The sequence below is a fragment of the Eutrigla gurnardus genome, assembly GCF_963514095.1.
Source record: "Eutrigla gurnardus genome assembly, chromosome: 20".
In the NCBI taxonomy this organism is placed as follows: domain Eukaryota; kingdom Metazoa; phylum Chordata; class Actinopteri; order Perciformes; family Triglidae; genus Eutrigla; species Eutrigla gurnardus.
Genome location: NC_139931.1, coordinates 15616095 through 15760273, shown reverse-complemented (window position 1 = coordinate 15760273; position 144179 = coordinate 15616095). Strand labels below are relative to the sequence as shown.

At 44.0% G+C, this 144179-nt stretch overlaps 5 protein-coding genes across 8 annotated transcripts in view; 3 read left to right on the top strand and 2 right to left on the bottom strand.

Annotated features, from left to right (window-relative positions):
- LOC311030801 (phosphoinositide 3-kinase regulatory subunit 5-like) overlaps positions 1 to 3569 on the bottom strand; it is a gene marked incomplete at its 5' end in the record, with an annotated part of 8530 nt that extends 4961 nt beyond the window's left edge. The window contains 5 exons of one of the 3 annotated variants that reach the window (XM_084036802.1): positions 39 to 177; positions 265 to 333; positions 416 to 516; positions 1555 to 1669; positions 3393 to 3569. In XM_084036802.1, coding sequence (XP_083892928.1) covers positions 39 to 177; positions 265 to 333; positions 416 to 516; positions 1555 to 1666 — 421 coding nt within the window. Of the gene's footprint in view, positions 1 to 38; positions 178 to 264; positions 334 to 415; positions 517 to 1554; positions 1682 to 1768; positions 1983 to 3392 lie in introns of those variants that run through there. The other 2 variants (XM_084036803.1, XM_084036801.1) reach the window with 2 other exon arrangements.
- Positions 3570 to 4453: 884 nt separating this feature from the next.
- On the top strand, positions 4454 to 44125 carry ntn1b (netrin 1b). Of its 2 annotated transcripts, XM_084036816.1 has the most exons (7): positions 4454 to 4792; positions 4915 to 5960; positions 27452 to 27640; positions 31924 to 32073; positions 33980 to 34033; positions 36238 to 36312; positions 41703 to 44125. In XM_084036816.1, exons 2-7 carry the CDS (start codon positions 4946 to 4948, stop codon positions 42020 to 42022), a joined length of 1803 nt encoding a protein of 600 aa, XP_083892942.1. In that variant the 5' UTR covers positions 4454 to 4792; positions 4915 to 4945; the 3' UTR covers positions 42023 to 44125. The 2 variants fall into 2 exon arrangements, with proteins under 2 accessions (XP_083892942.1, XP_083892943.1); XM_084036817.1 differs by having other exon boundaries at positions 4454 to 5960.
- A 27666-nt stretch (positions 44126 to 71791) lies between these two features.
- On the top strand, positions 71792 to 124280 carry usp43b (ubiquitin specific peptidase 43b). The gene is made up of 16 exons (XM_084036758.1): positions 71792 to 72723; positions 76674 to 76820; positions 89049 to 89146; positions 95221 to 95313; positions 98401 to 98536; positions 98663 to 98807; positions 105156 to 105318; positions 108173 to 108284; positions 113254 to 113357; positions 114762 to 114839; positions 114914 to 115043; positions 117271 to 117622; positions 118218 to 118376; positions 118801 to 118959; positions 121603 to 122745; positions 123005 to 124280. The coding sequence occupies exons 1-16, from the start codon at positions 72097 to 72099 to the stop codon at positions 123013 to 123015; spliced, it is 3657 nt and encodes a 1218-aa protein (XP_083892884.1). The 5' UTR covers positions 71792 to 72096; the 3' UTR covers positions 123016 to 124280.
- Positions 124281 to 128378: 4098 nt separating this feature from the next.
- Positions 128379 to 129398, bottom strand: mchr1b (melanin-concentrating hormone receptor 1b). The gene has a single exon (XM_084037213.1). It carries the CDS (start codon positions 129387 to 129389, stop codon positions 128388 to 128390), a length of 1002 nt encoding a protein of 333 aa, XP_083893339.1. The 5' UTR covers positions 129390 to 129398; the 3' UTR covers positions 128379 to 128387.
- Positions 129399 to 139336: 9938 nt separating this feature from the next.
- grb2b (growth factor receptor-bound protein 2b) overlaps positions 139337 to 144179 on the top strand; it is a 28068-nt gene continuing 23225 nt past the window's right edge. The window contains exons 1-2 of the mRNA XM_084036864.1: positions 139337 to 139500; positions 141068 to 141321. Of these exons, the coding sequence (XP_083892990.1) occupies positions 141244 to 141321 (78 nt within the window). The 5' untranslated portion in view covers positions 139337 to 139500; positions 141068 to 141243. The remainder of the gene's footprint in view (positions 139501 to 141067; positions 141322 to 144179) is intronic.

The following is a 144179-nucleotide window of genomic DNA, read 5'->3' as shown; positions in this document are numbered from 1 at the left end:
TACATGAAGAAGATGGACTGATGGTGAGTCAGTGCTACCTGGTGCTCGGAGCTCCTTCTGGATGACGCCCAGCAGGCGTTTGCAGGCGGAGCTGCAGGGCTCGGGCCACGGCAGGAAACGGTGGAACAGCAGGTAGGCCTCCTGCAGCACGCTGCAGTCCGGAGCCACATGAGGAGTCTGAGGAGAGACGAGGTACCCGGTCACATAAGAAAGAGAAGATGAAGAGCCTGTGCTTGTTCCCTCGCTGATTCTACAGCCGCTCACTTTCAGGAGGGTTGAAGAGAAGAGCAGCGTGATGGGCACCACCAGTTCGTACCGACACTGCTCCAGCACCTGGAGGAGAGAGAGAAATCGTTAAACACAGTGTCAATTCCTCATATTTCACTGAATCGTGGTTGTTTTTTTGCCTCTCGACCTCTTTTGTTTTCCTCAGTATTTTCTGCAGAAGGATGAGGAAGTTGTGGGGATTTCTCTTCACGAGTTCCTCCAAACACCAGCGGTTGATGCACCGCCCAGCTGCTCGGACAGACAGAAACACACAGGGCTTATTTCTCCTTTTAGGTTTCATCCTGATAGCAGGCGGTACATTTAGACACGCATGTCAACAACTAGTATTCACAAAGAAAGCAAAATGATTACACCACGTCCCCTTGTTGCCAAAGGTCCAAATTAAGTTTCAGTACATCTTTCCAAAATGGAAATTGCATCAACCCATATGACCTTCTTCCATTCTGTGAGTCACTACTTTCAATTCCCATTTGTCTCTATAAGATGGACAATATGTCCCCAAGGGGTTCGTTGGGCTTTGAGGATTTAAGGCGAGACACTTTTTTTTCGCTTCTTCCTTTCACACTAGTGGAGAGAAAACATCCACAATACATAACCTATACTTATACATTTAGGTCTGTAGAGTTCTCCTAAAGTCACAAAAGGTTAGCATTAGATAATGCCACATTTGCATATTTAACTTAACATTTCCATAAAAAAACATTGTCTTAAAAGTAAGTAATCAAGTTTCATAGTGATATCTATTAGTTAAATTGTTTTACTCGGGTCACCTTGTAAAATATCTTTACAATACATATCTTTAAAGGGAGTTTTCTCAAAATGTTTTCTTTTATTACTTTATTTTTAAAGAGTATGTTCATATATTTTTCATCAGCCTGATTTATAGAAACAGCTTATTCCTAAAAACATGGCAAAAATTATTCGTTTTTTAAAGGCGGTTGGCAGTATTTCCTGATTAAGGGAGTGATTAAAAAAGAAATCCCAAATTCCCTCTTTAAAAACATTTGACAAAAGGAAACATGGCTTCATCCAGTCAAATTTATGGTATGGAATTGTGTGTAAATGGGCAGATATTTAATAAGGATGCATATTTAAACATTTTCAGAAAAGTTATAATCCAACAAAATAATTGTCTTAATGCAGGTAATCAACTGGGGAGGTTGCATTGTGACATCTATTAAAAACTTGCTCAACATGTACAAAGTGTTGCCACATGTGAATTTGCGTGGCGCTGCCGTTAGAAGGAGGGCTGGGATCGGGTCTCACCGTTCCAGAGCTGTTTGTCGGGACTGTCGAGGCCCAGGCCAGAGAGGCAGCGCTCCAGGACGTGCTGGATACGGTCCTCTGTGCACGAGCTCTGCTCGGTGTTCCGCATCATCTTCTGCAGAGGCATCACAACATACAGATGAACCAACAGGAAGTCCCAAAATAAAAACAAGAATTACACCTTATTGTTGTGTTCCGGTTAAGTATTCTATACCTCTTCAGTAGTCCAAACTTCCTGTTATGGCAAACACCTCATAAGTATTATTGTTCCTCTCAAGAGACAAATCAAGCCCAAGCCAGAGTAACAAGGAGCAGAGACGCGAGTGTCCACGGACGTCAACACAGCCTGCCACTTCCTACTCCGACCTGTGAGTCACCGGCCGAGCAGACCGGAGATGAGCTGGTCGAAAAAGCAGCGGCCGCAACTTCTCCTCCTTCTCTATTTCTACTTCATTCTTAAAATCAGTTGCTGTCACCACATGTCGTATGACTCACAGTGGGATAAGCACGAATCTTACAAAAGGACAACTTCCCATTTGATGGTGTTCACAAGTGTTTCACAGTAAAGAATGTCAATGGAGCAAAAAGACTCTCATTCGGTGCAACGGTTGTGAACAAAAACACATTTTGGGGGAATTTGCTTACTACAGATCACATGACAGCTGTGGTTAGGGAATGCACGCATTTGTCAACAAACAAGTGAAACCACTCTAACCACAGGAAGAAATGGAAGAACGTCAGAAACGATCACATTTAACGGGGGAATTAAAGACTTGTTCCGAAGCAGGGCCAATTTCGATGCCAACTGCGATTCGTTTCAAGAGAAAAATTCAGAGACGTCCCTCTTGATGAGAACAAATATTTTCCTCCCGAGTATATTTGGCTTCCAGGATGTCAATGTACATGCGGAAGCTGCAATTGTGCCCAGCTGTGTGCAGAAGTGTCATCGTAACCAGTGCTGAATGATGTGTTTAGAGGCAGGACTGGAAAACGGGGGTCACCTGGGCCCGTCAAAACAGGAAGAGGCCTCCTGGGAAGCACCGATGCAACGTTCACGTCCAGTTGACACATGTTCAGTGAAGAGTGTGCATACTGTAGAGCACTATATTGTAGAGCAGTGGTGCCTCTCGACTGATTTTAACCTGGATCTCAAAGTGTTCAGCGGTTCCAGCTGACTCATGTGGATAGTTTTCTTATTTCAATGATAATTTGTATTGTTATATAATTATATAATTAACTTCCCTTGTTGAATTTGAATAAATAAGATAAAGTTCCTGCACTGCGAAGCACAGAGCGACTGCATGCACATGCAGCATGCTGAAGCATGAAGCAGCAGCTCTGCTCTGAAGCACCTGACACATCCAGCTTCTGCAAGCCAAACCAATCGATTGTCTCCAGAGGAAGCAGGTGCTACTCCATTGTATGTTGGCAGGCTATATTGTTCAGCGCTGCCATGCAAAGAAACCCCCACAGATCTCTGACTTCTTTAAACATCAAGGTTATTGAAATGTGCACAAACTGGAGGCAGGAGGGGAAGATGAGAGAGGGGAATAAGCTTCATCATCCAACTTGTCTTTTAATAAAGAAGATAATCAGAAGTTAGCGCTGTGTGTTCGTTAGGGCACTGCCTTCAGCAGCTTTTAAAAGAAGGGGAACAGGAAATCTGCAGCTTGTATAACTTTGCAGTTAGACCTGATGGAAGTTGAGCAACAGAGGCTTGTTCCTACTACAGAGAGAGTGTATGAAATGGTAAACATGGCTCCTCTCGGCACATATGATACAGATACATACGTACTGTAAACATGCTGAAGCATAAAAAAAGAAGACACACATCTTACCTATCTGCTGCAGTAGTTATCAGTGTCCTAAATCATCCCAGATCGACCTCAGCGGAGACACACCAGCAGCGGAGGGAAACAATACAGAGACCACATCCTCCTGTGCTGGTGCTTTTCAAAAATAGACCCTCCGACTGCACAGTCACAGAGCATGTGCTGCAAAACAGGAACTGAATGGGCTTTTAGGCTGTGGTGGTTTACATACTGTAAGCCAATCTACTCATATTGTAGGAGGAGTCATGTTACGGGATCTCATTTGACAGTTTGAGAGCAAAAATTAAAAAATGCGTCATCACTGTTTTTCCATTTTAAATAGAGTTTACGTGATGGTTTGAAACCTGTTCTTTTGTGTTTTAAAAAAGCGAGTAATGTGCAATAAAATAATAATAATAAAAAAACAATTATGAAATTGTGTCAATTCAATGTTTGCTTGATATTCAGTGACTTTTCCAATTGAATGGAGGCAAATAGGTTCACAAAGTTATCATGGTCCAGTTCCACACTTGAACAACTGGGTGGACTTAGTGCTGCTAATGGAGATTTTATCGTGATTGGCCAATTTTGGGATCAATAATCCCATAATATGTATTGTGGATGTATAAAAGGGTGGGTATGTTTTATTTAATGGGTTATTTCAGAAACATTTAGGACCTAAAGCAAGCATAAACCTGGGTAACAGTTTGGATTCAAATCATTTTTTCTGAAGGTTTAAATTCCTGGGGTCAAATTGACCTGTAGGATAACAGATGTTCAAAAAATCAGGTCAACATGAGGGTTAAGGGTTAACAGTGTAGCTGCTTCTCTAGTTCAAATAGACACTTTGCCTCTGAACATACAACAATTTGATTGTGCAACAAATTTACTTCCACTTGCAAATTCTGCAGAAATGTGCGTATATAAATTACTGCTAACATGACAAACAAAAAAACTATGTCACGCAGACGTCATGCCTTCAAGGCCAAGTAGTTCTTTTTTTTAAATTCAAATCACAAAGATCTGGTTGCATCATGTCTCTTCATACGCCTAATTGGGACTAAACTAGTGTGTTTTTTTAAACATGTAGTGCCACTGATTTGCCGGCAGGTGTCGCCGCTCCCTCTCCCCGCGCAGACACTCAACAGGCTCCGACTCTGAATGAGTCCCCCTGTTCCCTTTTATAACGGAGGGGGAATGGGACAGACAGATAGAGGTGGGCAGAGGTGTGACTGAGAGGACAGGCGGAGGCAGAGGGACAACCGGAGCCAGCTGGGCTTTTGCCATATCTTATTTATATTTAGGATTTTCAGAGAGGCGGGGGAGGGAGCCTGAAGTAGTAGTTTTTCGTGCGTAAAACGGGATAGCCTGCTCTCCAAATTCTCAGGAGTTGCGCTTCACTTTCAGACTGAGCGCTTTATTTGGAGGTAGTGTCCTTTGCCTTGTGAGAACACACCGCGTTCACATTTCAGAGTTCCCCCACATCAGCTGCTGTGGTTGGAGTCTAATTCCAGTGTTATTAATTCTGATGATTTTGTCTCCGTTTCAGGCCCCAGAGTCCCTGCGGCGCACGGATTACAATGCAAAGGATTGTGGAGGTTTGGGTCACCCTGGTGACAGTAACTGCGCTCACCGAGGGGGTCTTTGGGGGATACGGGCTGAGCATGTTCGCCGCGCAGTCGTCACCTCCGGACCCGTGCTACGACGAGAACGGGAACCCGCGCAGATGCATCCCCGACTTCGTCAACTCCGCGTTTGGGAAGGACGTGCGCGTGTCCAGCACCTGCGGGAGCCCCGCGGCCAGGTACTGCGCGGTGACCGAGAAGGACGAGGAGAGGACGCGGGACTGTCACACGTGCGACGCCGGCGACCCCAAGAAGTCCCATCCGCCCGCGTACTTAACGGACCTCAACAACCCGCACAACCTCACCTGCTGGCAGTCGGAGAACTACGTGCAGTACCCGCAGAACGTCACGCTCACCCTGTCGCTCGGGAAAAAGTTCGAGGTCACCTACGTGAGCCTGCAGTTCTGCTCACCTAGACCCGAGTCGATGGCGATCTACAAGTCCATGGACTACGGCAAGTCGTGGGTGCCGTTCCAGTATTATTCCACTCAGTGCAAGAAGATGTACAACAGGCAGAACAAAGCGGCGATCACCAAGCAGAACGAGCAGGAAGCCATCTGCACGGACTCGCACACGGACATGCACCCGCTGACAGGTGGGCTGATCGCCTTCAGCACGCTGGACGGCAGACCGTCGGCGCACGACTTCGACAACTCCCCGGTGCTGCAGGACTGGGTGACGGCCACCGACATCAAGGTGATCTTCAGCCGGCTGCACACTTTCGGGGACGAGAACGAGGACGACTCGGAGCTGGCGCGCGACTCCTACTTTTACGCCGTGTCGGACCTGCAGGTCGGGGGACGGTGCAAGTGCAACGGGCACGCTTCCAAGTGCGTCAAGGACCGAGACGGGAATCTGGTGTGCGAGTGCAAGCACAACACGGCGGGACCGGAGTGCGACAGGTGCAAACCGTTCCACTACGACCGGCCATGGCAGCGCGCCACGGCCCGAGAAGCCAACGAGTGTGTCGGTAAGGCTTCCCCCTCTTGTGTCCTTCACCGTGGAAAAGAAATCTGTTACTGGTTCCTCGTAGATTTACATTCACATATATATAAAAAAGAAAAAGGGCTACAAATAAGCACAATCACTCTCTTTTGCCGTTACGCACAAAATACTGTTTATTCGTTAAGGAGAATTATAAATGCACGTTTTCTTACTGAATGGATTGCACATGCAGCGTCGTTTATTCTGTATTAAATGTGTGTGATTAATTTTGATTGTGGTTAAATAAATCACAGTTGAGGCAAAGACAGAGACGAAGGCCTCCAGCTGAAATCTAACGCCCCAAACGGCGAAGAACCATCCTGAATATTACAATTAAAAGACGGTCTAAATTAAATATTTTAACTTAATTAAATTCATTAACTCGAAACCAATCTCCTTGCTGGTATTATCACAAGTTTTAATAGGTTAAAAAATAACCTCCGAAAGAATGTGGCATATATTTACATACATAAATATAAATATATTCCTTACTTGTAGATTCAATATTATTCAGGCATTAATAAACTGCAAATTGTTTAAATAAATTGTTGAATTCAGTGATTCTATTTTGTAAGAGAAACTAATATTATATTTATCAAAATCAGATCGGCCTTTTTTAAAGAAAATTATTATTAGAGACAAAAGCCACATTCCCTCCGTTCCTCCATTGAAAAAACAAAACAAAATTGAAGTGCTGTTTCCTAAATTTCAGAAGCCATACGTTTTGTTCAAAGCCTAAAAAAAATCTAGCACTGTTTTTTTGCCACTGATTTTGATCAACATTCAGAGGAAAAGAAAGGGAGGGAAGTGATTTCAGCGAACAAAGTGCGCCTGTCCGAATGCGTAATGGCGTTTTGACCCTTGTTTCCGACTGTAGTGGCGCTTTAATAGGAAGGAAACATTGCAGCTGCGGAGATAGACTGCAGGGGCGTGTTGTGTTTCCATAAGCAGGTGCTATTACAGATTGGATGGGCGATTAAGGCGGTTTTATTGACATTTTTGGCACGTAGAGTATAAACTGCCACTTTAGAGCCAGTAAACTATTCAGAGAGGAGGACAAAGCTCGAGGTAATTTGAAGCCTGATCTGAGTTTTTTTTTATTGTAGCAGCACTACCGAGCGGGTGTGTTTGCTGTGATGCTTATATCAACAGCTCCAGCCCCCTGAGCTACAGGAACCAAACGTGGAAAAGCAACAAGCTCCGACAGTGCCATGGTTTGCTTAACCAAACGGAACAAGCAAACAAGTTGTTCCCCTCGGCCTCCACCTTTTGCCTCGGCACAGCGAGCGCCTCGGTGTGTTTTACTAAAACAAAAGCTTGTCACTCGTGGCATCCATCTCGCTGTCAGTGGGAGGCCCCCCCCTTTCACCATCTTGCTTTGAGTCATCAGATAAAACCTCAGAGAAGCCAGACTGAGCATGTCCAAAGAGGAAACAGAAAGGCTGGCCTGACACCTAGAAGCATGAAAGCGGCTGACCCGGGGCCAGGGGAGGGGTTGTTTCCATGCATGCGGTCGGGCTGTGGGGATGCAGGGTGGCTGGTGTTGATGATCCGTCTGAATTCCTCCTCCCCGCCGTAGGACGGTCGTATTGAGAGAATGGGAAACGAGAGGTGTGGTTGTTAGAGAGTGGCTGGTTTCACTCGCTGGCTGCAGGAGTCAAGGAAGTGAAGCCGAGTCCATTTCCCACGACTCGGCAGGCAGGGTTGCCATCATTTAGTCAGGAGGCATTTGTGTTGGCAGCAGCCTCCACGCTCCTATCAGCCGGAGGTGCATGACTTAGAAAAGGTCTGAATAAAATCACGGCACGGGCCTCCCAGTGGATTCTGGGGCCCCGTCCACCAGGGGCAGAAGGTGGATGGATGGATGGAGACCCTGGACCAGAACCGTATGGGTGGAAAAGCAATCAAATGACTACAAAGATGCACAAAATAACTACAAAGAGACACAAAAGAACTACAAAGATGCAAAAATAACTAAAAAGGGCTGCAAAAAGACACAGACCACAATCAGTCATGCAAAACGACTAAAAAGACATGCAAATGCATGATTTATGCTACAACTGTGCTCCTACGTGTGCTCTGCGGACCAGCTCAGGAACCTCTCATGCACGCCAAGCATACTGCGGCGTAGCGAGCGTAGCATTTCATTTCCTTTTGATTTGGACCCGTGGTTTTCAAATTCTTTGTCGGCGGTCTTTGATTTATTAAATACTCGTGATTCAGTAGTTCCATTTGAGTTTGGCTCAACGCAACTCCCTGGCTAGAAAAACAAATATGGAAGAGTTGGTTGACGAGGAGCTCCCGTAGAAAAGCAGAGAATTAATAGGGTTGCATTTTTTCCAGGAACCATCTGTGTGGCTCCGTGGAAGCTCTGCGCAGGATTTCCCGCAGAAGTGTAAATCAGGCATGAAAAGGGATGCAAAGCAACCACAAAGAGACAGGATATATAGATGCCGAATGATTACAAAGAGATGCAAAATAACACAAAACAACGATGCAAAATGACTACAAAAGAGATGGAAAGTGTGTCCAGGGGCCGAACTGTATTTGGAGTTATTATTTCATATCCATTTTTTTATTTGGCATGAATTTATTAATGGAACCGTCCAATCTATGAAACCCTCTCATAGATTTCCAAACCTGCCTCCTCATCTAACTTGCAAACGGAGCTTTTTACACTTGTTTAATGCCTGTTAATAGTTAATAATAATGATGTTTGACCGCGAGCCATAATCATTTATGTAAAGGAATGAATAAGGTTGAGAAACACACACACACACACACGGTGATACGTCATGCTCCTCTGTCCCAGGCAGCTGCTTCATATTCTCTTCATGTTCAGCGTAGCACTGACCCCTGACAGTCAGGCCCCCGCTCCTCTCCGGCCTGACTGATGGGCTGTGAAGGGAACTGTGGGAAACTTCTACTTGCCAAGTGGGTTTTCAGGCGAGTTGAAAATGGTAGCCTTAGTCACTCACACGTGTAATTTTGCATATTTCTTCAATTTCAACTTTGTTTTCGCTGTCAGCGTGCCATGCGATGTCCTGTTTTATGATGGCTGAGAATCAGCTGGAGGTTCGGCCGTGTTTCCTTCCCACTTTTGATGCGCTTTAAAAACGTTCGCCTTCGCGTGTCTGAAGCAGACGCTTATCTGGCTTTAGATGCATTTGACATGAGAGAGAGAGATGTGTAATTTGGTCTTGTGGGATCGACATTTGTGAATCTTTGACCACAAGGTCAGTCGCTATCTGCAGAGAGCATTTTAGCTCCGCTCCGCTCAAAGTATTTATTTTATCGACACCCACAAGGCAGCTGAATGAGGATATGATTGTATCACTTTGCCTACTGGCTCTGCTCCCAGACTGTGCAGCACGTACTGCTGCTCTGCAACAGCTCTGAAAATAGAGTGCAGAATAAAAATGCACACTCAATTATATTTCAAAGCACCAGCAGGTTCGATGATCAGTTTGCTATTTGTGCATATCCAAAAAGCTGTTGAGAACCAAGTTTTTAGACCCAAAAACTAAATAAACGTATTAGAAATGAGGGCTTTTCCTTTAGCATGCATCTCTGCAAACAATTGGTAGGTTTATGTATAAATACTGTAAAACGCACAGAGTGTAAAAAAGTAGGAGGCCAAAGAGTGCTCCTAAAGCCAGAATAATGTCCCACAAGTCTAAATTGCTAATTAATAAATTACATTAATAATACATTTGGAATATTGTCATATTCTGAAATATTAGCATGCATTCGAACGTGGTCAGTGTTTAATCGGTTTGGTTTGTACCACTACCTCTATTTTACCCATTTATCCATTAGTTTAACCTACTCGGCCTACTTTAGCTAACTATTTAAACCTTTACTTTTAGCTACTTCAACAGCCACCCATCTATGGGGCTGTAGCTCTGTGGGTGGAGCGGGTCGTTGGCAGTCCGCTCCCCATGCATCCATGCGTGAGACACAGAACCCAAAGTTGCTCGCCAGGCCGCGGGTCCCAACGCTTACGACGGGCTAAATGCAAATGGGCAAATAAAAATTGTGATTTCAACATTTTTCAAACCGTTCTCGGAGCTTCTCAACAATCTTCCCCTCGGTTGGGAATCACTGGTCTAGACACATCAAATAAGAGCCCTTTGAGAAAACAGCATTTTTGCCTTTGAACTGCAACCCACTAGCACGACAGCAGCTCTGAGAGAGACGGGGAGAGAGAGGAAACATTGGTGGAGGCAGGAGGAGACCAGACCCTCCACCACATTTACCACCGCCTGTTTTACACAACCGCTCCACATCTAACGGCGCATTTCCTGTTTAGTTTACGATCCAGCCCCGATGATTTTAGGGACGCAAACTGACGGGAGCTGGACCGGTCGCCGCCGTGTCCGTGTGGCTCGCCTGGGACCGGTGACACCGTTTTTTGCTGACTTTGAACGCGTCGCAGGGTTGCCAGGTTGGGCCGGGCCTGCCCACCATCTGGGTCTCATTTCAGCTCCATGTGACGGGAGAGAAGAATTTGTGTAAAGCATGATGTCATAGATGTCCTCTGGTATTTTGGTTTGCTCCGTTCTCCCTCATCTCTCTCCTGTTACTCCCTCTCCCCCTGTCACTCTCCGGCCCTCGTTGTGTGCCAACGCCAGGGGACAGGCAGCCATTTCCATTTCATTTGTAAGCCGAGACGTATTTGCGGGTTTCGATTTTTTCACATGAAGTTAGTCAACAATAGCCAGAGGACACGGCTATTTCTGTGGCTGCTTTTGTTTTGTCGACTTCTGTTTTGATGGGTTTCATGTTTAAATTCATTAGCTGAACATACTGCACACAGCGGTAATGGAAACAGGCTGCGTGTGCAGAGTCGGCTCGCGATCATAGGTACGTCCAATAGAGAAGACAAAGCAAAGCGGACACTTACTGGCAAGGAGGTAAATCCTCTGTCATCGCGAAGCACCCACGAGCAAGGCACCAAGTCCTCATCAACTCCTCGGGCTCTGACCTTTGACCCCGCTCTGGAAGGCAAAGACAAATGACTCTTTTAGGGGTGAGTTCGAGCATGAGAATCATAAATTCACTGACATCCAGTAGTATTTATGGGAAAACAAATAAATATCATCTTGTTGTTGCTGCAGGTCGTTTGTGCGGTTCTTAATTAGTGATTACAGAGGCAACAGTCATTTCCCCCCGAGGTCCCATAACAACCGTAACAACATTACAACCTTCAGAAGCTCTGTGCAATTAGATTAAATACCACCTGAAGACAACGCTCAACTTCCATTTAATCAAGATGACGTGGAAATAGTAGTCGAAATAACAACAATAATAAAATACGTGTGAACATATTAGAACCCAATCTGGAGTGTTTCAGTGTGAACAGGTGCAGGTTAGGGATCAGAGCCCCAGGTGGACGGACGGTCAGTCTCGGTCATCGAGAACACGTCTGAGCGAGAGCACAGCCTGGTCACATGGTTTAACCGGCGGGGACTCTGGGAAAGTAACTGCAGGCGGGAGTGACCTTCTGGTAAAAATGTAATAAATCAATCGGTTTCAAACAGAGATTGAGGGAAACTCTGTTGTTTCTAACAATTCTGCAAATCAGTCACAGTCTGCGTGCGACGTGTTCACACATGTTCACAGAGATGAACGGGAATGTGGGATTTCTGTTTGTTTAGCTTGACTCTTTAAAAGACCGCGGTGGTCGTCTGACGAGCTACCAACCATCTACACACATTACACACCACTTTCCAGAGGCATTCAATTGTGTAGATCTGAAGATATCTTTCATAAATACAGTTCATTTTTTAAGCATTTTCATGTTGAAGGTATATTGTTCACGTCGTGTCAGGAGAAGGGGGTTGCTTGGGACACACAGTGAAAAAGTAACTCACTTTTCTCTTTATACCTTTCCCTCGTGTTCTTTTCTGTTTTGAAATCTATCTTTTTTTCTTGTTATTTTTCTTCCCCCATACTGTTTCTAGTTATGTCAGATTGCAAAAGCAATGTTGGAAAGCTTATTTTCTGGCCCATCCGTCGATGCGTTAGCTGTCTGAATTTCTTCTTCTTCTTCTTTTTCTTTTTTGGTAGCAAGCGCATGAATCCAGAGAGTGTTTGCTCTCCCTGGGATGGTTGGGGACAGTATTGTTTATACCTTCCAAATAAACAAAAACAGGACAAAGGCTTTTCCTAATTGAATAAAACCCACTCTGAAGTCACTGAGTGAGTGTTTACTCAAGCGGCAGCCAGTCACAAAGCCTTCATCCTGAATCCCATGTTTTCTTTTTCTCAAAGAAATGTGCAAACTTAGACTGGATGGTTTTTTGTTTTTGTTTAGGTGTCCCAACCGAGTTTTAGGAAAATACATTACATTTGAGTTGGGCTCTGAATGACTTGATAAACTGTTAGCAGGCACGTCTCTGTTCAGGTAGACTGGAAGGTTCTCTGGTGACCCTGCTCTCCCCTATAGGGCAGTTTCACCAACAGATCTGTATTTTTGATGTTTTGAAGGAAGGCTGACTGATATATTAATCCCAAAGATGTCAACATTTCACCTGACTTTCCTCTGTATTTCTCATTATGGATAGAATTGTCCCATATTTTTCCGATAACTTGGCTTGGCAGTGAATCAGGACCCGATTGTGAAAATACTTCAGAAACAGTCTTTTTACTGTCGCCTGCAGACTTTCTTGCAACATAAGCCCGTGTGACTTTGGTAAAAGCTTTGTCTGTATACAACCAGACCATAAAACAAAGACATGTATTTTGGGGGATCGAGAAAAAAAAAAAAAAAAATCCCTTCTCTGCTACAATCCAGTGTCCTCTGGGTAAAGGCTGCATGTTTTGAGGATTTTGTTTTGTTGAGCTCATAATTCAAGACAGACATGATGGTTTGAGCCAGAAAGGTTTCACTCAGGCTTTTAAGAGCACACTAAAAAGAAAATCTGCTGTGTTGTGGACGGCGGTTTGGAGAGGTGACTCAATGTTTTGAGAGGAGTATGTTAGCTTTGATTTAATGTTCGTATCCTTCATGCATGGGATGTCGGATCTCGTGGCACGAATGCCGACCTGTACGGAACACGTGCAGAAACAGCGGGTTTGTTCTACGTTGGTGGATTATTATATTAAACACTTGACTGAAAGGTGATAACTCGGGTTATGTGGATGCTGATGCCCCATTTTATATTCATATGAACACTTTGCATGATGCAGATTTGTCAAAATGAGAAAACTCCTTTTATTGAGGTGTAGATGGTTTTAGATTTTTACCAGATGTGTTTGAGAGAGTTTGACTGATCTTCACCATGAGATGTTGAAGAATGAGTCGACGGTACAAGAGCTGAAGTTTGGAACTTTTAAAAAAGATCATGTCAACTGGAGAGCTTTTCAGATTTTCACTAGCTTTCTAATTAAACAATGTTATGAGCTATGATGGCCATTTAAAATGAAAATAATAAAAAAAAGGAAATAGTTTGTTGCTGGTTCTGACTGTTAAAACCATCCATTTACTGTTACACAGACTGTTTTTCTTTCTTTTTGTGGCACTTCTGTCAGCATTTCTGACAGTATGAAGGAAATGTGGGGAGAGAGAGGAATGACACTTTTATAATTTTGTTGGGTTCAAATACAGATTGTGCTTTGTTTAGTAATTGATTTATTTTGGTACATTGTTCAAATGTTACGCTGCTTTGTGTTTCTGTGAGCAGGAAACGCTGAAAATTCCACTGGTATAAATCTGAAAAAATTTAGGAAAACAGATGTTTTTGTGACATGAATCAACAGAATGCTCGACACCCCTCGTCTTTATTACTGATGCACTTATTCAGTGAGTTATTCTCCTGAAAGGCAGCGACAGTTCAAACCGTTACATTTAGTCGAGGTGAAATATGTGGAAATATATGGTGCTCGTGTTTCGGGCTCATGTGTGGGTGCTCGACTTGTCGTCTGCCCACATGGAGCTGCCTGCCGGGGGGCTTCCAGGGTGGCATCAGGACCACCTAGTGCGTGCGCATCGAGCCCCCTTTGAGACGCTGAAGCGGGGCAGGCTGGGAATGATTAATGGGCCAGCGGAGTGACACGCTTCGCAGCTCAGCTTCAGCCCCACGGCCAGCTCCCCCGCTGCGCTGCCACCCGACACAGCCGGCTCAGTGACGGGGCCGCTTGTACGCCCGCACACAACACGCTTCCTCGGTGTCACTTACCCGACTCACCCCCCCCTGTGCCGTTCCCCCCCCCAAAAAAAAGCATGAAGGAACTCTGCAGTGGAGGCATAAGCTCCTTTGGCTGGTCCCGTCCTCCCTGCTGCGCTGTCGACACAGGGCTCCTTTTACTGCAAGACAAAGGCTCCGACTGACAACTGGATTATTATAGTTGAATAAAGTCTTGATCCTTATTAGAATCACACTTACAGTAAGACGGCTGGGGATTTATTTCTTTAAATCATTTTGTAAATGAAATACTCCCGCCAGCATCAGGAATGCTAATGACCCTGCTCCTCTTTTTCATTAACGGCCACTTATCTCCAGAACACTGGAAAACAAACACAGCCCACCTTGCAGAGGAAATGGAGCTGCTGCTTCCCGTTCCATATTTATTTTCACATATAACGTGTGCGTGAGTCTGTCCAAGATCATGGACGTCCACATCCTCTGTCTCTCACGTACCCCAGTGACCAATTCTTCTCCGAGAGAGAATGAGGAACCACGTATCGGGTTGGAGGCGATATCCAGCGGGATAGATAGATGACTGTGAATATCCCACATCTGCTCCAAAGGTGATCCGTCAACTGCAAACCTCCCTGTTAGTGACGGAGGCTGATCTCTTGGTCCGACAGAGGGGAACAGGCAGAGAATTACGTCTTCCATAAGTCTTCCCACCCACATCATGTTCAGGTCACCACGGCTACCGTGGCGCGGTAGAAGGCCCTTCCTTCCTGTGCTGATGGGCCGAGGCGTACAGGAGGTGGCCTCCTCCCTTCTCGGCTTGCAGGAGAACATGGGAGCGTGGTGTAAACTCAGCATACGTGTGTGCCATGGCCTTTATTTACACAGATAGTGAGTGAAGATTTCTCAGGATGGCGAGTCAGAGATAACGCCGTGTAAGGCTGACCTTATGTAAAGATTACATTGTTGATGTGCAACAACCGTGGCGTACCTGGACTCTGTTACAGCTGGTTTTTATGTTCAACAGTGACAGATGTGAAAATACACCCGAACACAAGCTGTTAAACATAGAGGCCGCAGTGTTTGGGTGGGATTTCAAATGATTAATGCAAATGAGATCCTACAAAAGTTTTAAAGTTAGCTTACGATGTACGGTGGTGTAGTGGGTAGCACGGTCGCCTCACAGCGGGTTCGATTCCCGGGTCGGGTTCCTTCTGTGTGGAGTTTGCATGTTCTCCCCGTGTAAGCGTGGGTTCTCTCCGGGTTCTCCGGCTTCCTCCCACAGTCCAAAGACATGCAGGATGGGGATAGGTTCATTGATGACTCTAAGGTGTGAATGTGAGTGTGAATGGTTGTTTGTCTCTACATGTCGGCCCTGTTATAGACTGGTGACCTGTCCAGGGTGAACCCTGCCTTCACCCAATGTCAGCTGGGATCCTGAAGGATAAGCGGATGGATGGATTCTTAAGATGTCAGTCGTGGTTTGGCATCATTCATTTGGTTCCAACGGCAAGTTTCACTCTCCAGCAAACAAAGCGACTTTGTTGGAAATACAGCAGAACAGCAACTGCTGCATCTGTAGTTTTCCACCGAGCAGCAGTAGCAGTAGCAGGAGCTGCTTTCTTTGCTGAGAAGTTGCAGCCCGTCTCCTGCAACTCTTCATCCGACAGCTCATTGTAACTGCTCCTTCTTGTTCCATTACTCCCCTGCAACATTTAAATCCGCCAGCTAAAACTGCCAAAAGTTACCAATATTTGTTTTGTAGACGCTAACCGCAGTGACAAATACACCGCATTTCCTGCGAGTGCTTGACAATAAAAGCCTTCCAGTGTTTTGCCAGCCGAACGCTTTAATGTAAAGCAGCAGATGTAGGAAACGCTTGGTTTGCATCAGCAGTCGCTAAATCCGCTGCACAAACGGTGAGGTCGCTATCAATGAGGAATTACAAGCAGCAACGCTGGTTCTGCATCATTTCCTGTGAAGCCCTCCTGCAAGTGAAGACAATTTTAATACGGTGCATGAATGGCCGACTCCACCACGAACAATAAAAACTACCATAAAGACGTCAACAGAATATAATGACATTAAAGGGCTGTTGTGGAAAAATAGCAATTATAAACAGTATCAAAAAAGGTTTTATGTTTTCTTTTATATAATTAGAACTTTAAGAAACTAATGCAGCTTTAAGTTTGAGATATTCTGAATGTTTCTCTAAATGCTGGATCCAATAATTCCCATAACCATCATTGGGCAGCTCCCTTGAGCTTGATGTTTAAAATTAGTGGCGTGCCCCTTTAAACAGTGCACATTAGAAAAGTCGATGCCATTTATATCAAAGTAAAATTAATTCGTGTTTTACTGTGTGTTTATACGCAACAGTCAAACGCAGGACGCGTGACGTCAGAAAATTAAGTCAAACACATCACGATTCAACTATTTTGGTGCTTGATACAAAAGAAACTAAATTTTCCATGACTAATGTAATATTTCCGCGCTGCGCTGTGACCGGCTACATTAGGTCAGCGTGGAAAGGCGGCTCGCTGATCCGACCGTGAACTTTACGGCACCCCTCGCCATGACCTCGCCGCTTCCTGGGACCGGTGACTTAACACACGCCCTGCGAGGAGGAACACGGCTCCCGCCACGACAACCGGGGAAACTGTCCAGAGTGGGAGGGGCTTGTGGCGTGTCGTTAACCACGCTTTGTGGGTGTGACTTTTAAGCTTTCCTTTCGATACAACCAGTGAGTTATGAATGCATTTTTAGCACATTGTTCATAGATTTAGCCTCTTAAGCGTGCATCAAAAAACTTTTTTTTTTTAAATTGCAACATATAAGCCAGCAGAGGCCCTCACACTGGATGTCTGAGGCCTATAGCATTTGTTTTTCTCATCACAACCGTAGTTTAAGGTTGCTGCATACAACGCCTGCGGTTGGTATGTTTCAGGAAGAACCAAGCCTTTTCCTCCTCAGCTCAATACCACGTCCTGGAAGTCACCTAGCAACCAGAACAAACTTTGGGATGGCTGTGGGATGCAGTAGTAAGAAAACCCTTTAAAATGGCCGCTCAATGTTTCCATAAAAACATTCATTAAGCTTTAATTCCCAAACATTTTCCTTCCTATAATGAGAAAATGTGACCACAGTGAGGTGAGCTGTTGTCACATTAAGAGTCCGCTTGACTATGAAACACATATAAGTGCAGCTAACGTCTTCATGAACAGGATAAAAAACAACCGCACTCAAAATGACCCTCTAATCATTGAGATATAGGGTTAAAAGTTTTGATGCAACCTTAAAACACGCGGGAGTGATCTGTTTTTGACACAGGGATGTGGCCTGTTATAAATCGGCCCTTGGAGAAAAAGGAAGAAAAGCACAATAAACATGCCACAAGAGCGATGGATCGTCATCTCAGCGTTATGATTTACAACCTCGTGGCTTCCTGCCTCCATCTCCCTTATTCCCTCCACACGGTGGGGAACACGCGTGCCAGAGTGTTAAAATAACCTCCCTGCTCCGTGGGGAGGATTTGGACCTGGGCCCAACGCTGGCTAGCACAGTCCCACAGCAACCTGGCCCCGTTTAGACGGCTCATACAGGTTTAGTCTGGGGGACGGCCCCTCTGACCACCAGCTCAATTATGCATTCAGGTTTACAAGAACCCAACTGGAGAAAACTACTCAGGTTAGCCTCAAGTTGCTGAGTGATTTTCAGATGTCTCCCAGTTGTATCAACACTTCAACCAAAATCCCAAACATCCAAATCACCCAGAAGACACAAGGAGTGAGGAATTTACAGTAATTTAGAGGATTGGGTTCAAAAGGTAGGTTACAAAAAAATATATACGGCGCCACTGCTCACGAATGTTATGCCTTCATCCGTCAACCAACTAAACATGAGAGAAGATAAGAATAGGAGATGGAAAATGTTCAGTGATTCCCAAACAGCTCCACTGTTACCCAGGGTTACTCCTGCAGTTACACCACAGGCTTCAGACTACGACACTCTTACACCCCTCTAACGTTAGTTTTTTACTTATCAGGCAATGTGTCTTTTCAAAATAAACTTCCATTTTTGCAGGAACAAAACTACTGATGTTCAGGAAAAGATTGTGATTGACATTAACTTTACTGACTTTGAGTTTCACCTGGTACACGGACAGCGTTCTCCTGGGTGAAAGTCCTTTGTGCAACACGGTGGTGACGTGGTTTCTTGATTGTGTCACAAAATAAAATTTTGATTAAAAAAAACATCGACTTTAACACCTGAACATGACAAGTTACCAAGTTAAAACACAGTTGAAATAGCTAAATGTTCTTAATAGTGAGATTAAATAAAAGATGAAAAGCTTGAAATACATAGTGGAAGGTAATGGGGAAAGGGTATTGAGGGTCGTGTGTACGTCTGAAAAAGGAAGATCGACCTTGTAAAACCACTTTGTATCCCTGCAGTGCACACACACACACACACACACACACACACACACACACACAGTAAAAACTCCCCTCAGAAACAGAGAAGACAGAACAAAAGTTGCTTATCGAGCTTAATGACCGTGGACCTTTTCATCACCTCTCCCATAAACTGGAGGAAGGAAAGGAGCAGCGCACCATTCGGCCCGTTTCCACACCTACGCTGTGGGATCACTGCACTCCACTGAAAATATACAAGGCATCACACACAAACACACAGATACATCAGAAATTAATAAGCTTTTATGAGATTATTACTCAAGAGGCTGTTTTAACAAAATTCACAGCAGGCGTGCGGAACTGCTGACGCAGTTGCGTGTCTGTTTATGCACACACACACACACACACACACACACATATACACACACCAACTAAAGAGGAAGTATTCCCCAGTCGACGCCCCGAGCTCCTGCCAACCAGCGACAGCAGGATGTTCCTCCACCAATCCGTCAGCTTTATGCTTTAATTGGACATTTTAAGTCCAGTCTCGTTTCCTCCAGTCGCTCAGGAAGCAGACCACATACATGATAAAGTGACTCCATTCGAGATTTGGCTGAATGTTACATTTAGACCGTTGGTGTCGGGGGATCAGAGAGAGACCCTGACATCTGATGAGAAGCTAAATTAAAACACTAAACACTAAAATCCATGCTCTGATCCCCCTCTTCCTTGTTTCCCTTTGTCCCGTTTGCTGCTATTTCTTCCCATTTTAATGGCCCTGCTGCTTTAATTGGCAAGTTTGGAGTATACAAAGACAAGACAAATGGGTGATAGAAAACGGGTGACATGCAACAAAGATCCCAGGCGAGATTGTTGCAATTACACGGCATACGTTCCAGCGAACCGAACCAGCAGCACGCCCACTCCCGCCTCCCCTGGACCGCTCCCAACCCCGCAGACAAGGGGATAAATGGGCTGAGATATGCTGGCCATTATGCATTATTATTCATAAGAGAGGGCGTGTTGTCGTTGGCACCACGCAGCGGCGGCTGCGTACAAAGGAGAGCGAACAACTCTGGTCATTACCGGCTGCACAATTACAACATGTTGTGAGCAAATGTCAGCTCTCTTTTCTGGTTTGTAAACCGGGCCGTGGTTCAGACCGGTCTGGGCTCACACGCTGCACCGGGGATGTGCCATGTTTCACAACACTTCCTGCAAAATGCAGTGGAAGCCATCTAATATACAGGGCAGTATAATTCTAAGAGCAGTTATATATTACAGTAAGTATGCAGATCAACGTGGCGTCACTCAAGCCTGTCAGAGAGAACTACTGTTGAGATAGATGGTCACCGCCAGCAGCTCATTACTTTGACCCACACGCATTATTACCGACTGATCTTGAATTACATTGTTAATGGCGCGTTGCATGAGCTGATGTCACATTTCATTACCTAATGACATGCGGGGCCCCGCGGCGCTGCTCCGGCCAGCCTGACTTGGGTGGCTGTTTATGTTGAGGCGGTGCATTCCGCCGCTCGCCGGGCAACCAAACGGTTTACGAGCGGTCGCCCTCACAAAAGCACGGGGCGGGCTGATTGCTCAGCTAATTGATCTCCACCAGAGATCACAGAGCTGCGCTCGTAAAGAATGGGAACGCCCCCCCCTAGCGCATGACATCACCCCGCGCTGCATGGCGAGACGAGGGAGAGACTTATTCCCACACTGAGGGAGGCAGTCTGCAGGGGGAGGAGAGAGAGTCACATGGAAAGCACCTATTCACGCTCACACACACTCGCTCACACACACACGCCACTATTAATCAACAGTTAGAGCTGGTGGCGTTAAAAACAACCTTATTAGTGAAATAAAATCACATACACATGAGCTGCACAATCCTTTGTAATGCAGCATAAATACAGATTGATCAAAATTCCGGCTATAATTAATATGCACCGAGAAATTCCTGAGAGGTCAGAGGTCAAACTTATCTACAGAAGCTCCCATGGAGCTGATAGGTATTTAGTGTCTTTCTCAAGGACTCGAGACCTGAACTCAGATTGTCTAGCTTAAGGGGTCTCACTAAATAGCAGAGCACCTTCAGCCCAGGGTGCATCTGTTGTTCTCTGTGTGGAGAATGTTTTCCCCCCCGGTTACATCGTCGTTTAAAGTGTGATTGCTATCTGGATGATGTTCAGAGAGAATGTTTCACATCCACACTCTTTCTGGTGAAAAGGCTTGAGTGAAGATCCGGGAAAGATCGTGGTTTCTTTGCATGAATTAGTCATTTCTTTGATAAACAACTAGAAGCTGATCTCAGGCTAAAACCGGAAAACGGAGACCAGCAGATATTTTGAGGAACGTGCTCAGACCCGGCTGAAGAAGAAGAGCAAGATGGCTTCAGATAGCCTTTCATCTCGGGGGGATAACTCAATTCATTAGATCAGCTTTTACCTTTTCATCCCTCATCGGGTCTCGGGGCACAAAGTGCACTCTTGTGTGGTTGGGAAGCTCCTCGGAGGTGAAAGGTGAGCTGAGTGACGGGTCGTTATGTTTCTGTGTGTGCCGTTACGGGAGCGGAGCAGGCACAACTCCCCACAGGGAAGAGAGGTGTTGCAGCCTAAGTGGCCATGATGGCCTCATTACATTGATAGCATCTGTCCTTATATCTGTCCATACAACCAGGCAGCTGCTGCTAAACGGCTCTGTTAGCCTTTGCCCTTGATATCAATTCTGAAGTGGACGGTGGTGATGGTTGTTCGTGTCACCTAAAGGCGTCTCAAAGAATGTTTGGAAGTTCCGGGGTTAGTGCGTGTTGCATCTGGTCGGTTTCTAGACAAAGAATGTGGAAATAGGTCCAGGTTGATAAAACTGCTCACGGCAGACTTGGCATGGCATCACGCTGGTCAGAAACTAGACGGGGTGCAAGTCTGGACTCCCATTACTGGCAGCCATATTTGGTTTGTTTTAATATTTGGTGATTTGGTCAGCGGTGGAGCCTGGAGACGAACAAATATGAAATTTTCAATATGAATCCCAATAATACATTTAGTCACAAAACAAATTTATTCAGCACGGATTTCTTTTTGTGAAAACAAATGATCTCAAATGAAATGATCAGAAATCAAAAGGTCTTGTCCTCAGTAATCTATGAACTCTTATTGGCCAGACTGTAGCAGCTGATGTTCGTGATTACCTCCAACTAGAAAAAAAAAAGGAATAATTTATTTTCTAGAGGCACAACGGAAGAGATATATCGATGGAATGACAAGAAATCAAGCTCTGGCACCGGTCCTGTTCAGACAGGTGCAGTAAAGTGAACCCAGGATTCTCATTTCCAAACATCCTCCTGCCTCCGACATGTGCAGTTAAAACCACGTCACACCCACTCAAATGTTCCAGCTCTGTTTCTCCTTTTTAAACTTGATTAAAGAAGGTCTTTAAGTCATTCTCACATTCTCACGTTGCTGCTTTATTTGTGGAAGTGACACCAAGGTGACGGGGTTGCTGTAGCTGAAGCGGTCCTCGAGAGGTCACTTGGTAAATCTGCGTGAGATACAAATCTCAATATAACAGCTCCAGCTGTTTTGTGTCATTGTTTACATTGTGCCTGCAGTGAGATTCATCAAAAGCAGTCGGGAGAGTTGTTGGGAAAAGATTCATCATCTGGAGAGCTTGTTGCGGAAGTCCTTTGTTGTCATCCTCGCGCTCATCAAAATCACAGCTGCTGCAGTGATGTGTGATCGAAATATTTATTGTGGGAAACGGGCATCTGGTGGAAGTGGGCCTGGAAGCAGCTGAGGGTGACGGATCGCGCTGCTCGCTTTTTTATGTTTGTGCATTACCGAGTCGAACGTGCTCCATCAGAGGAAGGCCACGGACGCTGTGTGACAGAAACACGTGTTTGTTTGAGCTTCGGTTTCAACACAGATGACTCTCAGTGCACCCTCTAATAGCTGTGGCAGCTGATTCGCTATAAAACTTTATTCATGACTGATTTATTGAACCTTTAAAGCAGGAAACCGTTTAAGATTTACTCCCAGGCTTCCAGGAATATCGTGATATATTTGTGCTATCTATTTTTATGGGATATTTTGTGAACAGTGATGTCCTAATAATCCCACAGAGGAAGTTCTTCCAGAGAATAAAACAACCACTCACTTAATCATCGCCTGATCAGCAAGCAAAAGGTTTAGCCATGACGTCATCAAAGTGGTAAAACTCCTGACTATAACTATATATTATATTAGTACATACTGTATATCTACTACTGAGTACCTATATCAGGACAAATATGTACATACAAGTAAATAAACACTATATTTTAGACTAACCCTAACCCTTTAGAATCTAGGAAATGTATTACCTTAAAAAAGTTATATAACTATATAAATATAACTATTCATCTGAAGGTTTAAGTTTTACTTTGAATAAACATTAATTTACATTTTGTAGCATTTACTTGAAGTTTGAACTTAAATGGAATGAACTTCTTTCTTCTTATTTAACTAAATAAACTGAACAGTTGTGTTTGCACCCAGTAGAATTTAGGAGACAGATTGCCAATAATAAAGTAAAAAAAAAGGATGATTAGTGCAGGATTCCTTTTTAATTTGAATTTAATGCCATTCTGAACATCTTAAACCAAGGCAAACAAAACAGAAAATCCACTTTTGAGACTTATAAAATTATCTTTAAAGAGTCCAACTATAGAGGCATATAGCTTGAGCTCATCATCATCATCATCATCATCATCATCATCATCAAACCTTACAGTATGATACCAATATAAACATTTTTTAATATGCATTTTTATTATTATTAAAATATTATTGTATTATATTTTATTTTTATGGTGATAAAATTCGGCAACGTGCGTGAGTCAAAACTTATAGTTAGCAGCTGTAATGATGAAACTTTTAGGTGCTTAGATTGACAATGTGGGAGAACACTTCATTATTACAGTGCTAGATATGCCGGCATCTAAAATCACGAAACATCCAATATTCATACTGTTCTGTGCGAGCTGTAATCTAAAACATGAGGGTTTTTTAAACAGCAAAATAAAAGATGCGTATCCACTTCATGGATATTAACAAACTCTTCTGACACTTCTGCAGCATCACCCACTTATACAGTTCAGATGTTATGCAAGCGTTGTGTAATCTCCATATGCTTTGAGGTGGGACTTCAGAATGGAGTATATTTGATCTTCAACAGCATGTGTGTGTGAGATCTCAGTGAGGCGTGTAGCATAGCACGCTAAAAAAACTCAACATGCACCCTCAAAGAAACACGTGAAGCTGCTCACGACGAGGACATTTTCTCCGTTGATGTGCGTGTGTCCGTGAAGCATCCAACCACTAAACCAACTGTTGTCATGAAAATATGGCTCTGTAATCCGTTAAGGCCCCAGTGTTGTGTTTTCCTGGGATCGCGGGCCCTGATGAACCCTGTTTGATCTGGCACACGTCATCGGCTCGCGGTGTGAGTGACGGGACGGGATTACACACAGCGAGAGAGTAATTGGTCCTGAATAAACAACAATTGTGCTGGAATTCCATCTGTCTCCTCGTGCCTCTTCAGTCCGTAGGGTTAACATCATCGGTAAATATCGGAGTTCTAATAACCAGATTTCCATCAGAGCTCATCATGTACAGACGTGTGATTGTTTCTGCAGTGCGCTCTCCTCTGCAGACGGAGCGAAAAACCGCCTCCGCCGAGCTGTGGGATGCGTTATTTCCATCCAATATGCACACCCACCACGAGCGCTTCCTTCACTAAGCCTGATAGATGGCACTTGAACATAAATAGATTGGAATAGCATCGCTCTAAGTGGGCCCTTGAAACCAAATGAAAGCGGACCCAGAAAAGACACGTTGCTACTCCGGGTAGTCCAGAGCAAAATCAGTCAGCAGCTGATTTAAATAACCGTCCCTTCATAAAACCCACTTTATATTCAGAATTTCAATTTGGTTTAGAAACTTCCCGAACATGACTCTATTACACATAATGTGTGTGAAGTGTTTAGGAAAAAAAACTTTTTGGAACGGCATGCGTCAATTAATGAACACAGAAGCTGCAATACCCCGTGTGGCCACTACAACAATATCGTGTCTCGGCAGAGCTCGGTTCTTGAGGGCTCGAAAAACTGAACCAACCTAAACACTGACTTCTCAATTACATGCAACAGTATGTGCTTGAAAGTGGAGCTGGAGCATCAAGAGGATCCAGCTTCTGTATGTGATGTAACAGAAACAGGAAATAATTGGATTTTCTGTCACTTTAATGGCGTATATTCTTAATTAGGTGAACAATATAACCTCAAAGGCATTTCTTGTTTTAGTTCCACCATCAAACGAAAACTTCTTTTCAACACAAACTGTAGAAAAGAAGAGCAGGATGGTGTACCTGTACCCCGACCCTTCCACACTACATGACTCATTTATCAGGTAAACGTGCGACAGATGCTGCGAGGGGGCATTTGGAGCCTGTTGCTCTAAACGTGGCTTATCGGCGCTCAAGCTGTTGTCCCTGCTGGACGACCACTGCAGCGGCAGCGTGAGCAGAGCGGGGATGTGTGGATGAGATAGCACAGCGCTCATTAGAAGGGCCCGGGGACAGCTGCGCAGATAGCCGCTTATTAATCTCATCTCACGCTCTCACACGCACACACACAAACACACACACACACACACACACACACACACACACACACACACACACACACACACACACACACACACACACACACACACACACACACACACACACACACACACACACACACACACACACAAGAAACTTAATTTGTTACTTTTGAGAGCGACCGGCTTCCAAAGAGACAAATTCAAATCAATTTATGCCACAGACTTCATTTATTTACCTGGGCTGGTTTGAAACACAATAAAAAGAGACCAATTATTATGTACAACCCGCTTTAGGGGGCTCTGGCTGCTTTTTAAGAAGTAATTGTGTTCTTTGAAGTGCCGGCTGCAGCGTTATAATAAACACATCTGTGTCTGAATATTTCGGAAGATGAAAGTACGGCACCAGCATCGGCCTCTCTGCAGCACCCAAAATAAGAGCATTCCATTTCCTATTGATGAAAAATAGCCCTCACACTTCCCTTAAGTGGAGATAACATCTGGGATAAGAACGCGCTAAAGAGTAAGAGGGAAAGGGAGGAGGGTGTGTGTGTGTGTGTGTGAGCTCTTCAAAGCTTGGTGTAGTGTGTGTTGGTTCAGCCCTGTGGGTAGATAAGCTTGTGACAGCTGCCAAACACCTCTGTATGTGTGTGTGTGTGTGTGTGTGTGTGTGTGTGTGTGTGTGTGTGTGTGTGTGTGTGTCTGGGCCCCCCATTCAGAAGGAGTGTTTCTGAATCCCAACCACCTGCCAGCTCTGGTCCCTGATGGCAGGTGTGGGTTGGTTTGTGCGTGATCCAGACCACTGATGAACGTGGAGCATATGTGACGGTCTTATCGCCGGCATCTCCCTGTAATAACATTTAAGACGGGCACATTGACGGAGAGCTTACCGAAATGTGAGGGAGAGCAAGGGCTGCCCGTACGTGCCTGATTCAGATTAATAGAAAGGGAAAGAAAGTGAACATCACTAACGCTGGGACAACAATAGAGAATATGGAGCCCAGCAGTGTTTCATATTTTGAAAATAAGTAATTATGAAACAACAAATCACTGATATGTTTTCTTAAGTTCATTTTTATTTCATTATAGTTGTTTTATTTCAAAATGGGCTTTCTTCAAAATTCAGCTTTCATCTCATAAATGTTTCTGTATTTATTGCTAAATAATGAGCTCCCAATCGAGCCTCCTTAGTCAGCTATAGGGAGGCTGAATTAAGGGGGAGGTGCAGGCTGGTTACTGTGTACTGGGGAGCAGCTTGTTGGTTTATTCATCATTACCTTCACATGCTCTGCTGTAGCTAACAGGAGCTAACGGCTACAGTTCCTAGCAGGCGTTGAGCTGAAAGAGGAAGTGAGAGGAGCGATGACGACACCGCGGTCATGAAAAGTGAAGGAAATGTTCTTTAAAACGTCTATGATTACATACAAAATTACTTATTTGGTAAACGGACATGATGAAATAACAAACAGCAACTTTTGGGTTCTATATTTTACACAGTTCATTCACGTGATTATTTTATTTTTTATGTCATTCATTCATTCATTAATGGTTCCATGAAAGAGGAGTGAAATCGTGGCAGTGCATCAGCGCATGAGGAAACGTGGAGCTTTTGAGTTAATATTAACGAGCCAAAATAGCAATGACAATAAATCAGCAGGCTCTCAGATGTGTGGGAGAGCGGAAGAAAGTTTTCCTGCCTGACATCACCGGGGTTCAGGGGTTAAATTCACAAGCAGGTGGCCAAGCGAAGGAGAGGCTGGACCGGGACCTTTCTTTTAGAGGCTCCATTATTCTGGAGCCAGACCGAAGCAGGCCAGGCCATCTGCTACAATAACCTGTTGTCTAAAAATTACAAGACTTTTGTGATGTAAAATGAATTTTCTCTGGCTTTGCACCACAATGGCGAATAGGCAGGTCCGCAAACACAACGCTGAGTTCATTGCTGTCAAATAACAAGCTCGTATTTCTAAAATGTCAGCTTTTCAGGAGCTAAGAAAAACAGCAGGGCTTTGCAGCGCGATGACACTGCATTTGGATTCATGACTTGAAGAGTTTGGAGTTTCCCAACTGACAGGGGACTACGTAACCATGCAACCGGAGTGAAAACACCAAAAATCATCAAAAGTGGAGTTACATGGTTTTAAATGTGTCACATGGGATTGCTTCAATTGGAGCACGGACATATTATTTCACTTTGAGGCATTATGAAAAGCTGGTCTGCAAAATGTCAGGACAGAATTTCTCAGAGTCTCTCTCTCTCCCTCTACCCAGCATGCCACTGCAACCTGCACGCCCGCCGCTGTCGTTTCAACATGGAGCTGTACAAGCTGTCGGGCCGGAGGAGCGGCGGCGTCTGTCTCAACTGCCGCCACAACACGGCTGGACGCCACTGCCATTACTGCAAGGAGGGTTACTACCGGGACATGACCAAGTCCATCTCTCACCGGAGGGCTTGCAAAGGTAACATCGACTGTGCACTCGTGTATTTTAAATACTTTTGGGTGTGTAACCTAGTGGATGAAGCAGACGTTGAGCTGTTGTTACTCTGCTGTTGGACGAGCAGCAGGGAGGAAAAAAAAGATCCCATAAAAAGTGGAGGCTTTGGGTTCACGACATGCTGAAGAAATAAAAAGTTCATCATAATTAAAAACCACTAATATCACCCTTTCGTCTGCATTTTCCCATCGTCGGTTCCGACCACATCTTACGGCATCAAAACAGGAAGGAATTGGTGAGGTAGTAAATCTGGCCTCTTGCTCAATTTGATTGGCTGCCTGAGCGTCTCACAATGATTGTCCCCCTTACTGTATAGAAAGTAGTTCAGATAAACTTCACTTTTGACAAATTAACTAAATGGTGCAGATAATACTTCAAGATACACTGAGGAACTTTAATATTATGTTGCCTTTAGCGGTAGTGTTTCCAAGCACCAGAGTCCCTTTAGAAAACCTCTTATTTTACTGCAGCAGGGTCTGACGGTCTGCCCCTTGCAGTCCTGGTTCTACTTCCCCAGTAGCCCCTTCCCTCCAGTGAGTCCAGCAGTACAGCCTGGGTGCCAGTCTAGCCGGACCTGGTGGTCTCTGGTGGGTTGGGTGCTGCTGGGAGCATTAAGAATAACTAATAGCCGATCTTCTCACTGATGGTCGCTTTTACTTGTTCAAGTCATTGAGAGGCATCAATATTAAATATATGATGTTTCATAATTTGTTAAAAGTACCTTTAAGTAGGACTTTGAATGCAGGACTTTTACTCATAACATCATAGGTATATACTTTTACTTTAAAATAATCTGTGTACTTCTTCCACCGCCATGTGTCACACCTCAGGTATTAAAGGAATTCTTTAAAAAGGTCGTGGAGAAAGCGCCCACCTGTCTCGGCGTCAGTGAAGTGACCCATGCAGCTCCCGAGCTGTTTGGGGTCCTCTGTGGATCCCTGACAAGACACACATAAACAAACAGAACCGAGGTGTGAGCTGATCCACTGAGCAGAGCAGTGGAAACAACTCGCTAATCGTCCTTCTCCCCCATTCATACTTACAACACATAGGCACAGAAAAACAACACACACAGGTGTGAGCACATACGTCAGTTTGAGACCAAGCGGCCGAGGATTAATGCGAGGAGTGACAAAAGCCCGGTTCCTTCTGTCTCGCAGCACCTCTGGGAGTAAAGACAAGCTCCGAGGCCCTGAGCAAACAACCCGCTGTCACTCAGTCACTCTGGCTGTACACTAACCAGCAAAACAGCCTACAGATGCACACAATACTTGTTCACATCTATGCCTGTCTCTGACTATGTGGCTGCCTGTGTTGTGCAGGCAAACAAGGATGTTAATGTGACCTGCTGTTGTTGGACTAAAAGTCTGTTTTTATATGAGGGAAAACTTTTTAAACACTATTGGATGTCATTGTGCTTTTCTTGCCACATACTAATAACAAATGACTTTGAGCAGTCTTGAGCAACATCCACTGCTGAGCTGCAACTGTCTGGTGAAAGGGTCTCCGGATGGATCCCTGTCCTCCGGCGGCGCGGCGCGGCGCGGCGCCCCCCCCCCCCCCCACCCTTCCTACACCGCCAGCTATTTAAACACAGCAACGCAACATTTCTGACTGCATGCCACAACCAAAGTGTTTTCAGAGTTGGGTATTTCATATCAGAGAGGGTCTCAAACAGAGCGCTGGGATCGATTTGCTGCACGCCGTAGTGGTGTGGTGGACTTGACAGATCGTCTGTGGCGCTTAAATAAAAAGAAAAGATAAATGCTTCTTTGCTGCGTGGTTTCCCCAGCCAGCCTCAACATTTTCACAAGCTATTTTTGGGGCGTAGTAAGGATCAGGGGGGGAGCTGGGAGCAGGTTAGTGTAACAGAGGTTCTCACTTTGCCTAATGATGTAGGAACATCCATACATCTCTGCACACACTTTCCAAACAGCTGGATCAGTAACATGGATATGCCCCTCTCCCCATCCTTTTATATATGCAGCTCGGTGCTCTGGGATCAAACCTAAACAGCCTGATTGCTGCCTTTCTCCACCGGTGACAAAAACAGGGTGATGTGACATCAGTTAGAAACCACTATATTTATTGTTCAAATCAGCCAACCATCCCACTCTGCTGTTGTTGGACAGGAAATACAGCGCTGCGCCAACACAGCCAGGAGGAAGTCTGCTTTCATTCCCCCTGTTCCTTAACCCCCTCGCCAACACTCCACAAATGTCCTCTTAACCATTTGCGTAATAGTTGGAGGTTTAGCTTGAAAAAGAAATGGCTCTGCACCTACATCTCCAGTGGCAGCATGGAATGCCTCATGCTTTATTTCCCAGATTAACAACTTCACCCCTCATCAAGTGCAGTGTAAACATGGCTCTTGGAGAACGTCGGTGCACGCCCACCCCCCCGCCCCTAACAGTTTGTTTTTTCTCCCCCCGTCCCCTCGTACGTTTGGCAGCCTTTAACTAGCCACAGCGAGTCCACAGAGATGAAGCCGGTGCATGGTTCACTGCACCGCACTCTGCCGAAGCCCTCAGCAACCATTCAGCTGAAATCAATTAATCTGTCCAGCACCCCCTGTGAAGGCAGCGAGGCTGTGGTTTTGCATTCGGGGACTTTGGAGATTAAAAGTTGCACAAAATACAGTCAGTCTTCCTGACATAAGACAAAATAGCATTCTGGTATTTAACTGACTTATAACCATTATTCAGTGCATCACATTTAATGTAAACATTTTACAGTAGTTTGACTTTCTTTGAAAATTGAACCCAGATGTGTAGAATTCACCTACTAGCTCATCTTTATTTTATGTTTAATACAATTTTAAAGTGACAAAATGACATTTCTTTTACAGGAGGTTATGTGCCAGACCATTTATTCCTTCTAAAGTTTTCAGTTCAGTTACAATATAAATCTGGGAGTGACATCAATCTCCTCATCTAACTCTCTTACCGAATAACCACATTAATCAAAATGTCAACTAAAGCTTTGAAGTCAAGCTGAAACGAAAAAGGCCTTTCTAACCCTTTCTGAACACATTCCTGGGCATATTGTGCACCTAGTTAACAATATATGCTTCATATTTTTTTTAATCAACATTTTTTTTTCCTGGAAAAAAAAATGACACATCAGCTAGTACCAACCAATAATATCTGCAACTTCTGCACAGCGCTAGAGAAGGTCGTAGTTAATCTTTGTTCACTGATCAGTAGCGACCTTGATGGTAGAAACAGTTGGACTGACTGAAATCTTCACTAAGCGTTCATTTGTTTATTGTAAACTGCGTCATGTGATGATCATTTTATTGCATTTGTAGATTCCATTTAACAGCCCTGCCTCATTTTTATGTAAGAAACATGCTTGTGTTGAATTCTCAGAGGAAATTAACTGCAGGGCTAATAGAGAGGCTGGGCTTCCACTTCAAACACTGGCTTTATGGTAAATGTTTGGCAGAGCATGCACACAACACACACACACACACACACACACACACACACACACACACACACACACACACACACACACACACACACACACACAATTTCACAACTAATTTCTCACATTTAAACGTGCGATCCTCCCAACTAACAGCTTAAACAGACTTTGAAGTGCGTTCCACCCGTCCATTAATGGGAAACATTATTCAAGCAGTATTTGCGAGGAACTCTTTGCCAAAAAGCTCAACATTGGAAACTCGATCTGAAGAGCACACAGTCCGTCCGAACGCGACGGCCACGAAGCCTCAAGAAGCTCAAAGACGCATCCGCCCCCTTTGAACGCGCACGCCACATAAACATGCACTTCACGTTACACACAGTAGACCGAGGCCGTGCGGCGAGGGTGAAAAACTATAATTAATCAAGTTATTTACTGTTCTGCGTGCCTTTCAGAGCAGACCTAATGAAGAATCCCATGGTCATTATGGGTGGAGGGAAGCAGTGTAATTTGATTGAGGTTTTATGCTGGTGCAGGGCCCAGTTCCCCATCTGTGATGGTCTGGAAGGAAAACACAGCCCGCTCTAAAGTGAATGATTTCTCACTAGGTTTTCGCGTGATGACTTTTTATTGTATAGAACATGTAGAGTCAGCAGAGGGCGGGGCAGAGACATACTGTAGCCATTTGAAAGCCGATATGTTTTGTAAGGGCACTGGTTTTGTAAACCACCCATGTTTTCATTTTTCAAAGTTGTTTACTCGGTACACTCTAGCATGATGTTCTTATGCTTTTTTTCTCCTTCTCTTCCCCTCTATAGCATGTGATTGCCATCCCGTTGGAGCAGCAGGCAAGACGTGTAACCAGACAACAGGTCAATGCCCCTGCAAGGACGGGGTGACAGGAATCACCTGCAACCGCTGTGCCAAGGGCTACCAGCAGAGCCGCTCCCCCATCGCCCCCTGCATCAGTAAGAAGCTACCTTTCACCTTCACACACGAGGGCCGGATCCAAGTTAATCCCAGTGAACAACCTCTTATGTGGCACCGAGCAACAACTCAATGAGGGATACTTTACAGATGATCGTTAACCGGCAGATCTATCAATCTGTAATAATAAGCCGTTAGTAAGAACACGTTTTGGGTTGCCAAGTTGTGAAAGAAAAAACCCTCTGGCTAGCTAATACTTTGCCTCATTATGCATCAAACTGATGCAAATACATTCATTAGAGGCTGAATGAAAAAGGAGAAAATCATGACACTTTATTTGTGATCGCCTTCCAAAAACACATCAGGTCTGCATTAAGAAATGTTTGTTTTGCAAGTAAAAAGGTTCTAATGCGTCATCAAGATGATCTGTTTAAAAAGCAGCAAAGATATACAATGGTCAGATTATTATTGATTTATAAAGCATTAATGCATTAACCATTTCTAAACTCTTTGCAAAACATAACATTCAGCTACGTCTCATCACTAAAACGTTATGCAAAAGTGATTTAAAAGTGGTACAGAAAAATCTATCTACTGCTTATGTCTCAGTCTATATGAAATATGTGGTTCTGGAAACTTGATGACCGTCCTCAAATGTGACATGAATTATGAAGTGATTATATTCAAATCATCCACAGTTCATTTGAATATGTTCACTTTCAATTGCTTGTGTCAGGTAAGAAATGACAACTTGGAGAAAGCTGCTGGTTGCATGGCAACGAAGTGGCCACGGCAAGTGTTGTGGGAATCACATTCAAAATTCAAAAATAGTAGGGACTCCATACAAATTAATCGATCGCAAATTATTTTCAATTGCTGATGTGACCAAATCCTACAGTCCTAGCCGTGATGCCTCGACTCCATCAGCCATAGAAAACCCTCAGGGAACCTCAGGACAGGACCTGAAAAGGACATGACATGCTTGTTATGCATGAATTCATGGCTTGCGCTCATCTCGTGTTATTTCTAAGATATTTTGGATAGATATTTGGCTGTTTAAACCAGAGCCTGAATAAACAGACCGGCAGAGGTTGCCTAACATGGCCTTGTGTGTGCCTTCTCCACCGCTAACGGTCTGTCTCACAATAAATCCCCAGAACGAGTCCAAGGGAATGATGGCTGATATGTTTATTGGCTGTATCTGCTGCCTGCAGATTCCAGGCCCTCGGCAATAAACGCCAACGCCTCACAGAAACAGAGATGGGTCGCTAGTAGCGGCTTTAGCTAGGAGCATCAAGTAGCTGGCTGCCGTGGTCAGATAAGATAACGGTGATGTCTGGTGGGACCAACAACGGTCCACTATGTTGACATGCCTGATAGTGTCGTGTGGGGAAATTGGACATGGTCTCTGTGGACTTGTTAAGCCAGAATCCACAGCTATAAATTAAACCTGTGAACCTGCTGGAATAGGATTTATTTCATTATGTGGGGGAAGTAACAAATGTGGTGTAAAAGTTGGAAGAAATGAAGAATATATTTGGTTTCATGGATATTTTTTTTGATGTCTTTTGGTTTTAATAGAATGATATTACATTTTTTGTGTTATCTAGCTCCCCGCCAGCTCCGACTTTAACAAGACCGACGACCTTGGCTTTCGGCACCTACAGCATACCACAATCAGGAGGGAGTGGAACATTATAATAGGAAACTCAGTCTTGTTGTACATTTTTCACCACATCTGTGTGTCAGAATCAGCCGTCGTTAACGAGACATCGCTATAAATCCATCCCCGAGTACGATTCATACATGCTCTGAGGTTTTTCACATTATTCTCTTAGGAGAAGAACCAGGAAATTGAGCTACATATATTTCCCCGGCACGTAAATTTGATTCTGTAAGCACTGATATGTGATCACATTGTAAAATCTATTCCTCTCTTCGTCACAGAGATCCCAGTTGCCTCTCCGACAGCAACTTACACCAGCTACGAGGAGCCGTCAGGTGAGACACATTTTACAACAACAAATCTACAGAAACAACTCTGGATTCAAATCTTATTTTTTTACCTTCGGTACCTGCACTATTTAGGAGTCTTGCTCTTTTAGTGCGTTTCCTGTTATTATTGTGCAATTTATTTTTAGTCGCTGTGCAACTAACCTAAGGTAACTGCTCCTTTCACACATAATTACGTGTGCATTTCTAGCACATGCATGTTTTTTCCATCCATCCACAGTCTCAACTAAAACACACGTCAGTGAGGTCTGAGCGCCGCTGATGTAAACTCCAGATATTTTGCCAGCGTGCCCTGTGGCCTCATTGCCTGTATTCCCAGCCTGCCCAGCAGCCTCCCCGGGGTTTCAACCCTAATCTGATTACACGCTTCATTTGCACCAGTTTGTATTTCAATCAAGGCTGGCTGCCCGACCCCATTGTTCATGTGCTCTGACAAGTGTCTCCATGTTGGACAGCTGACACTAGACGATGTGCAACCAAAAATATTTGGCTGGCCCGCTTTCGTGTGATTTCTGTGTCCGTCTTTAAGTGGCTAACGAGGACAGCTATTTATAAATGTAGCTAGCAGGCTGTAAACATGTTACCTCAGCTGTTAATAGGCATTTATTTAATGCATTTTTAACCATGATACAGGTTTGGTTGAATAGGCTGAGTCACTTCTGATCATCAATCAGTGTCTGATGAGAGTGGCGCCACTGACTGCATTCAGCTTTGTTGTGAGTCCCACTTCCTACTATAGTGACTGGCGAGGCTGTGTGGAGTTTGGAGTCCTGTCAGAAAACTCCACACACAGACACCACCCTCCAAATTAGGAGCAGTGAGGTCCCCAGGGACCCCGCAGAATGAACGTGGCACCGCCGCGCAGACACACAAAGGGGGCGTTTGTCCTCGCAGCGGGAGATCGGGCCTTAATGAGAGCCGTGGGTGTAATGGCCCACTGCAGCGGTTGCGCTAAGGGGCTAATGGCCAACGTCAGCTATCAAAGGGAGGTATGATAAAGGCCCCCAGGGGCCAGCGCAAGATAAAGAGGCCCCCCGCCCTCCGCACTTCATTTACATGGAAATCAGGCATGCTCGATATGGACTCGTCAAATTCATTTACTTTGGGATTTCCTCTTTTCTTATTTCTCCCGCCACCCAAGGCATTCCACCAGAAATGCTTTCTCTACATACAGGAATTCGATCCTCATCCCACGTCCCGAACCGCTCTTTTTTTTTTTTTGGAGAGGGGAGGAGAGGGGCGTTTTTTTCTTCCTCAATCATTACCCAGGCAACCTCATTCACACAGAGTATAATGGGGAAGAAAGGGGAAGACTGGACAGAGGGCTGGAAGAAATAATGAAGTTTGTCCATATTCAGGCAAGCTGAAAGGTCCCCCCAGTCTCTCAACTGCCCCCTCCTTTCTCTTCAGGCTGCCCAGCCCAGCTTTCCCACCCCCCCTCCCCAAAAAAAAGAGCGCAAGGCTTATTGCTCAGGGAGAGGCGGAGTGGGAGGGGGGGGAGGCTGCAACACTCAGAGATGATCTGGTTCCAATTTGTGTCAGTGTGGAAAGTGGAGCGAACAAATGATTTCAATTTTCAGTTTGGCCTCTGGTCCCACCACCAGCTCCCTCATTACAAAAGGTACCTGGCGTGGTGACAGAGCGACAGCAGCGGCCATCGATAACGGCCCTTTGGCAGGTACAGGTACACATGCACTGGAGGACAAGGGACACACATTAATCATAAGTCTGTGAGCTCCTTGCTCCGGGGGGCCACGGAGCATTTAGCCTCGACCAGCGGTCGGGTATTCACTCTCTCGCCTCATGTGGCTTAGATGCTGCTGTGGGTCCCGGCTAATTTTTGGTAGGTCACAAGCTAATTTCCCCCTGTGACCTTCTTTTGTGTGTGGGGTGACCTCTGAGTTCACACAGTGCATGCCAGGACACTGACAAGGGAGCAGGCTGGAGTGCAAAAGCTGGGAGGAGTATAGTAAGAGTGTGTTGACAGACACAGGAGGATCTGTGTAAGCTGTAGCCCGCTTCACAGTGGCACTTTGAAGGCATCTTGAGACCCTGGGGGCACAAATAGTGTGACGCAAGGGGGCCGCATGTAAAGTCCGTCCAGCTGGAGTCTGGCCTGATGATGCTGAGACACATTTCCCTCGTTAAAGGAAGCGTTTAATGACATTTTCCCTTTCACCTCCTCTCTCCAGATTGTGAATCTCACTGCAAAGCTTCCAAGGGAAAGATGAAGATCACCATGAAGAAGTACTGCAAAAAAGACTACGGTGAGTGAGTCCAATATGCAGGAATGTGCGCTGCCAGACGTCAGCCAGCAGTCGGGAGGTCAGACGTCTCAATTAATCAGAGCACGAGCAAAGCCAATCCACACACTGGTGTTGTTCTGTTTCTGTGATGGCTTACTTACACAGTCTGGAGCAAACTGACATGTTCATCTGGAAGCACATCTCCTTTCTGGTTGTCCACTTCCACGCACACGAAGTGGACAATCCCCACCCATGAGAACTGAGGTTTTCAAAAAAGAATAAAGTTGGATCATTTTGAAGTCTGGACAGGGAAAAACTGAGCTTTGACTGCAGGAGATTGCAGGTAGCACTCCATCAAATCCTTATTAAATGCTTTTACAGTATGACGTTAGAAAGACAAGCCAGTCCAAACAGCCAGATTGTGTGAAACACGGATCACAGGGAAGGACTGAGGCAACAGTACAGAGCTTCGGGGGTGCTGACAGTTGGATCTTGTTACCTTTGGACAAAGCGAGGTAGTTTACCCCCCTTTATGCTAAGCTAAGCTAATTGACAACTACAAAGTTACCGTACAGAGACGAGAGTCGCATCACATTGTTTCAAATGTTGACGACTCCTTGAATGCAGATGAGAATGTGTAAATACTGCTAAAACGTAAGAAGGACGGACCACACAAGCGTGGTGGAAACGCTTCGTCCAACTCGAGTCGGCCCGAGGCGTTTGGCAAACTTTGACATGTTTTACAGCAAATCCCAAACTGATGAGAAGCCAAAACACACAATCACGTCATGTTGTCAATGAATCCACAGAACGAGCAGCTGAAACACATCTAAGAGAGCCACGTAATTAAACATCATACCACACGGTATAACATAATAGATGAGAAAACAATGGTACCGCCAAAATAAAGCAAACACAACTGCGTCTCACAAAGCAACTAGGAAGAAGGAGATTTGATGTCTTGATGAAACTGATATTTATACTTCAAAACAGACAGCACAACAAAGAGGAGCATACTTATTCCATCATATAACGAGGCGAAGTCAGGGAAAAATATGTGCAGCTGAAACACATTTTTTGATCCTGTGTAGATTGTGGCATGAATGACATATGTTTATCTAAACTATTAATTCACAAATAAAGAAAGTGACAGTTTATCTGTTGAAGTATAAAGGCAAAGTACATTTTTCACCGAGTTATTCGTGCAAGTTTGACATCACATGAAAAAATGTGCTTTGCGTTTGTTGTGAACGCACCTTTAGACTGTCAAAATTCATAATTAGAAAGAAAAAATGTCACATTAGCAGCAGAATACTTTTTACCCCCATTCCACTCGCTCTTCTTTAACTCACAGCAAATGATCCACTGCTTACTTTGGATTTTCTGCACCATTAATCATCACAATATAATATTTTATCTGTTACTGGTGGATGCACATCTGTTTACCACAGGGACATAAAAAATCTTAATTGACTCCAAAATGACACAGGATACAGTCTTGTCTCAGCTTATTAGGACTACTGCATCTAAAACCACAGCAGGAGTGCTTCTTTAAATAAAACCAACGTTTTCCTTAGTTAAAAGGGTTCATCACTATTAGCTCTGCTTGAGCGCTTCCAGTTCCCCTTAATGTTCTTTCAGACATGACTAAGTTGTCTCTCATTCAAAATCACTGCTGAAATTTCATCTTTATGGACTTTAAACACCATCCAACTGAAAACTGGCCAAATATATTTCATTCCCTCTCACAGTTGAGTAGACAGTAATTCAGGCCATTTGTTGCGTTTTGCTAGGAAGCCAAACTCGGCCATTATTCATATTTCCACTGATTTAAATCTTAATCATCGGAGCTGAGACAGGCTCAGCGTCTATAAATCAGTCAGGCTGATTCAAGCAAAGCGGGCGGTTCCTGTTGCTTTTCTCTGAAGTCCCTCTAAAAACGTCTGGAAGCAGATGATCCTGCCTGAGCCGCGCCGAGGCAGCATGGCAGACATCATTGCTTAGCATGCATTCCCTCCGCCTCCGCCTAATTCATTTCTCAGGCCTGTCGCCTCACTTTTGTGGGGCTTCAGCGTCTCTTCTCTGTTCTTCTGGGGGCCACAACCCCCCATGCGTGAGTGGTGGTGCAGGCCCCCGGGGGTCACGGGAAGGGGCCCTCTGTTTAAACACAGTTGTGCGCTCTGCCGGCACCGAGCATTCCTCGGGGCACAAACAGGTGGTAAATTAGGCAGACGGTGACGGATTGCCAGCCCGGCGAGAAAGAAATATGTTTTGTTTATTCAATTTTTGTTTTTCATCACTGCCGTAGCTACGGAGATGGAGGACACAAAGGGATTATATTCTCGCCTGACACCCTCCTCTGCACACACGCACCCTCCCTCTCCCTGCCACCGGCAAGACAATGAATCAAAGCGCCGCGTGTTTACCGACGCTCCGGGATAGTGCTCAAAGGCAGCCCTCCTCCCCCCCCAGCCTCCCTGGTCACCCCTCTGTGCTCACCCAAGGGAAACAGGCCCCTGATCATTCACTCAGCTGATAACCAGAGGGGACAGGGGCCTCAGTGCGCTAATTAAGCGAGCTCTAATTTCATTAGCCCTTGCTTGTTGGTGGCATGCGGTGTCAAGCTGCAGCACACTACCCAAAGAAGATAAACCCAGCTGGAAGTTTGGCAGCTCGGTTGGCGGCCATTGTGCGAGTGCAGGATCATCTCCCACTTATCTCCTCTCTCTCTCTCACTGTCTCACCACCAAACAGTGTCAGTGTGCACCATTTTGTAATAGATTGTTTGACCCTGCGCTCTCGGCCTTCCCTCCAGCGTCTATTTAGCTCAAACCAAGTGGCGGGAGGGTGCGTGCGTGTGGATTTGTGTGTGTTTAGATACATTGCACAGACTGAGAACGCACTTGAGAAAAGAAAGAAAGAAAGAAAAAGAGGCCACCGACACCGACGGAGAGACTGGAGGCTGTATCCGAGTCTCCTCGGCCCCGGAGAGGAGCGCGCCATCCCCGCCGGATTCTCACGCTGCAAAGTTGGATGGCGCTCTGGGAGCAGAACCCGGATAGCTCATGAGGTCGGAGACACATCCCGATTCTCCTGGAACTTTTTTTTTTTCTGTGGCTGGGAAGACAAATAGTGGCCCCTCCTCCCTCCCCCCTCACACACCCTTTATGTGTCTGGATGAAGGAGAGGGCTGCAATGAATGGCAGGGCTGTGAGAGCTCGCTCTACTCAGCCCAACAAACCTTCTTTCTTCTGAAATTGTGTGCAATTTGCTCACACCACGCACTGACACACATACTCAAACACCTCCGGTTCACTTCATTCTTGGCTGTAGTCGGGGGACGACTGATGAACACTGAAAGTGATCATGTTCAGCCAGAAAGGCAAAGAAAACTTAAACATTTGGGATGTGCTATACCTAGAGAATGGAAAACACAGGAATCACAAAAACGTGAAGAGTTAAAGCTATAAATGAGGTAAAGATGGAAGATAAATAAATATATGTAGCATGCAGATCCAACTGATTGTTACAGGTTTTTTCCATCATCTAATCCAAACATCAGATTCGATTAATTCTCACAGTCGTAAGTGAACCCCCACACACTCACTTAAGCGTTAATAGCACATTCCTGGCTAAACCCACGGGGTAAAGCACTTCACTTCAAGCACAGATTAGCTCCATCGCCATAGAGCTGTTTGCCTCTTGTTGCAATCACAGCGACAAAGTAATAGCTGCTCCGTCTGAATCCATGCAGGGGAGCTTTCCTTACTTCCTGGTATGAAAACAGTGTTCCAATAGTTACCAGATTTGGTTTAGCCCGAGGTTGACAATGTTCTCATATTCCAGTTTAACACCTGAAGGACCGATTGTAAAGGATTGGTTTCAGACGTTATATTGTTAGCAGATGTGCAATTTGTAAAAAAAAAAAAAACTAATTGGCCATTTAGTATTGCAATAAAGAACCTAATATCAACGTCTTCCTCCTCAAACTCAACCTGAAGTAAAAGTGTTTCTCCGCCGCTCACATGGAAGTGTGCTTTCACATGTTCTCCGCCACAGAGTGCGATGGCACCTGTCGCTGTAACAGGGAGCATGCTCCGGAGCACAAGGCGAGGTCGGAGGTCAGAGATGAGGGGAGGGACCAGTGACACGCTGCAAAGACAGCAATTTATGGGTCACATTCAAACGGGAGGTTTTATTGGACGTTCATAGAACGTTGTATTACAATGTTGGCATCTGTCTGCTGTTTGGGTTCATGCCAGTGACTCCCAGACTGCTTTTGTCTGGTGTACTCCAAAACTCATTCACTATGTGCATATTTTCACACAGAGAAACGGGATACAATTTTGGTATCGGAAGCGTTCTGGTTTCCGTTTCCAGTCTGAGTAGTACTGACCAATCACATTCGAGCAGGCTTTGGTTGAATGCAGGTAAATAGTGTTTAGAGAGCAAAAGATGTAATCTGGGATATCTTCCGACAATGATTTTGTTTTTTAACAGTTTAGACTGTTTAATCTTATGAACTGGCTCTGAACTGAACCACAGGTGTCATGGCAACTGCAGTGCATGTATATGGTAGCTACTATGAATTTCACTGCGTTGTTGTTTTAAATTGTTAGGTTTTTTTGTTAATTACTGGAGCACTGAATGGCTTATCATAAAATACACACATCAACATTGGAAAAGGAAGTGTGGGGGTTGGATTAAGAGCAGCAGACCTTGAGATGATCACCGTCCAACGGCCGACCACCCAGAAAGACCTGCTGGACCAAACGCCATTGAAAGCAGTCGAGTGCCCCAGGAAGAGAAGGAGGAGAGCTGAGATGGAAGCTAAGCTGACCCAGCCAGGACCTAAGGTTTCTCCACTACCCAGAATGCCCCTGGTTGTCTGGTCGCAGGAACACATGGGACTTCAGGCTAAACCAGCAACAGGAGGTTGGTGACGGTTGCTCTCTTTACAGAGACTCGGCTCCATCTTGGATTCATCCCGGATCAAGTTGTACCTGACAGGTGGACGGCAGGACAGAGGAGAGAGGACAGGATAGAGAACAGGACTCTGACGGGACCAAAGGATGGATGATCAATGATGCTTGAAGAATGTTTTCCTGATGTCGGCTTTTTATTGTTTTCATGCTTGCGATGTTATCTGCCCAGAAAATGGATTTTGTTGCTGTTTACATTCCTTGTTTCGTTTTCTTTGTTGTGTAGCAAATGTGCTACAACTGTATTTCATTGTGCATCCCTTTGTTGTGCAATGACAAGGAATGATCTTTGCTACAGCCCCTTGGTCCTCCGTCGTCAGAACGATACCTGATGGGCTCCAAGATCGTCCCAAGGGGACCAAGTATGACTGGTTGATGATAAGTCCTTGTAGGTGGTTTAACCCCGGCTTCTTTCTTCTCTTCCACCAGCTGTCCAAGTGCACGTTCTGAAAGGAGACAAGGCGGGCGAGTGGTGGAAGTTCACCGTCAACATCATTTCTGTCTACAAACAAGGCGAGCACCGCATCCGCCGCGGGGACCAGCTGCTGTGGGTGCGTGCCAAGGACGTGGCCTGCAAATGCCCCAAGATCAAGCCCGGGAGGAAGTACCTGCTCCTGGGTACAGACGACGACTCCCCCGGGCAGAGCGGTGTGGTGGCGGACAAGGGGAGCCTGCTGATCCCTTGGAAGGACCTGTGGGGCCGCCGGCTGAGGAAGTTCCAACAGCGCGACAAGAGGGGGAAGTGCTAAAAGTTGCTGGAGAGGAGAGTGGGAGATCGAGGGAGAGGTGGAAGCAAAACACCGTCTCCACTGCGGTGAATGCGAGGAAGAGGAGAAAAATAAATAAACTGGAAGAATAAAAAGATAGAAAGACACAGGTGAAAAGTAGGAGAGATGAGGAATGACTGAGTGCTGCTGCTCTGAGTTGGAGCGAAGAGATTAGTGTTTTTTTTTTCTTTTAGGAACTTTTGTGAAGGAGCTCATTCTACAGTTTCTGTCCGTCTTTCAAGGTTTGTTTTGTTGTGTAATTGCAGAGTTTGCACCTAATGTTACAGATATGTCACGCCCTGACTATTTTACCCATGATGCCATTGTTTTTTCAAAAGTCCCTTCATGGAGTTGTTTTTAAAAAAGAGCATCTAATGTATCACCCGTTTGTATTTTAGGAGGATTTATTTCCACTGTGCTATGTAAAGCATTATCTAGTTAAAAGAAGAGACATTTCATGGCATTTAGGGATTTACTTGTGTATGATAACCTGCCAAACTTTGGATAAACTCTTGCAACAGCTAAAAGTGGAAAATAAATTGTGAAATTATTCTGCGGAAATCACAAAACGAGTAGGTGCCCCCCTGCCTGAGCGCTCCCTGCTCATACGCGAGCGTTACCTCAGTGAAACAACTGGTGTTGTGGGAACAAAATGCCATAACCATCCTCTGCTCATTCTCTATAATGATCAGGTTTCACATCACAAGCAAACCTCTGCTCGGCGCTTATCGATATATAGCAACAGTCTGTTGTGGTTGTGACCTCTGCAATGTAAAGTAAACCATACGTGCATACATAGACATTATTATTAGTAGGCGATGCTGTAGCATCAACTAGACGTAGAGTAGACATGTCAACCATGCACTTATTTTTACTAGTCATGTTTTAGAACATATGAGATATGTTCACAAAGAAATCCCATATCGCACCATATGATGCAAAAAAAAAGAACCTCGTCTCCAGATGGACTGATGTTTCTGGTTGACGGTAACAACCCTGTTCAAATGTGTCACAACTACAGGCAACACGTTATTCTTCAGAAATAAAAGGTCAAAATGTAACTTGCAACAGATGAAGTAAAGCATCTCACTTCATTTGAAAAACAAAAAACAAGAACGAAAAAAAGAGAGAATATTGACCTATCAATCAATACTCATACCACTGACACGATGCATGCTCGCTATTTACTGTAGCTGACTGATAGCTAACAATGATTGTTAATTATGTACACATTTAATTTGTATACAGTATTCAATGTTGTGGGAACAATTACCTGTGGAGTGATAAAATATCACAGATGTTTATTGTACAGTGCGTTCAGCACGCCGTGTCAAATGTTCGTCACCTCAGTGTGATTTTTTGGAGGACTGGATTCCGTTGTCAGGACTTGGTACTCGACAGACCGTCTACGTGTTATATAGCTGTATAGTATTACTTTTTAAATTGTTTTTTTTTTGTTAAACATTAACTAGATCTATTTCCATGTGAACTTAACCAGAGTTTGTTTTTTTTAAATACTAGAGGCTTAATAAATGACAGACAATTAAATGAATGTCAGAGAAATGTCTCATGTTTACGTGAGCACCCAGAGGATCACACTATGACTCCCGTTTACACACAAACACATACGCAAGATCACACACAAATACACACAGGTACACCTCAGTACTCTGTGTATCACACTGTTTGTAATTGAAAACGCACTTAGAGCCTCTGCCAACACACCCGTACCGACACATTTAGATTTAGCAGGCGTTTGCAGAAAGTTTTACTCCCTACCAGACTTCTGCTCAACATGAATATTATACCCGAATAATTATCTGCTCATGTTTATACATGGCTTGTAAATGTTGTTTAGCAGTGTCCATTGCAAATGGTTGTGTAATGTCTTGTAATACTAATATATTATGTTTATCACAAATGAATATATTTAATGACACATGAAACAATGTGGCTTTTATGTTTATTTTTTACTTTTTTTTTGCATTGAATTGTAGATGGCTGTAATGAAAAGTATTGATACGTGTTTGGCTATTGAACAGCCCGATAGAACTGAAAATTAATTCATCTGAAATAAAGCTGTGTACAAACAAACTTCTCATCTTTTTAATGTGCAGGATAAGAGATTAGGCTGAGCTCATAGCTAACAGTACAAACACATGCAGCACACAAATCACAGTGTAATTATTTAGTGTATACAAATGTGGTATTAATACAATAGTTATCAGTACAATGTAAGAAGAGGTTATGGGATAAGTGTTTTACAGGACTAACATGGATAAATTACACCTGAAGTATCTTTTTAAATCATTAAATAACTATAAATAATTACAGGGTGTATTCATATTAAAGAGCAAGAAAGTGGGCAAAATATATTTATATTCAAATTGAATTTGCTATGTATCATTTAGTTTAAAATTATGCAATAAAAAAGGTAAACATTTAGTAAACTATTAATAGAAACCTATTAAAATAAAACCCAAAAAGTTGTGCATTTAAAGTGATGAAGCCATGTGATGTGATGTTACATTTATGTTTTAAAAAGCTGATGAAATACACGGGGAACAGAATGTAGTTTTAGAGTTCAATCCGAGATCCATCCAGCAATTAAACCTGATGTCAGAAAGGAATCAGGACGAGCTTTTACGCCCCGTCACATAATCAGATCATTAACAGTTAAGCAGCCAAATTAATATATGGTCACTCATAAACAAAGAATATCATAGCCAGCTATTTATAAATCCTGCAAATGATATGCCAGGTTCCTGTTCTTTTTGGAAAGCATCATGAACTACACGACGGTGATGTGTAATTACCACAATAAAGCTTTGATGTCACAGCATAAATGCAGGATGTAAAATAAAACAGCCTTTTCATGGACCTTTTTATTGTAATTATAGTGTGATTCCAGGGTATGTTAACATTATGATAACATTTTGTTTTTGAGTGCCACACAGTTTGATTTCTTTTCATGACATACAGGAGCTATTGTGTAAGGAAATATAGTCTAAGCCTGCCAGTCCCAGCTTTAAACTAATTATTTATTATTTACCAGGAGATTTAAAGACAACAATTAGTGAAATGTAATTCTTGTTCTAAAACTTGTTACCCCCTTATTCCCTCTCCTTTATGATTGGTCTAATCATTGAAACTCGCACTTTTACGCTTGAAACAACAATAATGCAACAGTGGAAACCAGGAAAAACGTTTATAACTAACAAATTTCTTGTGAATGCTTAAGAAAAACAACGCACTACTTTTAAAACTAGTATTTGCCCGTTGCAGTGCCGATATTTCTTTTTTCAAACTCAGAAACTAAGTTGTCAGCGTGACATGAAAAATACGAAGCCAATAGCTAAGCAAGTAAATGAATTAAAACATTAACTCCTGCCAAAGAACTTCAACCATGTTCTGCAGGGCAGATCATCATTTGTGTTGGATCCCATGCTTCTATAAACTTCACAGACAATAAGGACTGGCTGTAAGATTGCTATAATGCAGGCGTATTACTAAACGGGTGATATCACCAACGCGCCTAATCCAAACCGCAGATGTTATTGTTGTAGCTGGGAGGTTTTGGCATCACTGGAAACCCCTTAACTTATTCCCGAGGGAGTTTTACACAAAAACACACAATTCTGAACCCGCTCCAAATGAGAGTCCATCTGTCTTGGCTGGAGGACAGCGTATTGATATACTGCTCCCGCAATGCCCAGCGCAGAATACTCCAAAGGGGCCAACCAATTATACAGTCACTGCTGAAAGTTGAGGCTGTGTTCTCCATTAATATAAAAAGGCCACCAGGATTACTAGCCATAAAACCGCTCCAACTATTGGTTGATGGAGCAGAGAAATGAGGGATGGATGTTTGAACGTTCCTGTTCAGGTTCCCTGGCTCCGCTGACGATGACATCACGATGTCATTCAGAGCCCGCAAGACGGGAACAATTTCACCCCCGAGCTTATTAAGGCCGACTGTTGCGCAAGCTCGCTGCGATTGCGCCCATGATTTTGGGCCGAGGTGGGAGAGTTGAAAAGAGATCTGGGCGTGTGTGTGAACTTCCCTTCTCGGGCATGCAGCGAGATGAAGCTGGAACAACAAACAGGCGGCCGCGATATGACCGAAGCTTTTGGCATTTTGAATGCAGGGGTCAGGTTTCCATCAGCGGCAGCAACTAGGAACTTTCCACACGGGCGAATCCCTCCACGCCATTGTCTCCCTGTTAACAGAGAGGGCGCTCCTCGGGAAAACAGCGTCAGCTGATGATGCGACCCGCCGCGGTTGTCCTGGAGCTGTGGCGGCTGGGTGGCCCTCTGCCCTCTGACGGTACGATGTGCTGACAGCTGCCAGGAAACAGCAAGTGGTTGAGTGAAATGCCTTCAACTCCCATGACATATATTCTATACGTCTGCTGATGAGGAGAGGATGGAAAAAGACCCTGATTTCTTTGTCAGATTGAGCCCATAAAAAAGGAGCATCTGAATGTATTCCCTTTTTCCGTATTGTTCCTTAAGTATTACGAGACCGCTGCAGCTGTCTGTGTGGTTTAAACAACATCACATCAGGAATTCTGGGACTACCACGCATTTAATAACTCCACAGGGAGGCTTAAGGTATGCTCCAAGGTCCTAAGTGGGCCCAAATCACTGAACCAACTTTCAAAAGCACCACTTTAGAAAACATTTAGGTGTATTTGTAGAAATTCCTTCTCTCTGGTCCCACCATGGTGGGACAGGAAGCGTCGCGGGGAGCCTCGTCACTCCGATAGAGCCTTCAATAAGAGAGGAAGAGTTCAAGGTATTCAAATAGTCCAATAACAATCTAATTAGCAGGTAATTACAGTGTATTGACGAGACATTCATTAACTTCAGTATGTTTTAATGAGTGTGATTAGTGGTTTTATTGCACAGGGAGGGAGAAAACTAATTATTGAGCTCTACCCTGAGAGGCCTGCGATGCTTAAGTGGATTAGCTGTTTGGGAGGAAGGAGGAACACCAGAGAGGATCACAGGGACTGATTTGCATTACCCAGCAGCCACGGACCTTTAGCGCCACCGTTCCTAGTCTCCATTCTCGGATGAGCCCGGGCACCTCGGGGGGGAAAGTGGCCGTCAAAAGGGGACATCATCGTACTTTACTTCACCGCAGTGCCGCGATATTTCATTTCAATCATTTCCATCAAGTCGTCAGATTTTATGCACGAGATCTCTCCCACCGCCACTTCAGCTGCAAAACCGTACGCAATCACGGCCTTTTGTTTTTCTGAAACCCACTTGGCCCCCTGCTCTCTCTTCTTAACCCTCCGTAAAACCAGAGCTGCACCACAGATGCTGTTTTGTTTGCTCCTAAGCACCCGACTAAACAGAGAACAATATAAGACTGTGTTTTCTCAGCTGACTAAATGTAATTTCCAAGCCCCGTTTACTTTGCTTCTCGTGAGGACGGGGGGGAAACAAGCGTATCATTTACAAATGCGGAGCAAATTTCAATTCATGCAAATGTCCGTGAAGATTGCCAGGACATATCAAAACAAACTATCAATGCTATCAAAATAAACCTCAGGAATTTGGCTGGCCTCGTGGACATGATGCGAGACACCAGCACGCTTCCCTGCTAAATGCTTTTCACATGTCACCTATCTGACTGCGAGCCGTATACACAACCAGGTGGTGGGCTGCCTTTTCCACTCCTCCTTTTAGCGCCGCCGTCCATCCGTCGGCGGACACTCTGTTGCTTCCCAGCCTTCGCTCGGTCCCAGTCGGGCTCCGACAGAATGGGGCTCCATGAAAACCAAAGAGTGAAGCACCTTCGGGGGTGGAAGGAGGGCTTAAAGAGGTACTTGATATCAGCCCACTGCGTGACCACCGTCACCGCACACACATGCATGGGCACACAGGCAAAAACACCCCCGAATAAAACATACAAGTGCACACACAGCCAGACACACAACCCAGCCCCCCACCTCTTCACTTACTCATTCACTCGCCCAAACTGCCTCTCCATTTCTCTGCTTCTTGCAATGCACATGGTTCAAAAGCTGCATTTCTGGCTTACTAGATTGGAGCACAAAGGCTCTTCTTATGCATCCTGTAGAAAGAAGCCCCACTAGAGAGGCCTCCATCCCATCCTGGATCGGAGAGCGCACACAGACAGAGTTAGTCCTCCTTTTTTTTTTTTTTTTTCTCATTACCATTTCCATACAGGATTAAGCCACTTGGCTTTTGGATGGTGTGTACTATATTTTTCACCCCCTCCTCCATGCTGCATTCTCAAGGGCCAAGTTAAACGATCAGTAAGACCATCAGCTCATAAACTAGCTCTTTTAAATGTCTATTCACGCACACTGCCGGGTCCAGAGGATGCCGGAGTGGATGGATCTCATTGGAGCCGGTGCCATGAGGAGAGTCCTTCAGCTGCCTCACAGTAGCCCCCTGTTTTCACCCTCCAGGCTTTAACTGGGACAAGAGGACACAAACAAAAGTTTAAAACACTAAATTCAACATTTAATACGTTTAAATGTGACTTCAAAGTCACAATCCGTAAGATTTCCATTAAGTCAAAGTGTGCATTTCGTATCCTGCAGCAGCCCTTCAAGTTATATTCAGTGATTATTAGTGTTAGTGGCAGAGTTTCCCATTTCCACACTGGATTCAAATCTGTCTGTTTATCATGATCAATGCAGCATGTGTTACCATGTGTAACCTCATTGATATGAGCCTTCACTCTCCTCCAGTCATACCAGAGCAGTTATCAACTCACTGCCAATGCAAATCATGCTCGCTCACAGTGGAATCATTCAAAACAATATTTTTGCTATGATTTGTCTTAATTTATGTGGAGAACGTGTGTTTATATTCAAGAATGTGAAATGATTAATATAATTAGATGCAGCATTGTTATAATGATAGATGAAATTAGAGAGAGGCGTGTGGAAATCTGGAATTTTCCTCCTCGCTGCTCGGCTGTATCCCCCCTTCCCCTTCTCTCCGCCGCCCTCCCTTCCTTCCTCTTCATCCGAATACATTAATATCTGAAAGTGTTGGCTCACACCAAAAATACTCATGGACTAAACAAAGTGCAGAGTGACTTCAGGGTCTGGGATCTTCAAATAAACCCTGCCTGGGTGTCATGGGGACCAGGAAGTGGAATTAACTGCTATATTAGCTGACCTTCATCTTGTTGTTTGTCCCAACCTGCCTGGCTGGGCCCCGGGCTGGCCCGTAACCACGGTCTCCGGGCCCAACAATGCGGGCATTTCCCTCAGCGAAAAAACACAGGCCTCGGGGGTTTACTGAGCAAACAAGATGAGCCCTGCCAAACACTCCTCGCTCCCACATTTCACAAGCACTTTTTTCTAGCGCCATTTTCCCCCCCTCTTTGCTCTTGTCCATCCAGGGAGCTCTGAGGAGCTACCAGACAGTTCTGGGTCGAGTGCAAGACAGAAATGTAGGAAAACAGAGCGCTGACCTATGTTGAGATTTAGTGTTAGGAAACCCTTCATGTTGACGAGGTAGACCTATAATTCTGTGGGTGTCTCGCTTTAGTTTCCACAGTGGCTGTGATGTAAATGTAAAACTTTGTGTCTCATAAATGTCAAATCTCAAAATGATCCACCCTTTAAAACCTGTTTTTGACTAACTGGTCACGACATCAGGGAATTATTATCAATATTAATACTTTCACAAAAGCTGCAGAGCGTGAGAAACCAAACTGTGAAAATCCGAGGAACAAATGGTGTTTTTATGGGATTGATACCTTGTGTCCGTCCATTAAATGTGAAGCCAGCAGCCAGTTAGCTTAGCTTAGCACAATACCTGGAAGCAAGGGGAAAACGCTAGCCTGGCTCCGTCTAAATGTAACAAAAGTTGCTTTAATGATAAATCATATCCAATGAAAATGTCTTCATATACGCTCTATTATAACGTGACCAAAAACTGATGGATTTCATATCACCAAGGTTTGGTTTTAACGGTCTGGGTCTGCTATCGCCATTAGTCCGTATGTTGTTCCATCCTGCAGAACTTGACATAAAAGCAGAGTTAACGTGAAGTGCTCCTGAGTTGCTAATAAATCAAGCTCTGTGCGTGCTCGGATTAATACAGGAAGACATCAAACGCTCAGGAAACAGAACGGTTGTATAAAAAGTAGAGATCTCCATCAGTAAACTTGTATTTCACCGCAAGCTGCCACTTTTCTGTATTTCCTGCGAGTAACAAAAGTACCGTATCAAGTGGTCTCAGAGGAGGAGAAATCCATGTCAGTAGCAATAAAAGCGAGATGATAAAATGTAATATTTCTAATAGCTCAAATCCCTCTTCGCAGGGTATTAAATAGTGGACACAGAATGTCAGAAATACGGCAAATACTGAGAACGAGAGGAGAATGTCACCTCCTGTTTCGATTCAAGGTCTGATTGCGCCATTTGGTCAACTCTGAGTGTGTGTGTGTGTGTGTATGTGTGTGTGTATGTGTGTGTGTATGTGTGTGTGTGTCACAGAGGGTGGTTGGATTCAATCTTGTCGTGGCATCAAAGTGGGGCGGCCATCAAAAGCCCAGCATCAGCAGAGGGATCAAACAGGTCTCAGTCATAGCAATCATCCACAGGGTCACGGGAGGACGACCTGGGTCAGATAGCTAGCCAGCACGAATCCACACACACACACACACACACACACACACACACACACACACACACACACACACACACACACACACACACACACACACACACACACACACACACACACACACACACACACACACACACACACACACACACACACACACACACACACACACACACACACAGTACTGTGACCTTGGGCTTCTTGCCACATTATTAGGAGTTTTAGTTTTGTGTCATCCATCAATCTGCTGGAGTCAAGTGTTTGACAACCACTTAAACAAAGGACGATCTAGAGGACGATGTACCTTTTTACATCATTATTTACACAGATTCATTCATCAGAATATGGATACAAAATATAGAGGACTACTCTCCAAAGAACGGACAAAGAGTTTCTGTTTCTGCTTGGGTGTCTTTGGCTGCTAATCTCAGTCTTGTTAGATTTTGATGTGAATCAAAAAATGAATTTAACTATATATTCGTTGTTGCAATATAAAAAACATCCTCTTTGATGGAAAACATGGACAGATGTGTGCAGTCGGAGGAGCGTGGTGCTCAGAGAGTAACCAGCGGTTACATTCACTTGACAGACAAGGTTGGAAAAAGGCCATCATAATCTATTATTAACAACCATTTTAATTTAGATTTTGAATGATAATAAGAGTGGTGTATGAAAAGGTGGTTTTTGTAAAATTTAGCGAATACTGCATTTTGCTGCCACATAGTCGACTCTCTGAACATGGGTTTCCCCGACCCGGCAATCACTCATTTCAGCGGGATTCAATCCTGCAGCGCTCCTTCTGCGTCAGTGGTGCAGCTGCATTATTACGGGTCACAGACCGGCGGCTCAAAGGCCTCCAGTCTGTCAAAATGACAGATGGCCTTCACAATTTCCCGTCATCGCTAAAAAAAATTTGCCGGGGGACGGGAAATCTTCGGTGAACGCGACTTCTGCACTAAACTACGTAATTATGCCACGGCGGAGAATAACCTTTACTTTCCAAAAGGATGGTCAAGTGTGTCACGTGTTAAAAAAATATAAGGAAGCATTGAAGCACCTTTTATTAGCATTGAGAGAATTCAATGGCTGCCACTTCAGACACTTCTGGCTTTGAACCAAAAGCTAGCGTCAGCATGCTAACACGCTCACGTTGACGATGCCGAAACACTGATGTTAAGCAGGTATAATATGATCCAAATGTCATCTAATAGATGTTGAGCTCCTTTAAGTAGAATGGTGATTTCACTTATTCTCTCAGTTACAGCAGTAAACAGTATCATCAGGTTGACCGTTTCATTCCAGCCCAGTCCGGCTCTTCCTGAGTTCATGCTGGAGCAGGTGCACTTGTTGCAATGTGCATAGCACTAAATGAACAACGAGACTAAGGGAAAGCACTGTGATCCCCGCTGCGAGGGACTGACCGGAGACACTGACCAGAGAGACACGGACCGTCCGATCTCGGCCGCCAGGAAAGGAAAACAACTGAATGCTCTTGACTCACACTTCAGCATCCAATCCTGCTTGAGATTCCTGACCGATGTGTGCCGTCTGCTCCCATCTGGAGAAAAGCTCATTCTTTCCATGATGAAAGAGAGGACAGAATGTGGTAAACCTGCATGGAGGCAACTGATGACTGTTTTTTCCCCTCCTTTATTTTACTGATAAAGAAACCAGGACTGTGAAATAATTCAGCGAACCGCAGTCGTGTCTAATTCAAGACTCGCCACACAGGCTGGTACATGCACACGCTTTGATAACCCGCCGTGTCTGTAAATCAACAGGTCCCAAATTTGTTTTGCTTGGGAAAACAAGCACTTCACGTTCAGACCAATTTAACAGCGAGGCCGTCTTCATGCGATTGAGGGAAACGCTGATGAACCGAGTACTTGGAATGACACAAACTCATTACCAGAGTGTGTCAGTGCATGTCAATGCATGTGCATCTCACAGGGAGAGGTGTGAATGAATCTTTTAGCACCTTAATGAGCAGTGTCTAGACACACGTCCTGCAAATTATCCACAATTTATTAATTCATTAATTCTCTGTAAATAAAAAGAGCTTTTGATTGTATCGTAGAGTGTTATGCATGAATGCAAAACACTGAATAAAACACTTTTTTGGGTCCAACTCTGGAGTTTAAAAGGGAATTATTTATCTTGTAAACACGCTGATCAAACAGTTGTCACACGTGTTACCAGAGACTCAAAACGCCCGTAAAAAAAGTCAAAATGACCATAAATATACACAAACAACCACAAAGAGGCAAATAACAACTAGAAAGAGACACAAAACAAAAATAAACTATTATGAATTTAACTATTAATGATGTACAGTTTATTATTGCCAGGAACCAGGACTTTATATGAGTCTTAAAATCTGTATATTTTTTACTGATTTTATAAAAGTGCACCCCTTCTTTTAAACAGAGCCTGAAAGCTCTGTAGTTTGTTTTGCAGACAGCGGATCTGGACTGAGTCACATTTAAACTGCTATCTTTTTCTCATCCTCTGACTCATTCTCACCTCTCCTCTGTTAGTGACCTGTTCCTTCACTAGTGCTTGTTTTTCCTCCCTGCAGAAAGCTTCCACCACTTTCAGCGGCCAGCCCTCTCCCGCTCCCAGACACAGAGGAATGGCTCTCACTAACCCTCTCTGACACCGCAGACAGACGCTCTGTGGGGTTTACGGAGGATGTGTGCGATTTGTCTGTGCTTTGATCCAGACAGAACTTGAGGATGTTATACACAAGCGAGGAAGAGGGTGGCGTCGCATTATCTGGGTTCTCCGGGCTGCGCCAGTCTTCCGGTTTGGACTGGATGGGGCAGCTTGGGGACTCCTGACGGACACATTCCCCTTCAGTTTCACACAGAGTTTTCTCACAACACCACCACTTAAAGACTGGGAGGGTAAGATTGTAGAAACAAGATTACACTCGAGATTTAAGCTCATCCAACCGAAAGACACAATCCAACTCTTTCCCAATAAAAGAAGCTGGCACCACTGGCTCCAAAAATCACAAAATCTAGCGAGAACGTCACCAAGTCAGCACCACCAACACCCTCACAATTCCAATTTTGCAAAAATGATCAGAATGAACGAAGATGGCCTACATTAGTAGTAACAGCTCGTGGAAGGTGACAATGACTTCACGGGCATCGTAAAACTCCAAATGAAATAATATGAATACAGACCTACGACAGCCACAGATACCAGATTTTCATTTCTTTTTTCAGAGCATTTGATTCGTCGATTGCCGTCGGGGTGAAAAGATAATTCCACAAATACCCAGTCTGGCTTCAAGACTTCAGAGTGTGCATCAGGATAGCCTCAGGGAAGAAACTTTCATTGGTCGGGCCTGTCACGCTATCTTGACTTTTAAATGCTGTTATTCACCTTTTATTGAGTCTGTAACCATCTGACAGCATCAATTATTGTGTAATTATTGAGTGTTGCTAGTTTCACGAGGCGGCCACTTATTTCTCATGAGCCTGGGTCTAATCTAAACTTCATATCCATGTCATTGTTCAGGGTTAGTTGTTGATCTTACCTCAGCTCCGTCTGATGAGCGAATGACCCTTGTGCGTCAACTTGAAGGAAGAGATGAGGTCAAAACAATGTCCGGATCTTGACATCTACAGGAACAATCCCTTCTGATGGAGCGGTGGGGGGAGGGGAGGATTACCGGTGCGACAGCTGAAACACATTGAAAGATGGTAATCATTAACCACTTTGAATAAGACGTCAGATCGGAGAGGTCAAGACTGCATTAATAAAACAGCGAACCGCAGGCACCAGCGTCTGATACGTGACTTTTACTGGGGCAGGCAGATCATATGGAATAGATAGATGCGAGCCCCGAACCCCTTTTATTGGACTATTTTACCTTACGTGCTACAACCACAAGAGGAAGAGTGGAAACAGTCTCCATGTAGACTCAACAAACTAAAAGGTGTGTGTGTGTGTGCAATAAAGAGCATTCCTGACTGTACAAAACAAAACTGCTACGTGCATCTGTATACTGATTTCTATATCCAGCGTGCGTGTGAAGCTTGACTGGGTTCCCCGCTCTTCTCTCCAGGGGAGGTGTTGTGAAAAACTCGATGGACGTCTCTCTTCCCAGCATCTGGCTCTTAGAAGTGTCTGCGAACACATGGGCCCATTAGTTCCACCTCCGGGTGGACTCCAGCCCGATCCACGCTGATGTGATCTCACAGGGGCCCGGGCCAGCCCTCCCTGGGGACCCATAACCACCCAGGCACCAGAACAAATAGCTCAGCGCTTACGCACACTTTCTTTATGGCAGGTGATTCCCTGCCCTGTTTCCAGAGCGTGCAGCGACTTCAAAGTATCACTCTCGGCCCGTTGTTCTCACCTTTGGCTTCCTGGTTTCTAACCTGCCACGTAGTCGGATTCTTGGACCGATCCACAGTGAGGCAGGGGTCTGGGTGTGCTTTGATGTAAGAGAACGGAATTGACTGGAAGAAATAATTGACTGTAGGAAATAAAGGAAGTTACTGAGCTACTGTCCCGCACATAACTCCCTGTAAAACCACAACGGCAAGGAAGAGAATTTTCCCAAAATGCATTTTTCATATTCATTTTGACTTTTGGACTGAGATAATTGCAGAGCGTGTATGTTTGAGAGAAAGGGACAGACTATTGCACGCAATGTTCCCAATAACAATATTTTTATTTTCAGGATGAAGACTAACTGATGTGTTTGGGTCACGGTGGCTGCACGATATTGTAACAAAATAAACACTGCATTATTTTTTTTCCTGCAATATGATACAAATACAGGATTTTTCACCCTTAATTTTGTACTTTAAGTTAAATGCGTCTCTTGGAGAGCAAAGTTATTTGCTCATACAGTCGTATGCACACATCTTTAACATGTAGAGGAATTCAATGCTCGACAGGCCTGCGTAGTTACGGTCGCTAAGGGTACAACTGCATCCAGTAGACCTTTTTGACAGCAGACAGTTCTTGTCATTGCAGAAAAAAGCCCAGGAGACATTAATAATGGCCGCATTCCACTTAGGGGATGTACTTGTATTGTGCATCCCCGCTCACCGACCATTTGATTGTACATATGACGGTGTGTAGCATTGGGATTTTTCCCTCACACACACACATTCTGCAAAGAGCAGCCCTACTTGGCTCCGAATCTGTTATTGTTCTTCACTGGATTTGAAAAAATTGGAATAAAATGCATGTGTGTACTTCGCACCGTTAAAGTCCAAATGAAACGAGTGTTAAAAGTGTCTGTACTGTGAGTGAACCTGAATATTCGAGCTGTGTACATTTACAAGAGGGGATTTAAATTGAATGATTTGCATTTGATGGACCGCTACAAAGTGAGCGGGCTCACACTGTAATGCTTCACACACAAAATTGACCAATCTATGTCATGATATTATTGGTTGGTTCAAGCTTACGTAAAAACATATTTTGTTTTATAGGAAGAAAAAAGATTGGCTTTTGATATAAAATAGAGAGAAATGTATCTTTTTTGGCACAATATGAACGGGTTTGTGATAAAAATGTTTCATTTAATCTCGATTCTAAAACATACCTGTGATTCAAAATAAAGCAGTCATTGCTTTCTTTTGTCAATCAAATGCTGCAGTGTTTTCCCCTGAAGCCCAGACCTGACACCATCGGTGAAGGTCACCCCTCCACCACCTGTCTCCCATGTCCCCGACCCAACACATCATCGCAATGTATTATTGCAAGCGCCGAAAGCTGTGGTGAAAATTTTGGGTGTACCTAAATGAAAAAGTCAGGCACACAAAGCTAGCGTGGAGCCCTGTTATTAGTTCAGAATGTGTTTTTCTTTCCTGTCCATCACACTTGATTTTGTTTGACTGGAGCTCAGAGCGTAGACTGCGTGCCACAGTCGGTCCTGCTACCTGCCCATTCACATGCTGAAAGATGGGCCGGTAGGAGGCCGACGGGAGGAAATTGATAGATGCGTGAGGAGTGGAGGTTTTCCGCCAGCTGAGGAAACACGGCGGCTGGCATGTCCCGGCTTTTTGGTGGTGAAAATCAGCTCTGGAGCCAATAAAAATGTTTGTGCAGAAAATTTCTAAAACAACCACACAGGAAATAAGAAGACTACTCTTCGTTGACAGGAAACATACATCCTCTTACACACACATTTCAGCAGAGGACAAATTCCTCCCGCCAACGTGGGTAGGACGTGTACATGTGCTGCACTTCCACCATAGGAATTAAATGTCACAATGGCACAGTTGGCTGTTGAAAGCTTTATGCATTGCAGCGCGCTGATTGAGGAACCAGATACAATCACCGGCTCAGCCTGTTTTCTTTTTATCCTGGGAGTTTGAGTCCTGCCGTGCATCACTGCAGCCTTTAGGCTTCATTTCATGCCAGAAGCTAATGGAGATTTCAATGCATGAAAGTACTTGATATGCAACCGATTGCAAGTCATATATGTTATCCCAGAAATAATTGCAAAAATGATGTTATTGTCATTTGAAGACATTTTATGCCATTGATATAACGATAATATAATAGCAAAAAGATGCAAGTAAACCCTTTCGGAATGCAATGAATTCTTAAGAATTAGCTCTCAATACAATCTATCAGATTAGATAAATCCTAAAACACAGAAATTAGTCATCCTTTTTTTTTTTTTTGCACTCCCGGTTCCCTCAACACAGTCAAGTCAATGTTTGTTTTAAAAATGTGTTTTTGGTTAGATGCCTGAAATAAGGACTGTGGCTAAACCAAGCTTCAGAGTTTGGTTTATGGGACAAATATCTGCAAAAATAGTGACGTCCTCTCAGCTGTACTTTGTTTAGTGTTTATTAGAACTAAATGTTAAGATGGTGGACTTGGTTAACATTAAACCTGCTGAACATCATCATGTTAGAGTTCTCAGCATGAGCATGCTAACATCAGCATTCATCATTTAGCACAGCCTCAGCCTCTTAGGCTTTTATGTGTCTTCAAAGTCGAGCTGAGACAGAACAATGCCCTTTTAACCACTTTAGATCACATGCACGGTCATACAAACCAATCAATTTCATCTTATTTTTATGTAAATGTCTTTTTCTTCCTGGAAAAACAAAATATGGCGCGTGCACACCAATAATGTCATGACATCTATCCATCAATTAATCTGCACCTACAGCTCTGCACGGAGCGAGAGATGGTCTAATCTCTTCAAGGATCTAATTCCTCATATAAAAACGGTACGTCCCGCTTGAAGATAGATACTCTTAAAATAAAGTTTCAGCTCAACTTTAAAAAGGCAGTTTTGCTAACGTGGCTAAATAAGACTAAAAAAGTCTGACTCTACAGCTGAGTCGTGTATTTGAGTTGTGTATATTCACGCTTGTTTGTTTATAGTCTTACGTTAGCTTTTTAACTTACAGCGTTTGCATTGTGTTGTTGGCTTTTTGTTGAGGGAACCAGGGGGATGCTAACTTAAAAAACATCCTGCCTGCAGCATCCTATTAGCTGCCATCTCTGTCAGTGCAGAGAAAGGGATGTCATTTTATCTGCCAGGCTAATAAACATGTCAGATCCAAACTCCCTGAATGGGATGAATGGGAATAAAGAAGACGCATTACTGCTAATGGAATTACACCGGCATGGCACAGAGAGGCATGGAGTTTGTATCTGCCCTTTTTTTTCATCTTTCACAGCCTTGTAAGGCCTGGACTGGACACCAAACAAGGGAAAATGTGTCTCAGGGTAGAAACCCCAGGAGATTCAGGTCTGTTGAACCTTCACATATAATGGAGGTGAAACAAACAGAAACCGTGGACCTGGAGATGACATCACCAGCCAAAGCCCTGTTGCCAGACGCTCAATGTAGGGAATATCTTTTTTCCAACACTTGGCAAGGGAAACATGTACACTCCAATCCTCTTTTATTGCTATTTACCTCTTTGCCAAGCTTTGTTGAAAGCACATAGTTTCACAAGATGAATGTGAAACAGAAAAAAAAAGAAAAGACCTTACAGCACAGCTTCAACCATCACCCAGCCCTCCCTCAGGTTCCTGCTCTGCATGCTTCTAGTTGTCCCGAACCCAAGTCTTTTACTGTTGATTCTTCCCACCTAGTACTGATTCCTGCCGGGATGTTCGCTCCGCTTTTTGGCGTCGTATGTCATGAGGCTGCCAGAGAGGTGCAGCAGCATCATAACAAATAGCTCAGGCGGTCTGACCCACGACAGAGCGGCACTCAGCCACACCACACTGTTTCTAAATATGTACACGAGTGTGAAGGAGAACGCCAGTGAGCTCAGAGGAGGCCTGGTGCTCGCCGCTACACCTGCGAATCGTAAATCCACCGTCGGACAGGCGGGTTGAGCCGGAACGTTTAGACACTGCGGGCCAGGTGATTTACGGATCAATGTAGCCTCTGGAGGTTAAAGATAACAAGAGCAAATCTCGCCTGGGATTGAATGCCTCTGCGCTGCACTGATACTGTAGAGACATTTCATCCGCTCAACAGGAAAGCACGAGTTTGAAAAATTGTATGAGTTATGTGAAAGAGAGGGTTATATATTATAAAAGACCCCCCGCCCCGTGTTTTAATAAAACAGTGAAATGAAGCCGGTGTAATGCAGGGAGCTTGTAGCCTCTTTTAGCAGCTGAAAACTGAGGGAGTTTAATGAGAGGTCGTTAATGGAAATATTGTTGGAGCATACTGTTAACAGCCTCTTTCCTCACCGCTTAGGCCAAAACCACTTCCTTCTGACTGCTTTGTACACGCTGCTTAGATCGAGCATCACTCACTTCTTACAAGAACCCCCTCCGATGACCTCCGCCAGCTCCCGCCATGCGGCGCTCCGCTACACAAACCGGCACCTGCAGGACAGAGGAGAGTGCCAGTAACTCACACTGTGGCAGATCCCAGCGCAGGCCTTTCTGGTTGAAGGCCTTTCCCCGCACATCGGAGGATTTACTCTGATGACAGAACCCGCCACTTCCTTACTGGGCCTCACGTTTAATGGAGTGCAAAGTTCCCTTTAATATTTCTACAGGTGTTAGGGACGGGGGTCTTCTTGTAATGGAGTAAAACTTTCCATAAAAGCTCTTTTTTTAAGCAGACAGAAGATATGAAATGTAGAACAAAGGGAGATTGTAAAAGCTTGATATTCTTGAAGGTGATGTAAAACAAAGGGCAAACTACGTGGCTAACTTTAGAAAATCCTTAAAGAATTTGTACTCTGTTCATCATCTAATTGTTACTCATATTCTTGCAGCAGTCTGTTTTTCTTGATAGAAAAATAAGTAATCTAAGAAAACGTAATCTATACTGGGTTGCATGAGATGTTCATTATACAGTGTGTAGCCAAGATAACCTCCTCTCACACTCCTCTCATCACTGCCAAGGAAAACACAATTTGTCTTCATTTGCCCCCAAAAATCGTGAACCCTTTGATGTTAAATTCAACTAAATATTGAAGGAATGCAGACGCATTGCTTTTATTCTGCTCACACAAGAAGCATTCTCTGTGGTAGGTGTTGTTATGTTTAAAGAGGCACTGAGGAACAATCTAGCGCCGTTTCCCCTAGCCACATACAGCTGTCATCATCCCCATTCGCAAGGCTTTAGATGAGCAGGAAAACACTAATCATGTCATCACTGTTCTGCATAAGAGCATGGGCCCTATTTAGCGAGATAGCAGCTTGTAATCACGCTGTCCTCCAGGGCTGTAGCATTGTGGTGGGCCTGGCTAACGCCAAGAAAAGCAGCTGAGGAGCTGATGAGCTTGGACTTGCATTCTTTTGCAGGCCCTTGCTGCACCTAGCTGCTGCGTCCTGAACGATCGTCGCTAATGACGTTCATTAATGAAAGTTTATGGGATGTTCCCAAAATACCTCAAAGACCTCCATGCACACACAGCGTAAACAGCCTAATGGAAACATGGTGCCACACATACATTTTTATGTCTGCAGTTTGCGTGCACATATCCCAACACAAAAACAAAAAGGAGGTGCACATATTGCAGCACTTGAGTACGGGCTTATTATTCTGCTGACTTAAGTTTTTCATAAAAACCTGTTCACATAACTGACTGCCGTGCCAGAGACTATGAGGCTGTACTAAATGATAAATGCTGATGTTAGCATGCTCATGCTGAGAACTGTAACGTGATGATGTTTAGCAGGTTTAATGTTAACCAAGTCCACCATCTTAACATTTAGTTCTAATAAACACTAAACAAAGTACAGCTGAGAGGACCTCACTAGTTTTGCAGATATTTGTCCCATAAACCAAATTGATTAAATTTAACGATGGTGCTCGGTGAAAGTGATCTGTTCAAAAATATCAAAAATCCATCCAATAGTTGCTGAGATATTTTAAGTGTTGAGCTGAAATGAAACATGCATTTTAAACCCTTTTTACACCCCCCCAAATTACAAAAGTCTTCCTATTTTTATATAAAATTCCAATGTTTTATTTTATTCTAAAAATGTGATCACACACGCTCACTCTCATCAACTAGTACCAACCAATTTCATCCACTAAAATCATGACATTCATCAATCAATTAATCAGCAACTTCTGCTCTGAACACAGCAACAAAAAGTTGTGAGCTAATTTGGGGGAAAATCAAATCAAATTCCGCCCAACGTTATGTCTGGCCTGACTTTCTTGTTTCACTCAGAAATATGAGATACTCTTGAAATTCTGTTTCAGCAAGTTGTTAAATAAAAAATTCAGAGTGTAGATTCCCACATGCACTAAAAGTTACGTGGCCGGCCCGGCTATGAACACAAAGCACAGAGAGACGGATTACAACACAAAGGGGGTGAGAGTCCACATTCACTGCTCAGGATGCCGTTACTCCACTATATCTTTACATATAAAATAGTTGTTTGCTACATTAATGCTCTGAACGTCATATAGAGAACCTTTAATGCCAGTGAAAGCACCAGACCCGTCTGCTGCTCTGCTCTGCTGTGCTGTGGAGGTTGCAGGGTACAGCACAGAGCCCCAGAAGACAGATCCACTCTTACCCCTGAGAAACACTTGAGGATTTTTGGGCTGCACCATAGAGGTTTAACATATTGCCAGCCTAACATTTGGAAGTGCACATACCAGACAATAACCCAGCTATCACTAGGGCCACCTAGTCTTATTGTTTTTGGAAGGGCATGTAGATTATTTATTGCCTGGTTCGTTCTCAGTCTTCTACAGAACTTTCTCTGCCTCTGCTGTAACTCTGTCTCAACCAGTGCTTGGACTTGTTTCAGGTGGACTTCCTCACTTCACAAGCACACACATTCACAGGGACACCACCAGCTAATGGGTGCCACGGAATCGGAGCCACCACCCAAGGATATCCTGGTACGAGCTGATAGCATGGCATTCCTGGCCACCAGTATACGTACTATCTTTTGAATGTAACTTGTATATATTTTAGTAAGTTACTGCACATAGTGTTTTAAGGAGTATTTAGAGAGTAGATGTATGTAGCATGTAATAACAACAAAACCCTCTCTGAGAACACGCTGCAGACGTAATCACAGTTATGGATCACAGTGTTTTACATGCATGGGTTTTACTGCGTAAACATTGCTGCGTTTTGTCAGCGATGGCTGGTGAATGTTCATCTCAGAGCGGAGCTCAGCCAATGAGGTGGAATCAGGAAAATCTTATTTTGTGGTTTTTGCAAAAACATAGCTGCACGCTGGCTCTATATCATGTGAAATACTTTATAAACAGAGGTGATACAAGTGCATACCAGAGTTGTCAACACGTACGGCGTATGCTTTATGTCCTGCCGCAATATTATGAAACACCTTCATCCAAAAGGGGAAATTCCAGTGAATACGGACTGAGAACACCATTTTTTATCACATCTTTTGATGGTTTTACAAAACGCTAAATAAATAAATATGTTTCCCCGTAACAAAACCTATGATAGATGTTTAACTGCATTCAACAAATTGTTATACCCGGGGAGTGTCTGTGTAATCCTTCACCTAGGATCCAGCGTAGCGATGCTGTGAAGATTAGAAGCTTATCCAATTAGCCCTGTGCTAAGTCCGACTGAGCCAATCAGAAGCATCTAAAGGCCGTGGCCACACTGAAGTGCTGCAGGGCCACCAAAGATCAGTAGAGACCTGAACACTAGAATAATGGGTTTTCCTCTGTGTTTTTTAACAAGCCGATATACAATTAACGCCCCGTTGTATTCTAAGGTATTAGACAGGGGAAAGCTTAGGTAATTCAAGCGTGAATAATATAATTACTGAGAGACCCCACACTGTGTCTTTTAGCTTTTTCATAAACACTTTTTAAATAAAAAGGTAGATCCAAGGTTGAGATGTTTAATGTTTTGATTATTCTACGTTGATGGCACGAATGCTGTTTGATGTGCACCGAATGTTAGGTTTTAATAAAAACAACACACTGAACCAATCGGGTTCTTGCACTCATATATGATAGAAATGATGGATGAGATTTGATGGTAGATTAAAACAAACCTCTAGTTCAAGACAAACCACTGTGTTGGACTGACTCTGACACACTAGCAGCAAAAATTACAACAATTTGCCTGATGTCATTTATAATTAGAGGATGAGCTGCGCCAAAGCCTACGACATGGTGATTCTGGGTTGCCTCTGTGGGGTTTTTTTTTTCTCATGGATCTGAGCTGCCAGTAACATTTCCAGGAGGAGTTTCCATATGCAGCCATCATTCTCTTCTATATGCTGCCCTCTGCAGGACAGACGTGGTATGGACCCATGGGTAGGAACATCAGGTCAACTTTTGAATTGATGTGCATATAACAGCGCGTCAGACAGCGTTTTTTTGGTCCTCCTCAAAGATTAATGTTTCACACAACGAGCTTTAAAGCATTTTGAATCGCCGTTTAGGCCTTTCATGTTATGCATAATTCACCCTGCTGAGATGCCACCCTGGAGGTCATCTGCATCATGTAACTGAAGACTCTTTCAGCGAAGATGCCACAGGTCATTTATGTCTAAGAGAGAATTATGACTATTTTTTCCCCCCGTTTGTCATGAGGGCAAAGTTCGGCGTACATAGTCGTGAAAGCGTCTCTACGCCACACAGCTGGGTGGTCTGCCGAGCTGAATGTGACCCCAATAAAGACCTTTGTGCCGAGCGGCTCTGAACAGCGCCCGCTCTAGCATGAACCTCACTTTTGTTCAAGTGTCATGGGGCGCTGATTCACGACACATTATGCAAAACACAAAGTTTTAAATAGAGGGCCTATTGAAAAGCCTTTAGCCGACTATCATCATATTAAATGAAACGTCGCTTACTGAGATTTTATTGTCCTGGAATGAAGATGGAAATATTCTGCGCCACCAGTTTAAATGCATATAAAGTACATTACAAATGTTTCAGACGTGTCCGTCTCTTTTATAAAACAATTGAAAATTTTAAAAGTTTGAACTAAATGACAACTCACTCTCATCTTGTCAGCTATTACATGGAGTCTTCTGTGCCCGTTTAAAGTGGGGAGGAATCCAACACCATCCTGCAAATAAAAAAAATAAAAAAAGTTAAATAAATTGTTATGTAATTTAAATAATTTCTTTCTCCTCAAAGTACATTTTTTATACAGTATGCCTTTACATGCATACTCAAAAATACTGCCAATGTTGCACCCTGACGTGAATTTCAGTTGGATGTATACCAACTTTGTTAGAGGAAAAACATCTTCATGCATAATGAAGTGTGAATAACCAATTTTAATTTCCTCTGTATCCAGTAGCAGGCGCCTCATGTATCCCGACATGCATTGAGTGAGAGCAGGTCTTGTACACTTTTTTTACACACCCTCAAACAACTTTTACGTAGGCTACTCTTTTATAAATAATTACTGAAAACGTCGCATCTCTAAATGAATTTGTTTTTTTAACAGCAGACATTTGTAGCAGCGGAAGTAGCGGCGTTACTGATACCATTGAGTCTCCGCAGTCAGCCGCCGTCTGTTAGCATCATGCTAATGAAGCCACAAACTGGAGCTAGCATGTTCGAGCTAAACAGCATTCAGCATCGTTATTGTTATGTCTACCGTGAAAAAGTCCTGCTTATTGGTAAATATAGCCCTGTTTATTGGTAAATATGCCTTACCCCTATTGCGTTTCCATGTGTGACAGGGCTAATTAGGCTAATTATGCTAATTGCAACAGGCGCTAACCCGACGAGCTGTTCTCGCTGCAGGAAATGACGTCAGACCCAACAAGCCGGTGAATGGTCAGGTATTGATATTGTATTTTATTCATATAAAGCGCACGTAATCGATATTTAATGGAGGCCTGCTTGGGCTACGCGAACAACAAACTTGCTAAATAACATTTTAAATTAAAATGCACTACAGATATCTCATTTTAAACAGCACAATGTTGGCCTCAGAGTTTATAATTTAATCTTACTGGTTCCTCGATGATGTAAAGTAATTCTGTGGTGTTTCCATTTTGTGTGTTTGTGTTTTGTGCAGCATCACCTCCTATTTATTGTTTCACAATCTTTTTGATCCCATGCATTTCAAAAGGAAAATGCTCTGTATTGTAAAAGAAAGTGTTGTGTGTGAGGTAAAGCAGAATACTGGAGAAATTTAATATTCAAAGTATCAGGTTAATTCACTAAAAAAGAGAAGGGCATGTATATTAGTAAGATAAATTCCTAATATACCTAAAACACATAGCGTTTCAAACTTTCTCCTTCCTCTCAGCTGCTGTGAATACTACAGGCCGACATGACATGATACTACATAAATGTATTATAAATCCATAAATATATGAATTAAAAAAATAAATACACTCAAATACAGACCAGTTCACGCACAAATGCAAACAAGTTCACAAATGAAAAGCGTCTTGTAAATTCAAGTTTAGCAGTTTGTATACAAATACATTTTTGATGAAAATTGAAAATGTTTTTTTTAATTCATATATTTATGGATTTATATTACATTTATTTAAAACAAGACAGATTTGTGTGTGGATCAGAAATGTGTTTGTGAACCTTATTTTTGTTTACGTATTTATTTGACATTTTTACATACCGATATCCATTTGTGTGTGTACTAAAATGTATTCGTGAGAAGAGAGTCATTTCTAAATAAATCACAAAATACATTGTGAATCCTTCTCTGTGCATTCATTATTAATGAGACTGAACTGACCCCATATGATACTGTCTAACCGCTTCACACTGGCAGCCCTCCAAGGCTGATGAACTACACAGGAGGGATCGTGTGCTATATAGTTTTTACATAAATCTAACCTTCAGCTCAGGAATCTGGCATCCCTTCAGACTCAACAGCCAAAGCTCCCAGGCTACAAATCATGTCTTTCTTTTCATGTGAGAGTGAATATAAGAGGTTGGATACAGTATTTTTATTGTCAGACGTTGCAGACAGTTGTGTCTGGGTTGCATTATTCTCAGGGGTATTGATGAAACACAGAGATTCAGTGTAATACAGTCCAAGTGCATGCATAAGAAATGCAAGCACTCCTTTTGAGAGCTCATCGTTGACAAGCTTGATATTTTGTAAAATATTACGTGGCAAATTGTAGCCAGTACTTTGCTGAAGCACCAATGACTGAGTGAGTGATTCATATTTTCATGTTTGCATTGTCCTGGCTGCATTCTTGGTGTTCCTCCCTTTCTTCCTCGCAGATCAGCTCATGTTCTATCAAGTTGGATAGGGAGCATCATAGCAGCCATCATCATTAGCATCCAAAACATTTTTCATGGAAAACAGGCGTTGCCTTTGATGCTCAGTGATTCCGACTGTCTTGTTTGGATGCTGCTTCATTGTTGTCATTCCCACAGACTGGGTCAGGTCGCAGGAGAATTTATTTGGGTCCCCATATATCTTCTTTCACAGACTTTTATTCAACATTTATATCTGCAGTACAACTTTTAGCCACACGAGGGAGGCTGAATGTTCTGATAGTTATAACATGCTTATAACGTTGAACCTAATTTAGGGAAGGCGGTCCTTTTGAGGAATTTTACCACAACAGCAACATACAAGACATTTTGACAGCGTTTAAAGGGTAAACGCTGAATTATTTAGGACACAAGCTGCTGCTTCACTGCTCTGTATGAAATGTGGTGAAACTGTTCTTTGGCATTACCTGCTATTTCAATCAACAGGCGATTTCACAGGAAACATTTTTATGTGTCACAGCAGGGAATCAGAGGCGTAAACCATGTTACGAATGATGGCTGAATTCCATTTAGCTGCTTCTCCTCCTGTCATGCTGACTGTTTTCCTCCCGTTGAGAGCATTGGGCGTCGGTTGTGTGTTGCTTTTCAACCATCCTAAGCCCTAATAGATGCGACTCACCAATCAGGTGTTGCACAGGTATTTATCTGGTGTTTCCTCACACCTTTACCTCCCAAAGATGGTTTTAAAGTAAAACAATGGTCTTGCAAAATCCCTTTTTTGAGTAACTCTACTTTTACAGTATGCCGTTTCAAAAGTCTCAAAACTAGGTCAATAGAACATAACAGTTTGCATTGTGTTGTTGTTACAGTGTGCAATGCGTATTGGGACGGCAGTATCATTAGTAGATGCATGGTCAGAGTACCAGGTGGTAGTGGGGAGTAGCTAATTCAGCAGAAATCTGCACCTGCTAGGTACTTTAGAGACATTCATCTCTACCAGCAGTTTTGTTAATGTGGTCTGTCATTTGTAACTGAGGCTGTGGCGTTTTCTCAGCGTGATCAGGAGTGTTCCCGTCATCTGCTAAATACTCATTGGTTGTTTTGTCCCTTTTGGCTCCTTGCTTTTAAAATGGAATGAGTGGCATGTCACACTCAAAGCGTACCAGCAGGGGGAGCCATTACACAAGTAATTTGGACTTGTGGAGCGTACTGCCATACATACTGTATGTATAAGCCTGTGTGTAATTCAACTAGGAAAGCCCGTCCTAATTTATAAAAGTAATAGTTAGATGTGTGTGGCTTCAGTGTACAATGGCACTGCTGACAATTACTAGTCCTGGATTTCTTCACTCAGTGTGAAAATGCTGACTCATATTATGAAATTATGACATCAAAACAATCCCCATCTATACGTGCAAGTAAGGAGCCAGCAACTGTCTTTGAGCATCCAAACAATGATGGTAAATCCATGCTGCGGGAACAGGACAGGACGCTTAATGTGAACACGAACCTCAGTTTGGGATCGACAGCCACCACCTGAGGGGAAGAGAGATAGTCCTACCAGGGGAGTTTAACAAAAAATAAATAGTATTCATGATTACACTACAGGCCCATGAGACTGGAATAAAAGGCATTTCTGCTGCAGTTGTACTGTGAGCTGGTTTCGTTCCTCGCTGCATTTGTGTGCGTAGTTTCCTGCTGTAACTGATAACAGTTGAGAAACAGTGAAAGTAGGACTGGTTGTGGATGAAATAGGGCATGAATAGAAATAGCTCCGTAGCCCGGGCTGCACGGTCTCTGGAGGGATTGCTGTGTCTGTTGCCTCGTGTGTGCTGTTAAGCCGGTGGCTGTCTCTTCTCCGTCCAGGTGTGTTTCTGCTCGTGTGGGAGATCCTGTCCTCCTCCTGGAGCCCATGCGAAAGCAGAAGACTTCTGCCAACTGCATTAAGATTAAAGGCATTGACAAGGAATGTGTTATTGCCAGCTCAGATGGGGCCGGCGTAATCTGGGACCCGGTGGAAGCCAGAACTCGCCCACTCAACCACTTCTGTTTCTTTGCTGCTGAAACTCGTTCACATCACAGGAATGGTGAAGTAAGACGATTGTCTTGTTAAACCATAAAAACGTTTTACTACATCCTATTTTGTCGCCGTTGTAAAAACACATGAAGCAGTATTGATTTCCTCCTCACTTTGTTGGTCTGTGTGAGGATTTTGTTCGAAGTCAGGCGGACCCGGATCACACTGATCAGGACTGTCCACCACACGTTCAGGCAGCTCATTATCAGGCTGCAACCTTCCGGTCTGAAAAGTCAAGCAAATGCTGAAGTGCATTAAACTTGCATCCTTTCTAATGGCCATCAGGGGGCGACTCTTATTGCAAAAATAAGTTCTATTATATAGAAGTATGAGAAAATGATTCTACTTATCACTTTATTACCTCAGTAAACATAGAAAACATGAATTTATTCACTAGTAGTTTCCAGCATATATATTGTATTGTATATTAGTCACCCATTGGTTTATGGACTACAGTTTTGAAGCCTCGACGTTCGGCATTTTGGAAGCCATCTTGTATTTTTGGAACCAGTGAAGGAAGTGACCATATTTGGACTGAACAGGAGCGACGGGTGGATCTGATGAACACAAGTGGCAGAGCAGCAACCTTACTGGATCTGGATCCATCTGGATTCTGTTGTGAAGCTGTTAACAAAGTTAGCTTAATAATTCAAGTTCAACTTTACAGCTAAGTGTTAAAGTCATCTTAGTAGCTAACTGCATCGTAGCGACCTGTCAATCACAAGGTAAAAAAAGGTGACGGTAAAGCATCGCCTGCTTTATGGTCTGTTTGACTCTAAATGGACCATCATTTACTAAATGAACATCATGCTGGATTAAAGAAGACTTGAAACGAGCGATCGAGACCATAAAATCATGTTTACTGAGTTAATAAATCAAGTCAGAAGAAGGGTCATTTTCTCACGGACTACATTTTACAACCAGAGGAGTTGGGTGCAGCGTGATGTTCATTTAGTAAATTATGGTCCATTTAGAGTCAAATAGACCATAAAGCAGGGGATGATTTAGGGCGGGGCTACCTTGTGATTGACAGGCCGCTACCAAATATGAATTCAGTTTCATTCATTCAAATATATTCAGTATTTGATTGTACTTAGCTCAACTCTCTCATGTCACTTCTGACTGCAAAAAGCCAAGATGGTGAACTCGAGGGTTCAAACTGACACTTGACAAACCAACGGGTGACGTTGCGATGACTACATCCACTTTAATTATTAATGAAAGAAACAGAGAAACGCCTAAATTTCAATTGCACTGTGTTAAATGTATGTTTAGATGTAGTAAATGCTCAAACCTCAAAATCATGCTATGTGCACGTATGCTCTTGGTATTTCAGTGTAGCACAGCAGCCGTGTGAGTGCATTGTTCTTTTAGTTAAAGGACTGCTTGTTCCAGGAGAAGATGCCATAAATGACTCAGTTGTCCAGATGGTCTCTGTTGCCTACTTCATCTTTGGGAATGACAGCTCCCTCTTTCAAGAGAAGAGCGTCACAGGCAAATCACCTCTCCATTTATAGACTGAAATGTTTGGGTCATCATGAAAGCAGCAACACTTGTATTGTTATGTGTGCTCTGAAAGAAATACACCTTGCAGCCTTTTTTATTCATATTATCATAACTTTGTGTTTGTACCACATGTAATGATGAAAGAGGTGTCCTCTCCTATGAGATGGAGGGAAAACAATTCATTGCCTTTCTTGTAGTGATACAATAACCTACATGTGACATGGGCGGCGGCGTTAGTCACGGGAGAAATCATCTTTTCAAGAGAAATATTAAAAGGTAGCTGAATTTGGAAAGGAAAAAAATTGCTCTAAAAATAGCATCAAATAAAAGTTGAAAGCAAGGCCAAAATAAGAAGGCGACAACTGCCAAACCCAGAGATGATTATTTCTGAGCCACAAACTCAAACATGCACATGAAGTACTGTATGCGGTAGACGGTATAGCAGCTCAGAGGGGCCCCGGGGTCATTACTGCAGAAGTTTGAGAAGTTGTATGATTCACTTATAGGAGCAGGAGGAAGGAAATGCTCCAGCTGATGGCTTTTTAGGAGTTTCATCACATCTCCCTCCTGCTGTCAATGATGTTTCAAAAATGGCTTGGGTTTGTTGTGACTGAGAAGTCATCAAAATGTGGATTTAAGAGAGCAGAGGAGATAAACTAGTTCCTCCTGGTGGAGTGGACATTGTCTGAGTGAGATCTACATGCAGAACGTTGGTTATAGAAGTCTATATTTGCTGCTCCCCATCGGCACAATTGCTTAAATGTAAAACCTATTTCATGGGTTACTTGATTACGTGTCTGTTTACATGCAGGGGTGCGTGTTCGTGGTGTGGGAGAGAGAAGATTATTCGCCTCCAGAGGCAGATGATGTTGGTAAAGAAGGGTTTCACCGAGGTTTTGCATGCTTGTACGCTGGCCTTCGAATTCAAGTTGTATATTCTGAGCGCGGGCCCTTCTGCTGTTTGCACTCACGGCTGTTTCTAGCTCTCAGCTTCAAATATTTCATGAATATTCTTGACTGCGCCCTCTTGAAATTGAGCCTGCTGGTGGTACTCCGCACCAGCAGAGTAGGAGGCCCCTCTTCTTGGCTCAGACTCGCTCTTCAGGTTGCATTAGCGGCGAGGAGGAGGGTCGGTCATGATGCTTCTGCTCACCGCCGCGAAAGAAATCATAAATCTGCAGTTCTTCAGTGTGAGTGAGACAGCCCTGTGTGATTAAACGTATCTATGTAGTGAGCCACGGAGATAAGCTGCGCCGCCCTCCTATACCTCATAGCCCAGGAATGATGGTAATGATCCAGGACACTGTAACCTGTGATAAATGCCTTCTGAGGCTTAGCTAATGAAGTTCCTTTGTGGGCTGCCGGGGTCAAACATTCACACAAGAAGCGCTCCCTTCTTGTTTTTTTTTAGTCTTCATTGGCAGTACATTAGTCCAGCTCCTAACAGGGACTGACTGTAACATTGTGGAGTAAACTCATTTAAAAAGGAAAGAAAGAAATGATGCTTCATTCTAAGGCCTGTACGATACGCCACCACTGCTTTCAACAGTGTCTTCTTTGTTTATCAGCTCATGACCCTTTGACCCTGACTGAACTACCCCTATATAACAGCAGTAAAATGTTAGATTTGCATCATTAAAGTATAAATCTGATGAGATAGGATTACTTTTCCTTTTGATGCTTTTAAGTACATGATAATACGTACGTAGGCCTACTTTTACTTGGAAAGGTTTCACGCCTTGGTATTGACACTTCTAGGTTTGTTGCACCACAGATGGAAAGTTTCCGCGTCAGACCACACGGTGCACACTGCTCTCTTATCTCCTCCGCGGGGGGAGGAGAGGAGAGGGGAGGGGGGTGCAGCCACACAATCGCCAGCCTTCTCCGCGGGCGAAGTTGGGAGCGATGGGAGGGGAGCGCGCAGTGCTGCAGACGGCGGAGCGGCTCGCGCTGAGCCGGGCATGACGAGATGCGGCTCGCGGAGCGATAATGAACGCCTTCAGTAAGTGCCGGGATGGATGAGGAAGGTCCACCACTGAGCCGTTGCGCCTCCTGGCACCGCGATGGTGTCACCTCTGTGCGCTTTCCCCTCTGCTATCCGGACAGGGGACACTGGCGGAGAAGTGACACACCGGCGTCGGAATTTGCACAATAACCAGCGTGAGGAGAGACGAGCGAGGGAGTAGAGGCGCCGTCATGGAGAAGCGGAGCAGAGGCAAGGAGGAAATGCCGACATGGAAGGAGGAGAAGCGCAAAGAGAAGAAGCCGAAGTCTGGGAAGCTCTTCCGAAGGAAGTCGTTGAAGTCCGTGGGGAGCTTTATGAACAGAATCATCCGAACTTTGGGCACTTTGACCCACTTTGGAGACGCTGACGCGCGGGACGCGGAGGACGACGACGGCGGGTTTCGGAACAGCGCACCTTGCACGCTCAGCGCCGGGTCGGGGATCCTCAAAGAGGACCTCCATGTGACCTGGGACCGCGTCGTGAAAGACACGTCCAGCTCGTCTTCCTCCCTGTGCGCCGGCAGAGACAAACTACTTTACCAATACGCGGACAAGATCCCGGGCGTGCTGGGGCTGAAGAACCACGGCAACACCTGCTTCATGAACGCCGTGGTGCAGTGTTTGAGCAACACCGACCTGCTCGCAGAGTACCTGGGCCTGGAGCGGTACAAGCTGGACCTGGCCGGACCCGGAGTCAACGGCGTGGTGAGGGGCGACGAGACGCGCCTCGCCAAGGGGGAAGTCACGGAGCAGTTGGCGTCGCTCGTCAGGGCTCTGTGGACTCTGGAGTACACCCCGCAGCTGTCTGTGGACTTCAAGGTACCCACATGTAACACAGCATCCAGACACACACTCTGCAGGTGGATGTGAGGGCCCTAAGTGGCACCGAGGGGGTCCAGGGATGGGAAGTATTGGTGTAGGGCAGCCTTAAATACACAATACTTGTGGTAAAGTGCAGAGTAAAGTTATCATTGTGTGATGTATCAACCTCCAGAAGAGCCTATAGTACAGTAAAGCAACCATAACATGTGCTTTGCCCTTTGACCTCTGGTTTCCCTGCTAGGTGATGGAACGGGGTCAGGAGGTGACCCTTCATCACGACACGGCTCACGCTGCTCACACTCAAACCCCAGCAGGCGACCGACGTGGTTCAGTTGGTCGTCTTGTCGCGGTTCCGTGCGGCGCCGACTCGTGTTTTATGTCCTCTGAGTGCATGGCGAGTGTTGCATTGTCTGTTTGTGATGCAAAGTACGCCGGGAAGAGATGGTTTACTTCAACACTTTCCACTTAAAGAGCCTCCCCTCCCTGAGGATGAGGGGCTGTGACAGAGTCCTATCAGGAGACCCTCAGGCTTTCCTGCTCTGCCAACGCTGGGGACGGGAGGGAGGGGGTTATATTTTATCTGCCTGCAGCTCTTTGCTCTGGATTTCTTTGAGCCATAGTTCAAGGCGAGAAGTAGATAATATGGAGCAGCGAACAAAAGAAACTCCACAATGGATCTATTCTTGGAAATGCTAATTACCCTGTAAGGAAAGTGTATGAGTATGGAATATCCTGACCCCTACTGGGTTTAGGTTCTTCATGTCTTCCCTCACACTTGGATATATTGTAATGAGCACCTGAGAATTTATTTATTTTTTGCATGTGAGATGCAGTCAATTTGAACATTCATTCTTTATTTTCTTTTTTTTTCTCTTCTTTTGATCTCCTATCTGTTGTGGTCTTTGACAGATTTAGATACGTACTGCCAATCATTCCACACTTTCATTTTCACTTTCATCATTAGATGTTTCCTGTTTGAAAGCACACACACACACACACACACACCACGCGGCTGTGGTTTGTGATCGTAGGAGGTCCAGAGTTCATGCAGCTTAGGCCTTCTGAAATTGCCTGTTGAGTAATACCGCAGCCGCCTGGAGGGAGGCATTATAAAATAATCAGATGGCTCCGAGGTTTGTGTCCGAGCGGCAAAATGAGCTCCTATTTGCACGAACTCCTACACGCCACTTGGAAACAGTCCTCCCGTTGACTTAAAAGCCTGAATTAATCGTTGTTGTTGTAAGTTGATTACCCGTCATGGCAGGCCTCTGAAAGCAGCCAGATACAAAGGACTACAGTCTTCACATCACATTCATGTTTAAAGGAGTCTCTCGTTTTTGACGATTATCCTTTCAACAGGATGAATAAAGCTGTCCATGCACACCTCTGTAAATGTGGAAACATCCTCTATGATCAAAGGTTCTTCCAAGTTAATGGATCAGCAGCGAACTCCTCGTCCCAGTCGGGAGATTAAAACCCCAAAACAACAACGATGGCCACTGTAGGACGAGCGAGGTGGACGGAGGGAGGCTGCTCTGAGCTTCCACCCTCACATGTGTCCGGGACGCAGCGGTTGAAGGGTTGCGTTGCGTCAACCTGTTAGCAGATGTGCACTTTTTGATCTGGACACTTCCTGCGTGTTTGCCGGCCCCCCGGCAGGACGGCCTGTTTGCACAGAGGGGCCTGGACGGGGACAAAGCCTGAAACTCACACAGTTACTCAACAGCCAGTCTATCGGTTTCCACAACACGAGAGGCCTGAGAAGGAAGGGAGTTTAGGGTCAGCAGGAATGTCCTCCTCCCACCGGCCGATATCGATGGGCCGGTTTAGGGAGCTAAATGTGTGTTGTGACGACAGTGGGCCTTGCTCACAGGTATGTGTCAATATTTGCCATCTCCATGTTGATTTTCAATGATTATGAGATGCTGGTTGCAGTGAGCTAACAGGAGATACAGCGGTGCAGTGATTCCTTCCTGGCCATGGAAAGATCGGCGAGTAGCTCAATTTGAAAAAATTAAATGAAATATTGATTTGATCCAAAAAAATAAACATGTTGAGTCAGGGAGAAGACTGGAAGCGAATAAATGGTGCATGTCGATGCTCATAAGCGAGTGATTAGGCTTCTCGTTAGCAAACATGTAGATAAGCAACCTGCACTTTTTCCCACAATGCAAGGCGTAGTGGGAAGGTTCCTTTAGAAATGTGATAGCTGGCGGATAAATAGTTACCCTGTTAAAAACGTAATGTACAGTAACTCTCAGCGTATTCTCAGCGTGAACGCAAAGAATACATTCTGATGTAACGCCATTGTATTCGCCAGAATTTAGATTAGTAACTAATTAAATGACATATTTATATTTTATTACCTTTGTTTGTAATTGAATTACATCACTTCTTTACAGGTGAAGAAAAGTTGAAGTTGTATAAAAGGGATGGAGGTGAACTAGCAGGAGTCTTACCAGTTAAAGCTAGCAAAACATAATGAAATGTGTTTAAATAGACGGTTCAAACACTTCAAAGATGTTTAACATTAGCTCGATGATGCAGAGGGAGGATGGAGTGTTTTCTTATTTTGCCTTTATCTTTTAGTGAGATGATTATACACATTACAAACTGGCCAGTGGCCATCATTTCACAGAGAGCAATACAAAAAAAAACACAGCATCTTCCAAAACCTCAATTATATCACCGAGACAATTGCCACCTTCAAAAGGCTGGATGTAATTACTGTTATTACTCCGCTGCTCAGCAGCTTGAGGTTAGTGCGTGTCCACGGTTCTCATGGTTAATAGCAGAGCCTTTCAGCTACGCAGCCCTGAAGGTTTCAACGGCATCAGTTTTAAAACGGAGTGCTACCTCAGTCTGATCCCTTGTAATGTCTATGACACAATACAAACTAGCATTAGTGTGAAACTTCATCCACAACATCTGGACAATACACATGTTTAAGGTTGTAAATATCAGACGGGAAGTGGAAATATTAGTGCATTTTAAATAAATGTTCATCAGTTCTCGATGTAATAACATTGTTGAACAGTAGCTCTATACTTAACCGTCTGCTACCAATTTACCTTAAAACAATATTTCAAGTCCCAGTTGATCATATTCAGCAGCTCTTCAACGACGGGGCCTCTGACTTCGGCATCAGACACGCTGCATCACGTTACGGTGTAATGGCTATAAGAGGCATATCACATATTAGTGGATGATGATTACAGTCTGCTGCTGCCTCGGCTACAGTCTTTCATCACTTCCTTTGCATCTCCCGGCTGCCAGCTGCAGTTATGCGGCTAATTCCTGTCTCATTGAGTCGGGTGTCATTCACGTCTGGAGTCACATTATGCTGTGTGCGAGCGAAAGCAGAAGCAGCAAGATGTTACACCTCCTTTTTATATCAAATGTCTCCTGAAATGTAGATTCTTGAAAAGAAAAGGAGGGCAATGAAGTAAGACCTTCATGAACAAGCATGTTTTTTGTGTGTCGTAGACGAATGCATTTTTGCCAAATCCATAATGTGAAATTCGGATTCTGGGGTTCCTCTGATCAGCGTTGTGTGGAGAGAAGGCACCGGAGCTGTCAAAACCAGTAAACAAGTAGCGCATTTTTGTGAGAGTTTTCTTTAGAAGGAATACCTGAGTAAGGCAATTTAATTTGGCTTCTGGAGGTAGCCACTACAGCTTTAATTCTAACAAGCTGTCACATTATGGAAGCCAATTAAAGCTCCACTGTTTTTATTTTCAGTGAAGAAAGCATTGGGACTCACTGGAGAGGATATATATATATATATATATGGTTTCTCTGTAAAGTGGCAGCATCATCGTGACTCAACTTCAGTACAGTTGCACTTCTGAAAGAATTTTCCTTTCTGATGAAACGCAGCTCATGTCACAACTATGGAGCTTTTAGAGAAACAACACTTTGGTGACGCTTGCTTTCCTCCTCTCCAGACTATAGTGTCCAAGTATGGATCACAGTTTCGTGGTAACTCCCAACACGACGCCCTAGAGTTCCTCCTGTGGCTGCTGGACCGCGTCCACGAAGACGTCAACCTGGCCGCCCACAACAACAACAACAAGACCAAAGTTGCCGCCAAGGTGAGACTCAAGCAGCAACGCTTCACATTGAATAATGAAAGTTCACACCGCATGATGAATCGATGCATAACTCACTATGATTAAATACATGAGTTAATGCATTATATATCATGAGCTCTTGTGTCTTAATACATATAGTGAACCCATTATATTTCACGTGATGACACATCATTTTATGAACTCACACTTCATTAACATGACATTAGAATATTTAACAGGTCAGTGTGCATTTGATTACTCCTTTTTACCCGCTGTTGCTGCATGAATCTTTCTAAATATCCGGAGATGTTTCCCCACTGGTCCATAGAACTCAATGTTCACGCTTGTGGTCAGCAAGTCTGACCTCGCTGATATGGATGTCCACAAGTCTTTTGATAATCCCCCGCAGCAGCAGCATCCCAGTTTCCTCCACAGAGGTCACCTTCAGGTCTGAGATCTGTTTCCAAGCCACTGAAACTACGGCAGTGTGGCAATCGAAGGTGTTCAACCCGTCTAATGCGGCGCCTGCGGCCCGGGAGAGTACACGTGTTTGGTTTTCTCCCAGCACGCCTCCTTCCTCGAGGTACCCCTGCAGGTGCAGTGCATCCTGGTACTCCTTGAATGGAACTTTGAACTGCTCCGCTGTGAGCCATTAACGCGAGATTTTCATGTATTATTAAATGCGTGTTTTTACTTTTTGAAATAATAATATGAGAAGCGCTACACTTGCTGTTGGTGAGTCATTGCAAATAAATCCACTCAAACTCGGTGCCCGTCGTTTCCTGAGGCACTAACTGCACTGATTTATTCTGTTGTTTCATCATTATGGGATCAGGGGATATCGAGATCAGGAAGCCTTACACTCCCGAGGCTGTACATTTGGATAATTTAAGATATAACTCCCCCTTTTCTATGATATTGTTATGACCGACAAGCAACCTTTTCTTGCACTGACTACTTGTATCAATTAAATGGAAGAAAAAGGCTGTTTGTTGCTGAAAGGAACAGGACGGCACAGTCAGCATATCATTATAAAGACAAGGTCATATAGAAAGTTTTGGCTAGTCTGTGGGAGAAATATCAGCTTGTTTTTCCTGACTTAAGGGTTGTATTTGCTGCTCTTTTCAACTGCAGTTCATATTCAATCCTTCCATTATTATGTGAGTGAATGAGGCAGAGACAAATGAAGTGATGGAGAGAGAGATATCTGTGTGTGACTGAGTATGGCCCAGAGGCTGTATGTAAACCACAGTTCAGCTTCATCCTCTGTGGCTGTCCAGCCCCACGTTTCCTATATTTCTGTTGTAGACTGTGAATAAGAAGTGGACATAGTCATTGTGTCAGAACAGATGGGTTTGCTTGCTCTGATTTTAACTTGTCAGAAGTAAAACTCCTGTTCCTGATTAGATGGAAGCCAACACGGTAAACGTGTTTGATATCCAGCAGCCAGTCACCGATCTGACCAGTACCAGCTGAAGAAAACAATGGAGCTAAATCCAAGCAGTGAACACAACAAGCTCCAGCAGAGTAGGATGGAGACGAGGCTGGATTGTGTTGGATTTATCTGAAACAGATGATCTGTATGTGGTGAAAAGGCCTGTAGTCCTGTATCCATGGCGACCTGATTGTCTACTTTGCAAGCGGCAGTATCTCGGTGGCAACATTCGTTGCTCAGCCCAAATGCCAGTTTTGGCCCGCCGCCTAGAGTTGACGATCCTAAATCTGCTGTGCACTTGGAAAAAGGCCTGTCGAACACATCCACGGAGTCAAAAAGCAATTGTCAAAATGAAAAAAGGTGATTGGCTCTTTGGAGACTTGAGCCTGGCGAGCAGCATTACTGTATGGATGGTAACGTTGGTATGATGGTCTGTCAGCTGGTTGTCCAGACTTAAATATCACAACAACTATCTGATAGATAGACATTTTATACAGATATTCATGGTCACCAGAGGATGACAGATTACCTTAACTTTAGTGATGACTTTTGCCATTTTTTTGCCATTATTTATGAAATGACTCACACTTTTGGTGAAACCATGGAGCCCAGAAAATGAGATCTAATGACTCTGCCTCTGACGTTAATCTGTTTGTGTGCTGCGTGTGATGCACAGCAGATGATGACTGGTACCTCCAACAACGACATTTGGGTTCTTTTTCCCGTAGAGAAGTGGAAAGAATTGTGAGGTTGACCAGTGGTTACGCTCATTGGCTGCAGTCTTGCAGAAAGCAAATCTCTCAATTAGTTGGTTCCAACCTTCTTTGTGGTCATAAACCTTATGGCAGTAAACAAAGGAAGGAGACAGCGTACACAGGCAGAGTATCTCTGTGGACATCTGACCAGCCATTAGTGCGTTGATGGAACAGATTGTATCTTTCTTAATTAGTCCGGGGAAGCTGTAGGTCTTTAGCTGCTGGAGGTTCAGCCTTCCACTGCGGTGTTATTGTACGCTCTATGAGCTGTGCCATTTTGTGGGACTGTGAAAACGTCCGACATGTTTAAGTGGGGATCATTTTAGAAGAATACGGCGCTGTGATAGAATATTCTGCATATGAATAAATATCCCTCGCAGTGAGAGAGAGGGAGTGAAGGGGAGAGCAGCACTATGGGCTCCGTCCAGAGCAGAAAATCTCCTGCGACAGTTGTCTCTTATGTTTGTCCAGGCCCTCTGCCATCAGCCAGTGTGGGCTCTTTGCAGACGCCGAGGTTGTCATGGATTTCGGTTTTTATCAGTGCGGAAACATGCGGCCAGATAGTCCTCTGCTCAGTATCACAATCACAGTCTGCTCCTTGTCTTATTCTCTGCTCCGTCACTCTGGTGGCACGTCCGTGCTGTATCTCTGGAATATTGTACACTAAAGCTGTGGTATGCAGTGTGCTGTCGGTTTGCCCCCCACAGAGGGGCTTTGTGGGGGGCATTGAGGGCAGCGCATGTCTGAATCGCACTCATTCAGCATCATTTTTCATCTGTGGTGTTTTGTTTGTTTGTTGGTTCACCTCCGTGTTCACGATGAAACCCTGCTGGCCGGCCGGCGGAGTCACCCGGGGTCATAGCCGGGCTGATGGGAGGCGTCTGCCCCGTTTATTTATCAGTCCTCGCACGCCTCTTCAGCTCTGCTCTCTGCTGCCAATGCAGGAGCTGCTGGGCCTTTTCGGGAACCCCCCCCCCCCCCAATTTTACTCGGCCCAGAGCCCTCTTCGGCTGGCGATGTAGTCCCAACCAGTTGGCTGAAGTATTATGTATTCGTGAAGGTGGCTGACAGGTCTTAGACACACACAGGCAGACATACACACAGTCTAACATTTACCGTTGACTCCCCATGGCTTTGACTTATGTGGCGTACATTCTCCCCCGGTTTGTTGATTGTTTATCGCTTAGGAAACACAGAGCAAGTGTGAGGCTCGCTCTCTCCCTCTCCCTCTCCCTCCCTCTCCCTCTCCCTCCCTCTCTCCCTCTCTCTCCCTCTCTCTCCCTCTCTCTCTCTCCCTGTTATATGAATGTGGCTCTTTGTAAGTCAGGAAGAAAGAGACACTTGTTGTGCAGGCCGAGTACAGAGAGAAGCAGAGGTGCGACTAAGCTCGCTGCAGTCGGTGGTGGACAGTGAGCAGCAGTGACAGCCGGAGAGACGGGGAAACGCAGCGAGACGTTACTTTTTTCATTCTCCGTGACAAACATCGCATCGTGACAAATACATGGTATTTGGAGTTTATTTAGCAGCTCCATGAACAAAATATAAAAAAAAACATGTTTCTATTTTAAATATTGATGTAATTTCCAGCGCCAACGTCATCGTTTACACCAAATAATCACAGCAGTCCTAAAATGCTTCTTGTCCCCAACATTAGCATGCACTGTTTGACTTGATTAGTGATTAAGTCCTGATCGCACTGAGACCCTTGGTTTGATTGGCACTTTGGGCAAAACAGCTGATCAGCCTGTGGAGCGAGGGTTCATCCAGGCGATCAGATGTGGATTAAAGCAGACGTGGAGCTCTTGCTGGTGCTCTGTTGTTGGATGAAGATAAATATGCCTTTGCCAAATATGCCATAAAAGGCGAAGGCACGACATACTGAAAAAAACATGTAGTTCATGGAAATTAAAAAACACTAATGGTCTGCATTTGTCGTTGTCCGTTCCATTGGTTGAGTCCTAAAGATCGCCTCCTGCTCGATTTGATTGGCTGACATTTAGGAGCGGTGCGTCTGTCGCTGAAAAGGTGAGAATATTTGTATACTTGTCGAAAAACAGAAAATCACAAGGCAGAAGAGCATGCTGGGCACGGTGTACCGCGACAGGTCCCCTTTGGCAGCTTGTTCTATTAAAGATGGTATTTTGGCATGGACCTCTGGATAGCTGTCAGATAACCACTGGGTGGGATAATCACGGTGTTACTTTAAAGCTAGCTCTCAGCGCTGGCCCTTCTTGACGTGGGTTGATAAGCCTGGTCCTCCTCCACATTAACAACACCACAATCACAATGTGACCCCTCCTCGTTTATCGGCCGTGCCCTTCCTCTGCCCGGAGATTTGATTTGTACCGTGTGGGTGGTTGTGTACTGGAATTAGACACACATCCAGACAGTGACCCAGACGCCGCACCGAGGTTTCAAACCTGCTTTCTTTTCCCTCGCATGCCCATGAATGCAACCCGCAGCCGAGCAGTGTGGTTGCCTCTGTGTGTGTGGTCAGTGCTGCTCCCCTCTCTTGTCAGGGCTGTTGTAATTCTTGTGTTTTCTGCTGTGTGTGTGTGTGTGTGTGTGTGTGTGTGTGTGTGTGTGTTTCCTCTCCACTCTGCCTTTGAATCTGTCCGCCCTGCCAAGCTGAAAAGGCTTCCTGTGGCTCAGAGGCGCCCAGCTGGAAAAGCAGCTTGGAGGGAAGGGTCCGATATGACCACTCTGTCTTTGAGGCCCTCCCTCACCTCCCGCCCAGGTCACCGTTGATTGGCTAAGAGCTTCAAGCAGCCAACGGATGCTAAGATAAGTTGTCCACGTGAAGATGGACGTCATGTGTTTCATCCCAAACTTGTCTCTCCGAGAGGCCCGGAGGTTGGACTCGATGACCTCGCTTCCTAAATCAAGGAGCTGGTTTGGGTGGCTGGGTGCACTCTGTGGTACAGACACAATTAAGCTGCAACTATCTAACTGTTGTGTTAAACCGCTGGTGATGCATCGTGTTGTCTGGAGCAGTCAGAGGACATTTCTATAAGCTCTCATGCTCTGCAGGAAACATGTTGTCATTAAGTTGCGGAGAGCTTTTGGAATAAAGGGAAACAAAATTATAATTTGCTTTGGATGTTGAGTTCAGAGAGGCTACGTGGGTGGAACTCCTTAATACGTTAAACATTTCGGCAGTTAAACGTTTAAATCAGCAGCGCACTAAGCTTTTTCAAAGTCATTGTTTGAACTCCCATAGATTTGTCTTTGCCCGAGGAGAAGAATGACGCCCTCCGTCTTGTTTTGCAGAGAAACAACAGGCCGATTTGTTATTGAATATAAAGAAATTCCCTCACGCACAAATTATTCCCGACCCTGCTGGGTCTGATTGGCAGTCGGCACCGAACCCAACAATTTAAGATTCAGATTCGCTGAGTGGAGGCTTTCCAGAGAGAGTGTGTCGATTCAATTGCCAGAAACCAGGCTGACTGGAGTGATTTAAACAGCTGTTGATAGAAATGATTTAAACAGGGAGGAGTGCCTTTCACGCCAAGTCCAGTTTTAATGTGTTATCTCGAGTTAAATTGAATCTGCCTGCGAAGATGAATGGATTTTTCAAAAAGCAATAATTATCAATCCAGCCTCACTAACAAATGCCAGATTAGAGAAAGAGCTTTAATGGATAGCAACAGCAAAGTTTGTATTTCCACAGTAATATGCTTTAATGCTGCATATGAGCGTAGTTATTGCTGTTTGTAACGGCTGTTAAAACTCTGCCTCGATGACAGATTCCAGAGGCTCCTGCGTGTCTGTTGATTGATGTGCGTAGTGTTTTTATCCTCGTCTGTGTCGCCGCCGAAGCGGGAGGGTAATAATAACCCTCATCAGCTCAGGAGGCCGACCCGCCTTCATTAGAATGAATTTCCCCCGCAGATTCTCCTGCTGCTCTCTTAAAGGTGGACGCATCTCGTTGAGAGAAGTCATTCAGTAACGTGTGCCGTCGCTACATTAGTTTTCAGTGACATTTCTCCCAAGTTGGTCTTTTATTTTGTAACAACACAGTTAGAACAGGGTTTTGTGCAGAAATGCAGTCGAGAGGGAGTTCTTGAAGCTGCCTCAGGATTGGATGGACCCAATATTTTCTTTATCTTCCTTGCCAAACGATTTTTATTTTTATCTGATGCCATATATATATATAAAAAAAAACGGACAAGCTTTTAGGCCACAAGAATAGAGCCTCCCTCCTGACCAGCTCTTTGCTTCCTCCTGTCTCTGGTCATCACGTCTGCCTGATCCATCACAGTCCTCCCTCCCTCCGTCTCTTTCATTTCTCTGGTTGAAATTCATCTCGAGGCCCGTGCGTCATTAGCTCCTTGCTCCCAGGCGAGCAGAGACCAAAGTTCCCTCCTTTCATTTCTCACCTTCAGAGAGTGGGATCCGGCGAGCAGCCGTTGTGACAGGCCGGACGTGATGAACAGGACGCCGGAGCTGCCGGTATGGAACCGCCATAATCATGCTGGACTCGCACTTCAGTCTCACACTTTGTGAAATCATCGGGGAAATTTACAAGACATGTGCTGTTGAGATGGTATCGATCAGCCATGTCTTTTTAAATACGTTTTTAGTTGTTTGGGTTCACGTTTGTGTGTGTGTGTGTGTGTGTGTGTGTGTGTGTGTGTGTGTGTGTGTGTGTGTGTGTGTGTGTGTGTGTGTGTGTGTGTGTGTGTGTGTGTTATGCAAGTAGTTTTAGACAGATTTAGCAGCTTGGAAACATTCCAAGGACGATCTCAAAGTCATTCAAAAGAGGCCTCGAGTGCTCGACAACTCACCTTTGCGCTGTAAACAAACATTCTGACACTATTGATCAGTTTGGGGGATTTCATGCAGGTGTTTGTACGTCGGTGCATGGAGGTCAGAGCCCAGGACAGGATCCACGGAGCCAGCAGGGATCACCATGACGGCAAAGTCAAAGTTGTACTTTTCCTGTGGTGGAAGCATCTGACAGCATTGTTGATGCATTATTGATACATATGTATTCCCACCGCTCTCAGCAGGGCTCATATCTATAACCTGCGTGACATCACTGGCAGCTGCAGTATCGACAGGTGGACCAAACTGCTGCGGGGCCAGTCTGCCCTTCTTCCTGTGCTGTCCGTCCGTCATTCAGTTACTGACCCGAGGTCAGTTTGAGTGCATGCACCGGTGTCTGGGCACTTTGCACGTCCATGCAAATGCACCCGGCGGGGAGTAATGGGCCGGAGGGTCAGAGAGAGAAAAGCTTCCACCGTCGCCGGTATCATTGGGACTATTTATAGAGAGGTGGAGCACACGGCAGGAGGCAGTGTTGAAGGAGATTGTCCATTATTTATCAACGCTGTGTGTGTCAGCTGTGTGTACTACTTTGACTTACTCAATAACGCGCTCCATCCTCCCGCTCCATCCCCATCCGTCTATATCACCACACACACGGCGTGCCGGTACACCTGCCCCGCATCCCGCCGCTCCGCGTCTCTCTGCTGCCATCACCACGGGGTTAAGGTGCCGCTGGCCCGTGTTCTCAATCACTCCGCTATAGTGCTTTCTTCAGCAGCAGCACATGTCCATCCCTGTGTGTTTCCACGGCTTGTTTCAATTATTCACATCAGGGCCATTACTGGGAACACTCGTCCCCCCCTCCCCATTTACCATTTATCTCCCGCACCAACCCCCCGGAAAAAACCCCATCAGGGTGAGACGGGTGGTCTGTGAGGACGGTGACGGTTCACTCACAGCAACATTTTTGGGGTGAATAATTGAGAGCCTCCCCGATGAGCGGACCGCTAATCTGTGTAAATTCAGGCTTTGATGCCAACGTACAGATGACCAGCCGTCAGCAGCGTTGGGTTTCACAGAGACGCCGTGGTGGTGGAGCTGCTCATCTGTGTTTGCATCCTCACTTCTGAAATGGATCATGAATAAACACGGTGCTGTTTCCATGGCTGCCAAATGTCTTCTTTTTTCCCCAACATTGATCTGTTGGAAAACCCTCTGATCAAAATACAAAGGAAGGAGTGATTTCATGACACAAGCATTTTACCACTCTTATTTTAGTCACTCATTTTCATGTTCATTTTGATATTGACTCGTTATATTTTAGGGAGGAAAGCATCTTTATTTCTCAATATAAAAACTATCTGGAAACATTAATTCTCCAGACAGTATATTTCACAATATCTCAGTTTGAATGTTGAAGTATTTAACATGTGTATATGTTTTAAGTTACATTCATAAACACGTTATAATGTAACCTATAATTAATTTTGATATGGAAATGGCATTAAAACTGGAATTTTCATTTTAATTCAATTAAATTAAAGGATTTATAGATGAGGCCAAATTGTCATTTTAAAAAAAGTAGTCCCCATTTAACAAAGTTTGGGAAACACGATGCTTTTCAGGCAGCTGTCTGATTTCCAGCAGCTATTGCCATCGTGTCTAGCTCCCTCCATCACTCTCCCTTTTAAGTCAGCGTAAAAATCCCAGGAAGTGAACTCTGGCCTCCTGCTGACGGTGCTGAGCCAGCGGCCAGCCTCCAGCCCACCACTCAGTCGCACGCTGTATCTTTGTCATTTATCTAAATCCCAGAAATCAATTACAGCAGGCAAAGGTGCCAGGGTGAGGGATTTGAGTTTTAATTTTCTCCTTGCTCCCCGGGCCCTGGCACACAGCCCTCTCCTGGCACCGAGGCTTATGGATTAAGCAGAGGTAGACAATTCTCTGGCTTTACATATCTTGGATATTAGCACTTGCACATTTTATGTGTTTCTATTTCTCCATGTTACCTTTTCAGATACGAGTCGCTGCGGTTCGACCGTTAAATAATGCAGATCTGTTTCGTTTTGGGAACATTTCTCTGCTCAGCCGTTAACTTCAGCCCTGAGTTAAAAACTTCATCCATGAATTTAAAGTTCCAAACTTGAATTATGAAGATAACTTCGTGCAGCTTCACACCAGATGGATCCAGTAAGATTGTGTTCAGATCCACCCGTCACTTCCTTCACTGGTTTCAAAAAATTCAAGATGCCGTCGTTCACAATGGGGGACGTCACCATGACTACCACCACCACTTCTTACATACAGTCTATGACAAAACGTTGAAGCTCTCCATTGTCCAGCCAGTTTGAGAGTTGACCTCTCATCCAGGAAGCATCGCTTGTTCTTGTTCACCAGCAGCAGGACGACTGAGCTCCATAAGTGCAGTACAGTGACCGAGATTAATGACGCTAAAGTGTTCGATGAGAAGCTGTTTAATTCATGACTCTGTGGAATGCTGCTTGTAGCCCACTCTTCCCACGGTTAACGTTTAAAACCCAATGCCATTCATTTTCCTCTCTGTCTGCGTTTTGCTGCTCCTGGTTTTTGGTTTCATGTGTCATTTTGCAGTCTGCAACACACACACACACACACACACACACACACACACACACACACACACACACACACACACTTCTCCCTCATCCAAAACTGGACCAAATGCCACCCTTTCCATTAAACTACGCCTGAAGGGAAGTAACCGTGACACAAACAGAAGAACCACTTTTAGCTCCCAAAGTGTTTTGGTGAATACAACAGACCAAACTACAGCTACTCCTCCAGGACACACCCTCCAGTAGCCCCCATGTTTGCCGGAGGAGGTAGCAACACAGGCTGATTTACTCCCAACTCCTCAAACGGCCTCCACTTATCATAAACTGGCTCAAAGTATGTGATAATGAGGGAAGAGGAGCCAAGTTAAAGTGCCAATAAATATCTTTTATTTGGAAGTTAACCTTTTTAATTTCATAGTAACTAATGCACAAGAAATATTCAAACAATAACAAGTCATATTGATGGCGTAGGAAATAGTATGAGGTGTGGAGGTCAGCTGGTTCAGTCCTGTAGGGGAACAGGATTGGGTGGCAGGCACAGAAGGAGAATGCTGGTGTGTAAATGTGAAAAATGAAATGTTACACTCTGTGCTTTTCCCATTTTCTTCTCTCTTGTGGTAGCCGTCTACCGGTCAGACCCGACTCTAAAAATAGCTTCTCAGATCTGTTGCCCGCCTGTTTAGTTGCATGTTTTATCGCTTTGAAAGTATTTTTTCCCATTTCAAAGATAGCGTCTTAATTTCTAGCAGACCGGCCTCTTGACACGGACGCCTGTTCTGTCGGGGGTCACTTAACAACTCGTGGAACAAAGTCTCCCACCGGCAGCGGTCGCAGATAGTTTAGGTGGCTGAGTGAGGCCTTATCAGACGGCATCCTGCCCCACTTTCTCTAAACGTCCCCATCTTCAACCGCTGCTGTCCACACACAGCTGACACCTCGCAGTCTCTTGGCACGGCGGAGCCGGGCTTTCTGAGAAGTGATAAGACCGACGGCGTCTGCACTCGCCGGCCTCAGTGTTGCTTTGTTATCTGTACGTGGAGATAGCAAAGGAATCCATTACCAAGTATGTGGAGGGGGAAAAAGGGCAGTGAGATGCAGAGCCTGATGCATTAGATTAAAAAAAGTAAAGGTGCAACCTCTGAACCTCTCTGAGTTCATTTCTAACACCATGCATGAGCCAGCAAGAAGAAGACAAGAATCTAAGTGACAGGAAAAACCCTAAAGTCCGTGCAAAGAGTGAGGAGGCTTTGTCGCTGGACTCGCCTGGTGAAGCACGGTGCAGCAGGAAGGTCGGGTTTCAGTCTTTGCGAAGCTCAAATGCTCCTCGAAGAATGGACTCAGGATTTGAACGCGGTCTCACGCTGATTTCTCAGAGGCACACTCACGCCCTCCTCGCCCCGCTCGCCTTTAGAAAGTCCGCTTTGTGTGCCGAGGTCACGGTCGGGCTGGCGGCCTGGGAACAGGGAGCTAGACAACCAGAGGAATAGTAAACAGAGGGCGTCAACAGAGACAGATTGGAGAGTGCGTTAGTGTAAAGGCACAGCTGAGATGATACGATGACTTAATGCACTCTCAAGTACCCGACTTCTACACCGGGCTATTGTGGGGTCGATAGCGTGCGAGCGGAGAAATGCTAACAAGGTGCTTGTATGCCGGGCGATGGCCTTTTAAGACGAACCACTTGGTGACTGAAAGTCACGGCTGGTGAGGTGTGAAATGGAGTGGATGCTGGACAGAGATGTGCTAGCTGGGACATTATCATCGCTTACTCACTTTTAGATTTGAATCCTCTGCAGGAAAAATAGAGCCTGATTTAAAAATTACAATGCAAGTAAGTCAGACTCACATAATGTATGTTTTATTTAGGCTTTCTGATTTCTGTAGTTAAGATTGTTTGATTGGTTTTCACTCAGAAATATGTGTCCTATATGTGATTCAATAAAAAAATAATTGTTTCTCAACAAAATATCAGGTAAATTGATCCCAGTATGATTAATTATCAGTAATTATTGTGATCTGAAATGTTCTGTTGTCATGTCTACTCTCACCTGAAGCGACTGTGGAAACTAACATAGGAAAGTAGCTTGACTCCGCCTACCAGCACCTCAAAAGTTCACAAATTAATATTTTTTTTCCTGAAAATATTCCTTTAATAAGTGTATTGAGTAACTATTTAACAACAATATACACATTCCTGTCCATTCTACAATTGTTAACATTTGTGCATTATTACAACCAAGTGTTACAAATATTATCATGTGAAGAGTGAGTTAGCTTTATGTCATTAACTCACAGCGGTGATTGTGGGACCCCCCCCCCACTCATTTGCTTTGTGACCTTGCCTTTCCGTGATCAGTCTGTGTTAGTTTTTTCCCTTTCATCTTCATCCAAGGCCAGCTCCCTCTCTGTTGTGGGTGAGTAGATGAAAGCGTACAGACAGGGGGCCTCCCCGGGGGGTTCTGTTTAGGTCAGTGCTTTCCAACACTTTTGAATCTCACTTTATTGCCAAGGAAAAGCAGGAATGTGGGCTGCATGCTGCAACAGCCTCTGTGAGATTTCCAAATGTATTGTTTCGCCGCCACAAAATCCAAGTCTCCTCTCGCAGTGAGACGACCTGGGCAGCAGCTAACATGACGGATGTCTGAGGATCCCAGCGTGTGACGGCGTTGTGTTTACCTCCTCTGTGCTGCAGGGCCCCGCTGGAGCCGAGGAGGAGCCGTCCCCGGAGCCGTCCCAGCAGCCCAGAGTCCAGCACAGCTTTGTCCAGGAGCATTTCCAGGCCCAGTACAAGTGAGTGTCCTCTCTTAACATACCACACACACACCTGCCAGAAATACCATCACAAACACGTCCACAGCAGATTAAAAGGCCTCCGAGGGGAGCAGGTAGACGATGCAGTGATCTCCTGGGTCGGTTTCCTGGATGCTTCCATATCAGAATGTAGATCTACATCAGTCTCTTCTCTGCTCTGACATTATTGGATTTGGAGAAGTTTACACTGCAGTGGCCTCAGCCAAAGTCTTTATCAGAGATATGGTAACCAAACACATTTGATAGTCATCATCATCCTAAAAAGCCTTTCTTTTAAAACATGCCGTTTAAAAATGCAAGCAATGAGGCACCCAATCGTCCAGGTATGAGCTAAGTGTCTCAACAAGGTCACGTCAGAGTGAAATAACATCCCTCCTGATGATAACGCGCTGCACAGCGCTGCTGCTCTGGTCATTGGTTATTGAAATGTCTGCGATGTGGAGGACATTTTATTTGGGACATTGAGCACAACGTCATGTATGTAGTAGCCATTAAAAACCCACTAGCTTTCTCATTTTAAACGTCTTAATTAGCTGGATAGCTGCAGCTTATTGTCATCTCTGTTTCTGAAATCATTAAAAATGTGTTTTAAGGGCATCATTGTAACCTGCATGTATGAGACAGGTGTCGCAGCAGTGACTGAGGGGTCAATTCTCCAATCTAACACCTGAAGCCCCCCCCCACCCCCCCGCTGCTGCACAGACTGTTACCGCTTGTTTATATAAAGTTTATTAATGTTGAACGTGTCACATGTCTAAATATACGCCCACCGAGTGTGAACTAGATTGGATGACGGTTCTCCAGGTATGTGAAGGACACACAAATACAGAGAGATTCCCGGCTCTGTAGTTAGATGTTTAACTTCAAAGCCTGAATGAAATAATGTATTCGTTGCAGTGATTAAACAGAAGAGCTTCTTGTGTCCCAAATACACAAACAACAAAAGGATGTTTTAGTTCTGCTTCTATACCGTAAAAGATTTGGTTTCAGTCTCAGAGTTTACGATGCAGAGTTCGACATGTAAAATATGGCAGCTTGATTCATTGGGAAGCTATAAACACAGGATGTGGAAGTCCGATCAGGAGTAGGGCGTCCAAAGTTTTGCCTGAATTGATCGGTAAGGTCATACAACACAATCCGACGGAGTATTTAAGGCCCGACACCTACACATCTGATGCCTCTCCTGTAATCACACGGAGAGAGTGAGAGAAAGAGGACACCTTCGACTCTCTTCTTCTCCGTGACTTTCCGAAAATAGAACGTGCTGACGGTGCGTGTTGATGTCGTCTGTACTCTTATCTACGTGGAAATCAACAACCAACGTATCATTATATGTCTTATGACTTCTGTTTGCCACTGTAAGGAGGTGGCCTAAAGGTCAGACCGAAGGTCACAGCCCAAATAGTTAAAATCAGTCCTGAGTTTACAAACTCAGGACTGATTTTTTTTTCAGACTTTTTCAAAAAGCTTGTCCTTTGTTTTCCAAAATGTATGTTTTAACCCCTTCAACGATTCTCAATTTGATTTAATTTCTGTTGCTGAATTCAAACCACATTGAAACAAATGGTTACCTAAAAACATAATGTCAAATTGATGAAATCAGTAATAAAATGTATTTTCCTTGAAGGAGAAATGGGTCTGGGCTCTTATGGGTTAATAAGTGGTTACCGTTGATGACTGTGGTGACGCACAGCAAAGCCCCAAAAAACAGGCTTCTCACCACACTGTATAATCAGCATTTCTAATGCAGCTGGATGTCCTCATGCCGCCCATCAATCAGCCATCCTGGGGAGGAAGAGGCATCACATGTACATCTGTCAGCTGTGGAAGAGGAGCGTCACTCAGATGACTCATATCTGCCAAATTCAAGTTTCTGTCCAAGAAAACATGAGCAGATTTCTTCTTCATAGTCATGTCAAAAAGACATTTAGTCTGCAGTTAATAACTCAGGGACTGCAGTCAGATTCAAATGTAGAGGCTAAAAGAAAAGTTTATATGTGCCGATCAGCGGTATCTTCTGTATCCCGCAGGATCTTTTGTGTTGATTTGCATCAGGGAGAGGAGGCGGGGCTTCCCTCCATGTAGACACCAATAATGTTTCATCAATCACAGCAGAAATAACCACTATTTCTATTGGAATACTTCAACCCACACAAATGTGAAACTGTGCTTCACGTCGGGTTTAGATCCACCAGAATCTGATCCATGTTTGATGAATCCATTATATTTTAAATAGTCCCTCCAGACAGAAGCGCTAATATCTTGATACCATCGATTCCTCTGAAGATCGGCACCACTGAGCGACTTCCAGTATTACATTTGTCAGAGTGCATCTCTTAATTGCCACCCTCACTGTGAAATGTCTCAGCTGTGACACCTTAGGGTGTGTCTAGACAGGAAGCAGCAGTCTTGGCAGCCTGGCAGGCAGAATGTGTTCCTCTCACCCACTCAAACACTGTGCTGGCCAGGGAGAGGGAGTGGGCTGCAGCAGAGGGGATATATACACGACTGGGCCGGCCAAGCACAAACTTTGAACAAATACAGTAAGTGTAGAGTCTCGGTCTATTTTAACAATGTGAGAAAAGCACGCATCACACGGCTGAGAGGCTTTAAACGGGGATGAATGCTTTGCGGATGCTGGAACTGGACCTCGAACAAATACTCCCTGACTCCAGTCTCTGGTTCCCTCGGAGTCCCGAGGCCTCGGCAACACTTCACAACGCAGCGTCGGATGTGATGCAGCATCTCGAGTTGACAGACCGGAGAATTATCCTTGTAATAGCACAGTTTGTCACCATGCAATCATCACGGCCATTATACGCGTTCAAACAAGTTAGATGTTAAGTTATGGTTTCTGTCGTCAGACGCCGGAGCGCATCACAATCAGAGCTGTCGTCTCTGCTGTAGAATAACACACAGCTCTCACCTCTGCTTCACAAATATATTGCTCTCTGCCCTCGCTGATCTTAAATTAGATGAAAGAGCGGGGACGTCTCTCTGTCGGGCAGCGTTCGTTGCAGTGACGGCGAGTGACGGGCGGGCGGCGCTTCACATCACAAACACGGTGCGGTTTCAGTCGACTCGATGCCACTCATCTCTCAGTGACCTCATATGACGATAGGAATAATGTCTCACGGTTATCCTAAATATCCTAAATAGCCAAAATAATTGTGATTCACAGCATTTCTAATTATTAAAATATAGTTAAAACTCTTAAAATGACAGTAAAACACACTGGCATCACTTTACATTTACAAGAAGGAAGTATTTTTATTGTGTCACAGATGAGACTTTTTAAGTCTAAAGAACAAAATGATCTTATATAAGATGGTCATAAATCATAAGCTCTCCCTGAATCAATAAAGATGAAATTAAAAAAATGATTTTTTTTTAAAAGATTTTTTCAAGCATAGATGCCCTTTATCAGCAGTGGACAGATAGGAAACACAGGAGAGAGACGGGGGTTGTGACATGCAGCAAAGGACCTCCAGCCGGGATTCGAACCGGGGTCGGCTGCGTATGCGTACGTGTGTACATGCAGCGCTCTAACCACTCTACCACCTGCACGCCAAAAAAATGTTTTTATGTATTTTTGTATCCTGCATTTTTTAAAACAGGCTCTTTATTTCTTGTTACTTGGTAACCATGATAACAAGCTGAACAGCTTTTTTCAAATCACCAGTGACGATATTTACGATTATCCCAATAATTAAAAATTCACCACGATCAACTTATTGTGATAAAATCCATATATCGTCCCATCCAGACCTGGTTGATCTGTTATGATTTCAACGATCGGGTAACTGATGATGGGTCTATTTATGATGCGTGTTTTGTCATTTCAATCAGTGAATGAGGCACAAATTGAGGTTTACAGAGGATAGCAGCCATGTCTTGTTTTTATTGCCTCTCTCCTGCACCACATTCAGTGAGATAAAGATACCTGCGTTACATGGGAACGTCCAAAGCTCCAGCACGGAGCTCAGATTCTCTTCAGCATGGCTGCATCCCAGACGGGTGATACATACCTCCCAACCTCTGCACGCTTCCTCCATTAGAGCATCACCAGAATATCACCTCTTCCCTTCGCTCCTCTTTTTAAGTGTTTCCGAGCGGTGCGGGCCACATCTATGTTTTAGTGGAGGTCGAGTGTGATTTGTATGCATGGAGTGCAGTTGCCCTCACTGTTTCCTTGCGAGAACAAGACATCCGTAGGGCAGCCATTCTGCTCTGCCAAGAGGGAGAGATATCCACTAAGAGCCAGTGTCAGCTGGGCTTGCTTGAACAGAGCTTTATTCACTCCCCCGTCTCCTCCCCCGTTGGGTCTGTCAGGTGCCTCCCTATAAGGAAAACACGTTTGAACAGTTCATCTATGGCTTAATTTCCCACGGCGGGGCGTCGTGTGAAGGTCGGACAGAATCAACGCACGTCAGCTCGGGGCGTTCGAGGATAAGAAGGATGTTTACACATGCTTTATGGCACCGAATGAGAATTTGTGTCAATTAATTTTCTTGGTTTAATCAAAGTGTATGTTCATCGAGCTGAAGAAAACATGAATTTTCTTCGTGTGTGAGATTTAAGTCTCCCGGAGGACTCGGGCTCTATGTGCTTTATTGCTGCTGGGTCGTGCTTCACGCAAGTCTATTTTCAATTTATGTGCAGCGAGGTGTTTTTCTATACAGCCACAGTTGCAGCGGTGAATCAAACCTGCCATTAATGAAGTTATTTCACAGCATGGAGTTGCAGATTTATATCCATCATGCCGATAATAAAAGAAATGAAATCAAAAAGTAATCCCAGGTAATGACGTTAGCACCGTAGCCCATAATTATGGCACGGAAATTAAACAAAATACGCCCTTACATCTGTTTATCACGGATGTTTAGTTAAGAATATTGTATTAAAATCAATTGAGGGCCGGAGATTTCAGTGCTTCATGACTTTTCTGCTTTTATTAGGCGTAACATTTCATCTTCTCTTGGGAATATGTTTCACCTTGTCGAAGGAGACGGGCGGCACTCAGACCTGTTCATCAATCTGCGTTTACTTCAGCAACACCCGTGCTGAATCAAAAACAGCCCAACGTTTCCACACGTGTCACCACTTTTTAGACATTTTCAAACATAACAAATGTGTTTGACCTGCACCCTTTCAGCAGCAGCATCCGTCACACAGACTCCTCACAGTGTTACCGGAGACCTGCAGAGTACATTTATAAGAGCGACGCCACAATCTTTCCTCTGTTTGGATATCAGTGCTTTTCATTTAAATGTCACTTTGTGCACAAAGTATTTACCATCTCCAAACACTGATAATCCTAATCCAGGAGGCATCTCTTCAAAAGTCACTTAATTGTGTATTTACAGAAAGTCTTATCCAGGAAATCCTGCGCGGATTAACTCTAAACACTGGACAAAAGATTTGATTTAGTTGCGGGACAGTTTGCAAAATCTCTTCCAGCAATCAGCCCGTTGACTTTAAGCGGGTTCTCTGACTCATTGTTCAGGCAATTAGAGACCTGGAAGAAGTTCCTCCTGTGAAAGCGAGTGGGATTCATTGAGGGAAGTCTAATTATGAACAAAGGGACTGAATGGAAAAGGATTGTTACAGGAAATCACTGCTGTAGACATTTGGACATTTTGTGGTGCATTCAGATACAGAGGGAGAAATGCCTTCTCTTAGCAAAGCGCCCGTCTTTTATCTGCTCGGGATCCTGTAACGGCATAACATGAGCTTTAGCAGCGCTGGTGAGAGTGATGCAACAAGATGGAAACCACTTCTGCTGGTCCCCCTTTATAGCCCGGGGGCTTCATCTACTCCTCAGCACCCCCCCCCACCCCCACCACCACCACCACCAAACAACTCGTCTCTCTTAATTCTCACCAGTTACATCACTCATCTCTTCCGTTCTCACAATCAGATGTTCGTTTTCACTGCGTTGATCGCTTGTGGAACAAGATTACGCCGCTTCTTTCCCACCAGACTTAATCATGTTGGTTTGGATATAATTGTTTTTTTAAGACTAATGTAACCGTGTGCTTCCTTCCCCTCAGATCGTCACTGACATGCCCCCACTGTATGAAACAGAGCAACACCTTTGACCCGTTCCTCTGCATCTCACTCCCCATTCCTCTTCGCCAGACCAGGTGAGCACTGCTGTGTTTAATCAGACATCATGCTTCTTCTCAGGTGGACGGTATAAACCGGTTTATCTCTTTTCTGCAATAGTTTGACCCTTGTCTCCAATACAATACTAACATACAGTATTGTGTCAGTGTTTCCTGTGCTGCCTGACTTTTATCATTACTGCTCTCATACCTGAATGTTAACGCTTAGCTTAGCTTAGCTTAGCACAAAGAATGGAAACGGGGGGGAAAGCTAGCCTGACACATAAAACCCTGTAAAACTGTGTGTGAATTTTGTATGAAACGAACCAGCAGCAGTCTCATCGAACTGTCTGCGAGAAGGAAAGAAATGTGGAACTATTTCTTTACACTTGAGGCATTTCAAAAAGGGATTACAGTCTGGACAACACCCAGCTTTGTTCATGCACTACATAGAGTGAGGACACAAGTAATTGTGAAGCTGCAGGGTTGCTATCAAAGAGGAAAAGCTGCTGGAAACCGCTCTCAGCATTGAGGAACAATGTCTAATTCAACCTCCAACGGGGGGCAGCCATTTTCAAGGAGGGACTCACTTTAAATTTCAATGTAATTGAAATTGAAATTGAAAAACAAAAAAATGGGAAAAAACGAGATAAATAAATTAAAATAAATATTATATAATATAGAAACATGTAATGCCACAGCCTGGCCCCGCTAAAAAGGAAAGGGGTGTGCTAGATTTATATCACATGACAAAACAAAAGCATCATTGCAAAACGGAATGCGGTAAAATAATAGTTTTATTTCATCATCGTTGATCGAGCAGCCCTGCTCTACTGTACATTAAACATAAGCTTATGAGAGTCGTATTAAACTCATTCTTGGAGAGAAAGTGAATGCCATCTACTGTATGACCACCAATCTAAACATAATCATTCCTAGTCTGAAATATACCTTTAAATCCGGCAGCTCTGTGTTAAGCTCAACTCTTTATGCGGCTGACACGTAGAGGTGTGTTGATCGCTACTTTATTATTTCCTTCCTTTTAGCTTTTAGACTTTTGAAATGGGCCACACAAGTTCAGCCAGCATCCCTTCTAATTTGGGAAATAGTTTTTAAGAGCTTTGTTCTGACAGCGAGCCGAGTGGAGAGTATTTAGTGAGCATGCTTTCTTTCTACTGTGTGGCAGACTGGGTGAGAGGAAACTCTTCTGAAGGATGAACAGAGGAGGGAACAGATGGATTGTCCTCTGAAAATATATTTTCTAAGTGTATTTCTCTGTGTGAAGAGTTCTTCTATTCAAATACTGGGTTATGTGATGTTGGATAGTTAACGTAAACAGCCCTTCATTAAATTTGTAACATGTTAGTAATTAGAGCCCGACCGATAAAGGATTTTGAAGGCAAAGACCGATACAAATGTTTGTTGATTTAAAAATCTGATATTCCGATATATCGGCCGATATTTTTTTATTTCAGAAACGCGTAACAAAACATCAACAGATTTCCCTAACATTAGTTATTTGTAGTTATTTATGAGTCTTCACTAAAATAATATGATAATGCAGTTTAAAAATAAACTTGTTTATTTTATTGTCACAACGGAACAGAGGAACATCAAAATATATTAAAGTTCTGATAGATAAAATGTATAAAAATACAAACTTAAAATATAAGACTTTGAACAAAAACACAATAACAACAACAACACAAAGTTACCATTATTAAAAGACTTGGTAAGCTTCATAAATATAACTTCAAACAAGACTGGAGACAAATTCTGTTAAGTTCTATGAAGGTGTTTCATCCGTTTTTATTTTATTTTTAAAATATTCATTTATCGGCCATTATAAATGCCGATACCAATAGTTTGGAAAATGCCCAATATCGGCCAATAATATCGGCCCGCCGATATATCGGTCGGGCTCTATTAGTAATAGCTGTGAATATTTATTAGATCATCATATTTATAGGCAGTATTTGCATTTTTACTGAATGTTGTATCAGGGGAGCAAAAATGAACAAAACAGGGCGATAAGTCAGGGAAATTGCAATCATAGTCTCATCCAGTGTTTTGTTTTGTCCATGCTGCTGTGAAAAATATAATTGGCATCAATTCTGGATACGTTCTTGAGCCAAGGTTTGATATATGCAGCCAAATACAGTACAGGTGTACTTCAGTTTCTTTTATGTATTAGAATTATACATTAGATGTGTTTGAAGAATGCAATAAAGCAGGGTGTGCTTTAGGGGCGGGGCTACCTTGTGATTTTTTTTGTATTTATTTATTTATTTGGCTACCTTGTGATTTTTTTGTATTTATTTATTTATTTGGCTACCTCGGATTGGCAGGTTGCTACCAATGCGGTTAGCATTGGCTGCAAAAATCAGATCAACGTAGTCATCGTGTTTGCTCTTTAGTTCAGGTTGTGAGCAGCTCAAAGAACCGAACCGGTTTGGAGTTTGAACTGCAGGGAGGGACGTGACGGACCTTCGTAGACCTTGATTGTACGTCAGTCCCCTGTCCTGCGGCTGGGTGTCCTCTGTGTTCACCAGAGATAAAAACATCCTCCGCTATCACTCTGTGTCCTCATCACTCAGAGAGCCTCATTATACGATGATCAGGAACACCAAACGACTTTGGTCAACTTTTCTAATCCATGGAAGTTTCCGTTTTTTAAATTTTTTTATCTTTCACAAGCAATGGCTTGCCGTTTGTGCACATGTGCAAATTTGATTCTTATTTAATTTTTTACCTCTCTGCCGCGAGTCTCAAGGCCACAGCCTTCCATGGGTGCCTGATACGGTTCCCCTGCATCTCCTCGGTGTCCTTCTATTCAAAGAAGCCATTATGTGCCGGCACCCCGCTCATGTCAGCGCTGCCTTGAGAGGTCAGAGCCACGCGCTCCCTGTTTTTAAAAATGCAATAGAGATTCCATTATTTGGCACACATAAAAATAAGTCCTAATGATCTATTATTAATGTTAAAATGCATTGATTTATTCATGAAAGTCTTCTTTTGTCCCTTCCTGGTCGTAGAGGAGGCTGCAGCAGAAACGGCCCGGGAATCAAAATAGAGGTCGTTCTCTTTCCCGCCGTCCCTCATTGTGTTTCATCTCGTCTGCTGCAGGTCGTTGTGTGTGATCCTGGTGTTCAGCACCAAAGGACAGAGGTACCTGCGGGTCGGGCTGGCCGTGCCCCTGTTCGGCTCTGTGGCCTGCCTGAGGAGGATGGTGGCTGACGAGGGCAAAATTTCCCCAGACCAGGTAACATGAAGCAGGAAGAAATACCCACTCACTTGGCTACATGAAGCAGGATGCAAGATTAGAGGGATGTGTGTGTGTGTGTGTGTGTGTGTGTGTGTGTGTGTGTGTGTGTGTGTGTGTCTCCAGGTGATCCTGACGGAGGTTTACTCCACGGGGTTCCAGCGCTCCTTCTTTGACAACGAGGATCTGACCAGCATCGCTGAGAATGATGCCGTCTACGCCTTCCAGGCTCCGCCCCTGTACATCAGAGGAGGCTCTGCACGGATATCAGGTGCAAACATTCGCAGTAAAACAAGTACAAGCTTGTGGTACGACGTTGGTTTTTATCCCTACTTGAATGTGGATTTACACACAGATCTGTAACCACATAAACCTATTTGACTCATTTACTCTGCTTAATGAAACCCTCGGGGAATGCACATTACTGCAGGGGGGCCTTTGAGAGCACATTAGGATGAATATAACTCCACATAGTTCTCTGTGAATTACAACCCCCCCCTCGCTGTTCAGATTTATGTCTTAATTTCCTGTTTTCCAGCCAGTGATGTAGAATGTGTACTCAGGAGGACCTCGGTGCGTTCTTTTCCTGTTTGTGGTGTAAACAAGCCGGTTCTGCTCCGCTGTCCCCTCTCACGGGGCTGTAAGTGTACTCCCAGCGCCGTGTCCAACGCTGTACCTGGAAAATATGACTTTTAATTATGTTGCTCACGGCCGTGCTGCCTAACAGGAGGCCCCACCCTGACAGTGTGGCTGGTCCGCATGCTGGCACCGTCTGAGTCCCCGGGGTGCTCACTGGCTCGGCCTGCAGGGGTGCAGATGGAGACTCTCCATCACCACTCAGCACTTGTCTGCGGGCCGCAGACCGTCTTTCACATTGACGTGTTTGGCCTTGTGAGAATACATGTAAGATATTGTCATCTCTAAAGGGACGTCTATAGAAAGATGCTTGTTGGCTCTCAAACTCAATACATCAACACCGGGCGTATGCATACTTGCCAACCTTGAGACCTCAAATATAAGGAGGCCACCGAGGAGGGGGGTCTGTGGGTCCTCCTCCAGAGAAAATGAGGCTTTATTTCCCTGCCTTCTGGTGAAAATAGTGAAGTAATAAATACACTGCAGCAGCATTTTAATGTTAAATATGTTTAATCTTGTAATTCTCATGACAGAATACAGAATAATTTGCCCCTCTGGCATAAAATAATAAAATAATACTCATTCATCCATTTTTTTGCTTGTAGATGTCATAATTGTGATTCACGATATTATCCCGATAATCATCAAAACATCCTTTAATCTTAAATTAGAAATCAATCTTAAGATCTCCCTGAGTAAATAAAGCATAAATCAGGCTCTATTTTCACAAAAACAGCTTTTTCAAGTCACTTGTGACGTTATTTATGATGGAAATTCACCAAGATATATTCACACGATTTTAATATATACTTATTTGCTCCACTTCATATGATTCAATAGCTCTCCTCCATTAGTTGTTCTTCTGATGTAACTTTGAGCCATCCCAAAGTAAAGGGATACCAAAAGGGCAGCATTCGCTTGTTTTCATACACTAATTGCAAATAAATATTCACCAGCCTCTCTGAAATTATTCATGTACAAAATTAAATATTACGTTACTTAATTTATTTGTATCTAGACTCTAGCATATACGTATTTTCTCATTTTTTCCTGTTTACGATTAATCAAAACAAGAAAAACAAAATAGCCAACGAGTAAACAGTATTCGATTATCATATTAATGTATAAAATACACCTTTTATTACATTTTCCTACCCACTCACCAACGGTGATCTGTAATGCTTTTAAGCTGTCTGGCACCATTAAAAATGAGATCTTCATGCTATTTCTGCAATTACTGAATCTAAAAGGTTTGGGTCTCTGAGAAACCTTTAATCAATTATCCATAAATACTTAAATGAAAGTACAAATCTAAATCTTGTGGGTTTGATGTGAGACAGAATAGCAAACTCTCATCAGGGGTCCGATGAAAGCGAAGCGTTGCCATCTAGGCATGTTTGTGTGCAGTGGTAATGGTAAGGAAAGATTATCGATGCCGATTATGTTCTTACGTGTTAAATTAAGCCATATGTTAAGTGTGGCGTCTGTGGAGAGCTGCGTTCTGATCGCGTGGCGAGTGCAGAGCCAGTGCATCATGTGGGCAATTAAAGTAAAAGGGTGAAATGTGAGGATAACCCGCTTTTATTACGCTGCAACACACATGTGTGGTGGGTGCATTGTAACTCGTAACACACTTCATTGGGTGGATTTCCAGGGTTAATTCAAAGCCCCCCTGACGGCCTGTTAGGGGCTGTTGGAGGCTGTTGGAGGCTGTTGGGGGCTGTTGGGGGCTGTTGACGGCTGTTGGTGGCTGTTGGGGGCTGTTGGAGGCTGTTGGGGGCTGTTGAAGGCTGTTGAAGGCTGTTGGAGGCTGTTGGAGGCTGCTGGGGGATGGTAGAGGCTGTTGGGGGCTGTTGGAGGCTGTTGGGGGTTGTTGGGGGCTGTTGGGGATTGTTGGGGGCTGTTGGAGGCTGTTGGAGGCTGGTGGAGGCTGTTGGGGGTTGTTGGGGGCTGTTGGGGATTGTTGGGGGCTGTTGGAGGCTGTTGGAGGCTGGTGGAGGCTGTTGGGGGCTGTTGGAGGCTGTCGGAGGCAGAATGGGTCTAGATGCACACCGACTTTTACGTGACCTTCCCACTCGCGTCTCCCAGCCTCCCTGCTGTACTCCTAAAGGATAATCTCTGACATCATCACTGCCACATATTTCACCTCTCCTCTGCACACTAAAGTTCCACATGTTTGTCTTGTGAGACCACGTCGGGTCACAGACATATTGACTGGGCATTGTGGCTCTGACCACTGGCGCCGGAACAGAGGAGACACCGAGACGGTATTTCCCCTGATTTTTCAGGTGTGAGGGTGATGAAGTGGTCATGTCGAAGCCAGGTAATATGAACAACATACAACTTTGTTGATCATGTCTAATCCTATGGAAGGCCTGTTGTACTATAACTATATTGTTTAGCCACATTTTCAGAACGCTATAAAGTCCCACTCGACCCCTTTGTCGCCTCATGAATTAACAGCTTTTCATCTTTTTATATTGATATATATGCTCTCACATAACGTTGTCTGGATGCTTGTATACATTTACCAGTGGCAGCTGGAGACTCAAAACACTGGTGAGGACAGGAGGAAAGCGAACCGAATGCATGATTTTATTATATTTAGTAATTTCTCTTATTTTACACATGCATTTAGTTTGTGGACTGAGAGCTGCTGGATACGAGCTCCCATGATCCTCATTTGTGGATCCTCATAAAGGAGGGCTCACATTTTTCTTCTGCAAATCTCATATTTATAATGTTTATTATATTATTCATAACATAACATCTTCACCCCACAAATGAATGCAGTTTATTATGGTTAATGATTTGGCGTGGGAAGCCATCTTTAAATACCAAAGTGCTGCTGTGAGAGCCGCCACTTTCTCCTCACCACTTCTCTATTTAAGACGACAGCAGCTTCAGGTGACCCCTCACTCTTTTAAACATTACTTGACACCCTGGACATCTCCTTGGTGAACCAAGGGAAGTGGAGATACAAGTTTGTGTTTTAGATTACAGCCTTTTCATGTGCCGGCGTGCAGTCGAGTAATGGAGGCCTGCATTAAAAATGAATAATGTATAAAGTCTCAAAGCGCCGTTCACAAGTTTTCATCTCTCCAGGATTTGACAGTGCACTGACAGAAAGTAATAAGCACAATGTCACCGTGGGGAATATTGGTGCCAAGGACGAGCCTTGAATACGGGATCACCTGCCAAAGAATATTTGGAAACAGATAATTGGCTTTCACATTTAAGGATCCATTTCACATTCTTTTAGCTCCGGTAACACGGAACAGGGTCGTCCTGTTCATTCATCGCCCAGTTTCCATTCAACGAGGTTATCGCTCATACTGTAGTTTGGCTTTTATTGTTACATGCCGGCAGCCCTTTTATCTGTTTGCATCTTGAAACGTCACAGTTTCAGCCATTTGAAGTCAGTCAGTCAAACCCAGATGCCTTAAGTATTATAGTTCAGTGGTTGCTGCAGTAGAAAGTGTCTTCATCCGACTGCAGCTCAAAGGGAAACACTTCATTATCCGACCCAACAATACGGTTCCTGCCTGTATTTGTGCCTCAGTAACAACTTAAATCCCAGCTAAGGAGACTAGATGATGTCATTACTATCAGCCATGCTAGCTGATGACTGATGACCATTGAGAATTCAACATTCAAAGTGGCCAGAGGATCAACTCTAATGACTTGGGTGATCTGGGTTGTTCCTCTAGCGCCACCATGAGGTCCACATCGGTGGAAATGTCTCAACAGCTATTGTATCGAACGCCATAACATTTGGCATTCCGGTTCCCCTGAGGATAGTCCACCAAATAGCTACAAATCATGAAGAAGGTTGACGTTGGAATGCTGTTGGAAAACACCACTGTGACAGCCTCACAGACTCTCCTCTCTAGCATTAGCATTTAGATCTACCGAAGCTATCAAATACAACATTATTAGTCAAATGTGTTATCGCCCCGCCTGCTATTTCTTTTGCATGAAACATTTATCACCAGTTCCCTGAATCCAGCCAACTCACAGGTGCTGCTCTGCTCTGTTTAAACATTAAAACAAAGAAATATGACAATGAAGTCATTTATTTTGGAGCTCAGACTCATAAAACCGTAGGAAGCGGCGCTTGTTCAGTCACATCTCGCTCATCTTTCCTCCGGCAAAGCATCGCCATGAATCACATCCTCAGCCCGTAAATGTCAGCACATGATATATAATATGAAAAAGGGATTCTAAAACAATTAGACAATTAAAATAAGCTGAAGTCGGCTGCATGTATTTGTCTAAGCGGCCTCTTTTCTCAGACTCCTCGTTGACGGCAGACGGGGGAGCGCTGATGTAGCTGTGGGTGGAGTCGATCCCTTTAGGGGCAGAGGTGTTTAATTATGGGCTTTCAAAGTCGGGCTCATCCTGCGTGTCTGACAGTGGAAGAAGCCCTAGAGTGCAGTGCAACCATGAGTTTGCGGGCTTCCTGTGGTTTCTTTGAATTAGTTAGAGGCTTTTCTTTTTCCATTATAAGAGATTAGCATCAACAGGTGTGTCGGCTAAACAGTGATGTCATGTGCTGTATGTTAACCCGTCTTTCTTTTTTTTTTTACTGGAAGTGTGTGTTAAAGCAGTAGTGGAAACACACACACACACCTCACACTCATTATTCACCCTGTAAACAATGTAGAAAAAACCCGACGCAGCCTTGGGAAGATGTGTAGAAACAGTGCTGTTTTTTGACAGTGAGCCATAAAAGGGTGATTTAATAAGCGATGAGAGGAAGGCCTCCTCCCCGGCATCCCTGTGTAAATCTTAGCGGGACGGGCCAGGAGGTGACCTCTGCATTTTACTGCTGTTTCATGAACACGTTTCGCCGGCCGTTTAAAAGCAGATTTCAGCCCATAAATCATCCCCACGGCTGTCAGAGGTCGCCTCATGTAAATCGCAGCACGCAGTCCCGAGTTTTTTTTTTTTATCACTTGCTTGATTTCGAGCGACATTAATAAACTGTGCATACTTATAATCACCCTCGTTCTCGGGGTCACGTGAACACGCCGTCTCTGATTGGTTTGGAACAGGTCTCGGCCTTCATACAGTGCACAGCTTCCACGTCCTCACGCCGCCATTGTTTCCGGAAGGCGAGTGATGTGCCGGCTCGGGATGCTTAGCGGTGGCATTTTGCGTTGTCAGTGATGGATCAGGCGTCGGGGCCTAAACGGCGGCGTTTAATGAAAACGTTTGGGGAAGGCACATCCGCCACGGTCAGTCGATGCCTTCTCATCTGCGTCTGCGAAGTCTAATTTACCGTGTGATTTATCACCGGCAGCCTCCGAGGGGGCTGACCTGCACGGTGAGCCTAGACGCGAGGAGCCCTGCTGACGTCACGCTTCACGAGGGTCTTATAATCTCAGCGTCGTCTCTCAGCCAGTCACACTGCTCCGCGTTAATAGAGAGACGTGGGGGGGACCGGGGGAAAGAAGTGGTGCTGCTTGGCACCCCACCAGGACGGGATGTGGAGCAGAAGCTGCATCAGATAATACCTCCCGCTGAGAGTGCAGGCAGCCATTGGTCCATCTGTTCTCCCCTGTGAATCACTGTTCCCCAAATAGAAAGCTGCTGTCCCACCACTTTATACATCTCAATTCTTTCTCCTCGCCCCCCCTTGTTAGAGGCGTTAAGTTTAACGGTCACATTTTTCGGAACATGAAATCAGTTTTCGTCTTCCTCTGGCGGAGAGAAAATGTGAAATATCGCACGCGTCACACCGTCGGCAATCAGTGGGAAAATCTATGAAAGTAAGCTGTTTACCACAAGAATGTGAAATGAGTGCGTGATCGGTATCAGCAGGATTTATCACAAAATTGTGATCATATCTGTGGTAAGAAAAGAAGAAAAAAACACTTTTATCTCCTCTCCTCTTCCTGCGACTCATTTTATCGTCTATTTCCAGTTTGTTTTCACACCTCCTCTCTGACTTACTCCCCCGTCCCTCCTCCTCTGCCAGGGTACCATCACAGCCTCCCGTCGTCTCCATACTCCACCGGTCCTGAGGGTCAGAGGTTACCGCCGTCTGGGACGTTGTCATCAGAGTTCCTCAACCAAGGCGTCCCCGTAAAGATTCTGCTGTTGGTGTGCAACGCTGCAGGTTCAGACCAACAGGCTGTAAGGTAATTATCGTGTGTGACCCTTTGTGAAACCCCGCTTTTATAGCCTAGCAACTGTAACTAGGCACGGCACATCTTAGGTGTCTTTCCAAGTAGCAACCTCTGGTGCCAGTGTCAAAAACTGCAGTTCCTCAAATGGCCACTTGAGGTGAGTCAATCCTCCCTACGTGCCTCAGCCTTCCCTTCATCCAGAGCTAATTTCCTGACAATTTACTTCAGCATCTATTCCGTATCATAGCAACCAGACGCAACCAAACTTTCGGTAGACCCGCAACTATGTCACAAAATAGCTATTGTGTGACTTAAAACAGATGAATTGTTGGGATTCACTGAGAAATCATTCAACCTGCAGCCTACGTATTACTGTATGAACTTCAGATATAATGCAGCAGCTGAGAGCTCTTTGTTCATCGGCTCAGTCCACATCATATCTCACCTCGCTCTGGTGGAGCACGTCAAGGTCATGTTCGCTCCCAGTCACAGAAAGGACTCGCGTCTCACTGGGAGATGAGTTTCAGACCCGACGAGCGAGGAATCTGACATCTGGCGCTACACAGAGATCAGACATCCGTCTCCCTGACAGAGTCCAGGGGGGATCAATACAGGTGAGCTCTCCGACACGGCTGTTGGAAAGTCCAATCCCATCCACGCCTCACTTTCCCCTTCAAACGCCTCCCCCCTCGTTGATCAAACCGCCCACATACTGTACCTGGCTCTCATCAGATGACAGCTGGAGGACTCGCGTGTGCCAAGAAAATGACATTGGAGTCACATACTTTGCTTCCCGCTCTGCTTCGCTGTGGAACGGCATCACAGGTACATTTCTGGAAGTCAGCGAAGTGAGACTTTTTTTTTTCTTTTTTTTTTGGGAAACTGTGAAACCAGCAGACAGCAGTGGACGGGATTTAATTAAGTTTCGCATGTAAAGTGTGAAAGCTCAGTGTAAGCTGTTTCTGCGTTACGACTCGTGAAAGTCAACAATCGCTGCAGATTGTCATGTTTGTGGAGGCAGGTGGGAAAACAGATAAAGATCAAGCAGATTATAGATTTCACTGCACGATCACATTAAAAATGACTTTTTAGAGGGGAAAGAAAAATCAAACTTCTCAATGTCTTCTCTGCATTTTGTGTACGAGTTTGGGGGAGATGAAACATGTTCACTGTGGGAATGAAGAGCGAGAGAGTTGCTAACACAATGTTAAAGGTAGAGTTGTTCCGATTCCGATACCAGTATCAGAAAGCCTCCGATACTGCCGAAAAAGCTGGCATCGGTATCGGCGAGTACTGGAGTCCAGGCACCGATCGATACCACGTAATTTATTAGTAATAGGAATTTATTTACTGGTTAGCTCTGTTAGTTTTGACAAAGTTCTTCTTTGCCGCTCTTAAAGCAACACTGAAGAAGTTTTCCTCTTCGGTCCCCCTCCAGGTTGGAAGCGGAATTGTCCTTTACTGCCGTCGTAAATAATTTAGCCTACCGCAGCCTACCGTCGCACACACGTTATTTGTTTGTATGCAGAACCAGCTCTGGAAATGATGAACGATTTGAACGAATGTCCAGTGACAAGGTAGAGTAGCTAACGCCTTAGCTAAGATTAGCTAACATGAGCCATAGCGATAGTTACATATATATTAGCACAATAGCTAACGCCTTAGCTAACATGAGCCAATAAAATAATCGACAATGTATTGTACACAGATGCACACTGTTGGAAAAAAATGATTACCGCTATTATTTACAAGTCCAGCAGCAACAAAGCCGAGTCACCATCTGTCTTGCATTTTGTAGCCTCCTTCAGCTCTCGCCAACGAGTGTGAGCCGGTCCGATATTCACTCTCGTACGAGCTCTTTCTTTGTCATGCTCCCGTTTTCTTTTCTTCGCCTCATCGGACATTATACTCCTCCTTTTCTTTGCAGGCTCTACCATGAGGCAGATACTTCACAGTGGATGTTCCCACCCCTTTTTTTTCTTTTAAACACGCTGGTATCGTTACTCGGTATCGGCCGATACCCACAGCAAGAGTATCGGAATCAGTATCGGGAGGGAAAAATGGTATCGGAACATCTCTAGTTAACGGCCCTTTGAATTTAGCTGAAGCACTAAATCCACATTTGGAATAGTTTTGTCTCTTGTTTCCGAACAGTTTCCAACTGAATGAATTGTACTTTTAAGTCATTTCCCTCACGTTTTGTTTTGCGTCTGTTGTCTCGTCCCTTGTCGTGGTCGCTGCAGCTGCTGCTCCTCAGCCACGGAATGTTAATGGTTCCCATCCTGAACAGCAATCCAACATCATTTACTCCGAGGATCTCCGCCGTATCCATGTGTGATCTAATGGGGAAACTGCATGACTGAGGATGTGTTTGATTTATGCACTTTTCTTCCGATGGCTTTGAGAAAATCGAGTGGGGAAAAAAAACCCAACATGAAAACGATTAAGAGGATGAAATGGTGCCTTTACAGACTCATTACATTACTCCGACTGATTCATCTACAGTTGATTAGCATCCCATCAGCATTCACTGTGTATGTGCCCTTTTTATGCACACACATGCTCACGTGGTCTCATGCTAATAAATCCCAAGCATACAATAGAGGGCTGCCCTCAATTAAATGGGTATTATGGTGAATGTGTCATGTGGTCTATCCTTTCAGAGGGATGGTTGTCCCTCTCCTCATCATCTATTTTCACTCCTTATTATCTCTCTCTGTCCTTCCACAGATACGCTGTAATGAGAGTTCTGCTCCGATGCCGATAATGTTAATAAATAATTATTTACGTTACAATAGGAGAGCCGGTGAGGCGTTGTGAGCCGTAATTCTAAACATCTTCTTTTTTTTCTCCATTCCTGTTCAAGGTTTGGACCTCCATTCCTGATGAGGGAGGACCGGTCTATCTCCTGGGACCAGCTGCAGCAGAGCATCCTCAGCAAGCTTTATTACCTGATGATCAATGGAGCTCATGCACAGGTACTAGACATGTGACAACTGATCCATATGAGGAAATTCAGTTTCTTCCTTGGCCCTACTTAAGGGTTTTATGTAAACACAGTGCCAGGAGCTGGGGGGCATTCACCATCTCATACAGAGTTTATATGAAACACACCTGAAAGGATGTGAATGCAGACAAAAGGACAAAAAATATGATCTTTTTCATTCCAACCCAGACGTCTCTTTTGTATTCACTGCACCACAACCAGACAACCCCTGGACTACAGCGTTCTAGTCCACACAAATGGTTCCAAGGTGCTTGTAAAAAAGTACATTTGATAGCTGTGACGCGTGGGCGGCCTTTTTGTTTTTAGCACCAGCTGGAGGCAGATAGGGGACGCGGTTCCCTCCTGCTGCGCCGGCTGGCACACCTGCTCCAAGACAGGTTTATTGGCTCTGCACGGAGAAAAGCATGCCCACACAATGGCACCGCGTGGTCCAGGTGGGAGAGCTTAAAGTGGCAGCTGGAGGCGGAAAAGGAATTGGTTTCCTCGCGCTGCACCCGCTGGCACACCGGGCCAGAGTCGGGTCAACCGGTCGGGAACGCTCGCAGTCAAAGAGATAAAGAGACGCTCACCCAGGCGCTCTCTCTCCCGGCATCCTGGCCTTTTGTTTACTCTTCTGAACATTAAGAACACGAACACAGTGGCTCTACTTTTTTATTCACAATAATCACATCTTCAAGTCGAAGAATTCATGTTTCATTCCCCTGAATGTCCCCTTTATGTCAGGGATGATGATACAGTTATGCAAATGAGAATGCAGTTATTACATTGTGATGCTGCAGCATGGTGCTGGCTCACCCTCTAATCACGTATTGTTTTACAAGAGTACGAGCTGCTGCATATTTTTAGAATAATGATTAACACACAAAATACTATTTTTCCATCATTTTAACTTTTATTGTCAGACAATTACAGATCGGAACGTTTAGATATTCTTACATTCCTCTTATTCTTTCCTCCTCACGGTGTACATTAGAATATATTTGCATATATATTGCTGTGACAGGCTGCAGGGCAGCGAGTGCTAATGAGACTCGATTGGGTCAGGAGGTGAGCGGTTGGCTCTGCCGTGCGTGGCTACAAAGGAGCGCGTCTTTCTTTCACGATTACTGTAAAACATGGGATGTAATGATACGTGTGCAAAAAGCGCAGCTTCCTTAGACGCTCCGCTGCTGTACACCATATCACCAGCAAGTCAATGATTGACTCCAGAAAAGGTCCACTTTCTTGCCGGGTTCTGCTCCCTCACGTACTTGTACTGAGCATATTTGTCTTTCAGCAGCTGTAGCCAAGCAGATGCACATGGGACCAGCTGACCAGCTCGCTGCGTATCACTCTCGCTCTTTGAGAAGTGACCAGAAGAGGAGAGGAAGGGAAGCGTCGGGTGCAAACCTCTTCAGTCGCTCTGCTGGAGTTCTGTAGCCTCCTTTTGTGCCCCACGCTGTCAGCCATTGATTCCAACCAGCCTCGCACAGTATAATCAGCTCGCTGGAAGGAAGGAGCGATGCTCAGAGCAGATGTTTGCTCTGAATCTTTCATCTCAACAGAATGTGCCGTTTTCTTGCATCAATGAATTACACTCGTAAGTGGATGTTTCCGCTTCTGTGTAATTTCAGCTCCAGCGAAGATGCACAAAAAAGAAAACACACAGTCTTCTCCTCTCTTTTTCCGGCTAGTGACGTCTTAATTTTACCAGTGGCTGCCAATATAATACAAAGTACACTGATGATTCAAATACATAACTCACAACCTCAAGAAATCCTGTCCTTTGCATATGTTGTTATTGGAGATCTTTAGCTTTCTAAGGCATAAACACGCCACAAACATTCCTCCCTGAACACAAAGAGTGATTAACATTGGTTGAAATCAAGACCAAGGCTATCGTCGTGGGGAAACATCAGAGACGTTTGAAGCCCCACCAGCGTCCCCTCACGCTCATGAAGTGCTCATTACAAACATGAGACACTTGAGATTTGAGTTGTGAGCATCTCTGTCAAAAAGTAAGGAAGGAGTTGGACTTGGTGATATGGAAACACCTGATATGGTACTCAAAGACTGAGACTAAAGCTGCATGTCCCAGACTTAAAGAGAGACTCCTCATCAGTCAATGATCCATGTAGAGGACACGGAAATAAACAGCACTGTTCCCCCACTGCAGTTCCCATTATTAGGAGTGCTATGAGGAAAAATCAGACTTCTTTTTGCGAACAGAGGAGTCGCCCCCTGATGACCAGAAGAGAGAATGCAAGTTTAAGGCACTTCAACTTTTCTTCACTCAGCTGCTTTCAACGCTACAAAAAAAAAATGGTGTAAACCTACGCTCAATTATGAATCCTACTACGGCGAAGGCATAGCTATCCTACGCTGCATCTGATTGGCTAGTTCTCGTTGCCTTGTTGGTTAGTTTAAGGCATAAGTAATGAGATTGGTTAGGGTCTGGGTAAGGTTATCAGGGTCAGGGTCACACCTTCACCATAGTAGGACAACAATATTGCAAGAGGGAGGGAGCGTCTGACTGCTGGTTTGACTGGATTTGTGTTTAACCTTTAACGTCATAATTGAATGTAATACAAAATGCTTCTGACTTTGGATGTAACACCCAGGCAACACTGTAAGCTAGTTAGCCAGTCATGTTTTCTTCTTAAGTTAAAGCAGAGAAACGCACTGTTCCTGACCCTTTCCACCTCTTGTGATATTGGTTTGAGAGGGGGTTTAAAAAAACAAACCTCCATCCAACATTTTGTAAAGAAAGGTATTCTTATTAGAGCCCTCAGGCACAATGCTTCAACGTGTGGAGAAATCCAGAGCTTGAAAGGCCTTTTTATGAAGCTCCACTATGACTGGAAACTTTGGGGAAAGGGTTTAACGCACGGTCAATTCAATATCTAACGCGTAGACCTTCTTATCCAAGCAGGCAGTAGCTTTGCAAATACAACACCTTTTGGAAGGTGTGGAAATGTACTTATCGTGATTTCAAGGAATTTCCCCTTGGTTTTCCTAAGAAGGTTGGCGGGACTCTTTGGGTGGTCTTGACGTGTACACACTAGCCTGTCACAGTGAGACAAAGCAAGTCTGTAACGAAAAGAAAACTTTTTGCACTTGTCATCCTGACAATGAACACAAAGACAATCTGATGAATTCAGTGGAAAAGCAACCCCCGAGCACCACAGGGAGGTTTGATACCCGCAGCGTCCACAGACACATGACGCTGAAACGCTGAAGACAAGATAATGTAGTTAGTTACACGGCTCTGCATGCGTACATCAGTACTAACTGCTGCAGTATTTCAGCTGCTGACTGCCACTACTACTGATACTTTAAATAGTACTGCAGATGTGAGGCAGTGATGCAGGAGAGTGGTGTAACTCCCCCGAAGGGTTACGCATTCCGGTGGGTTCGTGTGTTTCGACGTATCGATAGATTCCAGGAATGAGCCGTCTCCTTCGGTGCGCTCCTTGTCATCAGGAAGATCCAGCTCTCCTCGCAGGACTCCGACTGGGTGTTTGTGTTTGAGCTCAGCCAAGCAGCTACGCAGCACTGGAACAAGAGAAAATCAATTTCATTTTTTTTTTTCGAAGCGCTCCGAAAGCACCTCCAAATCCGAGCAGATCTGGGAGTAATATAAGCAGGCTTCAACAGAGGACAAAAAGATCTTGTTCTCGTGAGACGGGAGAGCAGTCTGATCATCGCTGGGTTTATTATTCTTTTTTCCCCTCCTGTAAAACAATACGTTGAAAAATCAAACATTTTCACATGTGCCAAGTGTTGATCCAAGCCGACCCGCTGTGAGCTCCGGGTGTCAGGTGGAGGTCTCGGCCTATATCTCGCGATGGCCCACTTTGTTCTCCTCTGTCTTTGTGTTGATTTAGCAAACTGTTAAGTAAAGTTAATGCCGAGAAAGTAAAAATGTGCCAGTGTTTATATACGCTCACGCCCCGATTCAGCATTTTTCAAATAGTTTGGAGTCGCCGTCCAGGAAAACAAGACTCCACTCAGCGTGTGGCAGCATCAAATACGTGTCTCTAAAATGTCAACACAGGGACGTCTTTTCAAGAGTTGGCTTTAAACGCAACGCTGATGTCATCACCTGTGTGATGGAGACAGAGAAATACCACAGAGGAATAAACCGATCACTCCTTTCGATCAAAGAGGGTCATAAATGTGAGAAAGAGCTCAGCCGGGTCATCTGATGCTCATTTGAAGTGTTTCAAATAATGATTTGCCGCAGAAAGCCGATCCTTCGAGATGGGACACGGCAGCGGAATAATTGCTGAACCCGCAGTCTGTGAAAAAATGGTGAAACTTGATTTGCCGTCTAGAACGCAGCACATCCTCTGCTTTGATGAAAAGGGACACGCCGGTGATTCCAGGAAGTGTTTTAACTCCACTAGTCACACATCATGAATTCATAAAACCACTTTTTATCTAACATTTCATCATTTTGACATTTGATGAGAAATGTTGCTTATTTGTTGCCGTCATAGTTGGATACAAAACCATAAAAGGTGGATTACAAATATTACACGACAAATACAACGCTGGCAGCTGTACTCAAGCACTAAATGCTAACGTCGGCATGCTAACACACTCATAATGACAATGTTAACATGCTGATGTAAAGCAGGTATAATGATTAGCCAGCTAACATGCTAACATTTGCTCAGCAGCACTAAACTCTGCGGAGGCTGATGGGAATATCAATAGATTTGCGAGATATCTGGTCATAAATCAAAGTATTGGACACAAGTAAAGCCGATGATGAAAAGCCTCGGAACATGACGGACCAGTGTTGTTCAAAGTGAGGTTGGCGGTAATTAAAACGTGAAGTTAAGTATTTGAGGATATGTGAGAGGGTTCATGTGGGGGACGTTTGCAGCGTTGATGTTTCTAGTTTTGTTATGAAAAGCATAAATATGAGTGTTTTTATTGTTCCCCTCTTTCAGAACACCAGAGTGCTCTTCAACATCCGTGTGGTGGGAGGATCAGCATTTTACAGCTACCTGTCTCCTCAGGACGGGCGTCCGCTCTACCACCCCGCCGTCGACAGGTAGGAGGCCTGATGTCACACGCCTGCAGCTGATCCGCATGACCTGCGACCTGTTGATAGATTTTTTTGCTCACCATACATTTAATCGCCATTCCTTAACTTTTACTTGCTCTGCTCAGTTTTGGGGGCGTTTGCTCGCTGAATAAAAGTGAACAACCGTTCATGCAATAGAAGTTGTGACTGTGGAATATTTGTGGACGTTAGTCCGGAGTGAGTGTTATCGTTGGAGCGGCCCGGCTGACTTCATTCTTCTATTATTAGACCAGAATCATTCCATTATTCTAAATGTGTTCTTTTGTCTAGAATTACGGCTCCATTATGGTCCAAACCTTCAACGCTGACATGACGCAATGTTCCCACAGGCTCATTCAAACTGATCTAATCAATTTAAATGGAATTTAAATCTTCTGTAATCTAATAAAGTGTTTCTTGGGAAAGGCTTCTAGTTACTGATTACATTTTGAAGTAAAAACACACATTACTCAGTAACATGACTGCTAAAGTTGTTATATGCAGCATTTTTATATCAGGAGGCCTGATTTCATCATCACATCTTTATGACCAAATATCCTGCAAAACTAGCGACATTCCCGTCAGCTTTGTGTATTTAATGCTGATTAGCACATAAATGAGGCCGTAGTCTTTGTCTGGTTCTAAATAGTGAAAGGTGTCACACATTCAGTGAAAACTAATATGCATGAAGCACTTTCTCTTTGCTTCAATAGTTTTCTTTCAAAGTACACTGTTGCCCATAAAGTTGGCATATTTTGTTTATTCCTATTTAATGCATCAGTAATCACTTCTGACCAGGTGCAATGATGACATTATGTGTCACAATTTCCCAGGTGAAAATGTATTCATGCATAACATTTGTTTGGTGCTATAAAAGACCAGACATTTCCAAATGATTCCAACTTCAAGGGCGACCCTGTACGTTCCAGGTGCTCTCCCCAACATTCAGGTTGAGCTTTGCTTTATGTGTATTCCCTTATTGTGTGGCACCTAAAAAAAACAAAGCTTACTCCTGATGAAAGTTCTTTGTTGACCTTTGACCTTAGGATCCAGCAACACTTCTCACAGTGCGCTGATGAAGACTGCTGGTGCTTTTGTCAAATATACCGTCAGCCGTGAACTGTGGGAAACTTGTTTTGTTGTTATGACAAAAACAACCGCTTTAATGTACTTTAACATTGTTTTGAAGCTTGTAATACATGTGTATCCCCAATGCAATCCTCACATGGCATTCATCTATTCCTTCACACTGTAACGCTGACCCCTAGTGGTTAAAAAGCTTGAATACAGGCGCTCTCAAATGATTCTCCCAGGGTTGTTGGTGCAGGAAATGTCCTGTAAACGCAGCAGATTGCAGAAAGCATGGTGGAAGTAAAACCTTCTGTCTTTCAGGGCTCTGAAGCTCTGCTGCTCAGGAGGACCTCCGCATGTGAAGCTCATCATCGAGTGGGAGCACCGCATCAAAGACTGGTGAGCAGCCCTCCTTTTCACAGACCTCCACCTGTTTAACCTCTTTTATGTGACCGCCTCCTCGTCTCCTGCAGCCTGTTCGGAAACATCCAGGAGGAGGTGGTGAAGGACGCCGACAGCGTGAGGAATCAGCAGCAGCAGCACGTCCAGCAGTACAGCTGCACCTTGGACGAGTGCTTCCAGCTCTACACCAAAGAGGAGCAGGTAGTCCACTGAGCCTCCAGACCTGATCCCAGCGAGTTCAACATTCCCAGGGTATCTCTACCGGTCCTACGACGGTGGTGACCGATCGCAGACATGGTCTCAGCAGAGCAACATATTTTATTTTCAGAAATGAAGAGCAAACTGTACTTTAGAACGGGAACTAGTTCAACTCATAATCCAGGCTTTAAGCAACACAGCTAGCTAGTTGATAATATCACTGCCCAGCTAGAGCACCATAGATATAGTTGTTTGTGTATTCCATTGAATGAATATGTTTTATGTATATATATTCTCATAAGATAGAAGACACTTTATTCATTCCCTTGACTTATTGACAATATTGTAGCATTATCCTTTCAGCTGCAGTCAGGAACGGACTTGGAGCAAATAAAGAGTAGCATGAATAGAAGAACATTCAAAGGTTGTGAAGGCTTATGTTCTTATCTTATAATTACACACAGCAATGAAAAGTACCGGTATTAAAGTAACGCAGACTGAATGTGATATACATGAATAAATGTTTGATATGACAAGAGAATATAAACTGATTTACATCGCCGGGGCTGAAAGAATAAGGCTTTTTATTGTCACACACGCCGTAAAAATACTTATAGGCAAGAAATTAATTTATGTAGCTAATAATGGTATCTATGGTGCTCTAATAATTTATACATTTATACCTTATACTTTCTTCTTATTAGTGTTTTATTACCCTGCAATCCTCACATGAAGCCTTGCTTGGTCAGCAGCTGGTGCTTTTGTACAAGTTGATCTCTTATCTGGATCCAGAGCAGGTTATGTGTGCAGCATCAGTTACCATGACGATCTACCCGATAACAATTAAACCACCTTCGTAGGACTGAAAACCCAGAAGTTGGTTCGCTAACCCCAAATCCTGCTTCGTCCCATGTCACATATAAGATCTGTAGTTGATTGAAGCCTGGACTTTCTTAACGTTCATGCTTTAGTTTTTATTTGATGCTAATAATAAACATATATGATACACAGTTTGACACTGAAATATAAATATATAGACACATTGACACAACTAATACGTCATATGAACAAATCATTAAATTCAATTGGTTCAAGGTGGCCTGATACCCCGTTTGACACATGAGACCCCCTGATGACACATGAGACCCCCTGAAGGTCTCGGGGTTTTTAATTTATTCACATATATGAATACAGAAGGATATTGTTGTTGTGGTGTTTCCTCTGATATTACCATTGAAGACCCGGATCTTTCTTGTGAGGGCTTCATCCATTCATGTTTTATGAGGTATGAAAGGCTTTCAGCATGTTTGTTCGACCTAAAGGAAGCACCACCGGAAGAAAAACATGTTTGTGTAGAAAATAGCCGTCTGTGGACAAGCAGGAATAAATCCTATTTTCTGCTCAACAGCATGTTGAGTGTGAATGTGCAGTGAAGGATGGAGTTAGACAGGTTTCGAGTAGAATAATTACCATGGTGGAGTCATGTCGGACCATCCGTTTGCTTGTACTGTTGGCTATTTAAGTAGATTTGTTTTTTTATTGCTATCGTCCTTTTGTTGTGTCTCGTCCTCTTTCTTTTACGTAGGAATGTGTGAGAATTTAAGAAATTCCTGTCTAATTTTCATTTTGTGTCAAAGCATGTTATCCCTGCTTAAGTCATCATTGCTGTTGAGCTGACTGGCTGTGATGTCGTTACCTTGTGTCACCACCCAGTGGCGCTGCAGGCTCAATATGGCCCCGCTGACACTCTAAATGGGCCGATTAATAAACATTTTAGTCCCAATGAACCTTTTAGTTCCTAGTTTTAGTTATTTGTGGATGATAAACAGACTCTCAAAATGGGAATTTAAGAATCCCACACTTTCCAATTATCGATGTCCATCATAAATATTTTAATCACAACATTAGCATTTCTCTCACAACGTGTAAGTGGGACATCAGAAGGGAATCTGTCGCATTTTGGCTCATCAGTGAGACTACAAAATCTAGTGAGTTGTTATTCTGTCTGTCAAAGCCTCAAAAGATGAAGAGATGATTTCATAATTATCATGTCTCTTGTCCTTGGACTTTAAATGCAGATGTCAGCTGCACCCCAACACACACTGAGCACTGGGGCAACTCTGACAATATGTACTTGCTGTCCAAAGTTCATCTCCTCCAAATAATACAAAAATTGAACCTCATCATATTCCTGTTTTCTTTTCCCCTCGTCTGCGTTTCCCCTCACCAGCTTGCCCCAGACGACGCCTGGAAGTGCCCCCACTGCAAGCAGCTGCAGCAGGGCATGGTGAAGATGAGCCTGTGGACTCTCCCGGACATCCTCATCCTCCACCTGAAGCGCTTCAGGCAGGTGGGAGAGCGGCGGAACAAGCTCACCACCATCGTGCATTTCCCCCTGGCCGGCCTGGACATGACGCCTCACATGGTGAGCCGCAGCCATGGCAACCATCAGCCCCATCTGCCCCACCTCCAGCCCGGCTGGAAACCGTCCCGACGACCGGACCTCGCTCCCCCTGACTTCCTGTACGACCTGTATGCTGTGTGCAACCACCACGGAGGAATGCACGGCGGACATTACACAGGTGTGAACACCTAACGCCTTCCCAGGAAAGACACACTCAGAATTTAAGTTAAAGTTAAAGTGCTTTACAATAACACAAGGAATAAAAAGTAAATTAGGACCAAAATGTGACGGATTCATTGAGCTAAAATAATGAAAACCGTTGACAATGAATGAATAAGATAAAACTAAGCTGAAAGAAGAGATTTAAAAGAGAATCAGCCTCGTAGCTAAGGGGGTCACTCTCACCATCAGGCTCATAGGATGCCAGAGATCACAGATAGAAAAGGAGCACGGTCCTAGGAAAGCTTAAGATAGGAGCAGTAAAATCTTAGAATGCGTCATAAGCCTGGCAGCATTGACTTTTACTGCTTTATTCTATTTTATTTCATGGTCATAAATTCTACAATGTCTCAACCACAGAGGGTCTTCCTCAGGTCAACGTGAATGGATAGGTAACATAATGATGGAATCAATTCCTAATCGGCCTAAACGAGTCATCTGATGTGAGACATTTTCATTAAAGCTAAGAGACTGATTGGTCCACCTCTCTGATCTTCTCGTCCTCCTGTGAGCGGAGAGCCCTGGGTGTGATATGTGTCTTATTGTGAATGCAGCCTTCTGTAGGAACTCGGTGGACGGCCAGTGGTACAGTTACGACGACAGCAGTGCTGAGCTGGTGCCAGAAGCGGAGGTGTGCACACGTGGCGCCTACATCCTCTTCTACCAGAGAAGAAACGCCATCCCGCCTTGGTCCGCCAGTTCATCAGTCACCGGTTAGTCCTTTCAAATCCTCTGCAGCGTCTAGTTGAAGACAGTCAATCTGCCTCGCATGTTTTCGACAAAATCTCAAAATAATGAAAGAAACGTGGGAGTATTGTTAAACCTCACACCATCAGTATTTACAGTTTGTGCTGCAACAACCTGTTATTTTCCACTCTGTTACTGCAGTCTGCTGAATTGTTTGATGTACTGCTTTTTAAAAGCATCAGGGTGCATTTTCAGCATTATTTCTGTCGCTATTTTAGGCGATAAGTGGTCCTTAATGGCACCTGACATGCTGGTCTCCATTCCAGGAGTATTTCTGGTTTTGTGAAGGCAGTAGATGTCTGTGGGAAGCCTTCTGTCTCTCTGCACATGGCTGGTTTTTACATACATTCATATGCAAAATAAAACCCTCAAATGTTTTCCTTTGTGCAGGTTCCACCAGCTCATCCACCTCTGACCACTGGCTGGTCCGGCTGGCAGGGGACAGTAAGAGGGGCAGCACGGTGTCAGGAGGCCCCGCCCCCATACGAGCCCCGGAGTCCCCGGAGCTGCCAGTGTTTGGAGATGAACCCCTGCAAACAGCAGAAACAAGTAGGTATCAGTGTCAGATTTAAATGTGATCATACTGTTTGGGTAAAGAAGGATTTCAGGTTGCCCACAACAGCAGGCAGTAAGAGTCAGAGAGTTGAAATATGTATTTTTACATGTTTTATTTAAAATCTAACTTTTTTTTCACATTTTGGTATCAAATCATCTTTTCTCCCGTTAAACAAAGCATGACATGTGATCATGTATTCTGGATGGATGTCATGATGTAATTGGTTGAAATGTGTTGGTGATATCAAAACAAATACAATACAAAATTATTTTTTGGGTTATTCTTTTCCAACATTATTGTTAAATAGATGCACAATATGACTGGAGATGTGATCTAAAAGTGTTAAAAAGGCATTAATAGTAGTAGTAGTAGTAGTAGTAGTAGTAGTAGTAGTAGTAGTAGTAGTAGTAGAAGTTGTAGGTACTGGTAGTTGTAGGTAGTAGTAGTAGCAGTAGTAGTTGTAGGCAGTAGTAGTAGTAGTAGTAGTTGTAGGCAGTAGTAGTAGGTAGTAGCAGTAGTAGTAGTAGTGGTAGGTACTGGTAGTAGCAGTAGTAGTAGTAGTTATAGGTAGTAGTAGTAGGTAGTTGTAGGTAGTAGTAGTGCTGGTAGTTGTAGGTAGTAGCAGTAGTAGAAGTAGTGGTAGGTAGTAGTAGTAGTAGTAGTAGTAGTAGTAGTAGTAGTGGTAGGTACTGGTAGTTGTAGGTAGTAGTTGTAGGTAGTAGCAGTAGTAGTAGTAGTTATAGGTAGTAGTAGTAGTAGGTAGTTGTAGGTAGTAGTAGTGCTGGTAGTTGTAGGTAGTAGCAGTAGTAGTAACTAGGCCTGTCACGATCACAAATTTTGCTGGGCGATTAATTGTCCCAGAAATGATTGCGATAAGAGATAATATTGCCGTTTTGAGACCATTTTCAACTGATATAATGCGACTACACCCTTTCAAAGATCAAAATGTTTATTTCTAAAGAATATTTAACATGAGAACTGGAAAACATTTAAAATATCAAAATAAATAATAAATCCAAAAACAATAAATAAAATGGACTCTCAATCTAGTTTAACAAAAATGCATTGAATAAAAACACACAACCGAAACAATAAATAAATCGGACGTTAACTAGCTGAGCATCAGCAGCAGCAAAATAAGCGCTGGCGAGCCCAGCAAGAGGATGGAGGTCGCTGACGAGCTGAAACGGTAGAAGACCCTGAAAAAAGTGCTTTTCAATCGGGAGAAGGCCTTCCGCAAGAAAGTGGAGAAGCTCAAGAGGGCAAGTGACCCCAGAACTTCCAGAAAGAGGAGAACCTGAAGTCCTCAACCAGCCTGGAGAACTTCATGAACCTCCAGGCTGAGATGGAGGTCACCCATGAGAAGGCTGTTCTTATCCGCCAGCTGCAGGGGGAGATCCAGACCCTGAAAGAAGACCTCTCTGGGAAAGAGGAGGCCTTAAATGACATGAGTGAGAGCCCGAACTTACAGGGCTCAGCCTGACGGCAGAACTACATTAACCTGCATGCTGAGAAGCAAGTCACTCAAGGCCTCCGAGCCCAATGAGCTCAGCTCAAAAAACAGGACCAGTGCAAGAACCAGCAGCAGGAGCAGCAGAAGGAGGCTCTGGAAAATCAGCTGGAGCTGACAACTGCACTCCTCAAAGTCTCGGAGGACCTGAAAGACAAACAGGTCTCATCCAACCAGGAGCTGGTGTCTAACCTCCACACTGCCATTGAAGACAATCAGGGCTCCAGAAGAAGACCCTGGACCAGGAGCAGGAGAAGGAAGTCCTTGAAGAACAGGTCACCGCCAACCAGGAGTCACCAGCAGATAACACAGACAACGAGGTCCAGAGAGACAAGCTCCTCAGCAAGAAGTTTTAAAAAAAACAAACAAAAAAAAACAAATTTTGTTGGTTGACCAGTTTTTTTTTTGTTTATGGTTGCCATGGCAACGGTAACCATGGCAACCGTAACCATGGCAACAGTAACCATGGCAACGGTAACCATGGCAACCGTAACCATAGCAACCGTTACCATGGCAACCGTAAACAAACACGTAAACCAAAATATTAGCAACTAAATGCGTTTGTTTTGTTTTAAATATAAGGCAGCTGTCAGGTTTGGCTTTGAAACCAGTTCCAACTTTTTAAAACTCCAAATCTCAACTAGCGTGTTTGCTACTAGCGGGGCTCTGATGCTACACGCTACACCAGGGGTCCGTCTCCCCACACAGAAACTGTGTGCTGACAGGTAACTGACACAACACGTGACGGGGGCTAGACGGTGATGCACCAGAGTGAAAACTCTCTGGTGGAGAGATGCAAGGAAAAATGTAAGAGAGCAACAGTTTAAAAACACAAATAAAGAAAATGTGTGGTGGAAATACAATAAAACCTATTTTATAATTATAAAATATAATTAATTAATATTAAGTAATCTAACCTATAACATTTTCATGACGTGAAATGATGATTGCTAATGCAAAAAAGGTCAACTTTCATGAGTGCTGCCTTGGAGCACTTTTGTGTCCCCACCAATCTCAAAATCAAACCTACTCCCTCATTAAAGCTCATTAAAAGTTTGATGCGATTAATTGATTTATTGCTTATTGCGACAGTCCTAGTAGTAACATGTCATGTCTTTTCCTGTAGATGGGTTTGAAGCCAAGCCGTTTGTCCGCGGGAGCCAAGGCAGGAGTGTCAGCATGAGATCACCAACGAAGACCAAGGAGACCCTGAGCAAGGTTCTCCCACTGCGGTGGTCTTTTGGCCCCAAGGACCGCATTAGACACCCAGCCCAGACCCAGTCTGGGGAGCTGGTGGAGTACCTGGAGTCTGGGCGCCGCCCGCGGTGTACCAAAGACCCAATCATCACGCTGGTGGCCACCCCCCCACAAAGGACGACCCAGGGGAGAACCTATGAAGGGGGTCAGGACTGCAGCTCACCGAGCGGCAGCAGCCTGAGCTGTACGGACAGACCCGCCTCTGACGCTTGTTTCTCCCCCAAAATGCCAGAGGGCCAGAGCAGAGCTTGTGTGGAGACCAGCGTGAGCCAGGGAGCCGGCAACAGCAGCAACGTCAAAGCCAGGGACGATGGTTCTCTGAGGCAGAGGTCCTCTAAGAGAGCAAGGCAGGACCACGGCAGGACCCTGGACCTCCAGCTTCAGCTTCAGAGAGGAGCCATTCTAGCGGGTCACGTCAGCCACAGTGCACCCCCAAGCCGAGATACCACACTGAGAAGGACCAAGGTCCAGACAGGGGGGGCCTCCAGGACACACAAAGACTTGTCACAGATGGCCATTCAACCTGAGGACAGGAGGGGTCCGAGGGGGCAGGAGGGCCGCAGCCATGACAGCCTCCTGTCTTTTTTCAAGCCGGGCTTCCTGAAGAAAGACATTGCTGGCTCACCACTGAAGGGGCCAGACCAGCGTATGAACGGCCACGGGCAACTGGGGAAGCTGGCCGGCAGTCATGTATCCAAACTGTCGCTCTCCAACGGAACGCTGACCACGGCGGCGGCGGACGACAGGAAGGCCAACGTCGCCCCAGGCTGCGACACCCGCAACGGCAAAGTGCCGCTGGTCAACGGGAAGGCTGGGATCCACGAGCCCGTGGACCTCAAGCGCGCTCACAGCTCCAGCAGCATCCAGACGAGGCTGGACCTGACGTTTCGCAGGTGCGCCTCCCTGCAGAGGAACGGCGAGGTCGCGACCCCTCTGGCCCACCGCGTCCTGCTGTCGGACAAGCCGAGCTACGCCACTCTGCAGCGCACGCGATACAGCACCACCTCCCTGGGTAGGCACAGAGTCCCCGTTTGTTTTCTGTGAAGCACAAATAGGAAGAGCGTCATCGTTTCGCGTCCATCAGCTTTGTGTTCGACTCTGAGAAACAGTCAAATAATTAAACATTTAAAAGAAGTGATGAGCAGGGTTTTGATTGGGAAGCTTCTCTGCTGAAGTGATGCAGTAACTGGCAGTGTGGAAGCAATCAGGCTGTTTTAATACCATTAATGACTGGTGACCATGTGACTGATTGCTTTGTTTGTCTTTTTAAGTGCCTCTGTGACGGATGGCCGTTGAACACCGGGACCTCCCATCGAAGCAGGAGGCGTCGCCGGAACCGGACTCCATCGCCTCGCTCCCCCTCATCCTACTGTCATAAGTTCTTACCTGTGCGTGTCTTAAACTAAATCTATGCAGAGTTGAATTTCTCGAGGAGAATACTGCTGTAACGTGATCTTCGTGTTTTCACGTGGTTGCATTTGTTTTTTTGGCCGAGAGTCACACTCTCATGAAACGATCGTCCCGTTTGGTTGGGACGGTTCAACACTGCCGAATGTACTAACGCCTAAAGCAATTCATCTGCGACCTGCAACCAACAGATGACTAATCAGCGGGAGAGGTTTGCATATGTCCACTAGATGAATCTCCTGAATAATAATAATATTAATAAGTTCAGATGTGAATCCCCCTTTTCCCCTTGAAATCCTGTTTCCCCTCTGGGTTTTTGTTTGGGTTTGTTCTGTGGAAGGTTCATCATAAAACAGTAGGTGTTCCAACTCAAAAGAGATGCATCCATTAGCCTCCCTCGAAGCTTGCAGAGCAATAAGAGAAGGATTTGTGTTTCTACCTCTGCTGAGCGAGAATGTGAATTTCTGTCTCTTTCATTGAAGTCGGATTTACATTTTTTTTTTTTTTTTACTGATAAAATGCCAACAGAAACAGGAGCGGCTTCAAAAGCAAAGCTCGGTTTTCTCTTTTGGGATTGAACAGGTTTCACACTGTGCACACACACACACACACACACACACACACTTCTCCTGGTGGCAATCAGGCTGTGTCACATTCACGTAAACTGTAATAAAGAAGGCGCCGCACATAGTTCATGCTCCGTTTGTGTAGAAATCACCGTCCTCGGTCATACTCACCGTTCCTGTCTTATGCATTGTACATTAGTCACCGGGGATTATTAGTCAAATGTCAACGCCTCACTGTAACCGTGCTCACGTTTAACCACCGTTTAACACACTCTACCAAAACGAAACCATAGTAAACACCAGGATGTTTTCCCGAGACATTATTTGGGGAAATACGGCGAGATTATATTTTATTAACTTTTTTAAAAGTACATTTTTTACCTGATGTGTAATTATGTAATTTAAGTACCAGATTAAATCTCTATGTGTGTCAGGCTCCTGTGTAAAGTGGGATTCATACATACTGTAAGTGGTCACACCAACACGCAGAGTCCTCGTACTGGACTGTCTAGAATATCTGCTTCATGTACCGCAAGTTTTACGGATCGCAAATTAAACACGGCTTTTTCTCACAAATGAACTCTGTGTCGCTGGTCTTTATTTCGGGGGGGGGGGGGGCAGGTTGTGGGATTATTGGAGCAACGATCAGGCCGTGAAGTGAGACCAAACTCCCCTGAATTACACTCTTTTCACATTATTTGAATAACACTGATGGCAACCTGACGCATGTGAATGTGATGAGATCGTTTACGACATGCAGCCCTCATTCCATTCCAGTTCTAATACTGATTTCTAAGAAATCAAACCTGAACAGCATCACCAAGTACCGGGTAGTGGTTTGTTGCTTAATGCAAATGATATGCTGCTCCTGTACAGAATGCATTCTGGGCAATAGTCAGTCTGTTGTTTTATAAGACTGTAACGTCAGCGGTGACGTGGCTGATGGAGCCTCCAATGGGAGTGTTGGGTGGGGGATATGTAATATCTGCTCTGGTAGTTATTAAAGATGACATTTCCAGAGAACTGTTCAGAATATGGAAGATAACAGAAATGTTGCGCTCTCGGATTCTCTTTCTGATGTCAGTGGGAAATGCAGTCACCGATCCATCCACAGTATCTTGTGATCACACACGAGTTGAAGGAACACGCTGTTTGCATATCAAAATGACGCAGGCCAGACTTCTGCTCAAGTCTGTGGGATTTGCTTTCAAAGCGTTGTGCAGTGAATTTCTCCATATTGCAGCCCTGTTCGCTGCTTCTCCTTTTATTCTCTGCACGATTCGATCCAAGCATGATGGATGGGCGGAGAGAAGAATTCACATTGTTGTCGAGAGTCCATCAGATGTCGACGTCGCCTCTTTTCTGTATGAAGGACTTGTCCTTCAGAACCACGTGTAAGTCCATGCATTCAGAGGGAAGGCATGTTATTAAGTGGACTGGAAACGTACACAGAATCATAAGAGGAGTCTGTTATTATTGTTGGTACGTAATGCAAGCGTGGTCCCACATCTGATCACACTTAAACATATCCGTGTGGGCTGGTTAATGAAGCTCTTACTTATTCAGTTAGATGTATGGAAGCACACTGCTTGAATAAATCAAATACGTTGTTATAATAATCTCCACAGCTAATGCATACATGCACAATTCCATTATCTGTGTTGAAAACCGCCTATTTTATATAATTTGTTTAAGTGTACATAATGTTAGTTCACTTGACACTTGCGTTGCCATTCCCAAATGAATAAATCAATTCAAAGTACTTTGTCATCGTCTGGCAGGAAACATGTGAGGGCAGGAAGTGGGACTGCTGCAACGAGAGGAGAGGAATTTAACAAAATAAAACAGGAAGCACAAAGAACAGCATCATAGCTCAGGCATCAATCCCCACCTTTGAGACCCCGTCCTTCCGGCGCCGGTCTAAGTGGGTGTGGGTGTGGTGGCTGGTGGTGTTTTAGTGCCACTGCTGCCACGATTCATAATCAAAGGGAGGTTGGACGCCCGCCTGTGTTTCATATCAGACCCCTGTGTTCAACCATCTCCTTCACCATTAAAGCTCAGCGTCGGCACCGGCCATGAAATGAAGCCTTATCGGTTTTGCTGTTTTGTTAAAAGGGTTCATGGTGTTGTTGGATACACAGCCCATCATATGTGTAACGGCCTGATGGACCTTTGTGTGCCACTGATTTTATCTCTTCATGGACCATCTGGGATCGGCTCAAATGGGTTTTTGCTCAGTTGAATGTGAAATGAAAACCAGCATAGAAATCAGCAAAGAAAGGTTTCATCGCTTTATGAAGCCGTAGGAGGGAAGCGCGCTTGATTAAAAAAAAATATTCCGTGAGCTGATGAAAAAGAAACATGCAGAGGTGCCAAGAAAATCACGTCCTGAATATTATGGAAAACAAATTTGTGAAAGTGAAACTGAGGGTCACGGATGCGCAACAAACTGTTACATTAAGTTCACCCATGGATGGATTATGAGACAATGGGGCCCCCCACCCTCCTACAGGCGAGATCACCTGACTGAAAGAAACACAAAACAACTGCAAGGGTGAATCTTTGAGGTCCTTTTTGAATCACTTTATGCCCATTTTGCATCTCTTTGTTGTAGTTTTGAATCCTTTCATGCTCATTTTGCATCTCTTCTTGGTGGTTTTGTGTCTCTTTGTAATAATTTAGAGTTTTTTCATGCGCCTTCATTATCTCTGTAGGAGTTTTGAATCTCTTTGTGCTTATTTTGCATCTCTTCGTAGCTCTTTTGAATCTCTTTGTGGTCGTTTTGTAACTTTTTTTTAGCTGTTTTGAATCTCTTCATGCGCAACTTTGCATCATTTTCTATAGTTTTGAATCTCTTCATGCTCGTTTTGCATCTCTTTATGGCTGTTTTATGTCCATTTATGTCACTTTTAGTGGTTTTGCATCATGTTTGGTCATCTCTTTGTGGTTATTTTGTGTCTTGTTTTGGTTTGCAAAATTTTTTTTATCTTGTCTCGCCTCTTTGTTGTTTTCTATCAGTTTATAGTCCTTTGATTGACTGAAATATGAACAATATTAAGTTCAAACATAGGCTTTGTTCAGTAAGGCATCCATAGATTGTCCTATGTACTTTTATTATGACTTTTCAGAGATGGGAAATAACCAAGTAATCAAACACTTCATTACTGTATATCATGTATATGTACTTAACTTAATCATTTATTTTTGTTATACTTTTACTCCTTACATTTTCAAAACAGGCTCGTTACTTTAGTTTTAAGGCATCGAGGGGAATAATATGACGCAAGATTCAGTTAGCCTTGCAGAAAAACAGCAGGTATAAAAGTCCTTCATGTGGACACTTTGATGAGCACATTTCAGAGCCTGCCCTAATTCATTTGACTTGAATATGTCGGTACTTTTGACACCTCTGGTGGAAAGTGAGCTTTGAAAGCTAGAATCGTTAGCAATTCACTCAACAAGAGCCACGTTTGTACCATCAAAGATCCAAACATCTTATTTCAAGGATAGTTATTTCTCACCACAGGGATGTTACACAACTCTTCATGGACTTTTACTTTCACACATTAGTCATCAGTCGAACAATGAATGTGTAGAAAGGGACGTTTTTCTCCTTTGATTTAAAAAAGCATCTTATTATCGCTCATATAGTCTGCTTCTGTTTCCTCCAACATGTGTCGCTCGAGGGGAATACTTAAACTTCAGACTGTGTCTTTTATTCAGATCCTTTAGAATGTGTACATATTCACTAATATATAGAATCTCTTACCTTGAGAGTAAATCATTGCCTTGCTATTGAATTATTTACGGTTAGGTTGCTTGTATCATATCAATATTCTCGTAATTCTATACATGGCTCCTATTCATTTGTAGATAATGGGTGATACTTCACTTTGTCTGAGTCTTCCTGCTGTGAAAAGCTGAAGAAAACAGTGACCTTGCACACCGTTGAATGGAGCTACTTTAATAACATTCAACACTGAATTGCCGCAGAGCTTAAGATGACCTTTTCACACAACAAAACATCCATCAAAAATACAACATTAAAAGCAGACTGGGATGGACATTGTGACCGGAGGAGGCCTTTCATTATGTACAACCACATTATTTTTCTCCTGGAGTGGAATTTAACAGTTGAAGCACACAACAACACACATGAGGTCATATTCCTCTTGTGAGTCACTCAGATAATGTGTTTTCTGTTCAGAGGATGGGCTGATGGACAAACATCACCTTATCACAATTAAATAGTGTTAACAACGAATTCTAAATGATATTTCACATCAGAATGATGTTGATGTTTCCAGAAACATAATACAATTAATGTTAATTTGCATGGAGGGCTAAAAAAACAAAATTATCTAAATGTAATTACCGATGTTAGCCACTTCAGATTCACAAAATGCTTGAAATAAATATATAAAATAGCCGACAGTAAACATCGGAGGGCTTTCAGGAACTCAGTGTGCTCTCATGAAATAACCTGATTTGCATTGAGTGGTTGACTGTCGAGTAGCTCGCTGAGTCTAACAGAAGAGAAAAAAAACAAAAGATGTCATCAATTTTTCCTAAAAAAAAAGGGTGATTCAATGTAATGTCACAGACTATATCATGGTTTGGCACATGCACTTTACAGTTCAGCAGTCCCAAAGGTGCAGGTGCTTTGCTGGGGGTGTCCACCTCAGTGCACGGCCACAGTGACGGGCAGCATGTTTTGCAGCAGTTCCCTCTCCGACTGCGAGTGAGACGGGTGAGAGCTGTCTGCCATCCTCAGACCCATGCTGCCGTTAGCCTGAGCCGGGGCCACTCTGAAGACCCTGTGGGGTGGCCGAATGGCTCCAATGAATTGCCTCTTAAACGTTTCGCCTAACACGATGTAGATGAAGGGGTTGATGCAGCTGTTGGCGTAGCCCATGCTGATGGCAATGTTGTAGGCGTACAGGAAAGCAAAGGTGGGCCGCTGGACCCCCAGGTGGGCCAGCTGCAGGATGTAGTAGGGGGCCCAGCAGATGAAGAACGCCAGGCATATGGCCACCGCCATGCGGGTCACCTTTCTCGTCCGCACCCTCAGGCTGCGCTGGGGCAGTGGGGCCACCGTCGCCGACATGTTTTGGAGGATCTTGAAGAAGACCCCACAGATGACCACCCAAGGCAGGGCAAAGGCCAAGAAGAACTGGTAGAGGGTAAACCAGTACGTATCCGTGGCCGGGTTGGGCAGCAGGAGGGCGCAGCCGACCGAGCCGTCCTTCAGACGCATGAGTCCGGTGTACATCCAGACCGGAGTGATGGAGACCAGAGAAAACACCCACACCAGAGCCACCGCCGCCCCGGCCACGAAGGGAGTCCGTACATGTTTGAAGCGTATGGGGTGGACCGTGGCCAGGTAGCGGTCCAGGGTCATTACAGTCAGGATGTAGGTGCTCACAATCTGGCTGTTGGAGTCCAGAGCCGTGATGACGGTGCACATGGTGCCACCAAAGCACCAGGAGCCGTTGCCCACGAGCTGGTGAATGAGGAAAGGCATGCCGAGGAGGAAGAGGAGGTCAGCGATGGACAAGCTGAAGATGAAAATGTCTGGCACTGTTTGCTGGGAGCAGGACTTGGTTTTCTTCACGATGGTGTAGATTACAATACAGTTCCCAAAGATCCCAAAGAAACAGATGACGCCGAAGATGCTGGGCATGAGCACATTGTTGTACTGCTCAGCTTCTGTGGATACAAACAGCTGTCTGTCACTTTTAAATTCTGATCATTAATTCCCATAAATATATTTTGTTGAAATTAGAGGTTAAGCCACTGGAGTTGCAAAAAAAAAAAACAGAAAAAAATCACAGCTGCTGGATTATTCAACAATTATTGTAACATTCACAGTGAAGTTAAAAATGAGGAGAAACCAACAACATACCTTCAAGATTCTCGGGAGAACTGAGGGGTGAAAATGAGGAATTCGGCATGTGGGCAAAGTCCATCCCAAAAAGCTTGTGGTGGTCAATCTCTATAATAAAAAAAATAATCATGAAATGATAAAATAATAATAATAATAATAATAATAATAATAATAATAATAATAATAATAATAATAAAAGGTTTCAATTTACATTGCACTGTCCGAGTGAAATAAAGTCATCCTAGACATATCACAAACACAAAAATAAAGCAAACCTTTTTGAAGAAGGGAAAAAACTGCTTAAATTGTTGTTAATGGATTTGGCCGCAGAGGTGCAACGTCGCGCGCATTTTCCTTCTATCCAAAGACTCCATCAGTGCACGCGACAACTGAAACGACGCACTTAAAAAGAACCGAGAAGAAGCCGACGTAACAAACCAGTGTGTGACCTGAACGACAGAACGCGGTGACACTGTAGGTTGGTCCACGCGCCGACGTAAATCGCGTGCGGTCCGCTGCCCCCCTGTTCACACCAGACGCGTATTTCTCCGCGACGGTCGACAAGGCTTCTGCTCAGCTGTTGTTCATTCAGAGCTATTTTTTCATTATTTTTTCTCTAGAGAGAGAGAGAGAGAGAGAGAGAGAGAGAGAGAGAGAGAGAAACACACACACACACACACACACACACACACACACACACACACACACACACACACACACACACACACAGAGTGTATATGGTAGTAGACAGTAGGAGTTCAACAAAGTAAAACAACATACGAAAAATAATAATAAACAAAACAAAAAACAGAATGAGACAAAAACATTATTTAATATCAGAAATATGACTTAGTATAGTATGGAATTATTCAGGTTTCTCATTTTATTGAGATACTAAGTAAATATTTTCAGAAGCTAAGTTATTTTTTTGGAGATACTGAGTTATTATTTTGAGAAACTAAGTAAATATTTTTGAGATACTATGTTATTTTTGGGAGATACAGAGTCATTATTTTGAGATACTAATTAAATATTTGGAGATACCATGTTATTTTTGAGATACCATGTTATTTTTGGGACATACTAAGTCATTATTTTGAGATACTAAGTAAATATTTTGAGATACTGTTATTTTTGGGAGATACTGAGTCATTATTTTGAGATACTAAGTACATATTTTGAGATACTGTTGTTTTTGGGAGATACTGAGTCATTATTTTGAGATACTAAGTACATATTTTGAGATACTGTTATTTTTGGGAGATACTGAGTCATTATTTTGAGATACTAAGTACATATTTTCAGATATAATATGTTATTTTTGGGAGATACTAAGTAATTATTTTGAGATACTAAGTACATATGTTCAGATACTATGTTATTTTTGGGAGATACTGAGTCATTATTTTGAGATACTAAGTAAATATTTTTGAGAAACTGTTATTTTTGGGAGAAACTAAGTCATTATTCTGAGATACTAACTCTTTTTTTTCAGTGGCAGAAATGTGCTTTCATTTTGGGGGCCTTTTTGTCTCAAATAATGTTAAACTTTATTTTAAATGAACTGCAAAACTAATCAAATGCAGCCGAAATGAACATCTGGAGCAAAGGAAAACAATAGAATAAAATAGTGTGATGAGGGAGGGTGCAACAGAGCACAGTACCACCCCCAAAGACATGGCCGACTCCAACAGAGCTGTTTCACTCAGGACAAACAGGAGAAAATGGCTCAACCTGGTTAAAAATCAGAAAACTTCATTTAGAAACCAGGGCTCTAAAGACTGTTTTAATAAAAATACGTATGATAGGAGCTGAACTTCCAAAACAAAAATAATTATCACAAATAGATAAAAGATAGACAAAATAATAGACATTTAATATTCTAATTAGCATATGTGCTAAATAAGTTATTACAAGTACAATTATATATTAAAGTGATTGTTTACAAGCATATTTATGTGAAAAATAAGTACAATTTCCCTGAATTAATTGCATATTTCTCCTTTCTCGTATCGTTTTGCCTTGTATTTATGGTTTCTGTGGTTCTTTTGATTCCAACAAAGAATAAATTAATTACAACTCCGTGGTACTGTAAAATTAGTAAAAACATGGCTGCCACGTGAAGGCTCAGTACCGCTAACCCCTTTTTTGTGTTTTTTAAAATATTTTTATACCTTTTTGTTGCCTTTATATAATTTTTTTTAATATGTATATTTTTTTCTTATTTATACATATCTTTGCTATTTTGTTCAGTTGTTTCCTCTCTCAACTGAATTCAATTCGAGTCATCTCAGGACACTAAACACATTGAGCAGGACTAGAATACGCTCAAGATTTCCAAAGTCAATATAATTTCAAAGTCCCAACATCACCCAGGGGCAAGCCTTACCGCGACAGTGGCGAGGAAAAACTGCCTTGATAGGCTTTTAGGCAGAAATCTCGTGCTGCCCAGGCCCTTGGGTTCCAACTGCATTTGGTGTTACATCATCTTATGGTTTATTTTTTTATATTTGTTTTGCACTGTGACCTTCACTAGATTTACCATTAGTCGTCACACTCTTCGTCCCATAGAGGTGGATTATTGTGATTCTCACAATTCTCAAGTTGGCATGGTCCTCAAGCAGGCATCAAGGTAGTCCATGCCCTGCAACTGCACCGTTGTGTTCGGCAGGCAGTTGTGCAATTGCAGTAGATCATCTGCAGGAGGCCTTCTGGGGCAGCAGTCATAACTCACAGGAACCGGTTCTCCACCAGTTTCCATCCCCAATCCACTGTGTTCATGTCACCTTCCTTTCCGATCCACACCATGATCTGGAAGTGAACTCTTTGGCAGTGGTATTTGGTTGAGGACACAGTTGGAGGCAGACGTTCTGGAGCAACAAATGAATTGGCGGTAACAATTTTCTTGCTAAAAAGGTTGTACCGCAAAGAGGCAAGTGAATCGTTACTCTTTCTGCCAAACAAAACTTGGTCCCACAATCTCAACCTCTCATCCTGGTTAAGGTATTCAAGGATGATTTTTGTTCGAGCAAAATGGTATAGGCCTACACTGTGCTGCCAACAACATTTAAATGAGGCAAGCAATATGAAATGTCAGTGTTCTTTTCCATCGTCTTCTGAATTCAACTAAACTTAATTGTTTGCTGCTGCCATCCCTTTTCCTAAGAGCTATGCAACTTTATGGACTGCTGATGCTCTGATGTTTCTTCTAATTAACTGACTTTTTATATTATCCTATTTATTAGCCATATTTAAGTACTTTTTTATTCACAACCTATTTTATGCTAACGTGAGAGGGAATTTATTTTTGCCGAACATGCTGAATGACAAATAAAATTAACTTGAACTTTACTTGATTAAAATTGTGAATTTAGTTTTGCTGGGTGTAGTATAACTCCACTTGTATCCTCAAAAACATCTACAGAGGATGCATTGCTAATTCAAGATACTACTCCAATGTCAGTTACTTTTGGGTGCAATAGTTTTGAAATTGAATGTCAAGTCTGTGTTTTAGCAGAAAAAATATATACATGTCCAAAAATACATACTGACTAGGAGTTAAGGCGAAGACAAACCAAGACGACTACAGATCATCGCCGGAAAATGGAGTCGGAAGATTAGTTAGCTCCAGTCTCGCCGAAAAGTGCAAAGAACATATATAGATGACTACAGACTTTACCGGACGTTCTGCGCTTGCATGAGTCGTACTAAGCCTCCATGCAAATGCATTCGGGGCATTGGTTAAATGTTGAATATTTAGATAATACAGGACATGTGAGTAGACGACCAATAAAGCTCAGAAAGCCTCGGGTCCAGCACTTGAACCCTCACCTTCTACCTGTATGGTTTTTTTTTTCATTCACTAAATGTGGGCAAACCGGAGCTCCCCGGAGAAAACCCAAAAGTGCTACCAGAGTAGCCGACAAATAAAGCTCAGAAAGCCTCGGGTCCAGCACCCTCACCTTCTACCACTGTTTTTTCATTCACTAAATGCGGGACAAACCGGAGCTCCCCGGAGAAAACCCAAAAGTGCTACCAGAGTAGCTGACAAATAAAGCTCAAAGCCTCGGGTCCAGCACCCTCACCTTCTACCTCTGTTTTTTCATTCACTAAATGCGGGACAAACCGGAGCTCCCCGGAGAAAACCCAAAAGTGCTACCAGAGTAGCCGACAAATAAAGCTCAGAAGGCCTCGGGTCCAGCACCCTCACCTTCTACCTGTGTTTTTTTTTTTACTAAATGTGGGACAAACCGGAGCTCCCCGGAGAAAACCCTTTTCTTTTTGTTTGTCGTGCGTTTAGACCGGTGAAACCGATCTGGAGCGCCTGCAGCAGGCTCTGGCTATTGACAGGAAGAACCTGCAGACGACGTTACGCTTTTTTGGTGGTGTCACCAAGTGATGTTTGACAAGGCGGGCGAAGCGTTCTTCAAGTGCTGGGTCACCTGATAACAAGTTGAACAGCAACATGTTCACACACCTCTGCCCACGACACAGATCCTGGACAAGCGGCGTGAGATTTTTGAATATTGTTCGGTCAATATCAAAATCGACGCCCTCGACTTTAAGCAACGTTCTTTCGGTCAGGCGCTTGATGATGTCCTCGATTTGTTTTGGGGTGAGGAGCACATTTGCTTTCTGGTATATCTGCGTAACCAGCGTTTGCACGATTAACTCCACGGCACACTCCCTTCTCCGGTGCGCTGCAGCATCCTGCTGATGTTCGGCAGGAGTTGGCGAAGCTATGCTGACCTTGGTGACCTCTGGTGACTTTGTTGCAGGGACCATTATAGCCTCGGGTGACTCTGTTGCAGGGCCCATTATAGCCAACACCATGTTGTCAATGTGTCTGTTGGCCAGAATGCTTAAAAAGTACATCATGACTCCCTGGAAAGTCAGCACTCTGTTGCAGATCTCAAGGTACTGTGGGGCATTTCGCTGGTTCCTTGGTGTTGGGAGGAAGCCGGGTGCCTGTCCGGGTCTCAAGTGACGATAGAGGAAATCACTCAGTTCCTGTGTGATAACCAGGGTTCCACATGCTGGAGTGTTCATGCGGCTTGGCATCTCACAGAGCACATTTACAGCCTGGGTTCCCTCAGCAGTCCCTTCCACAAACTGGCTGATGAGCTCAGGTATGTCTGATGAGCTGCTTGACTGTGTGTGACTGCGTGGTGTGCAGCACAGCAAAGCGTTCCTCAGTTGTGCCAGCATCCGAGTAAGCATCACCTTGGCAAAGAGCTTTGCAGAACACTTCTTGATTTTCTTCTGGATTTCCTGTGTGGCCACTTCACTCTTCTGTTGGGATGCTGGACTTGTAGCTCTCGATGCTGGACTTGAAGCTTTTGATGAAGGACTTGAAGCTTCTGATGAAGGACTTGAAGCTTCTGATGAAAGACTTGAAGCTTCTGATGAGTCCAAACTCTTCAATTCTTCAGCAATTTCTCCTGCAACGATTGAAATCTGCAGAGAACATTCTGATTCCATCGACTCATAGTCAGACTCTGGCAAGTTATCCAAGAGAGGCTGCATGAAATCCCTCATCTCGGTCTCAATTTTGTCCTGCAGAGACCGCTTTGATGACAGAGAGGACTGATCCTCTTCAGAGTCAGTTGCAAGTGATGGAAGGAGGTCTTGTGACTTGGTGACACTCAGACCTGGACCCTTCCTACGTGGTCGTGGTGTCAACGAGCTTTTCATTTTCTTCATGAAAGCCTTTATCATGGCGGCGGCGTGACTGACCATTTTGTTGAGTCGGCGAGGTGGAGTGTTGTGCAGGATGAATTCAGGGCTTTGATTCTCTGAGAGGGCAGTTTTGACGCTGACTGCGACATCTTTTCCAATCAAGTCTTCCAAGCTCTGACCGCTGGCACAACTGAGTTGGTCACCAACATCCATGACATCTTTGAAGGTCTGTGTGACTTTGTCGCACAGGTTGGCCTTGATGTCTTCCTCAGTCGGACTGACATTCCCACTCTGCGGAGCATGAATCCCTTTCCCGGTCTCCCCTGCATTCATGCTCCTCATGGCTGACAGGAACAGTGATGACACCCCTCTCACGATGTCCAGCAGCAGCTCTGCCAGCAGGAGTTGAGTATTGACATCTGGATGACCAGATTTCAACACTGTGTACTGTTGCGGTGTCAGCTTTTCAAAGAAGCCTTCGATCAGTGGACGAATGGTGTGTGAGATGTCTGGTTGCTCCGCCATTGCAGACATTTCTGAATCTTTGAGGTGAATTGTTGATTGTTGATGAGTCGATGCTAAGTTCCTTCCTTCTTCGCTAGGTCTCTTACTGTCTCTGGGACTGTATACACATTAATGTGCTCTACTCCTTTATATAACATTTTGGTGACGTGACATCACAGGTTGATCAAAGCCAGATGGAACGTCGCTTTCAAGATCAAAGCCAGATGGAACGTTGCTGTCGAGATCAAAGCTCCACTGACGTCACAGCTGTCTCCGACATCTGAGAATGAGGGAGGCAGCAGTGACGTCACAGCACTCCCGCGCTCCACCCGATGTCTGGCGACAGCGCAGGTTTGCAGCGGTTGCTAGGCAACGGCGCCGCCGACTCGCCACAGCCGGTGAAACTATCGATCGATTGTCATTTCAGCCGCAAAAACGGACTAAAAGTGAGACTCTTGTGTCTGAAGTGAAATGTCTGTGAATCAGCAGCAAAGTATGGAAGGCCATCCAGTTCAAATATACGTGAATTCTAACACGTTAACAACACGTAGACAACACGTAGACAACACGTTGTCAACGCGTCAATTTTTTCACGCGTCATTAACGTGTTGTTTACGTGTTGTTAACGTGTTGTCTACGTGTTGTTAACGTGTTAACGACGCGTTCATTTCATGCGATTGTGAGCCCTTTGGCCACTTGTCCAGTTTGAACGGGTGAGAGTCATAAGTTCCCATTGGCTACTGAGCAGTAGGGTTAAACCATTTCTGTAAGCCTGGGGCATTTTCCACCGACTATTTAACATGATAAGGAACCTCTTATTTCTTTGCCATTTTCTTCCTTTATTGTGTAGCTTATAAAAATAAGACATTTGGATTGCAGTTTTATTACTTTATTAATGATTACTAATGATTAGTTATTCAATTATAGATTTTTTTTATCAGGATAAAATTGCCTCCTTTTGCTCCATTATAGTGAGCATTCAAGCTTTAAAACCATTCTTCAAACTTTAATTTTATAGCCTTAAAAACATTAACAATCTTGTCGGGAAAACGTTACTGCAATGGTACTCACTCAATGCTTTAATGAATATCTGAATTATCTGAAAACATGGAACTTTCCTCTGAGCATTTTAATTTAATATATGACCAGCAGGGGGCATATCATACTATACTCTTCTTCCTGATGAAATGGTAAAATACAGGTTAAGTATGTCCAGGTTTTATTTTGACGCTTGGGGTGCGAAGCCCTGTTGACATCATTTTATATTGTTTTTATATTTTCTTCTCTTTTGACCATAAGAAAAGAACACACCGTTTCCCTTTTATAACAAGAAAGCACAGTGAATACTGCTGAAGCTGCACAGTGCTTACAGTTTTTCTCGATCGTTTACACACATTTTCTGAAAGCATGCCTCATACTCTCAGAACTCTACACACAAATCAAAAAAACACACACACAATGGGCAAAACCCCTCAATTCTCCTGCAAAATGAAACTTTACATTCAAAACAATGTTATTTCTTCTCAAAATGGTATTTTGTTGTCAAATGACACACACAAACCATCATATGAATAGACATTTATAAGAACTAGTTGAACACTGATGTGCTCAATGTAAAACACGATGAACACTTCTTCTCCATTTACCATAATGACTTAGGCCTTTTTTATGTTCAGTGTATTCTTGTGGGAAAAATACAGTTTTTCTCAATTGTTTACACACAAATACTGGTACTTGAGACACAATGACCACAACATGCAACTCATGCACCAACACCCTGAACTAGCTCTGCTAAACTGCAAGCACGATTCCTGCTTTACACTCAAATTGCAGTTTTAAAACACACTTTTTTCAAAACACTACACACAATTCTCTGCATTTGGCACAATTTTCATGAAGAAAATCTCTTGTTTTCACAAGGAACACACTGCCATTCAAAATTCTAAAGTTAATTTCCCTACTATGCACACTGACTCATCACATGGGAAAACACCTGCAACACAGTTTTACAATTTGCAATCAGAGCATTAGCATAAAAGTGCAACAGGTGAGCTCTTCTGTTTTGGAGCAATGGATACCAACATTGGCAACAGAGGCAGAGCCAGAGGAGTGAGAGTACGAGGAGGAGCCTAGCATGGATTTGCCCCCGCTGCTCGGCCATCGCTTGCATTGCCTGTGATGTGGATGAGGTGCTGTGGCCAGACCGAAACAGAAGAGAGGATGCGGGATAGTTGTTGTTTTTTTGTTTTTTTGTAACTGTATACAGTAAATTCTTCTGGTTTTGTATGTAGACCACTGTATATGCAACTTTGTGTTGGTTTGGATGAAAACTGTGTACATTACAGTATTCTTGTGGGAAAAATAAAATATATAAAAACAATATTCTAAAATATTTTACAACACATTTATGTACTGTCTGTAGTGAGTGTAACACTGAACAAAAAAAGGCCTAAGTCATTATGGTAAATGGAGAAGAAGTGTTCATCGTGTTTTACATTGAGCACATAGTGTTCAACTGGTTCTTATAAATGTCTATTCATATGATGGTTTGTGTGTGTCATTTGAAAACAAAATACCATTTTGAGAAGAAATAACATTGTTTTGAATGTAAAGTTTCATTTTGCAGGAGAATTGAGGGGTTTTGCCCATTGTGTGTGTGTTTTTTTGATTTGTGTGTAGAGTTCTGAGAGTATGAGGCATGCGTTCAGAAAATGTGTGTAAACGATCGAGAAAAACTGTAACCAATCAGCGACGCTGGTTTCACGAGGTTCAACCTCTCCGCTAGGTGGCAGCATTGTCAAGATAGCTAAACGTCCCCGTGGTCACGGATGGACGGGGGGTCGGAATTAGAAGCAGATGTTGCCCTCACGCACACACACAGACACACGTACACACAAACACACACACACACACACAAGGGAGAAGGGAGAAAAAGAAGGGGAAGAGGATGAAAATTAAGCAGTAGAAGTAGAAGAAGAAGAAGAAGAAGAAGAGGTGAACTAGAGTTTAAATCGTCCAGAACATCATCAAAATAGTGTAACAGTGTGCACAATGATTTGCATATAGGTAGTCTACATGTCCAGGTGGAACAGTTTGACGTCATGTCACATACAAACATGACCTGACCTATTTTATCTGATGCACCATCCATCATCTCCTGATTTCACCCCGATTCAATATTATGATTATTATAATAATTGTTTTATGTGGTCTGACCCTTTCATTTCATTATCATCATTAGATAGATAGATAGATAGATAGATAGATAGATAGATAGATAGATAGATAGATAGATAGATAGATAGATAGATAGATACATACATACATACATACATACATACATACATACATACATACATACAGTATTATATATTATATAACATGAGGCTACTTAAAGTAATGATATGGGATAAGTAAAAGCAGTTGTAGGCCCAGCAGTGATGTGGTGGGTTTGGCGGACAAGAGGAGCAGACTGACAGGGAGGAGCTCCAGTCACAACAGCAGGCGGACCCTCCCAGCAGCAGCAGCAGCAGCAGCACGGCGGAAGGAAGGAAGCGGAAATAAAACCTTATGCTAGCAGCTACGGGCTCCTAGGACGGGCTGTGAGCGACATCAGACACACATCGTTTGTTGCCCATCGAGAGGAAGCAGGGAGTGGGTAATTACACGATAGGGGTTTTTCTGTTTGTTACGGTGGCTGCGTCGACACGGAACATCTCGAGTGGTGAGTTCGCCCCCTTGTGCTTTCACTCTTTCTCCATAAAAGTTGTGTTTCCTTTCGCGACGCAGGCTAGTCAAGTTGAGTTAACGTTAGCTGCGCTAACTGTGCCACCGAGCTAGCAACAACAGCTCGCGCTATGAAGAAGAAGAGGAGAGAAAAAAAGGTGTTTTCTTCCTTTTCACGTTTGCCAACGTGAAGCTAGCTTGTAGGCCTCTGGCTTTACTAAAACAGCACTTGTTTGTTTTGAGGCGGGCAGCTTGTTCCGAGTAATGCCACCGTTAATGTGCCCGGTGCGATACATTAACGGGGGTTAAGTTTGGCGATCGCGCTGCATCGCAGTTATTGTTATCCGACCGTTAGCCGGCATGCTAGCTCTAGCGTTCTACAAGACTGGGCGCAGGCTGCTTGCTGGAACGGAATCGAGGCATTCGATTAAAAACGCGGCGTGATGCTCAACATGGTACCCGACTACATGCTGGAACCTGACAGGTTTTGACAGTAAACAATCATGCGAAGGTTGTGAGTCCGTGCCGAGGTACTACAGGGCGCCAGCCTCCCTTTTCTGTTACTTTGCCTCACCCGACGTTACTACTGTCACTGGTGTGACCGTGGGGGGTTGAGTTGTTGACAGTTGTATTGCTCTATAAACAATGGCTGCAGTCACATTTCTAGAACTTAAAGTTAACGATAACGTCCATTGACTTTCCTAGAAAAGGCGTCTTGTATCTACTCTGTGTAGCTAAGCTATATCCGCGACGAGACACCATGGATTGGTTTAGAAAAACAAAACACTATCAACGCCACAAGTTTGTTGCTCTTTTGTTGTGGTTGTCATGTATCTTGCTGTATTTGATTGAATAGCGCTATTCGACACATTAGTGTGAACCCATTAGAGCTGTATGTAGGCATGTTAGCAAACAGCTTTAATGAGATAACGTAGCTTTATCCATTTAGCCCAGCAAGTGTAGGTTTAGCCTGTGTATCACTGTCAGCTCTGCTTAAGTAGGCTACTGACTTATCTCTGCTCGGGCCAGCCTGTACCAATGGCCATTGATTATGCAGTGAATTGGACGTGGCCCATTAACTGCAGCAGGGAAATGTAGGCCTTCACCCCCAGATGAGCAGCAATAGGATGCTATATTTTGAATATTGTGAGACCTCAAAGTGTGTGATGTTTACATTGCAAAATAACAGTGTTGTCATTACAAGGAGATACTTATAAAAACGTTTTACATGTGTAACGAGAAGTCATTTGAAATGAACATAAAGGAGACATTATGTTCGCACTTCTATTTATATTTTTAAGTAGAGGTCTGCCAAAAGTGGAGAGTAGATCAGATATGATTTGCTCCAGTTCCGCTGAAAACAGTGGCTTGTGAAATGAACTATCTGTGCCAAAACCAATTATTCACTTGACCTCTGTTCTGTAGCTTTTGAACGTCTTAATTACATTTCTAAAGGAGGACCTTCATATGCCTGGCTATCGACCTCACCCTCCCCTCTACAGTTGTTGCTAACTCTTCACTTGATTTAAAGCCTGACTGTGTGTCACGCTGTTTCTTGTCTGCAGGTACCTTACTGTGACCTTTATGTGAGGTCTAAGCCGTAAAGGAGCGGGTCATAGACGGGAGGAGAGACTCGGAGGAAAGCATCTGGCCACAGACGACTGGATAAGTGTTTTTATTTTTTATTCAGCCACCGAAACAGGACAACAGCCAAGCGGTTTTCCAGCACGCAGCAACAATCATGGAGGCCATTGCCAAATACGATTTCAGAGCTACTGCTGACGATGAGCTCAGTTTCAAGCGCGGAGAAGTCCTCAAGGTAAGGAAAAAGCTATTCAATCGTCTAATGTTAGGACTTGTCCGCATTACTCATAATTATGAAACCCTGGAAGATCTTTTCTTGCTGTAACTTTAATCCACGTGTAATTAATCATGCTGTGTCTTTCCTGTGGAAAACGAAAGTGCCATCAAGAGTTTCATTGTTGGTTTCAGGTAGTCGTTTTCATTAAACACAATAAGTTAATATCTTCACCGAAATAATGAGCCTGTATCTTACAATGTGATGTTATTTTTCATCTCTGTTTTAAATGTTCATACCCTTGCCAGAAGTACCCATCAAACTTAAACCTACATTTAAAATAAAAAACAGAGAGAAGAGACTCGGGCTGTTGCTTAAAATCCCAAACACCACTGCGTCATGTGATGGTGCACATGGTAATTACATGTGGCGACAGAACAAGACAATTTTAGGTCTAGAAGCTGTGGCCCATTGTGTGATAGTAAAGTATGCTAAAAGAGCAATGCTAGTGTTACACTGCAAAAAGGGCCAGTGATTAAAGAGGCAAAAGGCGCCGGCCTTTTGTTCCATTATGAAGCATCTAAAGTGCTCTCTGTGAAACCCCAGGCTCGTCCAGATCCTCAGGCATTAGAAGCTTATTTTAAAGCCTCATGCTCTCTGGTTGCCTGAAAAAACATTTGTCACTCTGACCTTGATGAGATAGCCCAAGATATTAGAAAGTACATTCTGCAATTTCCCTACACAATGATTCACTTTGGATTCAAATGCAATCATCATAATCCCTGTGTTTAGAGTCACCGTGACAACGAGCAGGATGAAGAGGTGGCAGTTGGGAAAAATTAGATAAACCTTTTGTATCGTCTGTGAAAATGTGTTTTGGTAAACGCTCGGATAAATAGTTAAAGGTTGATATTGCATGACTTTAAGAATTCCCGTTCTCCCCCTCTGGCTTAACGGTCCGTCCTTGTTTTACTATAAAAAGGGCCGCCTACGGTTAAGATGGTTCTTAGAAACTGCTCGTAGGCTTTTGGCTGACAACAGGGTGAATAGCCCCTTTTGTAAAAGATACATTTGTAAAGGGACCACACAGCTTCGTGCAACCTGTCATCTTGCTCTGATCATAACAATAAGTAGTTTTTACGGGCAATGTCATCGTTGCCGGACGTGCCGGTCGGTGGAAACCTGTTGCGATGCAACTTATCTTTTTATCACCGTGATATTAATTGTGTTTTCTTGTTGCTCCGGATAGCCTCAAACAACTGTAGTACTAAGGGATCAACAGGGGCCGCTACATAAACACCCTCAAAATAGTTTTGCTGTTGTATTCCTCCCACAGAGTCTTGATCTTAACTGTGAAGGGCCCTCTGTTTTTCAGTCCAAGTGAGATGAGTCCGCTCCTGTGCCAATGATTCTCTAGCGTGCAACACTCGTTTTCATGTGATCCTTGATTTTATTCTATCATATAATAGACTGTGTGCGTGTGCGTATGGGTGTTTGTGAGCGAGAAATATAAAAGTCGGCTGTCTCGACTGTTCTATCTGGGATGAGTGCTGTTTTTTTTTTTTTTTTTTGCTGAATAAGAGATTTGATTGGGGAGCTTGAAAAGATTTCTTATCTCACCAGGGGGGCTGAGAGAGAGAGAGAGAGAGAGAGAGAGAGAGAAGGAGAGTCAGCTCAGGAAACACTGAGCTAAATCGGCGTTCTTATTAAATTTACATAGGAGAAGAGAAAGCACTGTACTTTTCCTCTAATTTCAACAGCTACTGGGAAAGCTCCAGCCAGATGGCAGAGCTCCAGTCAAATGTTAATGGGAAAATACCACAGAATCTTCCCTGTAACTGACACCGTTAGAGTTGAGATGTGCCTATTGGTGCCTGGGTAATTAACATTAAACTGTATCTATTATGTTGTGACGTACTGGTTTAATGTTCTGCTTATTGTTTTTCTAACTGTCCAACTCCTGAATTGTACTTCTCAGTTCCCTTTATGCCATGCGCGTCAATTCTCTGAATTCTTGATTTGTTTCCTCCCTTGCAAGATGCTTTTTCTGGCGTTTTTTATCTCCTTTACAGAAGTCCCCTGGAAAGTACGGCCATTTTACAGAAATGGTTAAAAAAAGAAGCACTTCAACTACCCTGTTTAATGTGATGTCATTAATTTATTAATTACAGACCAAGCCATATCTTTTGTTCTCAAATCTGAACAGAGTATATCATGTAGCCAACACCACCTGACATACTATATTAACATACACAGTTAATGCCTTTATGTGTACATTAGACCAGTGCTTCACACACAAGGGCTAAATATTTATGTATCGTGGCCTTGCATATTTGACCCAGCGAGAGTGTAACGTAAGTGCACAACCGTAGAAGCTACAGAAAAGGGCTTCGCAGGTTATTTCTGGACGGAGACTAGATCTGAAATGGGGAAGAAAAGTCTGTGTGACTGTTGCCTCAAGCACCGTGCACATTTCATCTGAATCAATTGTTGGATGCTTTGCCCATAGGACCGGTTCACTTTTTGAGACGGAATGAATTGGCCTGATGTTTGTCAGATAACAACCCCCCCCCTTCTCCGCTTCTTTCATCTTTTATTATCCTATTTGTGGTTCTCCTCATAGTACTCCTACATTAGTCTCAAGACCGAGTCTTTCTCCCCCGGGTTAACTTATGAGAAACGGGATGAAACAAGCTCCTGACGTTCACTTAAATATACTCGTACACTAAGCTACACCTTCTTCTACATGGTCTACAAGTATAAAGCTGCAGTTTAAAGTCATTTTGGCGCTCTTTCTGCAATGTTTTTTATGTAATAGATCCAGCAGTTATACTCAAACTACTTCTTATGTCCCACCAGAATATCAGAGTGTTTCATAC

Coding starts and splice junctions, on each gene's coding strand:
- ntn1b (XM_084036816.1), top strand. CDS start 4,946: ATGCAAAGGATTGTGGAGGTTTGGGTCACCCTGGTGACAGTAACTGCG. Junction 5,961..27,451: donor AGAAGCCAACGAGTGTGTCG/GTAAGGCTTCCC, acceptor CCCTCTACCCAG/CATGCCACTGCAACCTGCAC. Junction 32,074..33,979: donor CCCCATCGCCCCCTGCATCA/GTAAGAAGCTAC, acceptor TCTTCGTCACAG/AGATCCCAGTTGCCTCTCCG.
- usp43b (XM_084036758.1), top strand. CDS start 72,097: ATGGAGAAGCGGAGCAGAGGCAAGGAGGAAATGCCGACATGGAAGGAG. Junction 98,537..98,662: donor GCAAAATTTCCCCAGACCAG/GTAACATGAAGC, acceptor GTGTGTCTCCAG/GTGATCCTGACGGAGGTTTA. Junction 118,377..118,800: donor CGCCAGTTCATCAGTCACCG/GTTAGTCCTTTC, acceptor TCCTTTGTGCAG/GTTCCACCAGCTCATCCACC.
- mchr1b (XM_084037213.1), bottom strand. CDS start 129,389: ATGCCCAGCATCTTCGGCGTCATCTGTTTCTTTGGGATCTTTGGGAAC.